General features: G+C 46.6%; 2 long non-coding RNA genes and 1 pseudogene across 2 annotated transcripts; 2 read left to right on the top strand and 1 right to left on the bottom strand.

Moving 5' to 3' along the window:
• The first annotated feature begins 102,754 nt into the window (after positions 1 to 102,754).
• On the top strand, positions 102,755 to 116,513 carry LOC140846382 (hydroxylysine kinase-like; annotated as a pseudogene).
• A 3,371-nt stretch (positions 116,514 to 119,884) lies between these two features.
• On the bottom strand, positions 119,885 to 132,339 carry LOC140846360 (uncharacterized). The gene is made up of 3 exons (XR_012125377.1): positions 128,104 to 132,339; positions 127,551 to 127,721; positions 119,885 to 119,975 (listed from the first exon to the last, which is right to left on the bottom strand). It is a non-coding gene; the product is annotated as an uncharacterized lncRNA (long non-coding RNA).
• Positions 127,600 to 136,628, top strand: LOC140846359 (uncharacterized). The gene is made up of 4 exons (XR_012125376.1): positions 127,600 to 127,736; positions 132,335 to 132,559; positions 133,961 to 134,376; positions 136,233 to 136,628. It is a non-coding gene; the product is annotated as an uncharacterized lncRNA (long non-coding RNA).
• Positions 136,629 to 141,343: the final 4,715 nt, after the last annotated feature.

Genomic DNA, 141,343 nt, shown 5'->3' with positions numbered 1-141,343 from the left:
ATGTGTTCTCTATGATTAGATTGTGGTTGTGCGTGTTGTGTGCAGTGTGCTATGTGTGTTGCACGCGTTTCGTCAGTTTTGTGTGCATTTGTATGTGTTGTGTCAGTTTTGTGTGTGTGGTTGTGTTTTGTGTGTTGTGTGAGAGAGGCTGTGTGTGTGTTTGGCTGTTGGAGTTATGCACATGATGTAAGATGTGTTGACTGTGTGTGGCTGTGCTTGTTTTGTACATCTCTTGCATACAGTATGTGGTCTGTGCAATGGTTTTCGTGTGCATTGTGAGCAGTACTTATGTGCCTTCAAGGGTGTGGTGTGTTTATTGTGTCTGTTGTGTTGCGTGTTTCTGTGTTGCGTGTGTGTAGTGCGTTGTGCTCCTGTGTGAGGATGTATGTGTGGTGTGTCTGTGCGTGATTGTGTGTGCAGTGGGTAGTGTGTGAAATGTGTGCCACTTGTCTTTGTTGGTTATATGTGTTTTGCCTATGGATTTGGGAGTGTTGTGTGTGTTATGAGTTGTGATACTTTCTGTGCGGGATGCTTGTGTGTGTCGTGTGATGTGTGGTTCTGTGAGTTGTGTTTGTGTTGTGTGTATTGTACTCTGTGTGTTCTGTGGTCTGTGTGTTTTGCTTGTTGAGTGAGACACTGTGTGTTAGGACTGATATCTTTGTGTATATGTTGTGTGTTTGGCATTGTGCATTCTGTGAGGCTGTGTGTGCTGTCTGTTTTATGTGTGTTTGGAGTGATTGTGTGTAGTGTGTGAAATGTGTGTTGCATAATTTTTGTGTTCTTTCTGTTGTGGACGGTGTGTGTTTTGCATGTTGGTTTCTATGTTCGCGGTTGTGTTTGACAGGTTGTGTGTGTGCCTGGGTCTTTGAGTAAGGAGTGTAATTTGTGATGTGTGTACTGTGTGTGGTCAAGCTTGGTCAGTGTGCCTCACTGGGTGTGTTGTGTTCACTCTGAGAACCGTGGTTCATGTGTATGGTGGGCAGTTATGTTCTCGGTGTGATGTGCTGTGTGTTGAGGGACTTCTGCATTCAAGTGCACAGAAGACAGCCTCTCGTTGTTGGCGGTTTTCTCCACAGGTTTGTAATACTCCAGGAGGGCCTTGTTTCCTGAGGGCGCAGAGAGCCACCTCATCTCTTTACTAGCAAGGCCCTGAAGACGCCTTTGTTGTAAAGTGTCAGAAACTGCTGCAGGAGAGCCTCATGACAAACTCTGCCGCAGAAACAATCCACCATGCACTGAGGAGACACTCCGTGAGGGAATACGAGGCTGCTTTCATTTTGCACGCAATTTGCTCCTATGTGATAAGGAAAACAGCAAACATTGCAGTAGAACGCGGTCTTCTCTGTATGCCCTCTATCTCAAAGATGTGGGTGGGCTGCGAATAGGCCTTTGCTCTAGCGACACTGGAAGTTGCAGAAGATGATGCATTGTAGTGACAGCAGTGGAGGCAAGTCAGCTTTGGATTCAGCTTATGTGACTGAAAGAAAGCACTGCAGGATGGCCCACTCAAGGAATCATTGAAGCCCTGGCAGTGGAGGCTGAAACAGAGCTTTCAATGTGCTTTCAACCATGTCTGTGTGGCCATGAACGTGAGGCTTTGCTGAGGAAGCCTGGCCGTCCGGCACTATGCCCGCATACAACGAATTTAGCTCGCAATGTGGTTTCCGTGTCTGTCCTGTGTGCCTGCACTCTAAGCACCTGGAAGAGGTTTTGCCCTGCAGAGCTCTCTTTAGCTGAGTGTTGTGTGCTCATTTGGGTGACCATTAACGTGAGGCTTTGTTGAGGAAGCCTGGCCATCAGGAAAATGCCCGCATACAACGAATTCAGCTCGCAATGTGGTTTCCGTGTCTGTAATGTGTGCCTGCTCTCTAAGCGCCTGAAAGTGGTCTGCCGTGTGGAGCTCTCCTCTGCTGAGTGTCGGGTGCTCATTTGCGTTGCCATTAACGTGAAGTGTTACTGAGGAAGACTGGTCATCAGGAAAATACCCGCATACAAAGAATTTAGCTCGCAATGTAGTTACCGTGTCTGTCCTGTGTGACTGCACTCTAAGTGCATGAGTGAAGTCTGCTCGGTGTAGATGTCTTTTGCTGAGAGCCGGGTGCTCATTTGTGTGGCCAGAAACGTGAGGCCTTGCTGAGGAAGCCTGGCCGTCAGGAAAAGAACCGCATACACCGAATTCAGCTCGCAATGTGGTTTCCGTGTCTGTCCTGTGTGACTGCACTCTAAGTGCATGAGTGAAGTCTGCTCTGTAGAGATGTCTTTTGCTCAGTGTCGGGTGCTCATTCTTGTGGCCATTCACGTGAGGTTATGCTGAGGAATCCTGGCCATCAGGAAAATACCCGCAGACAACGAATTGAACTTGCAATGTGGTTTCCGTGTCTGCCCTGTGTGCCTGCACTCTAAGCACCTGAAAGAGGATTTCTGTGTAGAGCTCTCTTTTGCTGAGTGTCGTGTGCTCATTTAGGTGAACATTAACGTGAGGCTTTGTTGACGAAGCCTGGCCATCAGGAAAATGCCCGCATACAACGAATTCAGCTCGCATTGTGGTTTCTGTGTCTGTAATGTGTGCCTGCTCTCTAAGCGCCGGAAAGAGGATTTCTGTGTACAGCTCTCTTTTGCTGAGTGTCGTGTGCTCATTTAGGTGAACATTAACGTGAGGCTTTGTTGACGAAGCCTGGCCATCAGGAAAATGCCCGCATACACCGAATTCAGCTCGCAATGTGGTTTCCGTGTCTGGAATGTGTGCCTGCTCTCTAAGCGCCTGAAAGAGGTCTGCTGCGTAGAGCTCTCTTTTGCTAGGTGTTGGGTGCTCATTTGTGTGGCCATTAACGTGAGGTTTTGCTGAGGAAGACTGGCCATCAGGAAAATACCCGCATACAACGAATTCAGCAGGCAATGTGTTTTCCGTGTCAGTCCTGTGTGACTGCACTCTAAGCGCATGAGTGAAGTCTGCTCTGTAGAGATATCTTTTGCTGAGTGTCGGGAGCTCATTTGTGAGGCCATTAACGTGAGGTTTTGCTGAGGAAGCCTGGCTGTCAGGAAAATACCCGCATACAACGAATTCAGCTCGCAATGTGGTTTCCGAGTCTTATAAATTCTCTTGTTTGTTGTTATGTGCTGTGTTCTGGGTGGTGTGAGTGCTGCCTTTAGGCTTTCTGTGTGTGACATACTGGGTAGATGTTGCGTGGGCTGTGTCATTTCAGCATTGTGTGTAATGATGGGTTCGCCTTGTGTCGGGTGTGTTGTGTGCATGTGTATGTTGTGTGTGGGTGTGTTTTCGTTCGTGCTGTGTGCGCGTGGGGATGCATGTGTTCTCTATGATTAGATTGTGGTTGTGCGTGTTGTGTGCAGTGTGCTATGTGTGTTGCACGCGTTTCGTCAGTTTTGTGTGCATTTGTATGTGTTGTGTCAGTTTTGTGTGTGTGGTTGTGTTTTGTGTGTTGTGTGAGAGAGGCTGTGTGTGTGTTTGGCTGTTGGAGTTATGCACATGATGTAAGATGTGTTGACTGTGTGTGGCTGTGCTTGTTTTGTACATCTCTTGCATACAGTATGTGGTCTGTGCAATGGTTTTCGTGTGCATTGTGAGCAGTACTTATGTGCCTTCAAGGGTGTGGTGTGTTTATTGTGTCTGTTGTGTTGCGTGTTTCTGTGTTGCGTGTGTGTAGTGCGTTGTGCTCCTGTGTGAGGATGTATGTGTGGTGTGTCTGTGCGTGATTGTGTGTGCAGTGGGTAGTGTGTGAAATGTGTGCCACTTGTCTTTGTTGGTTATATGTGTTTTGCCTATGGATTTGGGAGTGTTGTGTGTGTTATGAGTTGTGATACTTTCTGTGCGGGATGCTTGTGTGTGTCGTGTGATGTGTGGTTCTGTGAGTTGTGTTTGTGTTGTGTGTATTGTACTCTGTGTGTTCTGTGGTCTGTGTGTTTTGCTTGTTGAGTGAGACACTGTGTGTTAGGACTGATATCTTTGTGTATATGTTGTGTGTTTGGCATTGTGCATTCTGTGAGGCTGTGTGTGCTGTCTGTTTTATGTGTGTTTGGAGTGATTGTGTGTAGTGTGTGAAATGTGTGTTGCATAATTTTTGTGTTCTTTCTGTTGTGGACGGTGTGTGTTTTGCATGTTGGTTTCTATGTTCGCGGTTGTGTTTGACAGGTTGTGTGTGTGCCTGGGTCTTTGAGTAAGGAGTGTAATTTGTGATGTGTGTACTGTGTGTGGTCAAGCTTGGTCAGTGTGCCTCACTGGGTGTGTTGTGTTCACTCTGAGAACCGTGGTTCATGTGTATGGTGGGCAGTTATGTTCTCGGTGTGATGTGCTGTGTGTTGAGGGACTTCTGCATTCAAGTGCACAGAAGACAGCCTCTCGTTGTTGGCGGTTTTCTCCACAGGTTTGTAATACTCCAGGAGGGCCTTGTTTCCTGAGGGCGCAGAGAGCCACCTCATCTCTTTACTAGCAAGGCCCTGAAGACGCCTTTGTTGTAAAGTGTCAGAAACTGCTGCAGGAGAGCCTCATGACAAACTCTGCCGCAGAAACAATCCACCATGCACTGAGGAGACACTCCGTGAGGGAATACGAGGCTGCTTTCATTTTGCACGCAATTTGCTCCTATGTGATAAGGAAAACAGCAAACATTGCAGTAGAACGCGGTCTTCTCTGTATGCCCTCTATCTCAAAGATGTGGGTGGGCTGCGAATAGGCCTTTGCTCTAGCGACACTGGAAGTTGCAGAAGATGATGCATTGTAGTGACAGCAGTGGAGGCAAGTCAGCTTTGGATTCAGCTTATGTGACTGAAAGAAAGCACTGCAGGATGGCCCACTCAAGGAATCATTGAAGCCCTGGCAGTGGAGGCTGAAACAGAGCTTTCAATGTGCTTTCAACCATGTCTGTGTGGCCATGAACGTGAGGCTTTGCTGAGGAAGCCTGGCCGTCCGGCACTATGCCCGCATACAACGAATTTAGCTCGCAATGTGGTTTCCGTGTCTGTCCTGTGTGCCTGCACTCTAAGCACCTGGAAGAGGTTTTGCCCTGCAGAGCTCTCTTTAGCTGAGTGTTGTGTGCTCATTTGGGTGACCATTAACGTGAGGCTTTGTTGAGGAAGCCTGGCCATCAGGAAAATGCCCGCATACAACGAATTCAGCTCGCAATGTGGTTTCCGTGTCTGTAATGTGTGCCTGCTCTCTAAGCGCCTGAAAGTGGTCTGCCGTGTGGAGCTCTCCTCTGCTGAGTGTCGGGTGCTCATTTGCGTTGCCATTAACGTGAAGTGTTACTGAGGAAGACTGGTCATCAGGAAAATACCCGCATACAAAGAATTTAGCTCGCAATGTAGTTACCGTGTCTGTCCTGTGTGACTGCACTCTAAGTGCATGAGTGAAGTCTGCTCGGTGTAGATGTCTTTTGCTGAGAGCCGGGTGCTCATTTGTGTGGCCAGAAACGTGAGGCCTTGCTGAGGAAGCCTGGCCGTCAGGAAAAGAACCGCATACACCGAATTCAGCTCGCAATGTGGTTTCCGTGTCTGTCCTGTGTGACTGCACTCTAAGTGCATGAGTGAAGTCTGCTCTGTAGAGATGTCTTTTGCTCAGTGTCGGGTGCTCATTCTTGTGGCCATTCACGTGAGGTTATGCTGAGGAATCCTGGCCATCAGGAAAATACCCGCATACAACGAATTGAACTTGCAATGTGGTTTCCGTGTCTGCCCTGTGTGCCTGCACTCTAAGCACCTGAAAGAGGATTTCTGTGTAGAGCTCTCTTTTGCTGAGTGTCGTGTGCTCATTTAGGTGAACATTAACGTGAGGCTTTGTTGACGAAGCCTGGCCATCAGGAAAATGCCCGCATACAACGAATTCAGCTCGCATTGTGGTTTCTGTGTCTGTAATGTGTGCCTGCTCTCTAAGCGCCGGAAAGAGGATTTCTGTGTACAGCTCTCTTTTGCTGAGTGTCGTGTGCTCATTTAGGTGAACATTAACGTGAGGCTTTGTTGACGAAGCCTGGCCATCAGGAAAATGCCCGCATACACCGAATTCAGCTCGCAATGTGGTTTCCGTGTCTGGAATGTGTGCCTGCTCTCTAAGCGCCTGAAAGAGGTCTGCTGCGTAGAGCTCTCTTTTGCTAGGTGTTGGGTGCTCATTTGTGTGGCCATTAACGTGAGGTTTTGCTGAGGAAGACTGGCCATCAGGAAAATACCCGCATACAACGAATTCAGCAGGCAATGTGTTTTCCGTGTCAGTCCTGTGTGACTGCACTCTAAGCGCATGAGTGAAGTCTGCTCTGTAGAGATATCTTTTGCTGAGTGTCGGGAGCTCATTTGTGAGGCCATTAACGTGAGGTTTTGCTGAGGAAGCCTGGCTGTCAGGAAAATACCCGCATACAACGAATTCAGCTCGCAATGTGGTTTCCGAGTCTTATAAATTCTCTTGTTTGTTGTTATGTGCTGTGTTCTGGGTGGTGTGAGTGCTGCCTTTAGGCTTTCTGTGTGTGACATACTGGGTAGATGTTGCGTGGGCTGTGTCATTTCAGCATTGTGTGTAATGATGGGTTCGCCTTGTGTCGGGTGTGTTGTGTGCATGTGTATGTTGTGTGTGGGTGTGTTTTCGTTCGTGCTGTGTGCGCGTGGGGATGCATGTGTTCTCTATGATTAGATTGTGGTTGTGCGTGTTGTGTGCAGTGTGCTATGTGTGTTGCACGCGTTTCGTCAGTTTTGTGTGCATTTGTATGTGTTGTGTCAGTTTTGTGTGTGTGGTTGTGTTTTGTGTGTTGTGTGAGAGAGGCTGTGTGTGTGTTTGGCTGTTGGAGTTATGCACATGATGTAAGATGTGTTGACTGTGTGTGGCTGTGCTTGTTTTGTACATCTCTTGCATACAGTATGTGGTCTGTGCAATGGTTTTCGTGTGCATTGTGAGCAGTACTTATGTGCCTTCAAGGGTGTGGTGTGTTTATTGTGTCTGTTGTGTTGCGTGTTTCTGTGTTGCGTGTGTGTAGTGCGTTGTGCTCCTGTGTGAGGATGTATGTGTGGTGTGTCTGTGCGTGATTGTGTGTGCAGTGGGTAGTGTGTGAAATGTGTGCCACTTGTCTTTGTTGGTTATATGTGTTTTGCCTATGGATTTGGGAGTGTTGTGTGTGTTATGAGTTGTGATACTTTCTGTGCGGGATGCTTGTGTGTGTCGTGTGATGTGTGGTTCTGTGAGTTGTGTTTGTGTTGTGTGTATTGTACTCTGTGTGTTCTGTGGTCTGTGTGTTTTGCTTGTTGAGTGAGACACTGTGTGTTAGGACTGATATCTTTGTGTATATGTTGTGTGTTTGGCATTGTGCATTCTGTGAGGCTGTGTGTGCTGTCTGTTTTATGTGTGTTTGGAGTGATTGTGTGTAGTGTGTGAAATGTGTGTTGCATAATTTTTGTGTTCTTTCTGTTGTGGACGGTGTGTGTTTTGCATGTTGGTTTCTATGTTCGCGGTTGTGTTTGACAGGTTGTGTGTGTGCCTGGGTCTTTGAGTAAGGAGTGTAATTTGTGATGTGTGTACTGTGTGTGGTCAAGCTTGGTCAGTGTGCCTCACTGGGTGTGTTGTGTTCACTCTGAGAACCGTGGTTCATGTGTATGGTGGGCAGTTATGTTCTCGGTGTGATGTGCTGTGTGTTGAGGGACTTCTGCATTCAAGTGCACAGAAGACAGCCTCTCGTTGTTGGCGGTTTTCTCCACAGGTTTGTAATACTCCAGGAGGGCCTTGTTTCCTGAGGGCGCAGAGAGCCACCTCATCTCTTTACTAGCAAGGCCCTGAAGACGCCTTTGTTGTAAAGTGTCAGAAACTGCTGCAGGAGAGCCTCATGACAAACTCTGCCGCAGAAACAATCCACCATGCACTGAGGAGACACTCCGTGAGGGAATACGAGGCTGCTTTCATTTTGCACGCAATTTGCTCCTATGTGATAAGGAAAACAGCAAACATTGCAGTAGAACGCGGTCTTCTCTGTATGCCCTCTATCTCAAAGATGTGGGTGGGCTGCGAATAGGCCTTTGCTCTAGCGACACTGGAAGTTGCAGAAGATGATGCATTGTAGTGACAGCAGTGGAGGCAAGTCAGCTTTGGATTCAGCTTATGTGACTGAAAGAAAGCACTGCAGGATGGCCCACTCAAGGAATCATTGAAGCCCTGGCAGTGGAGGCTGAAACAGAGCTTTCAATGTGCTTTCAACCATGTCTGTGTGGCCATGAACGTGAGGCTTTGCTGAGGAAGCCTGGCCGTCCGGCACTATGCCCGCATACAACGAATTTAGCTCGCAATGTGGTTTCCGTGTCTGTCCTGTGTGCCTGCACTCTAAGCACCTGGAAGAGGTTTTGCCCTGCAGAGCTCTCTTTAGCTGAGTGTTGTGTGCTCATTTGGGTGACCATTAACGTGAGGCTTTGTTGAGGAAGCCTGGCCATCAGGAAAATGCCCGCATACAACGAATTCAGCTCGCAATGTGGTTTCCGTGTCTGTAATGTGTGCCTGCTCTCTAAGCGCCTGAAAGTGGTCTGCCGTGTGGAGCTCTCCTCTGCTGAGTGTCGGGTGCTCATTTGCGTTGCCATTAACGTGAAGTGTTACTGAGGAAGACTGGTCATCAGGAAAATACCCGCATACAAAGAATTTAGCTCGCAATGTAGTTACCGTGTCTGTCCTGTGTGACTGCACTCTAAGTGCATGAGTGAAGTCTGCTCGGTGTAGATGTCTTTTGCTGAGAGCCGGGTGCTCATTTGTGTGGCCAGAAACGTGAGGCCTTGCTGAGGAAGCCTGGCCGTCAGGAAAAGAACCGCATACACCGAATTCAGCTCGCAATGTGGTTTCCGTGTCTGTCCTGTGTGACTGCACCCTAAGTGCATGAGTGAAGTCTGCTCTGTAGAGATGTCTTTTGCTCAGTGTCGGGTGCTCATTCTTGTGGCCATTCACGTGAGGTTATGCTGAGGAATCCTGGCCATCAGGAAAATACCCGCAGACAACGAATTGAACTTGCAATGTGGTTTCCGTGTCTGTCCTGTGTGCCTGCACTCTAAGCACCTGAAAGAGGATTTCTGTGTAGAGCTCTCTTTTGCTGAGTGTCGTGTGCTCATTTAGGTGAACATTAACGTGAGGCTTTGTTGACGAAGCCTGGCCATCAGGAAAATGCCCGCATACAACGAATTCAGCTCGCATTGTGGTTTCTGTGTCTGTAATGTGTGCCTGCTCTCTAAGCGCCGGAAAGAGGATTTCTGTGTACAGCTCTCTTTTGCTGAGTGTCGTGTGCTCATTTAGGTGAACATTAACGTGAGGCTTTGTTGACGAAGCCTGGCCATCAGGAAAATGCCCGCATACACCGAATTCAGCTCGCAATGTGGTTTCCGTGTCTGGAATGTGTGCCTGCTCTCTAAGCGCCTGAAAGAGGTCTGCTGCGTAGAGCTCTCTTTTGCTAGGTGTTGGGTGCTCATTTGTGTGGCCATTAACGTGAGGTTTTGCTGAGGAAGACTGGCCATCAGGAAAATACCCGCATACAACGAATTCAGCAGGCAATGTGTTTTCCGTGTCAGTCCTGTGTGACTGCACTCTAAGCGCATGAGTGAAGTCTGCTCTGTAGAGATATCTTTTGCTGAGTGTCGGGAGCTCATTTGTGAGGCCATTAACGTGAGGTTTTGCTGAGGAAGCCTGGCTGTCAGGAAAATACCCGCATACAACGAATTCAGCTCGCAATGTGGTTTCCGAGTCTTATAAATTCTCTTGTTTGTTGTTATGTGCTGTGTTCTGGGTGGTGTGAGTGCTGCCTTTAGGCTTTCTGTGTGTGACATACTGGGTAGATGTTGCGTGGGCTGTGTCATTTCAGCATTGTGTGTAATGATGGGTTCGCCTTGTGTCGGGTGTGTTGTGTGCATGTGTATGTTGTGTGTGGGTGTGTTTTCGTTCGTGCTGTGTGCGCGTGGGGATGCATGTGTTCTCTATGATTAGATTGTGGTTGTGCGTGTTGTGTGCAGTGTGCTATGTGTGTTGCACGCGTTTCGTCAGTTTTGTGTGCATTTGTATGTGTTGTGTCAGTTTTGTGTGTGTGGTTGTGTTTTGTGTGTTGTGTGAGAGAGGCTGTGTGTGTGTTTGGCTGTTGGAGTTATGCACATGATGTAAGATGTGTTGACTGTGTGTGGCTGTGCTTGTTTTGTACATCTCTTGCATACAGTATGTGGTCTGTGCAATGGTTTTCGTGTGCATTGTGAGCAGTACTTATGTGCCTTCAAGGGTGTGGTGTGTTTATTGTGTCTGTTGTGTTGCGTGTTTCTGTGTTGCGTGTGTGTAGTGCGTTGTGCTCCTGTGTGAGGATGTATGTGTGGTGTGTCTGTGCGTGATTGTGTGTGCAGTGGGTAGTGTGTGAAATGTGTGCCACTTGTCTTTGTTGGTTATATGTGTTTTGCCTATGGATTTGGGAGTGTTGTGTGTGTTATGAGTTGTGATACTTTCTGTGCGGGATGCTTGTGTGTGTCGTGTGATGTGTGGTTCTGTGAGTTGTGTTTGTGTTGTGTGTATTGTACTCTGTGTGTTCTGTGGTCTGTGTGTTTTGCTTGTTGAGTGAGACACTGTGTGTTAGGACTGATATCTTTGTGTATATGTTGTGTGTTTGGCATTGTGCATTCTGTGAGGCTGTGTGTGCTGTCTGTTTTATGTGTGTTTGGAGTGATTGTGTGTAGTGTGTGAAATGTGTGTTGCATAATTTTTGTGTTCTTTCTGTTGTGGACGGTGTGTGTTTTGCATGTTGGTTTCTATGTTCGCGGTTGTGTTTGACAGGTTGTGTGTGTGCCTGGGTCTTTGAGTAAGGAGTGTAATTTGTGATGTGTGTACTGTGTGTGGTCAAGCTTGGTCAGTGTGCCTCACTGGGTGTGTTGTGTTCACTCTGAGAACCGTGGTTCATGTGTATGGTGGGCAGTTATGTTCTCGGTGTGATGTGCTGTGTGTTGAGGGACTTCTGCATTCAAGTGCACAGAAGACAGCCTCTCGTTGTTGGCGGTTTTCTCCACAGGTTTGTAATACTCCAGGAGGGCCTTGTTTCCTGAGGGCGCAGAGAGCCACCTCATCTCTTTACTAGCAAGGCCCTGAAGACGCCTTTGTTGTAAAGTGTCAGAAACTGCTGCAGGAGAGCCTCATGACAAACTCTGCCGCAGAAACAATCCACCATGCACTGAGGAGACACTCCGTGAGGGAATACGAGGCTGCTTTCATTTTGCACGCAATTTGCTCCTATGTGATAAGGAAAACAGCAAACATTGCAGTAGAACGCGGTCTTCTCTGTATGCCCTCTATCTCAAAGATGTGGGTGGGCTGCGAATAGGCCTTTGCTCTAGCGACACTGGAAGTTGCAGAAGATGATGCATTGTAGTGACAGCAGTGGAGGCAAGTCAGCTTTGGATTCAGCTTATGTGACTGAAAGAAAGCACTGCAGGATGGCCCACTCAAGGAATCATTGAAGCCCTGGCAGTGGAGGCTGAAACAGAGCTTTCAATGTGCTTTCAACCATGTCTGTGTGGCCATGAACGTGAGGCTTTGCTGAGGAAGCCTGGCCGTCCGGCACTATGCCCGCATACAACGAATTTAGCTCGCAATGTGGTTTCCGTGTCTGTCCTGTGTGCCTGCACTCTAAGCACCTGGAAGAGGTTTTGCCCTGCAGAGCTCTCTTTAGCTGAGTGTTGTGTGCTCATTTGGGTGACCATTAACGTGAGGCTTTGTTGAGGAAGCCTGGCCATCAGGAAAATGCCCGCATACAACGAATTCAGCTCGCAATGTGGTTTCCGTGTCTGTAATGTGTGCCTGCTCTCTAAGCGCCTGAAAGTGGTCTGCCGTGTGGAGCTCTCCTCTGCTGAGTGTCGGGTGCTCATTTGCGTTGCCATTAACGTGAAGTGTTACTGAGGAAGACTGGTCATCAGGAAAATACCCGCATACAAAGAATTTAGCTCGCAATGTAGTTACCGTGTCTGTCCTGTGTGACTGCACTCTAAGTGCATGAGTGAAGTCTGCTCGGTGTAGATGTCTTTTGCTGAGAGCCGGGTGCTCATTTGTGTGGCCAGAAACGTGAGGCCTTGCTGAGGAAGCCTGGCCGTCAGGAAAAGAACCGCATACACCGAATTCAGCTCGCAATGTGGTTTCCGTGTCTGTCCTGTGTGACTGCACTCTAAGTGCATGAGTGAAGTCTGCTCTGTAGAGATGTCTTTTGCTCAGTGTCGGGTGCTCATTCTTGTGGCCATTCACGTGAGGTTATGCTGAGGAATCCTGGCCATCAGGAAAATACCCGCAGACAACGAATTGAACTTGCAATGTGGTTTCCGTGTCTGCCCTGTGTGCCTGCACTCTAAGCACCTGAAAGAGGATTTCTGTGTAGAGCTCTCTTTTGCTGAGTGTCGTGTGCTCATTTAGGTGAACATTAACGTGAGGCTTTGTTGACGAAGCCTGGCCATCAGGAAAATGCCCGCATACAACGAATTCAGCTCGCATTGTGGTTTCTGTGTCTGTAATGTGTGCCTGCTCTCTAAGCGCCGGAAAGAGGATTTCTGTGTACAGCTCTCTTTTGCTGAGTGTCGTGTGCTCATTTAGGTGAACATTAACGTGAGGCTTTGTTGACGAAGCCTGGCCATCAGGAAAATGCCCGCATACACCGAATTCAGCTCGCAATGTGGTTTCCGTGTCTGGAATGTGTGCCTGCTCTCTAAGCGCCTGAAAGAGGTCTGCTGCGTAGAGCTCTCTTTTGCTAGGTGTTGGGTGCTCATTTGTGTGGCCATTAACGTGAGGTTTTGCTGAGGAAGACTGGCCATCAGGAAAATACCCGCATACAACGAATTCAGCAGGCAATGTGTTTTCCGTGTCAGTCCTGTGTGACTGCACTCTAAGCGCATGAGTGAAGTCTGCTCTGTAGAGATATCTTTTGCTGAGTGTCGGGAGCTCATTTGTGAGGCCATTAACGTGAGGTTTTGCTGAGGAAGCCTGGCTGTCAGGAAAATACCCGCATACAACGAATTCAGCTCGCAATGTGGTTTCCGAGTCTTATAAATTCTCTTGTTTGTTGTTATGTGCTGTGTTCTGGGTGGTGTGAGTGCTGCCTTTAGGCTTTCTGTGTGTGACATACTGGGTAGATGTTGCGTGGGCTGTGTCATTTCAGCATTGTGTGTAATGATGGGTTCGCCTTGTGTCGGGTGTGTTGTGTGCATGTGTATGTTGTGTGTGGGTGTGTTTTCGTTCGTGCTGTGTGCGCGTGGGGATGCATGTGTTCTCTATGATTAGATTGTGGTTGTGCGTGTTGTGTGCAGTGTGCTATGTGTGTTGCACGCGTTTCGTCAGTTTTGTGTGCATTTGTATGTGTTGTGTCAGTTTTGTGTGTGTGGTTGTGTTTTGTGTGTTGTGTGAGAGAGGCTGTGTGTGTGTTTGGCTGTTGGAGTTATGCACATGATGTAAGATGTGTTGACTGTGTGTGGCTGTGCTTGTTTTGTACATCTCTTGCATACAGTATGTGGTCTGTGCAATGGTTTTCGTGTGCATTGTGAGCAGTACTTATGTGCCTTCAAGGGTGTGGTGTGTTTATTGTGTCTGTTGTGTTGCGTGTTTCTGTGTTGCGTGTGTGTAGTGCGTTGTGCTCCTGTGTGAGGATGTATGTGTGGTGTGTCTGTGCGTGATTGTGTGTGCAGTGGGTAGTGTGTGAAATGTGTGCCACTTGTCTTTGTTGGTTATATGTGTTTTGCCTATGGATTTGGGAGTGTTGTGTGTGTTATGAGTTGTGATACTTTCTGTGCGGGATGCTTGTGTGTGTCGTGTGATGTGTGGTTCTGTGAGTTGTGTTTGTGTTGTGTGTATTGTACTCTGTGTGTTCTGTGGTCTGTGTGTTTTGCTTGTTGAGTGAGACACTGTGTGTTAGGACTGATATCTTTGTGTATATGTTGTGTGTTTGGCATTGTGCATTCTGTGAGGCTGTGTGTGCTGTCTGTTTTATGTGTGTTTGGAGTGATTGTGTGTAGTGTGTGAAATGTGTGTTGCATAATTTTTGTGTTCTTTCTGTTGTGGACGGTGTGTGTTTTGCATGTTGGTTTCTATGTTCGCGGTTGTGTTTGACAGGTTGTGTGTGTGCCTGGGTCTTTGAGTAAGGAGTGTAATTTGTGATGTGTGTACTGTGTGTGGTCAAGCTTGGTCAGTGTGCCTCACTGGGTGTGTTGTGTTCACTCTGAGAACCGTGGTTCATGTGTATGGTGGGCAGTTATGTTCTCGGTGTGATGTGCTGTGTGTTGAGGGACTTCTGCATTCAAGTGCACAGAAGACAGCCTCTCGTTGTTGGCGGTTTTCTCCACAGGTTTGTAATACTCCAGGAGGGCCTTGTTTCCTGAGGGCGCAGAGAGCCACCTCATCTCTTTACTAGCAAGGCCCTGAAGACGCCTTTGTTGTAAAGTGTCAGAAACTGCTGCAGGAGAGCCTCATGACAAACTCTGCCGCAGAAACAATCCACCATGCACTGAGGAGACACTCCGTGAGGGAATACGAGGCTGCTTTCATTTTGCACGCAATTTGCTCCTATGTGATAAGGAAAACAGCAAACATTGCAGTAGAACGCGGTCTTCTCTGTATGCCCTCTATCTCAAAGATGTGGGTGGGCTGCGAATAGGCCTTTGCTCTAGCGACACTGGAAGTTGCAGAAGATGATGCATTGTAGTGACAGCAGTGGAGGCAAGTCAGCTTTGGATTCAGCTTATGTGACTGAAAGAAAGCACTGCAGGATGGCCCACTCAAGGAATCATTGAAGCCCTGGCAGTGGAGGCTGAAACAGAGCTTTCAATGTGCTTTCAACCATGTCTGTGTGGCCATGAACGTGAGGCTTTGCTGAGGAAGCCTGGCCGTCCGGCACTATGCCCGCATACAACGAATTTAGCTCGCAATGTGGTTTCCGTGTCTGTCCTGTGTGCCTGCACTCTAAGCACCTGGAAGAGGTTTTGCCCTGCAGAGCTCTCTTTAGCTGAGTGTTGTGTGCTCATTTGGGTGACCATTAACGTGAGGCTTTGTTGAGGAAGCCTGGCCATCAGGAAAATGCCCGCATACAACGAATTCAGCTCGCAATGTGGTTTCCGTGTCTGTAATGTGTGCCTGCTCTCTAAGCGCCTGAAAGTGGTCTGCCGTGTGGAGCTCTCCTCTGCTGAGTGTCGGGTGCTCATTTGCGTTGCCATTAACGTGAAGTGTTACTGAGGAAGACTGGTCATCAGGAAAATACCCGCATACAAAGAATTTAGCTCGCAATGTAGTTACCGTGTCTGTCCTGTGTGACTGCACTCTAAGTGCATGAGTGAAGTCTGCTCGGTGTAGATGTCTTTTGCTGAGAGCCGGGTGCTCATTTGTGTGGCCAGAAACGTGAGGCCTTGCTGAGGAAGCCTGGCCGTCAGGAAAAGAACCGCATACACCGAATTCAGCTCGCAATGTGGTTTCCGTGTCTGTCCTGTGTGACTGCACCCTAAGTGCATGAGTGAAGTCTGCTCTGTAGAGATGTCTTTTGCTCAGTGTCGGGTGCTCATTCTTGTGGCCATTCACGTGAGGTTATGCTGAGGAATCCTGGCCATCAGGAAAATACCCGCAGACAACGAATTGAACTTGCAATGTGGTTTCCGTGTCTGCCCTGTGTGCCTGCACTCTAAGCACCTGAAAGAGGATTTCTGTGTAGAGCTCTCTTTTGCTGAGTGTCGTGTGCTCATTTAGGTGAACATTAACGTGAGGCTTTGTTGACGAAGCCTGGCCATCAGGAAAATGCCCGCATACAACGAATTCAGCTCGCATTGTGGTTTCTGTGTCTGTAATGTGTGCCTGCTCTCTAAGCGCCGGAAAGAGGATTTCTGTGTACAGCTCTCTTTTGCTGAGTGTCGTGTGCTCATTTAGGTGAACATTAACGTGAGGCTTTGTTGACGAAGCCTGGCCATCAGGAAAATGCCCGCATACACCGAATTCAGCTCGCAATGTGGTTTCCGTGTCTGGAATGTGTGCCTGCTCTCTAAGCGCCTGAAAGAGGTCTGCTGCGTAGAGCTCTCTTTTGCTAGGTGTTGGGTGCTCATTTGTGTGGCCATTAACGTGAGGTTTTGCTGAGGAAGACTGGCCATCAGGAAAATACCCGCATACAACGAATTCAGCAGGCAATGTGTTTTCCGTGTCAGTCCTGTGTGACTGCACTCTAAGCGCATGAGTGAAGTCTGCTCTGTAGAGATATCTTTTGCTGAGTGTCGGGAGCTCATTTGTGAGGCCATTAACGTGAGGTTTTGCTGAGGAAGCCTGGCTGTCAGGAAAATACCCGCATACAACGAATTCAGCTCGCAATGTGGTTTCCGAGTCTTATAAATTCTCTTGTTTGTTGTTATGTGCTGTGTTCTGGGTGGTGTGAGTGCTGCCTTTAGGCTTTCTGTGTGTGACATACTGGGTAGATGTTGCGTGGGCTGTGTCATTTCAGCATTGTGTGTAATGATGGGTTCGCCTTGTGTCGGGTGTGTTGTGTGCATGTGTATGTTGTGTGTGGGTGTGTTTTCGTTCGTGCTGTGTGCGCGTGGGGATGCATGTGTTCTCTATGATTAGATTGTGGTTGTGCGTGTTGTGTGCAGTGTGCTATGTGTGTTGCACGCGTTTCGTCAGTTTTGTGTGCATTTGTATGTGTTGTGTCAGTTTTGTGTGTGTGGTTGTGTTTTGTGTGTTGTGTGAGAGAGGCTGTGTGTGTGTTTGGCTGTTGGAGTTATGCACATGATGTAAGATGTGTTGACTGTGTGTGGCTGTGCTTGTTTTGTACATCTCTTGCATACAGTATGTGGTCTGTGCAATGGTTTTCGTGTGCATTGTGAGCAGTACTTATGTGCCTTCAAGGGTGTGGTGTGTTTATTGTGTCTGTTGTGTTGCGTGTTTCTGTGTTGCGTGTGTGTAGTGCGTTGTGCTCCTGTGTGAGGATGTATGTGTGGTGTGTCTGTGCGTGATTGTGTGTGCAGTGGGTAGTGTGTGAAATGTGTGCCACTTGTCTTTGTTGGTTATATGTGTTTTGCCTATGGATTTGGGAGTGTTGTGTGTGTTATGAGTTGTGATACTTTCTGTGCGGGATGCTTGTGTGTGTCGTGTGATGTGTGGTTCTGTGAGTTGTGTTTGTGTTGTGTGTATTGTACTCTGTGTGTTCTGTGGTCTGTGTGTTTTGCTTGTTGAGTGAGACACTGTGTGTTAGGACTGATATCTTTGTGTATATGTTGTGTGTTTGGCATTGTGCATTCTGTGAGGCTGTGTGTGCTGTCTGTTTTATGTGTGTTTGGAGTGATTGTGTGTAGTGTGTGAAATGTGTGTTGCATAATTTTTGTGTTCTTTCTGTTGTGGACGGTGTGTGTTTTGCATGTTGGTTTCTATGTTCGCGGTTGTGTTTGACAGGTTGTGTGTGTGCCTGGGTCTTTGAGTAAGGAGTGTAATTTGTGATGTGTGTACTGTGTGTGGTCAAGCTTGGTCAGTGTGCCTCACTGGGTGTGTTGTGTTCACTCTGAGAACCGTGGTTCATGTGTATGGTGGGCAGTTATGTTCTCGGTGTGATGTGCTGTGTGTTGAGGGACTTCTGCATTCAAGTGCACAGAAGACAGCCTCTCGTTGTTGGCGGTTTTCTCCACAGGTTTGTAATACTCCAGGAGGGCCTTGTTTCCTGAGGGCGCAGAGAGCCACCTCATCTCTTTACTAGCAAGGCCCTGAAGACGCCTTTGTTGTAAAGTGTCAGAAACTGCTGCAGGAGAGCCTCATGACAAACTCTGCCGCAGAAACAATCCACCATGCACTGAGGAGACACTCCGTGAGGGAATACGAGGCTGCTTTCATTTTGCACGCAATTTGCTCCTATGTGATAAGGAAAACAGCAAACATTGCAGTAGAACGCGGTCTTCTCTGTATGCCCTCTATCTCAAAGATGTGGGTGGGCTGCGAATAGGCCTTTGCTCTAGCGACACTGGAAGTTGCAGAAGATGATGCATTGTAGTGACAGCAGTGGAGGCAAGTCAGCTTTGGATTCAGCTTATGTGACTGAAAGAAAGCACTGCAGGATGGCCCACTCAAGGAATCATTGAAGCCCTGGCAGTGGAGGCTGAAACAGAGCTTTCAATGTGCTTTCAACCATGTCTGTGTGGCCATGAACGTGAGGCTTTGCTGAGGAAGCCTGGCCGTCCGGCACTATGCCCGCATACAACGAATTTAGCTCGCAATGTGGTTTCCGTGTCTGTCCTGTGTGCCTGCACTCTAAGCACCTGGAAGAGGTTTTGCCCTGCAGAGCTCTCTTTAGCTGAGTGTTGTGTGCTCATTTGGGTGACCATTAACGTGAGGCTTTGTTGAGGAAGCCTGGCCATCAGGAAAATGCCCGCATACAACGAATTCAGCTCGCAATGTGGTTTCCGTGTCTGTAATGTGTGCCTGCTCTCTAAGCGCCTGAAAGTGGTCTGCCGTGTGGAGCTCTCCTTTGCTGAGTGTCGGGTGCTCATTTGCGTTGCCATTAACGTGAAGTGTTACTGAGGAAGACTGGTCATCAGGAAAATACCCGCATACAAAGAATTTAGCTCGCAATGTAGTTACCGTGTCTGTCCTGTGTGACTGCACTCTAAGTGCATGAGTGAAGTCTGCTCGGTGTAGATGTCTTTTGCTGAGAGCCGGGTGCTCATTTGTGTGGCCAGAAACGTGAGGCCTTGCTGAGGAAGCCTGGCCGTCAGGAAAAGAACCGCATACACCGAATTCAGCTCGCAATGTGGTTTCCGTGTCTGTCCTGTGTGACTGCACTCTAAGTGCATGAGTGAAGTCTGCTCTGTAGAGATGTCTTTTGCTCAGTGTCGGGTGCTCATTCTTGTGGCCATTCACGTGAGGTTATGCTGAGGAATCCTGGCCATCAGGAAAATACCCGCAGACAACGAATTGAACTTGCAATGTGGTTTCCGTGTCTGTCCTGTGTGCCTGCACTCTAAGCGCCGGAAAGAGGATTTCTGTGTACAGCTCTCTTTTGCTGAGTGTCGTGTGCTCATTTAGGTGAACATTAACGTGAGGCTTTGTTGACGAAGCCTGGCCATCAGGAAAATGCCCGCATACACCGAATTCAGCTCGCAATGTGGTTTCCGTGTCTGGAATGTGTGCCTGCTCTCTAAGCGCCTGAAAGAGGTCTGCTGCGTAGAGCTCTCTTTTGCTAGGTGTTGGGTGCTCATTTGTGTGGCCATTAACGTGAGGTTTTGCTGAGGAAGACTGGCCATCAGGAAAATACCCGCATACAACGAATTCAGCAGGCAATGTGTTTTCCGTGTCAGTCCTGTGTGACTGCACTCTAAGCGCATGAGTGAAGTCTGCTCTGTAGAGATATCTTTTGCTGAGTGTCGGGAGCTCATTTGTGAGGCCATTAACGTGAGGTTTTGCTGAGGAAGCCTGGCTGTCAGGAAAATACCCGCATACAACGAATTCAGCTCGCAATGTGGTTTCCGAGTCTTATAAATTCTCTTGTTTGTTGTTATGTGCTGTGTTCTGGGTGGTGTGAGTGCTGCCTTTAGGCTTTCTGTGTGTGACATACTGGGTAGATGTTGCGTGGGCTGTGTCATTTCAGCATTGTGTGTAATGATGGGTTCGCCTTGTGTCGGGTGTGTTGTGTGCATGTGTATGTTGTGTGTGGGTGTGTTTTCGTTCGTGCTGTGTGCGCGTGGGGATGCATGTGTTCTCTATGATTAGATTGTGGTTGTGCGTGTTGTGTGCAGTGTGCTATGTGTGTTGCACGCGTTTCGTCAGTTTTGTGTGCATTTGTATGTGTTGTGTCAGTTTTGTGTGTGTGGTTGTGTTTTGTGTGTTGTGTGAGAGAGGCTGTGTGTGTGTTTGGCTGTTGGAGTTATGCACATGATGTAAGATGTGTTGACTGTGTGTGGCTGTGCTTGTTTTGTACATCTCTTGCATACAGTATGTGGTCTGTGCAATGGTTTTCGTGTGCATTGTGAGCAGTACTTATGTGCCTTCAAGGGTGTGGTGTGTTTATTGTGTCTGTTGTGTTGCGTGTTTCTGTGTTGCGTGTGTGTAGTGCGTTGTGCTCCTGTGTGAGGATGTATGTGTGGTGTGTCTGTGCGTGATTGTGTGTGCAGTGGGTAGTGTGTGAAATGTGTGCCACTTGTCTTTGTTGGTTATATGTGTTTTGCCTATGGATTTGGGAGTGTTGTGTGTGTTATGAGTTGTGATACTTTCTGTGCGGGATGCTTGTGTGTGTCGTGTGATGTGTGGTTCTGTGAGTTGTGTTTGTGTTGTGTGTATTGTACTCTGTGTGTTCTGTGGTCTGTGTGTTTTGCTTGTTGAGTGAGACACTGTGTGTTAGGACTGATATCTTTGTGTATATGTTGTGTGTTTGGCATTGTGCATTCTGTGAGGCTGTGTGTGCTGTCTGTTTTATGTGTGTTTGGAGTGATTGTGTGTAGTGTGTGAAATGTGTGTTGCATAATTTTTGTGTTCTTTCTGTTGTGGACGGTGTGTGTTTTGCATGTTGGTTTCTATGTTCGCGGTTGTGTTTGACAGGTTGTGTGTGTGCCTGGGTCTTTGAGTAAGGAGTGTAATTTGTGATGTGTGTACTGTGTGTGGTCAAGCTTGGTCAGTGTGCCTCACTGGGTGTGTTGTGTTCACTCTGAGAACCGTGGTTCATGTGTATGGTGGGCAGTTATGTTCTCGGTGTGATGTGCTGTGTGTTGAGGGACTTCTGCATTCAAGTGCACAGAAGACAGCCTCTCGTTGTTGGCGGTTTTCTCCACAGGTTTGTAATACTCCAGGAGGGCCTTGTTTCCTGAGGGCGCAGAGAGCCACCTCATCTCTTTACTAGCAAGGCCCTGAAGACGCCTTTGTTGTAAAGTGTCAGAAACTGCTGCAGGAGAGCCTCATGACAAACTCTGCCGCAGAAACAATCCACCATGCACTGAGGAGACACTCCGTGAGGGAATACGAGGCTGCTTTCATTTTGCACGCAATTTGCTCCTATGTGATAAGGAAAACAGCAAACATTGCAGTAGAACGCGGTCTTCTCTGTATGCCCTCTATCTCAAAGATGTGGGTGGGCTGCGAATAGGCCTTTGCTCTAGCGACACTGGAAGTTGCAGAAGATGATGCATTGTAGTGACAGCAGTGGAGGCAAGTCAGCTTTGGATTCAGCTTATGTGACTGAAAGAAAGCACTGCAGGATGGCCCACTCAAGGAATCATTGAAGCCCTGGCAGTGGAGGCTGAAACAGAGCTTTCAATGTGCTTTCAACCATGTCTGTGTGGCCATGAACGTGAGGCTTTGCTGAGGAAGCCTGGCCGTCCGGCACTATGCCCGCATACAACGAATTTAGCTCGCAATGTGGTTTCCGTGTCTGTCCTGTGTGCCTGCACTCTAAGCACCTGGAAGAGGTTTTGCCCTGCAGAGCTCTCTTTAGCTGAGTGTTGTGTGCTCATTTGGGTGACCATTAACGTGAGGCTTTGTTGAGGAAGCCTGGCCATCAGGAAAATGCCCGCATACAACGAATTCAGCTCGCAATGTGGTTTCCGTGTCTGTAATGTGTGCCTGCTCTCTAAGCGCCTGAAAGTGGTCTGCCGTGTGGAGCTCTCCTCTGCTGAGTGTCGGGTGCTCATTTGCGTTGCCATTAACGTGAAGTGTTACTGAGGAAGACTGGTCATCAGGAAAATACCCGCATACAAAGAATTTAGCTCGCAATGTAGTTACCGTGTCTGTCCTGTGTGACTGCACTCTAAGTGCATGAGTGAAGTCTGCTCGGTGTAGATGTCTTTTGCTGAGAGCCGGGTGCTCATTTGTGTGGCCAGAAACGTGAGGCCTTGCTGAGGAAGCCTGGCCGTCAGGAAAAGAACCGCATACACCGAATTCAGCTCGCAATGTGGTTTCCGTGTCTGTCCTGTGTGACTGCACTCTAAGTGCATGAGTGAAGTCTGCTCTGTAGAGATGTCTTTTGCTCAGTGTCGGGTGCTCATTCTTGTGGCCATTCACGTGAGGTTATGCTGAGGAATCCTGGCCATCAGGAAAATACCCGCAGACAACGAATTGAACTTGCAATGTGGTTTCCGTGTCTGCCCTGTGTGCCTGCTCTCTAAGCGCCGGAAAGAGGATTTCTGTGTACAGCTCTCTTTTGCTGAGTGTCGTGTGCTCATTTAGGTGAACATTAACGTGAGGCTTTGTTGACGAAGCCTGGCCATCAGGAAAATGCCCGCATACACCGAATTCAGCTCGCAATGTGGTTTCCGTGTCTGGAATGTGTGCCTGCTCTCTAAGCGCCTGAAAGAGGTCTGCTGCGTAGAGCTCTCTTTTGCTAGGTGTTGGGTGCTCATTTGTGTGGCCATTAACGTGAGGTTTTGCTGAGGAAGCCTGGCTGTCAGGAAAATGCCCGCATACAACGAATTCAGCTCGCAATGTGGTTTCCGTGTCTGTAATGTGTGCCTGCTCTCTAAGCGCCTGAAAGTGGTCTGCCGTGTGGAGCTCTCCTTTGCTGAGTGTCGGGTGCTCATTTGCGTTGCCATTAACGTGAAGTGTTACTGAGGAAGACTGGTCATCAGGAAAATACCCGCATACAAAGAATTTAGCTCGCAATGTAGTTACCGTGTCTGTCCTGTGTGACTGCACTCTAAGTGCATGAGTGAAGTCTGCTCGGTGTAGATGTCTTTTGCTGAGAGCCGGGTGCTCATTTGTGTGGCCAGAAACGTGAGGCCTTGCTGAGGAAGCCTGGCCGTCAGGAAAAGAACCGCATACACCGAATTCAGCTCGCAATGTGGTTTCCGTGTCTGTCCTGTGTGACTGCACCCTAAGTGCATGAGTGAAGTCTGCTCTGTAGAGATGTCTTTTGCTCAGTGTCGGGTGCTCATTCTTGTGGCCATTCACGTGAGGTTTTGCTGAGGAATCCTGGCCATCAGGAAAATACCCGCAGACAACGAATTGAACTTGCAATGTGGTTTCCGTGTCTGTCCTGTGTGCCTGCACTCTAAGCGCCGGAAAGAGGATTTCTGTGTACAGCTCTCTTTTGCTGAGTGTCGTGTGCTCATTTAGGTGAACATTAACGCGAGGCTTTGTTGACGAAGCCTGGCCATCAGGAAAATGCCCGCATACACCGAATTCAGCTCGCAATGTGGTTTCCGTGTCTGGAATGTGTGCCTGCTCTCTAAGCGCCTGAAAGAGGTCTGCTGCGTAGAGCTCTCTTTTGCTAGGTGTTGGGTGCTCATTTGTGTGGCCATTAACGTGAGGTTTTGCTGAGGAAGACTGGCCATCAGGAAAATACCCGCATACAACGAATTCAGCAGGCAATGTGTTTTCCGTGTCAGTCCTGTGTGACTGCACTCTAAGCGCATGAGTGAAGTCTGCTCTGTAGAGATATCTTTTGCTGAGTGTCGGGAGCTCATTTGTGAGGCCATTAACGTGAGGTTTTGCTGAGGAAGCCTGGCTGTCAGGAAAATACCCGCATACAACGAATTCAGCTCGCAATGTGGTTTCCGAGTCTTATAAATTCTCTTGTTTGTTGTTATGTGCTGTGTTCTGGGTGGTGTGAGTGCTGCCTTTAGGCTTTCTGTGTGTGACATACTGGGTAGATGTTGCGTGGGCTGTGTCATTTCAGCATTGTGTGTAATGATGGGTTCGCCTTGTGTCGGGTGTGTTGTGTGCATGTGTATGTTGTGTGTGGGTGTGTTTTCGTTCGTGCTGTGTGCGCGTGGGGATGCATGTGTTCTCTATGATTAGATTGTGGTTGTGCGTGTTGTGTGCAGTGTGCTATGTGTGTTGCACGCGTTTCGTCAGTTTTGTGTGCATTTGTATGTGTTGTGTCAGTTTTGTGTGTGTGGTTGTGTTTTGTGTGTTGTGTGAGAGAGGCTGTGTGTGTGTTTGGCTGTTGGAGTTATGCACATGATGTAAGATGTGTTGACTGTGTGTGGCTGTGCTTGTTTTGTACATCTCTTGCATACAGTATGTGGTCTGTGCAATGGTTTTCGTGTGCATTGTGAGCAGTACTTATGTGCCTTCAAGGGTGTGGTGTGTTTATTGTGTCTGTTGTGTTGCGTGTTTCTGTGTTGCGTGTGTGTAGTGCGTTGTGCTCCTGTGTGAGGATGTATGTGTGGTGTGTCTGTGCGTGATTGTGTGTGCAGTGGGTAGTGTGTGAAATGTGTGCCACTTGTCTTTGTTGGTTATATGTGTTTTGCCTATGGATTTGGGAGTGTTGTGTGTGTTATGAGTTGTGATACTTTCTGTGCGGGATGCTTGTGTGTGTCGTGTGATGTGTGGTTCTGTGAGTTGTGTTTGTGTTGTGTGTATTGTACTCTGTGTGTTCTGTGGTCTGTGTGTTTTGCTTGTTGAGTGAGACACTGTGTGTTAGGACTGATATCTTTGTGTATATGTTGTGTGTTTGGCATTGTGCATTCTGTGAGGCTGTGTGTGCTGTCTGTTTTATGTGTGTTTGGAGTGATTGTGTGTAGTGTGTGAAATGTGTGTTGCATAATTTTTGTGTTCTTTCTGTTGTGGACGGTGTGTGTTTTGCATGTTGGTTTCTATGTTCGCGGTTGTGTTTGACAGGTTGTGTGTGTGCCTGGGTCTTTGAGTAAGGAGTGTAATTTGTGATGTGTGTACTGTGTGTGGTCAAGCTTGGTCAGTGTGCCTCACTGGGTGTGTTGTGTTCACTCTGAGAACCGTGGTTCATGTGTATGGTGGGCAGTTATGTTCTCGGTGTGATGTGCTGTGTGTTGAGGGACTTCTGCATTCAAGTGCACAGAAGACAGCCTCTCGTTGTTGGCGGTTTTCTCCACAGGTTTGTAATACTCCAGGAGGGCCTTGTTTCCTGAGGGCGCAGAGAGCCACCTCATCTCTTTACTAGCAAGGCCCTGAAGACGCCTTTGTTGTAAAGTGTCAGAAACTGCTGCAGGAGAGCCTCATGACAAACTCTGCCGCAGAAACAATCCACCATGCACTGAGGAGACACTCCGTGAGGGAATACGAGGCTGCTTTCATTTTGCACGCAATTTGCTCCTATGTGATAAGGAAAACAGCAAACATTGCAGTAGAACGCGGTCTTCTCTGTATGCCCTCTATCTCAAAGATGTGGGTGGGCTGCGAATAGGCCTTTGCTCTAGCGACACTGGAAGTTGCAGAAGATGATGCATTGTAGTGACAGCAGTGGAGGCAAGTCAGCTTTGGATTCAGCTTATGTGACTGAAAGAAAGCACTGCAGGATGGCCCACTCAAGGAATCATTGAAGCCCTGGCAGTGGAGGCTGAAACAGAGCTTTCAATGTGCTTTCAACCATGTCTGTGTGGCCATGAACGTGAGGCTTTGCTGAGGAAGCCTGGCCGTCCGGCACTATGCCCGCATACAACGAATTTAGCTCGCAATGTGGTTTCCGTGTCTGTCCTGTGTGCCTGCACTCTAAGCACCTGGAAGAGGTTTTGCCCTGCAGAGCTCTCTTTAGCTGAGTGTTGTGTGCTCATTTGGGTGACCATTAACGTGAGGCTTTGTTGAGGAAGCCTGGCCATCAGGAAAATGCCCGCATACAACGAATTCAGCTCGCAATGTGGTTTCCGTGTCTGTAATGTGTGCCTGCTCTCTAAGCGCCTGAAAGTGGTCTGCCGTGTGGAGCTCTCCTCTGCTGAGTGTCGGGTGCTCATTTGCGTTGCCATTAACGTGAAGTGTTACTGAGGAAGACTGGTCATCAGGAAAATACCCGCATACAAAGAATTTAGCTCGCAATGTAGTTACCGTGTCTGTCCTGTGTGACTGCACTCTAAGTGCATGAGTGAAGTCTGCTCGGTGTAGATGTCTTTTGCTGAGAGCCGGGTGCTCATTTGTGTGGCCAGAAACGTGAGGCCTTGCTGAGGAAGCCTGGCCGTCAGGAAAAGAACCGCATACACCGAATTCAGCTCGCAATGTGGTTTCCGTGTCTGTCCTGTGTGACTGCACTCTAAGTGCATGAGTGAAGTCTGCTCTGTAGAGATGTCTTTTGCTCAGTGTCGGGTGCTCATTCTTGTGGCCATTCACGTGAGGTTATGCTGAGGAATCCTGGCCATCAGGAAAATACCCGCAGACAACGAATTCAGCTCGCATTGTGGTTTCTGTGTCTGTAATGTGTGCCTGCTCTCTAAGCGACGGAAAGAGGATTTCTGTGTACAGCTCTCTTTGGCTGAGTGTCGTGTGCTCATTTAGGTGAACATTAACGTGAGGCTTTGTTGACGAAGCCTGGCCATCAGGAAAATGCCCGCATACACCGAATTCAGCTCGCAATGTGGTTTCCGTGTCTGGAATGTGTGCCTGCTCTCTAAGCGCCTGAAAGAGGTCTGCTGCGTAGAGCTCTCTTTTGCTAGGTGTTGGGTGCTCATTTGTGTGGCCATTAACGTGAGGTTTTGCTGAGGAAGCCTGGCTGTCAGGAAAATGCCCGCATACAACGAATTCAGCTCGCAATGTGGTTTCCGTGTCTGTAATGTGTGCCTGCTCTCTAAGCGCCTGAAAGTGGTCTGCCGTGTGGAGCTCTCCTTTGCTGAGTGTCGGGTGCTCATTTGCGTTGCCATTAACGTGAAGTGTTACTGAGGAAGACTGGTCATCAGGAAAATACCCGCATACAAAGAATTTAGCTCGCAATGTAGTTACCGTGTCTGTCCTGTGTGACTGCACTCTAAGTGCATGAGTGAAGTCTGCTCGGTGTAGATGTCTTTTGCTGAGAGCCGGGTGCTCATTTGTGTGGCCAGAAACGTGAGGCCTTGCTGAGGAAGCCTGGCCGTCAGGAAAAGAACCGCATACACCGAATTCAGCTCGCAATGTGGTTTCCGTGTCTGTCCTGTGTGACTGCACCCTAAGTGCATGAGTGAAGTCTGCTCTGTAGAGATGTCTTTTGCTCAGTGTCGGGTGCTCATTCTTGTGGCCATTCACGTGAGGTTTTGCTGAGGAATCCTGGCCATCAGGAAAATACCCGCAGACAACGAATTGAACTTGCAATGTGGTTTCCGTGTCTGTCCTGTGTGCCTGCACTCTAAGCGCCGGAAAGAGGATTTCTGTGTACAGCTCTCTTTTGCTGAGTGTCGTGTGCTCATTTAGGTGAACATTAACGCGAGGCTTTGTTGACGAAGCCTGGCCATCAGGAAAATGCCCGCATACACCGAATTCAGCTCGCAATGTGGTTTCCGTGTCTGGAATGTGTGCCTGCTCTCTAAGCGCCTGAAAGAGGTCTGCTGCGTAGAGCTCTCTTTTGCTAGGTGTTGGGTGCTCATTTGTGTGGCCATTAACGTGAGGTTTTGCTGAGGAAGACTGGCCATCAGGAAAATACCCGCATACAACGAATTCAGCAGGCAATGTGTTTTCCGTGTCAGTCCTGTGTGACTGCACTCTAAGCGCATGAGTGAAGTCTGCTCTGTAGAGATATCTTTTGCTGAGTGTCGGGAGCTCATTTGTGAGGCCATTAACGTGAGGTTTTGCTGAGGAAGCCTGGCTGTCAGGAAAATACCCGCATACAACGAATTCAGCTCGCAATGTGGTTTCCGAGTCTTATAAATTCTCTTGTTTGTTGTTATGTGCTGTGTTCTGGGTGGTGTGAGTGCTGCCTTTAGGCTTTCTGTGTGTGACATACTGGGTAGATGTTGCGTGGGCTGTGTCATTTCAGCATTGTGTGTAATGATGGGTTCGCCTTGTGTCGGGTGTGTTGTGTGCATGTGTATGTTGTGTGTGGGTGTGTTTTCGTTCGTGCTGTGTGCGCGTGGGGATGCATGTGTTCTCTATGATTAGATTGTGGTTGTGCGTGTTGTGTGCAGTGTGCTATGTGTGTTGCACGCGTTTCGTCAGTTTTGTGTGCATTTGTATGTGTTGTGTCAGTTTTGTGTGTGTGGTTGTGTTTTGTGTGTTGTGTGAGAGAGGCTGTGTGTGTGTTTGGCTGTTGGAGTTATGCACATGATGTAAGATGTGTTGACTGTGTGTGGCTGTGCTTGTTTTGTACATCTCTTGCATACAGTATGTGGTCTGTGCAATGGTTTTCGTGTGCATTGTGAGCAGTACTTATGTGCCTTCAAGGGTGTGGTGTGTTTATTGTGTCTGTTGTGTTGCGTGTTTCTGTGTTGCGTGTGTGTAGTGCGTTGTGCTCCTGTGTGAGGATGTATGTGTGGTGTGTCTGTGCGTGATTGTGTGTGCAGTGGGTAGTGTGTGAAATGTGTGCCACTTGTCTTTGTTGGTTATATGTGTTTTGCCTATGGATTTGGGAGTGTTGTGTGTGTTATGAGTTGTGATACTTTCTGTGCGGGATGCTTGTGTGTGTCGTGTGATGTGTGGTTCTGTGAGTTGTGTTTGTGTTGTGTGTATTGTACTCTGTGTGTTCTGTGGTCTGTGTGTTTTGCTTGTTGAGTGAGACACTGTGTGTTAGGACTGATATCTTTGTGTATATGTTGTGTGTTTGGCATTGTGCATTCTGTGAGGCTGTGTGTGCTGTCTGTTTTATGTGTGTTTGGAGTGATTGTGTGTAGTGTGTGAAATGTGTGTTGCATAATTTTTGTGTTCTTTCTGTTGTGGACGGTGTGTGTTTTGCATGTTGGTTTCTATGTTCGCGGTTGTGTTTGACAGGTTGTGTGTGTGCCTGGGTCTTTGAGTAAGGAGTGTAATTTGTGATGTGTGTACTGTGTGTGGTCAAGCTTGGTCAGTGTGCCTCACTGGGTGTGTTGTGTTCACTCTGAGAACCGTGGTTCATGTGTATGGTGGGCAGTTATGTTCTCGGTGTGATGTGCTGTGTGTTGAGGGACTTCTGCATTCAAGTGCACAGAAGACAGCCTCTCGTTGTTGGCGGTTTTCTCCACAGGTTTGTAATACTCCAGGAGGGCCTTGTTTCCTGAGGGCGCAGAGAGCCACCTCATCTCTTTACTAGCAAGGCCCTGAAGACGCCTTTGTTGTAAAGTGTCAGAAACTGCTGCAGGAGAGCCTCATGACAAACTCTGCCGCAGAAACAATCCACCATGCACTGAGGAGACACTCCGTGAGGGAATACGAGGCTGCTTTCATTTTGCACGCAATTTGCTCCTATGTGATAAGGAAAACAGCAAACATTGCAGTAGAACGCGGTCTTCTCTGTATGCCCTCTATCTCAAAGATGTGGGTGGGCTGCGAATAGGCCTTTGCTCTAGCGACACTGGAAGTTGCAGAAGATGATGCATTGTAGTGACAGCAGTGGAGGCAAGTCAGCTTTGGATTCAGCTTATGTGACTGAAAGAAAGCACTGCAGGATGGCCCACTCAAGGAATCATTGAAGCCCTGGCAGTGGAGGCTGAAACAGAGCTTTCAATGTGCTTTCAACCATGTCTGTGTGGCCATGAACGTGAGGCTTTGCTGAGGAAGCCTGGCCGTCCGGCACTATGCCCGCATACAACGAATTTAGCTCGCAATGTGGTTTCCGTGTCTGTCCTGTGTGCCTGCACTCTAAGCACCTGGAAGAGGTTTTGCCCTGCAGAGCTCTCTTTAGCTGAGTGTTGTGTGCTCATTTGGGTGACCATTAACGTGAGGCTTTGTTGAGGAAGCCTGGCCATCAGGAAAATGCCCGCATACAACGAATTCAGCTCGCAATGTGGTTTCCGTGTCTGTAATGTGTGCCTGCTCTCTAAGCGCCTGAAAGTGGTCTGCCGTGTGGAGCTCTCCTCTGCTGAGTGTCGGGTGCTCATTTGCGTTGCCATTAACGTGAAGTGTTACTGAGGAAGACTGGTCATCAGGAAAATACCCGCATACAAAGAATTTAGCTCGCAATGTAGTTACCGTGTCTGTCCTGTGTGACTGCACTCTAAGTGCATGAGTGAAGTCTGCTCGGTGTAGATGTCTTTTGCTGAGAGCCGTGCTCATTTGTGTGGCCAGAAACGTGAGGCCTTGCTGAGGAAGCCTGGCCGTCAGGAAAAGAACCGCATACACCGAATTCAGCTCGCAATGTGGTTTCCGTGTCTGTCCTGTGTGACTGCACTCTAAGTGCATGAGTGAAGTCTGCTCTGTAGAGATGTCTTTTGCTCAGTGTCGGGTGCTCATTCTTGTGGCCATTCACGTGAGGTTATGCTGAGGAATCCTGGCCATCAGGAAAATACCCGCAGACAACGAATTCAGCTCGCATTGTGGTTTCTGTGTCTGTAATGTGTGCCTGCTCTCTAAGCGACGGAAAGAGGATTTCTGTGTACAGCTCTCTTTGGCTGAGTGTCGTGTGCTCATTTAGGTGAACATTAACGTGAGGCTTTGTTGACGAAGCCTGGCCATCAGGAAAATGCCCGCATACACCGAATTCAGCTCGCAATGTGGTTTCCGTGTCTGGAATGTGTGCCTGCTCTCTAAGCGCCTGAAAGAGGTCTGCTGCGTAGAGCTCTCTTTTGCTAGGTGTTGGGTGCTCATTTGTGTGGCCATTAACGTGAGGTTTTGCTGAGGAAGCCTGGCTGTCAGGAAAATGCCCGCATACAACGAATTCAGCTCGCAATGTGGTTTCCGTGTCTGTAATGTGTGCCTGCTCTCTAAGCGCCTGAAAGTGGTCTGCCGTGTGGAGCTCTCCTTTGCTGAGTGTCGGGTGCTCATTTGCGTTGCCATTAACGTGAAGTGTTACTGAGGAAGACTGGTCATCAGGAAAATACCCGCATACAAAGAATTTAGCTCGCAATGTAGTTACCGTGTCTGTCCTGTGTGACTGCACTCTAAGTGCATGAGTGAAGTCTGCTCGGTGTAGATGTCTTTTGCTGAGAGCCGGGTGCTCATTTGTGTGGCCAGAAACGTGAGGCCTTGCTGAGGAAGCCTGGCCGTCAGGAAAAGAACCGCATACACCGAATTCAGCTCGCAATGTGGTTTCCGTGTCTGTCCTGTGTGACTGCACCCTAAGTGCATGAGTGAAGTCTGCTCTGTAGAGATGTCTTTTGCTCAGTGTCGGGTGCTCATTCTTGTGGCCATTCACGTGAGGTTTTGCTGAGGAATCCTGGCCATCAGGAAAATACCCGCAGACAACGAATTGAACTTGCAATGTGGTTTCCGTGTCTGTCCTGTGTGCCTGCACTCTAAGCGCCGGAAAGAGGATTTCTGTGTACAGCTCTCTTTTGCTGAGTGTCGTGTGCTCATTTAGGTGAACATTAACGCGAGGCTTTGTTGACGAAGCCTGGCCATCAGGAAAATGCCCGCATACACCGAATTCAGCTCGCAATGTGGTTTCCGTGTCTGGAATGTGTGCCTGCTCTCTAAGCGCCTGAAAGAGGTCTGCTGCGTAGAGCTCTCTTTTGCTAGGTGTTGGGTGCTCATTTGTGTGGCCATTAACGTGAGGTTTTGCTGAGGAAGACTGGCCATCAGGAAAATACCCGCATACAACGAATTCAGCAGGCAATGTGTTTTCCGTGTCAGTCCTGTGTGACTGCACTCTAAGCGCATGAGTGAAGTCTGCTCTGTAGAGATATCTTTTGCTGAGTGTCGGGAGCTCATTTGTGAGGCCATTAACGTGAGGTTTTGCTGAGGAAGCCTGGCTGTCAGGAAAATACCCGCATACAACGAATTCAGCTCGCAATGTGGTTTCCGAGTCTTATAAATTCTCTTGTTTGTTGTTATGTGCTGTGTTCTGGGTGGTGTGAGTGCTGCCTTTAGGCTTTCTGTGTGTGACATACTGGGTAGATGTTGCGTGGGCTGTGTCATTTCAGCATTGTGTGTAATGATGGGTTCGCCTTGTGTCGGGTGTGTTGTGTGCATGTGTATGTTGTGTGTGGGTGTGTTTTCGTTCGTGCTGTGTGCGCGTGGGGATGCATGTGTTCTCTATGATTAGATTGTGGTTGTGCGTGTTGTGTGCAGTGTGCTATGTGTGTTGCACGCGTTTCGTCAGTTTTGTGTGCATTTGTATGTGTTGTGTCAGTTTTGTGTGTGTGGTTGTGTTTTGTGTGTTGTGTGAGAGAGGCTGTGTGTGTGTTTGGCTGTTGGAGTTATGCACATGATGTAAGATGTGTTGACTGTGTGTGGCTGTGCTTGTTTTGTACATCTCTTGCATACAGTATGTGGTCTGTGCAATGGTTTTCGTGTGCATTGTGAGCAGTACTTATGTGCCTTCAAGGGTGTGGTGTGTTTATTGTGTCTGTTGTGTTGCGTGTTTCTGTGTTGCGTGTGTGTAGTGCGTTGTGCTCCTGTGTGAGGATGTATGTGTGGTGTGTCTGTGCGTGATTGTGTGTGCAGTGGGTAGTGTGTGAAATGTGTGCCACTTGTCTTTGTTGGTTATATGTGTTTTGCCTATGGATTTGGGAGTGTTGTGTGTGTTATGAGTTGTGATACTTTCTGTGCGGGATGCTTGTGTGTGTCGTGTGATGTGTGGTTCTGTGAGTTGTGTTTGTGTTGTGTGTATTGTACTCTGTGTGTTCTGTGGTCTGTGTGTTTTGCTTGTTGAGTGAGACACTGTGTGTTAGGACTGATATCTTTGTGTATATGTTGTGTGTTTGGCATTGTGCATTCTGTGAGGCTGTGTGTGCTGTCTGTTTTATGTGTGTTTGGAGTGATTGTGTGTAGTGTGTGAAATGTGTGTTGCATAATTTTTGTGTTCTTTCTGTTGTGGACGGTGTGTGTTTTGCATGTTGGTTTCTATGTTCGCGGTTGTGTTTGACAGGTTGTGTGTGTGCCTGGGTCTTTGAGTAAGGAGTGTAATTTGTGATGTGTGTACTGTGTGTGGTCAAGCTTGGTCAGTGTGCCTCACTGGGTGTGTTGTGTTCACTCTGAGAACCGTGGTTCATGTGTATGGTGGGCAGTTATGTTCTCGGTGTGATGTGCTGTGTGTTGAGGGACTTCTGCATTCAAGTGCACAGAAGACAGCCTCTCGTTGTTGGCGGTTTTCTCCACAGGTTTGTAATACTCCAGGAGGGCCTTGTTTCCTGAGGGCGCAGAGAGCCACCTCATCTCTTTACTAGCAAGGCCCTGAAGACGCCTTTGTTGTAAAGTGTCAGAAACTGCTGCAGGAGAGCCTCATGACAAACTCTGCCGCAGAAACAATCCACCATGCACTGAGGAGACACTCCGTGAGGGAATACGAGGCTGCTTTCATTTTGCACGCAATTTGCTCCTATGTGATAAGGAAAACAGCAAACATTGCAGTAGAACGCGGTCTTCTCTGTATGCCCTCTATCTCAAAGATGTGGGTGGGCTGCGAATAGGCCTTTGCTCTAGCGACACTGGAAGTTGCAGAAGATGATGCATTGTAGTGACAGCAGTGGAGGCAAGTCAGCTTTGGATTCAGCTTATGTGACTGAAAGAAAGCACTGCAGGATGGCCCACTCAAGGAATCATTGAAGCCCTGGCAGTGGAGGCTGAAACAGAGCTTTCAATGTGCTTTCAACCATGTCTGTGTGGCCATGAACGTGAGGCTTTGCTGAGGAAGCCTGGCCGTCCGGCACTATGCCCGCATACAACGAATTTAGCTCGCAATGTGGTTTCCGTGTCTGTCCTGTGTGCCTGCACTCTAAGCACCTGGAAGAGGTTTTGCCCTGCAGAGCTCTCTTTAGCTGAGTGTTGTGTGCTCATTTGGGTGACCATTAACGTGAGGCTTTGTTGAGGAAGCCTGGCCATCAGGAAAATGCCCGCATACAACGAATTCAGCTCGCAATGTGGTTTCCGTGTCTGTAATGTGTGCCTGCTCTCTAAGCGCCTGAAAGTGGTCTGCCGTGTGGAGCTCTCCTCTGCTGAGTGTCGGGTGCTCATTTGCGTTGCCATTAACGTGAAGTGTTACTGAGGAAGACTGGTCATCAGGAAAATACCCGCATACAAAGAATTTAGCTCGCAATGTAGTTACCGTGTCTGTCCTGTGTGACTGCACTCTAAGTGCATGAGTGAAGTCTGCTCGGTGTAGATGTCTTTTGCTGAGAGCCGGGTGCTCATTTGTGTGGCCAGAAACGTGAGGCCTTGCTGAGGAAGCCTGGCCGTCAGGAAAAGAACCGCATACACCGAATTCAGCTCGCAATGTGGTTTCCGTGTCTGTCCTGTGTGACTGCACTCTAAGTGCATGAGTGAAGTCTGCTCTGTAGAGATGTCTTTTGCTCAGTGTCGGGTGCTCATTCTTGTGGCCATTCACGTGAGGTTATGCTGAGGAATCCTGGCCATCAGGAAAATACCCGCAGACAACGAATTCAGCTCGCATTGTGGTTTCTGTGTCTGTAATGTGTGCCTGCTCTCTAAGCGCCGGAAAGAGGATTTCTGTGTACAGCTCTCTTTTGCTGAGTGTCGTGTGCTCATTTAGGTGAACATTAACGTGAGGCTTTGTTGACGAAGCCTGGCCATCAGGAAAATGCCCGCATACACCGAATTCAGCTCGCAATGTGGTTTCCGTGTCTGGAATGTGTGCCTGCTCTCTAAGCGCCTGAAAGAGGTCTGCTGCGTAGAGCTCTCTTTTGCTAGGTGTTGGGTGCTCATTTGTGTGGCCATTAACGTGAGGTTTTGCTGAGGAAGCCTGGCTGTCAGGAAAATTCCCGCATACAACGAATTCAGCTCGCAATGTGGTTTCCGTGTCTGTAATGTGTGCCTGCTAAGCGCCTGAAAGTGGTCTGCCGTGTGGAGCTCTCCTTTGCTGAGTGTCGGGTGCTCATTTGCGTTGCCATTAACGTGAAGTGTTACTGAGGAAGACTGGTCATCAGGAAAATACCCGCATACAAAGAATTTAGCTCGCAATGTAGTTACCGTGTCTGTCCTGTGTGACTGCACTCTAAGTGCATGAGTGAAGTCTGCTCGGTGTAGATGTCTTTTGCTGAGAGCCGGGTGCTCATTTGTGTGGCCAGAAACGTGAGGCCTTGCTGAGGAAGCCTGGCCGTCAGGAAAAGAACCGCATACACCGAATTCAGCTCGCAATGTGGTTTCCGTGTCTGTCCTGTGTGACTGCACCCTAAGTGCATGAGTGAAGTCTGCTCTGTAGAGATGTCTTTTGCTCAGTGTCGGGTGCTCATTCTTGTGGCCATTCACGTGAGGTTTTGCTGAGGAATCCTGGCCATCAGGAAAATACCCGCAGACAACGAATTGAACTTGCAATGTGGTTTCCGTGTCTGTCCTGTGTGCCTGCACTCTAAGCGCCGGAAAGAGGATTTCTGTGTACAGCTCTCTTTTGCTGAGTGTCGTGTGCTCATTTAGGTGAACATTAACGTGAGGCTTTGTTGACGAAGCCTGGCCATCAGGAAAATGCCCGCATACACCGAATTCAGCTCGCAATGTGGTTTCCGTGTCTGGAATGTGTGCCTGCTCTCTAAGCGCCTGAAAGAGGTCTGCTGCGTAGAGCTCTCTTTTGCTAGGTGTTGGGTGCTCATTTGTGTGGCCATTAACGTGAGGTTTTGCTGAGGAAGACTGGCCATCAGGAAAATACCCGCATACAACGAATTCAGCAGGCAATGTGTTTTCCGTGTCAGTCCTGTGTGACTGCACTCTAAGCGCATGAGTGAAGTCTGCTCTGTAGAGATATCTTTTGCTGAGTGTCGGGAGCTCATTTGTGAGGCCATTAACGTGAGGTTTTGCTGAGGAAGCCTGGCTGTCAGGAAAATACCCGCATACAACGAATTCAGCTCGCAATGTGGTTTCCGAGTCTTATAAATTCTCTTGTTTGTTGTTATGTGCTGTGTTCTGGGTGGTGTGAGTGCTGCCTTTAGGCTTTCTGTGTGTGACATACTGGGTAGATGTTGCGTGGGCTGTGTCATTTCAGCATTGTGTGTAATGATGGGTTCGCCTTGTGTCGGGTGTGTTGTGTGCATGTGTATGTTGTGTGTGGGTGTGTTTTCGTTCGTGCTGTGTGCGCGTGGGGATGCATGTGTTCTCTATGATTAGATTGTGGTTGTGCGTGTTGTGTGCAGTGTGCTATGTGTGTTGCACGCGTTTCGTCAGTTTTGTGTGCATTTGTATGTGTTGTGTCAGTTTTGTGTGTGTGGTTGTGTTTTGTGTGTTGTGTGAGAGAGGCTGTGTGTGTGTTTGGCTGTTGGAGTTATGCACATGATGTAAGATGTGTTGACTGTGTGTGGCTGTGCTTGTTTTGTACATCTCTTGCATACAGTATGTGGTCTGTGCAATGGTTTTCGTGTGCATTGTGAGCAGTACTTATGTGCCTTCAAGGGTGTGGTGTGTTTATTGTGTCTGTTGTGTTGCGTGTTTCTGTGTTGCGTGTGTGTAGTGCGTTGTGCTCCTGTGTGAGGATGTATGTGTGGTGTGTCTGTGCGTGATTGTGTGTGCAGTGGGTAGTGTGTGAAATGTGTGCCACTTGTCTTTGTTGGTTATATGTGTTTTGCCTATGGATTTGGGAGTGTTGTGTGTGTTATGAGTTGTGATACTTTCTGTGCGGGATGCTTGTGTGTGTCGTGTGATGTGTGGTTCTGTGAGTTGTGTTTGTGTTGTGTGTATTGTACTCTGTGTGTTCTGTGGTCTGTGTGTTTTGCTTGTTGAGTGAGACACTGTGTGTTAGGACTGATATCTTTGTGTATATGTTGTGTGTTTGGCATTGTGCATTCTGTGAGGCTGTGTGTGCTGTCTGTTTTATGTGTGTTTGGAGTGATTGTGTGTAGTGTGTGAAATGTGTGTTGCATAATTTTTGTGTTCTTTCTGTTGTGGACGGTGTGTGTTTTGCATGTTGGTTTCTATGTTCGCGGTTGTGTTTGACAGGTTGTGTGTGTGCCTGGGTCTTTGAGTAAGGAGTGTAATTTGTGATGTGTGTACTGTGTGTGGTCAAGCTTGGTCAGTGTGCCTCACTGGGTGTGTTGTGTTCACTCTGAGAACCGTGGTTCATGTGTATGGTGGGCAGTTATGTTCTCGGTGTGATGTGCTGTGTGTTGAGGGACTTCTGCATTCAAGTGCACAGAAGACAGCCTCTCGTTGTTGGCGGTTTTCTCCACAGGTTTGTAATACTCCAGGAGGGCCTTGTTTCCTGAGGGCGCAGAGAGCCACCTCATCTCTTTACTAGCAAGGCCCTGAAGACGCCTTTGTTGTAAAGTGTCAGAAACTGCTGCAGGAGAGCCTCATGACAAACTCTGCCGCAGAAACAATCCACCATGCACTGAGGAGACACTCCGTGAGGGAATACGAGGCTGCTTTCATTTTGCACGCAATTTGCTCCTATGTGATAAGGAAAACAGCAAACATTGCAGTAGAACGCGGTCTTCTCTGTATGCCCTCTATCTCAAAGATGTGGGTGGGCTGCGAATAGGCCTTTGCTCTAGCGACACTGGAAGTTGCAGAAGATGATGCATTGTAGTGACAGCAGTGGAGGCAAGTCAGCTTTGGATTCAGCTTATGTGACTGAAAGAAAGCACTGCAGGATGGCCCACTCAAGGAATCATTGAAGCCCTGGCAGTGGAGGCTGAAACAGAGCTTTCAATGTGCTTTCAACCATGTCTGTGTGGCCATGAACGTGAGGCTTTGCTGAGGAAGCCTGGCCGTCCGGCACTATGCCCGCATACAACGAATTTAGCTCGCAATGTGGTTTCCGTGTCTGTCCTGTGTGCCTGCACTCTAAGCACCTGGAAGAGGTTTTGCCCTGCAGAGCTCTCTTTAGCTGAGTGTTGTGTGCTCATTTGGGTGACCATTAACGTGAGGCTTTGTTGAGGAAGCCTGGCCATCAGGAAAATGCCCGCATACAACGAATTCAGCTCGCAATGTGGTTTCCGTGTCTGTAATGTGTGCCTGCTCTCTAAGCGCCTGAAAGTGGTCTGCCGTGTGGAGCTCTCCTCTGCTGAGTGTCGGGTGCTCATTTGCGTTGCCATTAACGTGAAGTGTTACTGAGGAAGACTGGTCATCAGGAAAATACCCGCATACAAAGAATTTAGCTCGCAATGTAGTTACCGTGTCTGTCCTGTGTGACTGCACTCTAAGTGCATGAGTGAAGTCTGCTCGGTGTAGATGTCTTTTGCTGAGAGCCGGGTGCTCATTTGTGTGGCCAGAAACGTGAGGCCTTGCTGAGGAAGCCTGGCCGTCAGGAAAAGAACCGCATACACCGAATTCAGCTCGCAATGTGGTTTCCGTGTCTGTCCTGTGTGACTGCACTCTAAGTGCATGAGTGAAGTCTGCTCTGTAGAGATGTCTTTTGCTCAGTGTCGGGTGCTCATTCTTGTGGCCATTCACGTGAGGTTATGCTGAGGAATCCTGGCCATCAGGAAAATACCCGCATACAACGAATTGAACTTGCAATGTGGTTTCCGTGTCTGCCCTGTGTGCCTGCACTCTAAGCACCTGAAAGAGGATTTCTGTGTAGAGCTCTCTTTTGCTGAGTGTCGTGTGCTCATTTAGGTGAACATTAACGTGAGGCTTTGTTGACGAAGCCTGGCCATCAGGAAAATGCCCGCATACAACGAATTCAGCTCGCATTGTGGTTTCTGTGTCTGTAATGTGTGCCTGCTCTCTAAGCGCCGGAAAGAGGATTTCTGTGTACAGCTCTCTTTTGCTGAGTGTCGTGTGCTCATTTAGGTGAACATTAACGTGAGGCTTTGTTGACGAAGCCTGGCCATCAGGAAAATGCCCGCATACACCGAATTCAGCTCGCAATGTGGTTTCCGTGTCTGGAATGTGTGCCTGCTCTCTAAGCGCCTGAAAGAGGTCTGCTGCGTAGAGCTCTCTTTTGCTAGGTGTTGGGTGCTCATTTGTGTGGCCATTAACGTGAGGTTTTGCTGAGGAAGACTGGCCATCAGGAAAATACCCGCATACAACGAATTCAGCAGGCAATGTGTTTTCCGTGTCAGTCCTGTGTGACTGCACTCTAAGCGCATGAGTGAAGTCTGCTCTGTAGAGATATCTTTTGCTGAGTGTCGGGAGCTCATTTGTGAGGCCATTAACGTGAGGTTTTGCTGAGGAAGCCTGGCTGTCAGGAAAATACCCGCATACAACGAATTCAGCTCGCAATGTGGTTTCCGAGTCTTATAAATTCTCTTGTTTGTTGTTATGTGCTGTGTTCTGGGTGGTGTGAGTGCTGCCTTTAGGCTTTCTGTGTGTGACATACTGGGTAGATGTTGCGTGGGCTGTGTCATTTCAGCATTGTGTGTAATGATGGGTTCGCCTTGTGTCGGGTGTGTTGTGTGCATGTGTATGTTGTGTGTGGGTGTGTTTTCGTTCGTGCTGTGTGCGCGTGGGGATGCATGTGTTCTCTATGATTAGATTGTGGTTGTGCGTGTTGTGTGCAGTGTGCTATGTGTGTTGCACGCGTTTCGTCAGTTTTGTGTGCATTTGTATGTGTTGTGTCAGTTTTGTGTGTGTGGTTGTGTTTTGTGTGTTGTGTGAGAGAGGCTGTGTGTGTGTTTGGCTGTTGGAGTTATGCACATGATGTAAGATGTGTTGACTGTGTGTGGCTGTGCTTGTTTTGTACATCTCTTGCATACAGTATGTGGTCTGTGCAATGGTTTTCGTGTGCATTGTGAGCAGTACTTATGTGCCTTCAAGGGTGTGGTGTGTTTATTGTGTCTGTTGTGTTGCGTGTTTCTGTGTTGCGTGTGTGTAGTGCGTTGTGCTCCTGTGTGAGGATGTATGTGTGGTGTGTCTGTGCGTGATTGTGTGTGCAGTGGGTAGTGTGTGAAATGTGTGCCACTTGTCTTTGTTGGTTATATGTGTTTTGCCTATGGATTTGGGAGTGTTGTGTGTGTTATGAGTTGTGATACTTTCTGTGCGGGATGCTTGTGTGTGTCGTGTGATGTGTGGTTCTGTGAGTTGTGTTTGTGTTGTGTGTATTGTACTCTGTGTGTTCTGTGGTCTGTGTGTTTTGCTTGTTGAGTGAGACACTGTGTGTTAGGACTGATATCTTTGTGTATATGTTGTGTGTTTGGCATTGTGCATTCTGTGAGGCTGTGTGTGCTGTCTGTTTTATGTGTGTTTGGAGTGATTGTGTGTAGTGTGTGAAATGTGTGTTGCATAATTTTTGTGTTCTTTCTGTTGTGGACGGTGTGTGTTTTGCATGTTGGTTTCTATGTTCGCGGTTGTGTTTGACAGGTTGTGTGTGTGCCTGGGTCTTTGAGTAAGGAGTGTAATTTGTGATGTGTGTACTGTGTGTGGTCAAGCTTGGTCAGTGTGCCTCACTGGGTGTGTTGTGTTCACTCTGAGAACCGTGGTTCATGTGTATGGTGGGCAGTTATGTTCTCGGTGTGATGTGCTGTGTGTTGAGGGACTTCTGCATTCAAGTGCACAGAAGACAGCCTCTCGTTGTTGGCGGTTTTCTCCACAGGTTTGTAATACTCCAGGAGGGCCTTGTTTCCTGAGGGCGCAGAGAGCCACCTCATCTCTTTACTAGCAAGGCCCTGAAGACGCCTTTGTTGTAAAGTGTCAGAAACTGCTGCAGGAGAGCCTCATGACAAACTCTGCCGCAGAAACAATCCACCATGCACTGAGGAGACACTCCGTGAGGGAATACGAGGCTGCTTTCATTTTGCACGCAATTTGCTCCTATGTGATAAGGAAAACAGCAAACATTGCAGTAGAACGCGGTCTTCTCTGTATGCCCTCTATCTCAAAGATGTGGGTGGGCTGCGAATAGGCCTTTGCTCTAGCGACACTGGAAGTTGCAGAAGATGATGCATTGTAGTGACAGCAGTGGAGGCAAGTCAGCTTTGGATTCAGCTTATGTGACTGAAAGAAAGCACTGCAGGATGGCCCACTCAAGGAATCATTGAAGCCCTGGCAGTGGAGGCTGAAACAGAGCTTTCAATGTGCTTTCAACCATGTCTGTGTGGCCATGAACGTGAGGCTTTGCTGAGGAAGCCTGGCCGTCCGGCACTATGCCCGCATACAACGAATTTAGCTCGCAATGTGGTTTCCGTGTCTGTCCTGTGTGCCTGCACTCTAAGCACCTGGAAGAGGTTTTGCCCTGCAGAGCTCTCTTTAGCTGAGTGTTGTGTGCTCATTTGGGTGACCATTAACGTGAGGCTTTGTTGAGGAAGCCTGGCCATCAGGAAAATGCCCGCATACAACGAATTCAGCTCGCAATGTGGTTTCCGTGTCTGTAATGTGTGCCTGCTCTCTAAGCGCCTGAAAGTGGTCTGCCGTGTGGAGCTCTCCTTTGCTGAGTGTCGGGTGCTCATTTGCGTTGCCATTAACGTGAAGTGTTACTGAGGAAGACTGGTCATCAGGAAAATACCCGCATACAAAGAATTTAGCTCGCAATGTAGTTACCGTGTCTGTCCTGTGTGACTGCACTCTAAGTGCATGAGTGAAGTCTGCTCGGTGTAGATGTCTTTTGCTGAGAGCCGGGTGCTCATTTGTGTGGCCAGAAACGTGAGGCCTTGCTGAGGAAGCCTGGCCGTCAGGAAAAGAACCGCATACACCGAATTCAGCTCGCAATGTGGTTTCCGTGTCTGTCCTGTGTGACTGCACTCTAAGTGCATGAGTGAAGTCTGCTCTGTAGAGATGTCTTTTGCTCAGTGTCGGGTGCTCATTCTTGTGGCCATTCACGTGAGGTTATGCTGAGGAATCCTGGCCATCAGGAAAATACCCGCATACAACGAATTGAACTTGCAATGTGGTTTCCGTGTCTGCCCTGTGTGCCTGCACTCTAAGCACCTGAAAGAGGATTTCTGTGTAGAGCTCTCTTTTGCTGAGTGTCGTGTGCTCATTTAGGTGAACATTAACGTGAGGCTTTGTTGACGAAGCCTGGCCATCAGGAAAATGCCCGCATACAACGAATTCAGCTCGCATTGTGGTTTCTGTGTCTGTAATGTGTGCCTGCTCTCTAAGCGCCGGAAAGAGGATTTCTGTGTACAGCTCTCTTTTGCTGAGTGTCGTGTGCTCATTTAGGTGAACATTAACGTGAGGCTTTGTTGACGAAGCCTGGCCATCAGGAAAATGCCCGCATACACCGAATTCAGCTCGCAATGTGGTTTCCGTGTCTGGAATGTGTGCCTGCTCTCTAAGCGCCTGAAAGAGGTCTGCTGCGTAGAGCTCTCTTTTGCTAGGTGTTGGGTGCTCATTTGTGTGGCCATTAACGTGAGGTTTTGCTGAGGAAGACTGGCCATCAGGAAAATACCCGCATACAACGAATTCAGCAGGCAATGTGTTTTCCGTGTCAGTCCTGTGTGACTGCACTCTAAGCGCATGAGTGAAGTCTGCTCTGTAGAGATATCTTTTGCTGAGTGTCGGGAGCTCATTTGTGAGGCCATTAACGTGAGGTTTTGCTGAGGAAGCCTGGCTGTCAGGAAAATACCCGCATACAACGAATTCAGCTCGCAATGTGGTTTCCGAGTCTTATAAATTCTCTTGTTTGTTGTTATGTGCTGTGTTCTGGGTGGTGTGAGTGCTGCCTTTAGGCTTTCTGTGTGTGACATACTGGGTAGATGTTGCGTGGGCTGTGTCATTTCAGCATTGTGTGTAATGATGGGTTCGCCTTGTGTCGGGTGTGTTGTGTGCATGTGTATGTTGTGTGTGGGTGTGTTTTCGTTCGTGCTGTGTGCGCGTGGGGATGCATGTGTTCTCTATGATTAGATTGTGGTTGTGCGTGTTGTGTGCAGTGTGCTATGTGTGTTGCACGCGTTTCGTCAGTTTTGTGTGCATTTGTATGTGTTGTGTCAGTTTTGTGTGTGTGGTTGTGTTTTGTGTGTTGTGTGAGAGAGGCTGTGTGTGTGTTTGGCTGTTGGAGTTATGCACATGATGTAAGATGTGTTGACTGTGTGTGGCTGTGCTTGTTTTGTACATCTCTTGCATACAGTATGTGGTCTGTGCAATGGTTTTCGTGTGCATTGTGAGCAGTACTTATGTGCCTTCAAGGGTGTGGTGTGTTTATTGTGTCTGTTGTGTTGCGTGTTTCTGTGTTGCGTGTGTGTAGTGCGTTGTGCTCCTGTGTGAGGATGTATGTGTGGTGTGTCTGTGCGTGATTGTGTGTGCAGTGGGTAGTGTGTGAAATGTGTGCCACTTGTCTTTGTTGGTTATATGTGTTTTGCCTATGGATTTGGGAGTGTTGTGTGTGTTATGAGTTGTGATACTTTCTGTGCGGGATGCTTGTGTGTGTCGTGTGATGTGTGGTTCTGTGAGTTGTGTTTGTGTTGTGTGTATTGTACTCTGTGTGTTCTGTGGTCTGTGTGTTTTGCTTGTTGAGTGAGACACTGTGTGTTAGGACTGATATCTTTGTGTATATGTTGTGTGTTTGGCATTGTGCATTCTGTGAGGCTGTGTGTGCTGTCTGTTTTATGTGTGTTTGGAGTGATTGTGTGTAGTGTGTGAAATGTGTGTTGCATAATTTTTGTGTTCTTTCTGTTGTGGACGGTGTGTGTTTTGCATGTTGGTTTCTATGTTCGCGGTTGTGTTTGACAGGTTGTGTGTGTGCCTGGGTCTTTGAGTAAGGAGTGTAATTTGTGATGTGTGTACTGTGTGTGGTCAAGCTTGGTCAGTGTGCCTCACTGGGTGTGTTGTGTTCACTCTGAGAACCGTGGTTCATGTGTATGGTGGGCAGTTATGTTCTCGGTGTGATGTGCTGTGTGTTGAGGGACTTCTGCATTCAAGTGCACAGAAGACAGCCTCTCGTTGTTGGCGGTTTTCTCCACAGGTTTGTAATACTCCAGGAGGGCCTTGTTTCCTGAGGGCGCAGAGAGCCACCTCATCTCTTTACTAGCAAGGCCCTGAAGACGCCTTTGTTGTAAAGTGTCAGAAACTGCTGCAGGAGAGCCTCATGACAAACTCTGCCGCAGAAACAATCCACCATGCACTGAGGAGACACTCCGTGAGGGAATACGAGGCTGCTTTCATTTTGCACGCAATTTGCTCCTATGTGATAAGGAAAACAGCAAACATTGCAGTAGAACGCGGTCTTCTCTGTATGCCCTCTATCTCAAAGATGTGGGTGGGCTGCGAATAGGCCTTTGCTCTAGCGACACTGGAAGTTGCAGAAGATGATGCATTGTAGTGACAGCAGTGGAGGCAAGTCAGCTTTGGATTCAGCTTATGTGACTGAAAGAAAGCACTGCAGGATGGCCCACTCAAGGAATCATTGAAGCCCTGGCAGTGGAGGCTGAAACAGAGCTTTCAATGTGCTTTCAACCATGTCTGTGTGGCCATGAACGTGAGGCTTTGCTGAGGAAGCCTGGCCGTCCGGCACTATGCCCGCATACAACGAATTTAGCTCGCAATGTGGTTTCCGTGTCTGTCCTGTGTGCCTGCACTCTAAGCACCTGGAAGAGGTTTTGCCCTGCAGAGCTCTCTTTAGCTGAGTGTTGTGTGCTCATTTGGGTGACCATTAACGTGAGGCTTTGTTGAGGAAGCCTGGCCATCAGGAAAATGCCCGCATACAACGAATTCAGCTCGCAATGTGGTTTCCGTGTCTGTAATGTGTGCCTGCTCTCTAAGCGCCTGAAAGTGGTCTGCCGTGTGGAGCTCTCCTTTGCTGAGTGTCGGGTGCTCATTTGCGTTGCCATTAACGTGAAGTGTTACTGAGGAAGACTGGTCATCAGGAAAATACCCGCATACAAAGAATTTAGCTCGCAATGTAGTTACCGTGTCTGTCCTGTGTGACTGCACTCTAAGTGCATGAGTGAAGTCTGCTCGGTGTAGATGTCTTTTGCTGAGAGCCGGGTGCTCATTTGTGTGGCCAGAAACGTGAGGCCTTGCTGAGGAAGCCTGGCCGTCAGGAAAAGAACCGCATACACCGAATTCAGCTCGCAATGTGGTTTCCGTGTCTGTCCTGTGTGACTGCACTCTAAGTGCATGAGTGAAGTCTGCTCTGTAGAGATGTCTTTTGCTCAGTGTCGGGTGCTCATTCTTGTGGCCATTCACGTGAGGTTATGCTGAGGAATCCTGGCCATCAGGAAAATACCCGCATACAACGAATTGAACTTGCAATGTGGTTTCCGTGTCTGCCCTGTGTGCCTGCACTCTAAGCACCTGAAAGAGGATTTCTGTGTAGAGCTCTCTTTTGCTGAGTGTCGTGTGCTCATTTAGGTGAACATTAACGTGAGGCTTTGTTGACGAAGCCTGGCCATCAGGAAAATGCCCGCATACAACGAATTCAGCTCGCATTGTGGTTTCTGTGTCTGTAATGTGTGCCTGCTCTCTAAGCGCCGGAAAGAGGATTTCTGTGTACAGCTCTCTTTTGCTGAGTGTCGTGTGCTCATTTAGGTGAACATTAACGTGAGGCTTTGTTGACGAAGCCTGGCCATCAGGAAAATGCCCGCATACACCGAATTCAGCTCGCAATGTGGTTTCCGTGTCTGGAATGTGTGCCTGCTCTCTAAGCGCCTGAAAGAGGTCTGCTGCGTAGAGCTCTCTTTTGCTAGGTGTTGGGTGCTCATTTGTGTGGCCATTAACGTGAGGTTTTGCTGAGGAAGACTGGCCATCAGGAAAATACCCGCATACAACGAATTCAGCAGGCAATGTGTTTTCCGTGTCAGTCCTGTGTGACTGCACTCTAAGCGCATGAGTGAAGTCTGCTCTGTAGAGATATCTTTTGCTGAGTGTCGGGAGCTCATTTGTGAGGCCATTAACGTGAGGTTTTGCTGAGGAAGCCTGGCTGTCAGGAAAATACCCGCATACAACGAATTCAGCTCGCAATGTGGTTTCCGAGTCTTATAAATTCTCTTGTTTGTTGTTATGTGCTGTGTTCTGGGTGGTGTGAGTGCTGCCTTTAGGCTTTCTGTGTGTGACATACTGGGTAGATGTTGCGTGGGCTGTGTCATTTCAGCATTGTGTGTAATGATGGGTTCGCCTTGTGTCGGGTGTGTTGTGTGCATGTGTATGTTGTGTGTGGGTGTGTTTTCGTTCGTGCTGTGTGCGCGTGGGGATGCATGTGTTCTCTATGATTAGATTGTGGTTGTGCGTGTTGTGTGCAGTGTGCTATGTGTGTTGCACGCGTTTCGTCAGTTTTGTGTGCATTTGTATGTGTTGTGTCAGTTTTGTGTGTGTGGTTGTGTTTTGTGTGTTGTGTGAGAGAGGCTGTGTGTGTGTTTGGCTGTTGGAGTTATGCACATGATGTAAGATGTGTTGACTGTGTGTGGCTGTGCTTGTTTTGTACATCTCTTGCATACAGTATGTGGTCTGTGCAATGGTTTTCGTGTGCATTGTGAGCAGTACTTATGTGCCTTCAAGGGTGTGGTGTGTTTATTGTGTCTGTTGTGTTGCGTGTTTCTGTGTTGCGTGTGTGTAGTGCGTTGTGCTCCTGTGTGAGGATGTATGTGTGGTGTGTCTGTGCGTGATTGTGTGTGCAGTGGGTAGTGTGTGAAATGTGTGCCACTTGTCTTTGTTGGTTATATGTGTTTTGCCTATGGATTTGGGAGTGTTGTGTGTGTTATGAGTTGTGATACTTTCTGTGCGGGATGCTTGTGTGTGTCGTGTGATGTGTGGTTCTGTGAGTTGTGTTTGTGTTGTGTGTATTGTACTCTGTGTGTTCTGTGGTCTGTGTGTTTTGCTTGTTGAGTGAGACACTGTGTGTTAGGACTGATATCTTTGTGTATATGTTGTGTGTTTGGCATTGTGCATTCTGTGAGGCTGTGTGTGCTGTCTGTTTTATGTGTGTTTGGAGTGATTGTGTGTAGTGTGTGAAATGTGTGTTGCATAATTTTTGTGTTCTTTCTGTTGTGGACGGTGTGTGTTTTGCATGTTGGTTTCTATGTTCGCGGTTGTGTTTGACAGGTTGTGTGTGTGCCTGGGTCTTTGAGTAAGGAGTGTAATTTGTGATGTGTGTACTGTGTGTGGTCAAGCTTGGTCAGTGTGCCTCACTGGGTGTGTTGTGTTCACTCTGAGAACCGTGGTTCATGTGTATGGTGGGCAGTTATGTTCTCGGTGTGATGTGCTGTGTGTTGAGGGACTTCTGCATTCAAGTGCACAGAAGACAGCCTCTCGTTGTTGGCGGTTTTCTCCACAGGTTTGTAATACTCCAGGAGGGCCTTGTTTCCTGAGGGCGCAGAGAGCCACCTCATCTCTTTACTAGCAAGGCCCTGAAGACGCCTTTGTTGTAAAGTGTCAGAAACTGCTGCAGGAGAGCCTCATGACAAACTCTGCCGCAGAAACAATCCACCATGCACTGAGGAGACACTCCGTGAGGGAATACGAGGCTGCTTTCATTTTGCACGCAATTTGCTCCTATGTGATAAGGAAAACAGCAAACATTGCAGTAGAACGCGGTCTTCTCTGTATGCCCTCTATCTCAAAGATGTGGGTGGGCTGCGAATAGGCCTTTGCTCTAGCGACACTGGAAGTTGCAGAAGATGATGCATTGTAGTGACAGCAGTGGAGGCAAGTCAGCTTTGGATTCAGCTTATGTGACTGAAAGAAAGCACTGCAGGATGGCCCACTCAAGGAATCATTGAAGCCCTGGCAGTGGAGGCTGAAACAGAGCTTTCAATGTGCTTTCAACCATGTCTGTGTGGCCATGAACGTGAGGCTTTGCTGAGGAAGCCTGGCCGTCCGGCACTATGCCCGCATACAACGAATTTAGCTCGCAATGTGGTTTCCGTGTCTGTCCTGTGTGCCTGCACTCTAAGCACCTGGAAGAGGTTTTGCCCTGCAGAGCTCTCTTTAGCTGAGTGTTGTGTGCTCATTTGGGTGACCATTAACGTGAGGCTTTGTTGAGGAAGCCTGGCCATCAGGAAAATGCCCGCATACAACGAATTCAGCTCGCAATGTGGTTTCCGTGTCTGTAATGTGTGCCTGCTCTCTAAGCGCCTGAAAGTGGTCTGCCGTGTGGAGCTCTCCTTTGCTGAGTGTCGGGTGCTCATTTGCGTTGCCATTAACGTGAAGTGTTACTGAGGAAGACTGGTCATCAGGAAAATACCCGCATACAAAGAATTTAGCTCGCAATGTAGTTACCGTGTCTGTCCTGTGTGACTGCACTCTAAGTGCATGAGTGAAGTCTGCTCGGTGTAGATGTCTTTTGCTGAGAGCCGGGTGCTCATTTGTGTGGCCAGAAACGTGAGGCCTTGCTGAGGAAGCCTGGCCGTCAGGAAAAGAACCGCATACACCGAATTCAGCTCGCAATGTGGTTTCCGTGTCTGTCCTGTGTGACTGCACTCTAAGTGCATGAGTGAAGTCTGCTCTGTAGAGATGTCTTTTGCTCAGTGTCGGGTGCTCATTCTTGTGGCCATTCACGTGAGGTTATGCTGAGGAATCCTGGCCATCAGGAAAATACCCGCATACAACGAATTGAACTTGCAATGTGGTTTCCGTGTCTGCCCTGTGTGCCTGCACTCTAAGCACCTGAAAGAGGATTTCTGTGTAGAGCTCTCTTTTGCTGAGTGTCGTGTGCTCATTTAGGTGAACATTAACGTGAGGCTTTGTTGACGAAGCCTGGCCATCAGGAAAATGCCCGCATACAACGAATTCAGCTCGCATTGTGGTTTCTGTGTCTGTAATGTGTGCCTGCTCTCTAAGCGCCGGAAAGAGGATTTCTGTGTACAGCTCTCTTTTGCTGAGTGTCGTGTGCTCATTTAGGTGAACATTAACGTGAGGCTTTGTTGACGAAGCCTGGCCATCAGGAAAATGCCCGCATACACCGAATTCAGCTCGCAATGTGGTTTCCGTGTCTGGAATGTGTGCCTGCTCTCTAAGCGCCTGAAAGAGGTCTGCTGCGTAGAGCTCTCTTTTGCTAGGTGTTGGGTGCTCATTTGTGTGGCCATTAACGTGAGGTTTTGCTGAGGAAGACTGGCCATCAGGAAAATACCCGCATACAACGAATTCAGCAGGCAATGTGTTTTCCGTGTCAGTCCTGTGTGACTGCACTCTAAGCGCATGAGTGAAGTCTGCTCTGTAGAGATATCTTTTGCTGAGTGTCGGGAGCTCATTTGTGAGGCCATTAACGTGAGGTTTTGCTGAGGAAGCCTGGCTGTCAGGAAAATACCCGCATACAACGAATTCAGCTCGCAATGTGGTTTCCGAGTCTTATAAATTCTCTTGTTTGTTGTTATGTGCTGTGTTCTGGGTGGTGTGAGTGCTGCCTTTAGGCTTTCTGTGTGTGACATACTGGGTAGATGTTGCGTGGGCTGTGTCATTTCAGCATTGTGTGTAATGATGGGTTCGCCTTGTGTCGGGTGTGTTGTGTGCATGTGTATGTTGTGTGTGGGTGTGTTTTCGTTCGTGCTGTGTGCGCGTGGGGATGCATGTGTTCTCTATGATTAGATTGTGGTTGTGCGTGTTGTGTGCAGTGTGCTATGTGTGTTGCACGCGTTTCGTCAGTTTTGTGTGCATTTGTATGTGTTGTGTCGGTTTTGTGTGTGTGGTTGTGTTTTGTGTGTTGTGTGAGAGAGGCTGTGTGTGTGTTTGGCTGTTGGAGTTATGCACATGATGTAAGATGTGTTGACTGTGTGTGGCTGTGCTTGTTTTGTACATCTCTTGCATACAGTATGTGGTCTGTGCAATGGTTTTCGTGTGCATTGTGAGCAGTACTTATGTGCCTTCAAGGGTGTGGTGTGTTTATTGTGTCTGTTGTGTTGCGTGTTTCTGTGTTGCGTGTGTGTAGTGCGTTGTGCTCCTGTGTGAGGATGTATGTGTGGTGTGTCTGTGCGTGATTGTGTGTGCAGTGGGTAGTGTGTGAAATGTGTGCCACTTGTCTTTGTTGGTTATATGTGTTTTGCCTATGGATTTGGGAGTGTTGTGTGTGTTATGAGTTGTGATACTTTCTGTGCGGGATGCTTGTGTGTGTCGTGTGATGTGTGGTTCTGTGAGTTGTGTTTGTGTTGTGTGTATTGTACTCTGTGTGTTCTGTGGTCTGTGTGTTTTGCTTGTTGAGTGAGACACTGTGTGTTAGGACTGATATCTTTGTGTATATGTTGTGTGTTTGGCATTGTGCATTCTGTGAGGCTGTGTGTGCTGTCTGTTTTATGTGTGTTTGGAGTGATTGTGTGTAGTGTGTGAAATGTGTGTTGCATAATTTTTGTGTTCTTTCTGTTGTGGACGGTGTGTGTTTTGCATGTTGGTTTCTATGTTCGCGGTTGTGTTTGACAGGTTGTGTGTGTGCCTGGGTCTTTGAGTAAGGAGTGTAATTTGTGATGTGTGTACTGTGTGTGGTCAAGCTTGGTCAGTGTGCCTCACTGGGTGTGTTGTGTTCACTCTGAGAACCGTGGTTCATGTGTATGGTGGGCAGTTATGTTCTCGGTGTGATGTGCTGTGTGTTGAGGGACTTCTGCATTCAAGTGCACAGAAGACAGCCTCTCGTTGTTGGCGGTTTTCTCCACAGGTTTGTAATACTCCAGGAGGGCCTTGTTTCCTGAGGGCGCAGAGAGCCACCTCATCTCTTTACTAGCAAGGCCCTGAAGACGCCTTTGTTGTAAAGTGTCAGAAACTGCTGCAGGAGAGCCTCATGACAAACTCTGCCGCAGAAACAATCCACCATGCACTGAGGAGACACTCCGTGAGGGAATACGAGGCTGCTTTCATTTTGCACGCAATTTGCTCCTATGTGATAAGGAAAACAGCAAACATTGCAGTAGAACGCGGTCTTCTCTGTATGCCCTCTATCTCAAAGATGTGGGTGGGCTGCGAATAGGCCTTTGCTCTAGCGACACTGGAAGTTGCAGAAGATGATGCATTGTAGTGACAGCAGTGGAGGCAAGTCAGCTTTGGATTCAGCTTATGTGACTGAAAGAAAGCACTGCAGGATGGCCCACTCAAGGAATCATTGAAGCCCTGGCAGTGGAGGCTGAAACAGAGCTTTCAATGTGCTTTCAACCATGTCTGTGTGGCCATGAACGTGAGGCTTTGCTGAGGAAGCCTGGCCGTCCGGCACTATGCCCGCATACAACGAATTTAGCTCGCAATGTGGTTTCCGTGTCTGTCCTGTGTGCCTGCACTCTAAGCACCTGGAAGAGGTTTTGCCCTGCAGAGCTCTCTTTAGCTGAGTGTTGTGTGCTCATTTGGGTGACCATTAACGTGAGGCTTTGTTGAGGAAGCCTGGCCATCAGGAAAATGCCCGCATACAACGAATTCAGCTCGCAATGTGGTTTCCGTGTCTGTAATGTGTGCCTGCTCTCTAAGCGCCTGAAAGTGGTCTGCCGTGTGGAGCTCTCCTTTGCTGAGTGTCGGGTGCTCATTTGCGTTGCCATTAACGTGAAGTGTTACTGAGGAAGACTGGTCATCAGGAAAATACCCGCATACAAAGAATTTAGCTCGCAATGTAGTTACCGTGTCTGTCCTGTGTGACTGCACTCTAAGTGCATGAGTGAAGTCTGCTCGGTGTAGATGTCTTTTGCTGAGAGCCGGGTGCTCATTTGTGTGGCCAGAAACGTGAGGCCTTGCTGAGGAAGCCTGGCCGTCAGGAAAAGAACCGCATACACCGAATTCAGCTCGCAATGTGGTTTCCGTGTCTGTCCTGTGTGACTGCACTCTAAGTGCATGAGTGAAGTCTGCTCTGTAGAGATGTCTTTTGCTCAGTGTCGGGTGCTCATTCTTGTGGCCATTCACGTGAGGTTATGCTGAGGAATCCTGGCCATCAGGAAAATACCCGCATACAACGAATTGAACTTGCAATGTGGTTTCCGTGTCTGCCCTGTGTGCCTGCACTCTAAGCACCTGAAAGAGGATTTCTGTGTAGAGCTCTCTTTTGCTGAGTGTCGTGTGCTCATTTAGGTGAACATTAACGTGAGGCTTTGTTGACGAAGCCTGGCCATCAGGAAAATGCCCGCATACAACGAATTCAGCTCGCATTGTGGTTTCTGTGTCTGTAATGTGTGCCTGCTCTCTAAGCGCCGGAAAGAGGATTTCTGTGTACAGCTCTCTTTTGCTGAGTGTCGTGTGCTCATTTAGGTGAACATTAACGTGAGGCTTTGTTGACGAAGCCTGGCCATCAGGAAAATGCCCGCATACACCGAATTCAGCTCGCAATGTGGTTTCCGTGTCTGGAATGTGTGCCTGCTCTCTAAGCGCCTGAAAGAGGTCTGCTGCGTAGAGCTCTCTTTTGCTAGGTGTTGGGTGCTCATTTGTGTGGCCATTAACGTGAGGTTTTGCTGAGGAAGACTGGCCATCAGGAAAATACCCGCATACAACGAATTCAGCAGGCAATGTGTTTTCCGTGTCAGTCCTGTGTGACTGCACTCTAAGCGCATGAGTGAAGTCTGCTCTGTAGAGATATCTTTTGCTGAGTGTCGGGAGCTCATTTGTGAGGCCATTAACGTGAGGTTTTGCTGAGGAAGCCTGGCTGTCAGGAAAATACCCGCATACAACGAATTCAGCTCGCAATGTGGTTTCCGAGTCTTATAAATTCTCTTGTTTGTTGTTATGTGCTGTGTTCTGGGTGGTGTGAGTGCTGCCTTTAGGCTTTCTGTGTGTGACATACTGGGTAGATGTTGCGTGGGCTGTGTCATTTCAGCATTGTGTGTAATGATGGGTTCGCCTTGTGTCGGGTGTGTTGTGTGCATGTGTATGTTGTGTGTGGGTGTGTTTTCGTTCGTGCTGTGTGCGCGTGGGGATGCATGTGTTCTCTATGATTAGATTGTGGTTGTGCGTGTTGTGTGCAGTGTGCTATGTGTGTTGCACGCGTTTCGTCAGTTTTGTGTGCATTTGTATGTGTTGTGTCGGTTTTGTGTGTGTGGTTGTGTTTTGTGTGTTGTGTGAGAGAGGCTGTGTGTGTGTTTGGCTGTTGGAGTTATGCACATGATGTAAGATGTGTTGACTGTGTGTGGCTGTGCTTGTTTTGTACATCTCTTGCATACAGTATGTGGTCTGTGCAATGGTTTTCGTGTGCATTGTGAGCAGTACTTATGTGCCTTCAAGGGTGTGGTGTGTTTATTGTGTCTGTTGTGTTGCGTGTTTCTGTGTTGCGTGTGTGTAGTGCGTTGTGCTCCTGTGTGAGGATGTATGTGTGGTGTGTCTGTGCGTGATTGTGTGTGCAGTGGGTAGTGTGTGAAATGTGTGCCACTTGTCTTTGTTGGTTATATGTGTTTTGCCTATGGATTTGGGAGTGTTGTGTGTGTTATGAGTTGTGATACTTTCTGTGCGGGATGCTTGTGTGTGTCGTGTGATGTGTGGTTCTGTGAGTTGTGTTTGTGTTGTGTGTATTGTACTCTGTGTGTTCTGTGGTCTGTGTGTTTTGCTTGTTGAGTGAGACACTGTGTGTTAGGACTGATATCTTTGTGTATATGTTGTGTGTTTGGCATTGTGCATTCTGTGAGGCTGTGTGTGCTGTCTGTTTTATGTGTGTTTGGAGTGATTGTGTGTAGTGTGTGAAATGTGTGTTGCATAATTTTTGTGTTCTTTCTGTTGTGGACGGTGTGTGTTTTGCATGTTGGTTTCTATGTTCGCGGTTGTGTTTGACAGGTTGTGTGTGTGCCTGGGTCTTTGAGTAAGGAGTGTAATTTGTGATGTGTGTACTGTGTGTGGTCAAGCTTGGTCAGTGTGCCTCACTGGGTGTGTTGTGTTCACTCTGAGAACCGTGGTTCATGTGTATGGTGGGCAGTTATGTTCTCGGTGTGATGTGCTGTGTGTTGAGGGACTTCTGCATTCAAGTGCACAGAAGACAGCCTCTCGTTGTTGGCGGTTTTCTCCACAGGTTTGTAATACTCCAGGAGGGCCTTGTTTCCTGAGGGCGCAGAGAGCCACCTCATCTCTTTACTAGCAAGGCCCTGAAGACGCCTTTGTTGTAAAGTGTCAGAAACTGCTGCAGGAGAGCCTCATGACAAACTCTGCCGCAGAAACAATCCACCATGCACTGAGGAGACACTCCGTGAGGGAATACGAGGCTGCTTTCATTTTGCACGCAATTTGCTCCTATGTGATAAGGAAAACAGCAAACATTGCAGTAGAACGCGGTCTTCTCTGTATGCCCTCTATCTCAAAGATGTGGGTGGGCTGCGAATAGGCCTTTGCTCTAGCGACACTGGAAGTTGCAGAAGATGATGCATTGTAGTGACAGCAGTGGAGGCAAGTCAGCTTTGGATTCAGCTTATGTGACTGAAAGAAAGCACTGCAGGATGGCCCACTCAAGGAATCATTGAAGCCCTGGCAGTGGAGGCTGAAACAGAGCTTTCAATGTGCTTTCAACCATGTCTGTGTGGCCATGAACGTGAGGCTTTGCTGAGGAAGCCTGGCCGTCCGGCACTATGCCCGCATACAACGAATTTAGCTCGCAATGTGGTTTCCGTGTCTGTCCTGTGTGCCTGCACTCTAAGCACCTGGAAGAGGTTTTGCCCTGCAGAGCTCTCTTTAGCTGAGTGTTGTGTGCTCATTTGGGTGACCATTAACGTGAGGCTTTGTTGAGGAAGCCTGGCCATCAGGAAAATGCCCGCATACAACGAATTCAGCTCGCAATGTGGTTTCCGTGTCTGTAATGTGTGCCTGCTCTCTAAGCGCCTGAAAGTGGTCTGCCGTGTGGAGCTCTCCTTTGCTGAGTGTCGGGTGCTCATTTGCGTTGCCATTAACGTGAAGTGTTACTGAGGAAGACTGGTCATCAGGAAAATACCCGCATACAAAGAATTTAGCTCGCAATGTAGTTACCGTGTCTGTCCTGTGTGACTGCACTCTAAGTGCATGAGTGAAGTCTGCTCGGTGTAGATGTCTTTTGCTGAGAGCCGGGTGCTCATTTGTGTGGCCAGAAACGTGAGGCCTTGCTGAGGAAGCCTGGCCGTCAGGAAAAGAACCGCATACACCGAATTCAGCTCGCAATGTGGTTTCCGTGTCTGTCCTGTGTGACTGCACTCTAAGTGCATGAGTGAAGTCTGCTCTGTAGAGATGTCTTTTGCTCAGTGTCGGGTGCTCATTCTTGTGGCCATTCACGTGAGGTTATGCTGAGGAATCCTGGCCATCAGGAAAATACCCGCATACAACGAATTGAACTTGCAATGTGGTTTCCGTGTCTGCCCTGTGTGCCTGCACTCTAAGCACCTGAAAGAGGATTTCTGTGTAGAGCTCTCTTTTGCTGAGTGTCGTGTGCTCATTTAGGTGAACATTAACGTGAGGCTTTGTTGACGAAGCCTGGCCATCAGGAAAATGCCCGCATACAACGAATTCAGCTCGCATTGTGGTTTCTGTGTCTGTAATGTGTGCCTGCTCTCTAAGCGCCGGAAAGAGGATTTCTGTGTACAGCTCTCTTTTGCTGAGTGTCGTGTGCTCATTTAGGTGAACATTAACGTGAGGCTTTGTTGACGAAGCCTGGCCATCAGGAAAATGCCCGCATACACCGAATTCAGCTCGCAATGTGGTTTCCGTGTCTGGAATGTGTGCCTGCTCTCTAAGCGCCTGAAAGAGGTCTGCTGCGTAGAGCTCTCTTTTGCTAGGTGTTGGGTGCTCATTTGTGTGGCCATTAACGTGAGGTTTTGCTGAGGAAGACTGGCCATCAGGAAAATACCCGCATACAACGAATTCAGCAGGCAATGTGTTTTCCGTGTCAGTCCTGTGTGACTGCACTCTAAGCGCATGAGTGAAGTCTGCTCTGTAGAGATATCTTTTGCTGAGTGTCGGGAGCTCATTTGTGAGGCCATTAACGTGAGGTTTTGCTGAGGAAGCCTGGCTGTCAGGAAAATACCCGCATACAACGAATTCAGCTCGCAATGTGGTTTCCGAGTCTTATAAATTCTCTTGTTTGTTGTTATGTGCTGTGTTCTGGGTGGTGTGAGTGCTGCCTTTAGGCTTTCTGTGTGTGACATACTGGGTAGATGTTGCGTGGGCTGTGTCATTTCAGCATTGTGTGTAATGATGGGTTCGCCTTGTGTCGGGTGTGTTGTGTGCATGTGTATGTTGTGTGTGGGTGTGTTTTCGTTCGTGCTGTGTGCGCGTGGGGATGCATGTGTTCTCTATGATTAGATTGTGGTTGTGCGTGTTGTGTGCAGTGTGCTATGTGTGTTGCACGCGTTTCGTCAGTTTTGTGTGCATTTGTATGTGTTGTGTCGGTTTTGTGTGTGTGGTTGTGTTTTGTGTGTTGTGTGAGAGAGGCTGTGTGTGTGTTTGGCTGTTGGAGTTATGCACATGATGTAAGATGTGTTGACTGTGTGTGGCTGTGCTTGTTTTGTACATCTCTTGCATACAGTATGTGGTCTGTGCAATGGTTTTCGTGTGCATTGTGAGCAGTACTTATGTGCCTTCAAGGGTGTGGTGTGTTTATTGTGTCTGTTGTGTTGCGTGTTTCTGTGTTGCGTGTGTGTAGTGCGTTGTGCTCCTGTGTGAGGATGTATGTGTGGTGTGTCTGTGCGTGATTGTGTGTGCAGTGGGTAGTGTGTGAAATGTGTGCCACTTGTCTTTGTTGGTTATATGTGTTTTGCCTATGGATTTGGGAGTGTTGTGTGTGTTATGAGTTGTGATACTTTCTGTGCGGGATGCTTGTGTGTGTCGTGTGATGTGTGGTTCTGTGAGTTGTGTTTGTGTTGTGTGTATTGTACTCTGTGTGTTCTGTGGTCTGTGTGTTTTGCTTGTTGAGTGAGACACTGTGTGTTAGGACTGATATCTTTGTGTATATGTTGTGTGTTTGGCATTGTGCATTCTGTGAGGCTGTGTGTGCTGTCTGTTTTATGTGTGTTTGGAGTGATTGTGTGTAGTGTGTGAAATGTGTGTTGCATAATTTTTGTGTTCTTTCTGTTGTGGACGGTGTGTGTTTTGCATGTTGGTTTCTATGTTCGCGGTTGTGTTTGACAGGTTGTGTGTGTGCCTGGGTCTTTGAGTAAGGAGTGTAATTTGTGATGTGTGTACTGTGTGTGGTCAAGCTTGGTCAGTGTGCCTCACTGGGTGTGTTGTGTTCACTCTGAGAACCGTGGTTCATGTGTATGGTGGGCAGTTATGTTCTCGGTGTGATGTGCTGTGTGTTGAGGGACTTCTGCATTCAAGTGCACAGAAGACAGCCTCTCGTTGTTGGCGGTTTTCTCCACAGGTTTGTAATACTCCAGGAGGGCCTTGTTTCCTGAGGGCGCAGAGAGCCACCTCATCTCTTTACTAGCAAGGCCCTGAAGACGCCTTTGTTGTAAAGTGTCAGAAACTGCTGCAGGAGAGCCTCATGACAAACTCTGCCGCAGAAACAATCCACCATGCACTGAGGAGACACTCCGTGAGGGAATACGAGGCTGCTTTCATTTTGCACGCAATTTGCTCCTATGTGATAAGGAAAACAGCAAACATTGCAGTAGAACGCGGTCTTCTCTGTATGCCCTCTATCTCAAAGATGTGGGTGGGCTGCGAATAGGCCTTTGCTCTAGCGACACTGGAAGTTGCAGAAGATGATGCATTGTAGTGACAGCAGTGGAGGCAAGTCAGCTTTGGATTCAGCTTATGTGACTGAAAGAAAGCACTGCAGGATGGCCCACTCAAGGAATCATTGAAGCCCTGGCAGTGGAGGCTGAAACAGAGCTTTCAATGTGCTTTCAACCATGTCTGTGTGGCCATGAACGTGAGGCTTTGCTGAGGAAGCCTGGCCGTCCGGCACTATGCCCGCATACAACGAATTTAGCTCGCAATGTGGTTTCCGTGTCTGTCCTGTGTGCCTGCACTCTAAGCACCTGGAAGAGGTTTTGCCCTGCAGAGCTCTCTTTAGCTGAGTGTTGTGTGCTCATTTGGGTGACCATTAACGTGAGGCTTTGTTGAGGAAGCCTGGCCATCAGGAAAATGCCCGCATACAACGAATTCAGCTCGCAATGTGGTTTCCGTGTCTGTAATGTGTGCCTGCTCTCTAAGCGCCTGAAAGTGGTCTGCCGTGTGGAGCTCTCCTTTGCTGAGTGTCGGGTGCTCATTTGCGTTGCCATTAACGTGAAGTGTTACTGAGGAAGACTGGTCATCAGGAAAATACCCGCATACAAAGAATTTAGCTCGCAATGTAGTTACCGTGTCTGTCCTGTGTGACTGCACTCTAAGTGCATGAGTGAAGTCTGCTCGGTGTAGATGTCTTTTGCTGAGAGCCGGGTGCTCATTTGTGTGGCCAGAAACGTGAGGCCTTGCTGAAGCCTGGCCGTCAGGAAAAGAACCGCATACACCGAATTCAGCGCGCAATGTGGTTTCCGTGTCTGTCCTGTGTGACTGCACTCTAAGTGCATGAGTGAAGTCTGCTCTGTAGAGATGTCTTTTGCTCAGTGTCGGGTGCTCATTCTTGTGGCCATTCACGTGAGGTTATGCTGAGGAATCCTGGCCATCAGGAAAATACCCGCATACAACGAATTGAACTTGCAATGTGGTTTCCGTGTCTGCCCTGTGTGCCTGCACTCTAAGCACCTGAAAGAGGATTTCTGTGTAGAGCTCTCTTTTGCTGAGTGTCGTGTGCTCATTTAGGTGAACATTAACGTGAGGCTTTGTTGACGAAGCCTGGCCATCAGGAAAATGCCCGCATACAACGAATTCAGCTCGCATTGTGGTTTCTGTGTCTGTAATGTGTGCCTGCTCTCTAAGCGCCGGAAAGAGGATTTCTGTGTACAGCTCTCTTTTGCTGAGTGTCGTGTGCTCATTTAGGTGAACATTAACGTGAGGCTTTGTTGACGAAGCCTGGCCATCAGGAAAATGCCCGCATACACCGAATTCAGCTCGCAATGTGGTTTCCGTGTCTGGAATGTGTGCCTGCTCTCTAAGCGCCTGAAAGAGGTCTGCTGCGTAGAGCTCTCTTTTGCTAGGTGTTGGGTGCTCATTTGTGTGGCCATTAACGTGAGGTTTTGCTGAGGAAGACTGGCCATCAGGAAAATACCCGCATACAACGAATTCAGCAGGCAATGTGTTTTCCGTGTCAGTCCTGTGTGACTGCACTCTAAGCGCATGAGTGAAGTCTGCTCTGTAGAGATATCTTTTGCTGAGTGTCGGGAGCTCATTTGTGAGGCCATTAACGTGAGGTTTTGCTGAGGAAGCCTGGCTGTCAGGAAAATACCCGCATACAACGAATTCAGCTCGCAATGTGGTTTCCGAGTCTTATAAATTCTCTTGTTTGTTGTTATGTGCTGTGTTCTGGGTGGTGTGAGTGCTGCCTTTAGGCTTTCTGTGTGTGACATACTGGGTAGATGTTGCGTGGGCTGTGTCATTTCAGCATTGTGTGTAATGATGGGTTCGCCTTGTGTCGGGTGTGTTGTGTGCATGTGTATGTTGTGTGTGGGTGTGTTTTCGTTCGTGCTGTGTGCGCGTGGGGATGCATGTGTTCTCTATGATTAGATTGTGGTTGTGCGTGTTGTGTGCAGTGTGCTATGTGTGTTGCACGCGTTTCGTCAGTTTTGTGTGCATTTGTATGTGTTGTGTCGGTTTTGTGTGTGTGGTTGTGTTTTGTGTGTTGTGTGAGAGAGGCTGTGTGTGTGTTTGGCTGTTGGAGTTATGCACATGATGTAAGATGTGTTGACTGTGTGTGGCTGTGCTTGTTTTGTACATCTCTTGCATACAGTATGTGGTCTGTGCAATGGTTTTCGTGTGCATTGTGAGCAGTACTTATGTGCCTTCAAGGGTGTGGTGTGTTTATTGTGTCTGTTGTGTTGCGTGTTTCTGTGTTGCGTGTGTGTAGTGCGTTGTGCTCCTGTGTGAGGATGTATGTGTGGTGTGTCTGTGCGTGATTGTGTGTGCAGTGGGTAGTGTGTGAAATGTGTGCCACTTGTCTTTGTTGGTTATATGTGTTTTGCCTATGGATTTGGGAGTGTTGTGTGTGTTATGAGTTGTGATACTTTCTGTGCGGGATGCTTGTGTGTGTCGTGTGATGTGTGGTTCTGTGAGTTGTGTTTGTGTTGTGTGTATTGTACTCTGTGTGTTCTGTGGTCTGTGTGTTTTGCTTGTTGAGTGAGACACTGTGTGTTAGGACTGATATCTTTGTGTATATGTTGTGTGTTTGGCATTGTGCATTCTGTGAGGCTGTGTGTGCTGTCTGTTTTATGTGTGTTTGGAGTGATTGTGTGTAGTGTGTGAAATGTGTGTTGCATAATTTTTGTGTTCTTTCTGTTGTGGACGGTGTGTGTTTTGCATGTTGGTTTCTATGTTCGCGGTTGTGTTTGACAGGTTGTGTGTGTGCCTGGGTCTTTGAGTAAGGAGTGTAATTTGTGATGTGTGTACTGTGTGTGGTCAAGCTTGGTCAGTGTGCCTCACTGGGTGTGTTGTGTTCACTCTGAGAACCGTGGTTCATGTGTATGGTGGGCAGTTATGTTCTCGGTGTGATGTGCTGTGTGTTGAGGGACTTCTGCATTCAAGTGCACAGAAGACAGCCTCTCGTTGTTGGCGGTTTTCTCCACAGGTTTGTAATACTCCAGGAGGGCCTTGTTTCCTGAGGGCGCAGAGAGCCACCTCATCTCTTTACTAGCAAGGCCCTGAAGACGCCTTTGTTGTAAAGTGTCAGAAACTGCTGCAGGAGAGCCTCATGACAAACTCTGCCGCAGAAACAATCCACCATGCACTGAGGAGACACTCCGTGAGGGAATACGAGGCTGCTTTCATTTTGCACGCAATTTGCTCCTATGTGATAAGGAAAACAGCAAACATTGCAGTAGAACGCGGTCTTCTCTGTATGCCCTCTATCTCAAAGATGTGGGTGGGCTGCGAATAGGCCTTTGCTCTAGCGACACTGGAAGTTGCAGAAGATGATGCATTGTAGTGACAGCAGTGGAGGCAAGTCAGCTTTGGATTCAGCTTATGTGACTGAAAGAAAGCACTGCAGGATGGCCCACTCAAGGAATCATTGAAGCCCTGGCAGTGGAGGCTGAAACAGAGCTTTCAATGTGCTTTCAACCATGTCTGTGTGGCCATGAACGTGAGGCTTTGCTGAGGAAGCCTGGCCGTCCGGCACTATGCCCGCATACAACGAATTTAGCTCGCAATGTGGTTTCCGTGTCTGTCCTGTGTGCCTGCACTCTAAGCACCTGGAAGAGGTTTTGCCCTGCAGAGCTCTCTTTAGCTGAGTGTTGTGTGCTCATTTGGGTGACCATTAACGTGAGGCTTTGTTGAGGAAGCCTGGCCATCAGGAAAATGCCCGCATACAACGAATTCAGCTCGCAATGTGGTTTCCGTGTCTGTAATGTGTGCCTGCTCTCTAAGCGCCTGAAAGTGGTCTGCCGTGTGGAGCTCTCCTTTGCTGAGTGTCGGGTGCTCATTTGCGTTGCCATTAACGTGAAGTGTTACTGAGGAAGACTGGTCATCAGGAAAATACCCGCATACAAAGAATTTAGCTCGCAATGTAGTTACCGTGTCTGTCCTGTGTGACTGCACTCTAAGTGCATGAGTGAAGTCTGCTCGGTGTAGATGTCTTTTGCTGAGAGCCGGGTGCTCATTTGTGTGGCCAGAAACGTGAGGCCTTGCTGAGGAAGCCTGGCCGTCAGGAAAAGAACCGCATACACCGAATTCAGCTCGCAATGTGGTTTCCGTGTCTGTCCTGTGTGACTGCACTCTAAGTGCATGAGTGAAGTCTGCTCTGTAGAGATGTCTTTTGCTCAGTGTCGGGTGCTCATTCTTGTGGCCATTCACGTGAGGTTATGCTGAGGAATCCTGGCCATCAGGAAAATACCCGCATACAACGAATTGAACTTGCAATGTGGTTTCCGTGTCTGCCCTGTGTGCCTGCACTCTAAGCACCTGAAAGAGGATTTCTGTGTAGAGCTCTCTTTTGCTGAGTGTCGTGTGCTCATTTAGGTGAACATTAACGTGAGGCTTTGTTGACGAAGCCTGGCCATCAGGAAAATGCCCGCATACAACGAATTCAGCTCGCATTGTGGTTTCTGTGTCTGTAATGTGTGCCTGCTCTCTAAGCGCCGGAAAGAGGATTTCTGTGTACAGCTCTCTTTTGCTGAGTGTCGTGTGCTCATTTAGGTGAACATTAACGTGAGGCTTTGTTGACGAAGCCTGGCCATCAGGAAAATGCCCGCATACACCGAATTCAGCTCGCAATGTGGTTTCCGTGTCTGGAATGTGTGCCTGCTCTCTAAGCGCCTGAAAGAGGTCTGCTGCGTAGAGCTCTCTTTTGCTAGGTGTTGGGTGCTCATTTGTGTGGCCATTAACGTGAGGTTTTGCTGAGGAAGACTGGCCATCAGGAAAATACCCGCATACAACGAATTCAGCAGGCAATGTGTTTTCCGTGTCAGTCCTGTGTGACTGCACTCTAAGCGCATGAGTGAAGTCTGCTCTGTAGAGATATCTTTTGCTGAGTGTCGGGAGCTCATTTGTGAGGCCATTAACGTGAGGTTTTGCTGAGGAAGCCTGGCTGTCAGGAAAATACCCGCATACAACGAATTCAGCTCGCAATGTGGTTTCCGAGTCTTATAAATTCTCTTGTTTGTTGTTATGTGCTGTGTTCTGGGTGGTGTGAGTGCTGCCTTTAGGCTTTCTGTGTGTGACATACTGGGTAGATGTTGCGTGGGCTGTGTCATTTCAGCATTGTGTGTAATGATGGGTTCGCCTTGTGTCGGGTGTGTTGTGTGCATGTGTATGTTGTGTGTGGGTGTGTTTTCGTTCGTGCTGTGTGCGCGTGGGGATGCATGTGTTCTCTATGATTAGATTGTGGTTGTGCGTGTTGTGTGCAGTGTGCTATGTGTGTTGCACGCGTTTCGTCAGTTTTGTGTGCATTTGTATGTGTTGTGTCAGTTTTGTGTGTGTGGTTGTGTTTTGTGTGTTGTGTGAGAGAGGCTGTGTGTGTGTTTGGCTGTTGGAGTTATGCACATGATGTAAGATGTGTTGACTGTGTGTGGCTGTGCTTGTTTTGTACATCTCTTGCATACAGTATGTGGTCTGTGCAATGGTTTTCGTGTGCATTGTGAGCAGTACTTATGTGCCTTCAAGGGTGTGGTGTGTTTATTGTGTCTGTTGTGTTGCGTGTTTCTGTGTTGCGTGTGTGTAGTGCGTTGTGCTCCTGTGTGAGGATGTATGTGTGGTGTGTCTGTGCGTGATTGTGTGTGCAGTGGGTAGTGTGTGAAATGTGTGCCACTTGTCTTTGTTGGTTATATGTGTTTTGCCTATGGATTTGGGAGTGTTGTGTGTGTTATGAGTTGTGATACTTTCTGTGCGGGATGCTTGTGTGTGTCGTGTGATGTGTGGTTCTGTGAGTTGTGTTTGTGTTGTGTGTATTGTACTCTGTGTGTTCTGTGGTCTGTGTGTTTTGCTTGTTGAGTGAGACACTGTGTGTTAGGACTGATATCTTTGTGTATATGTTGTGTGTTTGGCATTGTGCATTCTGTGAGGCTGTGTGTGCTGTCTGTTTTATGTGTGTTTGGAGTGATTGTGTGTAGTGTGTGAAATGTGTGTTGCATAATTTTTGTGTTCTTTCTGTTGTGGACGGTGTGTGTTTTGCATGTTGGTTTCTATGTTCGCGGTTGTGTTTGACAGGTTGTGTGTGTGCCTGGGTCTTTGAGTAAGGAGTGTAATTTGTGATGTGTGTACTGTGTGTGGTCAAGCTTGGTCAGTGTGCCTCACTGGGTGTGTTGTGTTCACTCTGAGAACCGTGGTTCATGTGTATGGTGGGCAGTTATGTTCTCGGTGTGATGTGCTGTGTGTTGAGGGACTTCTGCATTCAAGTGCACAGAAGACAGCCTCTCGTTGTTGGCGGTTTTCTCCACAGGTTTGTAATACTCCAGGAGGGCCTTGTTTCCTGAGGGCGCAGAGAGCCACCTCATCTCTTTACTAGCAAGGCCCTGAAGACGCCTTTGTTGTAAAGTGTCAGAAACTGCTGCAGGAGAGCCTCATGACAAACTCTGCCGCAGAAACAATCCACCATGCACTGAGGAGACACTCCGTGAGGGAATACGAGGCTGCTTTCATTTTGCACGCAATTTGCTCCTATGTGATAAGGAAAACAGCAAACATTGCAGTAGAACGCGGTCTTCTCTGTATGCCCTCTATCTCAAAGATGTGGGTGGGCTGCGAATAGGCCTTTGCTCTAGCGACACTGGAAGTTGCAGAAGATGATGCATTGTAGTGACAGCAGTGGAGGCAAGTCAGCTTTGGATTCAGCTTATGTGACTGAAAGAAAGCACTGCAGGATGGCCCACTCAAGGAATCATTGAAGCCCTGGCAGTGGAGGCTGAAACAGAGCTTTCAATGTGCTTTCAACCATGTCTGTGTGGCCATGAACGTGAGGCTTTGCTGAGGAAGCCTGGCCGTCCGGCACTATGCCCGCATACAACGAATTTAGCTCGCAATGTGGTTTCCGTGTCTGTCCTGTGTGCCTGCACTCTAAGCACCTGGAAGAGGTTTTGCCCTGCAGAGCTCTCTTTAGCTGAGTGTTGTGTGCTCATTTGGGTGACCATTAACGTGAGGCTTTGTTGAGGAAGCCTGGCCATCAGGAAAATGCCCGCATACAACGAATTCAGCTCGCAATGTGGTTTCCGTGTCTGTAATGTGTGCCTGCTCTCTAAGCGCCTGAAAGTGGTCTGCCGTGTGGAGCTCTCCTTTGCTGAGTGTCGGGTGCTCATTTGCGTTGCCATTAACGTGAAGTGTTACTGAGGAAGACTGGTCATCAGGAAAATACCCGCATACAAAGAATTTAGCTCGCAATGTAGTTACCGTGTCTGTCCTGTGTGACTGCACTCTAAGTGCATGAGTGAAGTCTGCTCGGTGTAGATGTCTTTTGCTGAGAGCCGGGTGCTCATTTGTGTGGCCAGAAACGTGAGGCCTTGCTGAGGAAGCCTGGCCGTCAGGAAAAGAACCGCATACACCGAATTCAGCTCGCAATGTGGTTTCCGTGTCTGTCCTGTGTGACTGCACTCTAAGTGCATGAGTGAAGTCTGCTCTGTAGAGATGTCTTTTGCTCAGTGTCGGGTGCTCATTCTTGTGGCCATTCACGTGAGGTTATGCTGAGGAATCCTGGCCATCAGGAAAATACCCGCATACAACGAATTGAACTTGCAATGTGGTTTCCGTGTCTGCCCTGTGTGCCTGCACTCTAAGCACCTGAAAGAGGATTTCTGTGTAGAGCTCTCTTTTGCTGAGTGTCGTGTGCTCATTTAGGTGAACATTAACGTGAGGCTTTGTTGACGAAGCCTGGCCATCAGGAAAATGCCCGCATACAACGAATTCAGCTCGCATTGTGGTTTCTGTGTCTGTAATGTGTGCCTGCTCTCTAAGCGCCGGAAAGAGGATTTCTGTGTACAGCTCTCTTTTGCTGAGTGTCGTGTGCTCATTTAGGTGAACATTAACGTGAGGCTTTGTTGACGAAGCCTGGCCATCAGGAAAATGCCCGCATACACCGAATTCAGCTCGCAATGTGGTTTCCGTGTCTGGAATGTGTGCCTGCTCTCTAAGCGCCTGAAAGAGGTCTGCTGCGTAGAGCTCTCTTTTGCTAGGTGTTGGGTGCTCATTTGTGTGGCCATTAACGTGAGGTTTTGCTGAGGAAGACTGGCCATCAGGAAAATACCCGCATACAACGAATTCAGCAGGCAATGTGTTTTCCGTGTCAGTCCTGTGTGACTGCACTCTAAGCGCATGAGTGAAGTCTGCTCTGTAGAGATATCTTTTGCTGAGTGTCGGGAGCTCATTTGTGAGGCCATTAACGTGAGGTTTTGCTGAGGAAGCCTGGCTGTCAGGAAAATACCCGCATACAACGAATTCAGCTCGCAATGTGGTTTCCGAGTCTTATAAATTCTCTTGTTTGTTGTTATGTGCTGTGTTCTGGGTGGTGTGAGTGCTGCCTTTAGGCTTTCTGTGTGTGACATACTGGGTAGATGTTGCGTGGGCTGTGTCATTTCAGCATTGTGTGTAATGATGGGTTCGCCTTGTGTCGGGTGTGTTGTGTGCATGTGTATGTTGTGTGTGGGTGTGTTTTCGTTCGTGCTGTGTGCGCGTGGGGATGCATGTGTTCTCTATGATTAGATTGTGGTTGTGCGTGTTGTGTGCAGTGTGCTATGTGTGTTGCACGCGTTTCGTCAGTTTTGTGTGCATTTGTATGTGTTGTGTCAGTTTTGTGTGTGTGGTTGTGTTTTGTGTGTTGTGTGAGAGAGGCTGTGTGTGTGTTTGGCTGTTGGAGTTATGCACATGATGTAAGATGTGTTGACTGTGTGTGGCTGTGCTTGTTTTGTACATCTCTTGCATACAGTATGTGGTCTGTGCAATGGTTTTCGTGTGCATTGTGAGCAGTACTTATGTGCCTTCAAGGGTGTGGTGTGTTTATTGTGTCTGTTGTGTTGCGTGTTTCTGTGTTGCGTGTGTGTAGTGCGTTGTGCTCCTGTGTGAGGATGTATGTGTGGTGTGTCTGTGCGTGATTGTGTGTGCAGTGGGTAGTGTGTGAAATGTGTGCCACTTGTCTTTGTTGGTTATATGTGTTTTGCCTATGGATTTGGGAGTGTTGTGTGTGTTATGAGTTGTGATACTTTCTGTGCGGGATGCTTGTGTGTGTCGTGTGATGTGTGGTTCTGTGAGTTGTGTTTGTGTTGTGTGTATTGTACTCTGTGTGTTCTGTGGTCTGTGTGTTTTGCTTGTTGAGTGAGACACTGTGTGTTAGGACTGATATCTTTGTGTATATGTTGTGTGTTTGGCATTGTGCATTCTGTGAGGCTGTGTGTGCTGTCTGTTTTATGTGTGTTTGGAGTGATTGTGTGTAGTGTGTGAAATGTGTGTTGCATAATTTTTGTGTTCTTTCTGTTGTGGACGGTGTGTGTTTTGCATGTTGGTTTCTATGTTCGCGGTTGTGTTTGACAGGTTGTGTGTGTGCCTGGGTCTTTGAGTAAGGAGTGTAATTTGTGATGTGTGTACTGTGTGTGGTCAAGCTTGGTCAGTGTGCCTCACTGGGTGTGTTGTGTTCACTCTGAGAACCGTGGTTCATGTGTATGGTGGGCAGTTATGTTCTCGGTGTGATGTGCTGTGTGTTGAGGGACTTCTGCATTCAAGTGCACAGAAGACAGCCTCTCGTTGTTGGCGGTTTTCTCCACAGGTTTGTAATACTCCAGGAGGGCCTTGTTTCCTGAGGGCGCAGAGAGCCACCTCATCTCTTTACTAGCAAGGCCCTGAAGACGCCTTTGTTGTAAAGTGTCAGAAACTGCTGCAGGAGAGCCTCATGACAAACTCTGCCGCAGAAACAATCCACCATGCACTGAGGAGACACTCCGTGAGGGAATACGAGGCTGCTTTCATTTTGCACGCAATTTGCTCCTATGTGATAAGGAAAACAGCAAACATTGCAGTAGAACGCGGTCTTCTCTGTATGCCCTCTATCTCAAAGATGTGGGTGGGCTGCGAATAGGCCTTTGCTCTAGCGACACTGGAAGTTGCAGAAGATGATGCATTGTAGTGACAGCAGTGGAGGCAAGTCAGCTTTGGATTCAGCTTATGTGACTGAAAGAAAGCACTGCAGGATGGCCCACTCAAGGAATCATTGAAGCCCTGGCAGTGGAGGCTGAAACAGAGCTTTCAATGTGCTTTCAACCATGTCTGTGTGGCCATGAACGTGAGGCTTTGCTGAGGAAGCCTGGCCGTCCGGCACTATGCCCGCATACAACGAATTTAGCTCGCAATGTGGTTTCCGTGTCTGTCCTGTGTGCCTGCACTCTAAGCACCTGGAAGAGGTTTTGCCCTGCAGAGCTCTCTTTAGCTGAGTGTTGTGTGCTCATTTGGGTGACCATTAACGTGAGGCTTTGTTGAGGAAGCCTGGCCATCAGGAAAATGCCCGCATACAACGAATTCAGCTCGCAATGTGGTTTCCGTGTCTGTAATGTGTGCCTGCTCTCTAAGCGCCTGAAAGTGGTCTGCCGTGTGGAGCTCTCCTTTGCTGAGTGTCGGGTGCTCATTTGCGTTGCCATTAACGTGAAGTGTTACTGAGGAAGACTGGTCATCAGGAAAATACCCGCATACAAAGAATTTAGCTCGCAATGTAGTTACCGTGTCTGTCCTGTGTGACTGCACTCTAAGTGCATGAGTGAAGTCTGCTCGGTGTAGATGTCTTTTGCTGAGAGCCGGGTGCTCATTTGTGTGGCCAGAAACGTGAGGCCTTGCTGAGGAAGCCTGGCCGTCAGGAAAAGAACCGCATACACCGAATTCAGCTCGCAATGTGGTTTCCGTGTCTGTCCTGTGTGACTGCACTCTAAGTGCATGAGTGAAGTCTGCTCTGTAGAGATGTCTTTTGCTCAGTGTCGGGTGCTCATTCTTGTGGCCATTCACGTGAGGTTATGCTGAGGAATCCTGGCCATCAGGAAAATACCCGCATACAACGAATTGAACTTGCAATGTGGTTTCCGTGTCTGCCCTGTGTGCCTGCACTCTAAGCACCTGAAAGAGGATTTCTGTGTAGAGCTCTCTTTTGCTGAGTGTCGTGTGCTCATTTAGGTGAACATTAACGTGAGGCTTTGTTGACGAAGCCTGGCCATCAGGAAAATGCCCGCATACAACGAATTCAGCTCGCATTGTGGTTTCTGTGTCTGTAATGTGTGCCTGCTCTCTAAGCGCCGGAAAGAGGATTTCTGTGTACAGCTCTCTTTTGCTGAGTGTCGTGTGCTCATTTAGGTGAACATTAACGTGAGGCTTTGTTGACGAAGCCTGGCCATCAGGAAAATGCCCGCATACACCGAATTCAGCTCGCAATGTGGTTTCCGTGTCTGGAATGTGTGCCTGCTCTCTAAGCGCCTGAAAGAGGTCTGCTGCGTAGAGCTCTCTTTTGCTAGGTGTTGGGTGCTCATTTGTGTGGCCATTAACGTGAGGTTTTGCTGAGGAAGACTGGCCATCAGGAAAATACCCGCATACAACGAATTCAGCAGGCAATGTGTTTTCCGTGTCAGTCCTGTGTGACTGCACTCTAAGCGCATGAGTGAAGTCTGCTCTGTAGAGATATCTTTTGCTGAGTGTCGGGAGCTCATTTGTGAGGCCATTAACGTGAGGTTTTGCTGAGGAAGCCTGGCTGTCAGGAAAATACCCGCATACAACGAATTCAGCTCGCAATGTGGTTTCCGAGTCTTATAAATTCTCTTGTTTGTTGTTATGTGCTGTGTTCTGGGTGGTGTGAGTGCTGCCTTTAGGCTTTCTGTGTGTGACATACTGGGTAGATGTTGCGTGGGCTGTGTCATTTCAGCATTGTGTGTAATGATGGGTTCGCCTTGTGTCGGGTGTGTTGTGTGCATGTGTATGTTGTGTGTGGGTGTGTTTTCGTTCGTGCTGTGTGCGCGTGGGGATGCATGTGTTCTCTATGATTAGATTGTGGTTGTGCGTGTTGTGTGCAGTGTGCTATGTGTGTTGCACGCGTTTCGTCAGTTTTGTGTGCATTTGTATGTGTTGTGTCAGTTTTGTGTGTGTGGTTGTGTTTTGTGTGTTGTGTGAGAGAGGCTGTGTGTGTGTTTGGCTGTTGGAGTTATGCACATGATGTAAGATGTGTTGACTGTGTGTGGCTGTGCTTGTTTTGTACATCTCTTGCATACAGTATGTGGTCTGTGCAATGGTTTTCGTGTGCATTGTGAGCAGTACTTATGTGCCTTCAAGGGTGTGGTGTGTTTATTGTGTCTGTTGTGTTGCGTGTTTCTGTGTTGCGTGTGTGTAGTGCGTTGTGCTCCTGTGTGAGGATGTATGTGTGGTGTGTCTGTGCGTGATTGTGTGTGCAGTGGGTAGTGTGTGAAATGTGTGCCACTTGTCTTTGTTGGTTATATGTGTTTTGCCTATGGATTTGGGAGTGTTGTGTGTGTTATGAGTTGTGATACTTTCTGTGCGGGATGCTTGTGTGTGTCGTGTGATGTGTGGTTCTGTGAGTTGTGTTTGTGTTGTGTGTATTGTACTCTGTGTGTTCTGTGGTCTGTGTGTTTTGCTTGTTGAGTGAGACACTGTGTGTTAGGACTGATATCTTTGTGTATATGTTGTGTGTTTGGCATTGTGCATTCTGTGAGGCTGTGTGTGCTGTCTGTTTTATGTGTGTTTGGAGTGATTGTGTGTAGTGTGTGAAATGTGTGTTGCATAATTTTTGTGTTCTTTCTGTTGTGGACGGTGTGTGTTTTGCATGTTGGTTTCTATGTTCGCGGTTGTGTTTGACAGGTTGTGTGTGTGCCTGGGTCTTTGAGTAAGGAGTGTAATTTGTGATGTGTGTACTGTGTGTGGTCAAGCTTGGTCAGTGTGCCTCACTGGGTGTGTTGTGTTCACTCTGAGAACCGTGGTTCATGTGTATGGTGGGCAGTTATGTTCTCGGTGTGATGTGCTGTGTGTTGAGGGACTTCTGCATTCAAGTGCACAGAAGACAGCCTCTCGTTGTTGGCGGTTTTCTCCACAGGTTTGTAATACTCCAGGAGGGCCTTGTTTCCTGAGGGCGCAGAGAGCCACCTCATCTCTTTACTAGCAAGGCCCTGAAGACGCCTTTGTTGTAAAGTGTCAGAAACTGCTGCAGGAGAGCCTCATGACAAACTCTGCCGCAGAAACAATCCACCATGCACTGAGGAGACACTCCGTGAGGGAATACGAGGCTGCTTTCATTTTGCACGCAATTTGCTCCTATGTGATAAGGAAAACAGCAAACATTGCAGTAGAACGCGGTCTTCTCTGTATGCCCTCTATCTCAAAGATGTGGGTGGGCTGCGAATAGGCCTTTGCTCTAGCGACACTGGAAGTTGCAGAAGATGATGCATTGTAGTGACAGCAGTGGAGGCAAGTCAGCTTTGGATTCAGCTTATGTGACTGAAAGAAAGCACTGCAGGATGGCCCACTCAAGGAATCATTGAAGCCCTGGCAGTGGAGGCTGAAACAGAGCTTTCAATGTGCTTTCAACCATGTCTGTGTGGCCATGAACGTGAGGCTTTGCTGAGGAAGCCTGGCCGTCCGGCACTATGCCCGCATACAACGAATTTAGCTCGCAATGTGGTTTCCGTGTCTGTCCTGTGTGCCTGCACTCTAAGCACCTGGAAGAGGTTTTGCCCTGCAGAGCTCTCTTTAGCTGAGTGTTGTGTGCTCATTTGGGTGACCATTAACGTGAGGCTTTGTTGAGGAAGCCTGGCCATCAGGAAAATGCCCGCATACAACGAATTCAGCTCGCAATGTGGTTTCCGTGTCTGTAATGTGTGCCTGCTCTCTAAGCGCCTGAAAGTGGTCTGCCGTGTGGAGCTCTCCTCTGCTGAGTGTCGGGTGCTCATTTGCGTTGCCATTAACGTGAAGTGTTACTGAGGAAGACTGGTCATCAGGAAAATACCCGCATACAAAGAATTTAGCTCGCAATGTAGTTACCGTGTCTGTCCTGTGTGACTGCACTCTAAGTGCATGAGTGAAGTCTGCTCGGTGTAGATGTCTTTTGCTGAGAGCCGGGTGCTCATTTGTGTGGCCAGAAACGTGAGGCCTTGCTGAGGAAGCCTGGCCGTCAGGAAAAGAACCGCATACACCGAATTCAGCTCGCAATGTGGTTTCCGTGTCTGTCCTGTGTGACTGCACTCTAAGTGCATGAGTGAAGTCTGCTCTGTAGAGATGTCTTTTGCTCAGTGTCGGGTGCTCATTCTTGTGGCCATTCACGTGAGGTTATGCTGAGGAATCCTGGCCATCAGGAAAATACCCGCATACAACGAATTGAACTTGCAATGTGGTTTCCGTGTCTGCCCTGTGTGCCTGCACTCTAAGCACCTGAAAGAGGATTTCTGTGTAGAGCTCTCTTTTGCTGAGTGTCGTGTGCTCATTTAGGTGAACATTAACGTGAGGCTTTGTTGACGAAGCCTGGCCATCAGGAAAATGCCCGCATACAACGAATTCAGCTCGCATTGTGGTTTCTGTGTCTGTAATGTGTGCCTGCTCTCTAAGCGCCGGAAAGAGGATTTCTGTGTACAGCTCTCTTTTGCTGAGTGTCGTGTGCTCATTTAGGTGAACATTAACGTGAGGCTTTGTTGACGAAGCCTGGCCATCAGGAAAATGCCCGCATACACCGAATTCAGCTCGCAATGTGGTTTCCGTGTCTGGAATGTGTGCCTGCTCTCTAAGCGCCTGAAAGAGGTCTGCTGCGTAGAGCTCTCTTTTGCTAGGTGTTGGGTGCTCATTTGTGTGGCCATTAACGTGAGGTTTTGCTGAGGAAGACTGGCCATCAGGAAAATACCCGCATACAACGAATTCAGCAGGCAATGTGTTTTCCGTGTCAGTCCTGTGTGACTGCACTCTAAGCGCATGAGTGAAGTCTGCTCTGTAGAGATATCTTTTGCTGAGTGTCGGGAGCTCATTTGTGAGGCCATTAACGTGAGGTTTTGCTGAGGAAGCCTGGCTGTCAGGAAAATACCCGCATACAACGAATTCAGCTCGCAATGTGGTTTCCGAGTCTTATAAATTCTCTTGTTTGTTGTTATGTGCTGTGTTCTGGGTGGTGTGAGTGCTGCCTTTAGGCTTTCTGTGTGTGACATACTGGGTAGATGTTGCGTGGGCTGTGTCATTTCAGCATTGTGTGTAATGATGGGTTCGCCTTGTGTCGGGTGTGTTGTGTGCATGTGTATGTTGTGTGTGGGTGTGTTTTCGTTCGTGCTGTGTGCGCGTGGGGATGCATGTGTTCTCTATGATTAGATTGTGGTTGTGCGTGTTGTGTGCAGTGTGCTATGTGTGTTGCACGCGTTTCGTCAGTTTTGTGTGCATTTGTATGTGTTGTGTCAGTTTTGTGTGTGTGGTTGTGTTTTGTGTGTTGTGTGAGAGAGGCTGTGTGTGTGTTTGGCTGTTGGAGTTATGCACATGATGTAAGATGTGTTGACTGTGTGTGGCTGTGCTTGTTTTGTACATCTCTTGCATACAGTATGTGGTCTGTGCAATGGTTTTCGTGTGCATTGTGAGCAGTACTTATGTGCCTTCAAGGGTGTGGTGTGTTTATTGTGTCTGTTGTGTTGCGTGTTTCTGTGTTGCGTGTGTGTAGTGCGTTGTGCTCCTGTGTGAGGATGTATGTGTGGTGTGTCTGTGCGTGATTGTGTGTGCAGTGGGTAGTGTGTGAAATGTGTGCCACTTGTCTTTGTTGGTTATATGTGTTTTGCCTATGGATTTGGGAGTGTTGTGTGTGTTATGAGTTGTGATACTTTCTGTGCGGGATGCTTGTGTGTGTCGTGTGATGTGTGGTTCTGTGAGTTGTGTTTGTGTTGTGTGTATTGTACTCTGTGTGTTCTGTGGTCTGTGTGTTTTGCTTGTTGAGTGAGACACTGTGTGTTAGGACTGATATCTTTGTGTATATGTTGTGTGTTTGGCATTGTGCATTCTGTGAGGCTGTGTGTGCTGTCTGTTTTATGTGTGTTTGGAGTGATTGTGTGTAGTGTGTGAAATGTGTGTTGCATAATTTTTGTGTTCTTTCTGTTGTGGACGGTGTGTGTTTTGCATGTTGGTTTCTATGTTCGCGGTTGTGTTTGACAGGTTGTGTGTGTGCCTGGGTCTTTGAGTAAGGAGTGTAATTTGTGATGTGTGTACTGTGTGTGGTCAAGCTTGGTCAGTGTGCCTCACTGGGTGTGTTGTGTTCACTCTGAGAACCGTGGTTCATGTGTATGGTGGGCAGTTATGTTCTCGGTGTGATGTGCTGTGTGTTGAGGGACTTCTGCATTCAAGTGCACAGAAGACAGCCTCTCGTTGTTGGCGGTTTTCTCCACAGGTTTGTAATACTCCAGGAGGGCCTTGTTTCCTGAGGGCGCAGAGAGCCACCTCATCTCTTTACTAGCAAGGCCCTGAAGACGCCTTTGTTGTAAAGTGTCAGAAACTGCTGCAGGAGAGCCTCATGACAAACTCTGCCGCAGAAACAATCCACCATGCACTGAGGAGACACTCCGTGAGGGAATACGAGGCTGCTTTCATTTTGCACGCAATTTGCTCCTATGTGATAAGGAAAACAGCAAACATTGCAGTAGAACGCGGTCTTCTCTGTATGCCCTCTATCTCAAAGATGTGGGTGGGCTGCGAATAGGCCTTTGCTCTAGCGACACTGGAAGTTGCAGAAGATGATGCATTGTAGTGACAGCAGTGGAGGCAAGTCAGCTTTGGATTCAGCTTATGTGACTGAAAGAAAGCACTGCAGGATGGCCCACTCAAGGAATCATTGAAGCCCTGGCAGTGGAGGCTGAAACAGAGCTTTCAATGTGCTTTCAACCATGTCTGTGTGGCCATGAACGTGAGGCTTTGCTGAGGAAGCCTGGCCGTCCGGCACTATGCCCGCATACAACGAATTTAGCTCGCAATGTGGTTTCCGTGTCTGTCCTGTGTGCCTGCACTCTAAGCACCTGGAAGAGGTTTTGCCCTGCAGAGCTCTCTTTAGCTGAGTGTTGTGTGCTCATTTGGGTGACCATTAACGTGAGGCTTTGTTGAGGAAGCCTGGCCATCAGGAAAATGCCCGCATACAACGAATTCAGCTCGCAATGTGGTTTCCGTGTCTGTAATGTGTGCCTGCTCTCTAAGCGCCTGAAAGTGGTCTGCCGTGTGGAGCTCTCCTCTGCTGAGTGTCGGGTGCTCATTTGCGTTGCCATTAACGTGAAGTGTTACTGAGGAAGACTGGTCATCAGGAAAATACCCGCATACAAAGAATTTAGCTCGCAATGTAGTTACCGTGTCTGTCCTGTGTGACTGCACTCTAAGTGCATGAGTGAAGTCTGCTCGGTGTAGATGTCTTTTGCTGAGAGCCGGGTGCTCATTTGTGTGGCCAGAAACGTGAGGCCTTGCTGAGGAAGCCTGGCCGTCAGGAAAAGAACCGCATACACCGAATTCAGCTCGCAATGTGGTTTCCGTGTCTGTCCTGTGTGACTGCACTCTAAGTGCATGAGTGAAGTCTGCTCTGTAGAGATGTCTTTTGCTCAGTGTCGGGTGCTCATTCTTGTGGCCATTCACGTGAGGTTATGCTGAGGAATCCTGGCCATCAGGAAAATACCCGCATACAACGAATTGAACTTGCAATGTGGTTTCCGTGTCTGCCCTGTGTGCCTGCACTCTAAGCACCTGAAAGAGGATTTCTGTGTAGAGCTCTCTTTTGCTGAGTGTCGTGTGCTCATTTAGGTGAACATTAACGTGAGGCTTTGTTGACGAAGCCTGGCCATCAGGAAAATGCCCGCATACAACGAATTCAGCTCGCATTGTGGTTTCTGTGTCTGTAATGTGTGCCTGCTCTCTAAGCGCCGGAAAGAGGATTTCTGTGTACAGCTCTCTTTTGCTGAGTGTCGTGTGCTCATTTAGGTGAACATTAACGTGAGGCTTTGTTGACGAAGCCTGGCCATCAGGAAAATGCCCGCATACACCGAATTCAGCTCGCAATGTGGTTTCCGTGTCTGGAATGTGTGCCTGCTCTCTAAGCGCCTGAAAGAGGTCTGCTGCGTAGAGCTCTCTTTTGCTAGGTGTTGGGTGCTCATTTGTGTGGCCATTAACGTGAGGTTTTGCTGAGGAAGACTGGCCATCAGGAAAATACCCGCATACAACGAATTCAGCAGGCAATGTGTTTTCCGTGTCAGTCCTGTGTGACTGCACTCTAAGCGCATGAGTGAAGTCTGCTCTGTAGAGATATCTTTTGCTGAGTGTCGGGAGCTCATTTGTGAGGCCATTAACGTGAGGTTTTGCTGAGGAAGCCTGGCTGTCAGGAAAATACCCGCATACAACGAATTCAGCTCGCAATGTGGTTTCCGAGTCTTATAAATTCTCTTGTTTGTTGTTATGTGCTGTGTTCTGGGTGGTGTGAGTGCTGCCTTTAGGCTTTCTGTGTGTGACATACTGGGTAGATGTTGCGTGGGCTGTGTCATTTCAGCATTGTGTGTAATGATGGGTTCGCCTTGTGTCGGGTGTGTTGTGTGCATGTGTATGTTGTGTGTGGGTGTGTTTTCGTTCGTGCTGTGTGCGCGTGGGGATGCATGTGTTCTCTATGATTAGATTGTGGTTGTGCGTGTTGTGTGCAGTGTGCTATGTGTGTTGCACGCGTTTCGTCAGTTTTGTGTGCATTTGTATGTGTTGTGTCAGTTTTGTGTGTGTGGTTGTGTTTTGTGTGTTGTGTGAGAGAGGCTGTGTGTGTGTTTGGCTGTTGGAGTTATGCACATGATGTAAGATGTGTTGACTGTGTGTGGCTGTGCTTGTTTTGTACATCTCTTGCATACAGTATGTGGTCTGTGCAATGGTTTTCGTGTGCATTGTGAGCAGTACTTATGTGCCTTCAAGGGTGTGGTGTGTTTATTGTGTCTGTTGTGTTGCGTGTTTCTGTGTTGCGTGTGTGTAGTGCGTTGTGCTCCTGTGTGAGGATGTATGTGTGGTGTGTCTGTGCGTGATTGTGTGTGCAGTGGGTAGTGTGTGAAATGTGTGCCACTTGTCTTTGTTGGTTATATGTGTTTTGCCTATGGATTTGGGAGTGTTGTGTGTGTTATGAGTTGTGATACTTTCTGTGCGGGATGCTTGTGTGTGTCGTGTGATGTGTGGTTCTGTGAGTTGTGTTTGTGTTGTGTGTATTGTACTCTGTGTGTTCTGTGGTCTGTGTGTTTTGCTTGTTGAGTGAGACACTGTGTGTTAGGACTGATATCTTTGTGTATATGTTGTGTGTTTGGCATTGTGCATTCTGTGAGGCTGTGTGTGCTGTCTGTTTTATGTGTGTTTGGAGTGATTGTGTGTAGTGTGTGAAATGTGTGTTGCATAATTTTTGTGTTCTTTCTGTTGTGGACGGTGTGTGTTTTGCATGTTGGTTTCTATGTTCGCGGTTGTGTTTGACAGGTTGTGTGTGTGCCTGGGTCTTTGAGTAAGGAGTGTAATTTGTGATGTGTGTACTGTGTGTGGTCAAGCTTGGTCAGTGTGCCTCACTGGGTGTGTTGTGTTCACTCTGAGAACCGTGGTTCATGTGTATGGTGGGCAGTTATGTTCTCGGTGTGATGTGCTGTGTGTTGAGGGACTTCTGCATTCAAGTGCACAGAAGACAGCCTCTCGTTGTTGGCGGTTTTCTCCACAGGTTTGTAATACTCCAGGAGGGCCTTGTTTCCTGAGGGCGCAGAGAGCCACCTCATCTCTTTACTAGCAAGGCCCTGAAGACGCCTTTGTTGTAAAGTGTCAGAAACTGCTGCAGGAGAGCCTCATGACAAACTCTGCCGCAGAAACAATCCACCATGCACTGAGGAGACACTCCGTGAGGGAATACGAGGCTGCTTTCATTTTGCACGCAATTTGCTCCTATGTGATAAGGAAAACAGCAAACATTGCAGTAGAACGCGGTCTTCTCTGTATGCCCTCTATCTCAAAGATGTGGGTGGGCTGCGAATAGGCCTTTGCTCTAGCGACACTGGAAGTTGCAGAAGATGATGCATTGTAGTGACAGCAGTGGAGGCAAGTCAGCTTTGGATTCAGCTTATGTGACTGAAAGAAAGCACTGCAGGATGGCCCACTCAAGGAATCATTGAAGCCCTGGCAGTGGAGGCTGAAACAGAGCTTTCAATGTGCTTTCAACCATGTCTGTGTGGCCATGAACGTGAGGCTTTGCTGAGGAAGCCTGGCCGTCCGGCACTATGCCCGCATACAACGAATTTAGCTCGCAATGTGGTTTCCGTGTCTGTCCTGTGTGCCTGCACTCTAAGCACCTGGAAGAGGTTTTGCCCTGCAGAGCTCTCTTTAGCTGAGTGTTGTGTGCTCATTTGGGTGACCATTAACGTGAGGCTTTGTTGAGGAAGCCTGGCCATCAGGAAAATGCCCGCATACAACGAATTCAGCTCGCAATGTGGTTTCCGTGTCTGTAATGTGTGCCTGCTCTCTAAGCGCCTGAAAGTGGTCTGCCGTGTGGAGCTCTCCTCTGCTGAGTGTCGGGTGCTCATTTGCGTTGCCATTAACGTGAAGTGTTACTGAGGAAGACTGGTCATCAGGAAAATACCCGCATACAAAGAATTTAGCTCGCAATGTAGTTACCGTGTCTGTCCTGTGTGACTGCACTCTAAGTGCATGAGTGAAGTCTGCTCGGTGTAGATGTCTTTTGCTGAGAGCCGGGTGCTCATTTGTGTGGCCAGAAACGTGAGGCCTTGCTGAGGAAGCCTGGCCGTCAGGAAAAGAACCGCATACACCGAATTCAGCTCGCAATGTGGTTTCCGTGTCTGTCCTGTGTGACTGCACTCTAAGTGCATGAGTGAAGTCTGCTCTGTAGAGATGTCTTTTGCTCAGTGTCGGGTGCTCATTCTTGTGGCCATTCACGTGAGGTTATGCTGAGGAATCCTGGCCATCAGGAAAATACCCGCATACAACGAATTGAACTTGCAATGTGGTTTCCGTGTCTGCCCTGTGTGCCTGCACTCTAAGCACCTGAAAGAGGATTTCTGTGTAGAGCTCTCTTTTGCTGAGTGTCGTGTGCTCATTTAGGTGAACATTAACGTGAGGCTTTGTTGACGAAGCCTGGCCATCAGGAAAATGCCCGCATACAACGAATTCAGCTCGCATTGTGGTTTCTGTGTCTGTAATGTGTGCCTGCTCTCTAAGCGCCGGAAAGAGGATTTCTGTGTACAGCTCTCTTTTGCTGAGTGTCGTGTGCTCATTTAGGTGAACATTAACGTGAGGCTTTGTTGACGAAGCCTGGCCATCAGGAAAATGCCCGCATACACCGAATTCAGCTCGCAATGTGGTTTCCGTGTCTGGAATGTGTGCCTGCTCTCTAAGCGCCTGAAAGAGGTCTGCTGCGTAGAGCTCTCTTTTGCTAGGTGTTGGGTGCTCATTTGTGTGGCCATTAACGTGAGGTTTTGCTGAGGAAGACTGGCCATCAGGAAAATACCCGCATACAACGAATTCAGCAGGCAATGTGTTTTCCGTGTCAGTCCTGTGTGACTGCACTCTAAGCGCATGAGTGAAGTCTGCTCTGTAGAGATATCTTTTGCTGAGTGTCGGGAGCTCATTTGTGAGGCCATTAACGTGAGGTTTTGCTGAGGAAGCCTGGCTGTCAGGAAAATACCCGCATACAACGAATTCAGCTCGCAATGTGGTTTCCGAGTCTTATAAATTCTCTTGTTTGTTGTTATGTGCTGTGTTCTGGGTGGTGTGAGTGCTGCCTTTAGGCTTTCTGTGTGTGACATACTGGGTAGATGTTGCGTGGGCTGTGTCATTTCAGCATTGTGTGTAATGATGGGTTCGCCTTGTGTCGGGTGTGTTGTGTGCATGTGTATGTTGTGTGTGGGTGTGTTTTCGTTCGTGCTGTGTGCGCGTGGGGATGCATGTGTTCTCTATGATTAGATTGTGGTTGTGCGTGTTGTGTGCAGTGTGCTATGTGTGTTGCACGCGTTTCGTCAGTTTTGTGTGCATTTGTATGTGTTGTGTCAGTTTTGTGTGTGTGGTTGTGTTTTGTGTGTTGTGTGAGAGAGGCTGTGTGTGTGTTTGGCTGTTGGAGTTATGCACATGATGTAAGATGTGTTGACTGTGTGTGGCTGTGCTTGTTTTGTACATCTCTTGCATACAGTATGTGGTCTGTGCAATGGTTTTCGTGTGCATTGTGAGCAGTACTTATGTGCCTTCAAGGGTGTGGTGTGTTTATTGTGTCTGTTGTGTTGCGTGTTTCTGTGTTGCGTGTGTGTAGTGCGTTGTGCTCCTGTGTGAGGATGTATGTGTGGTGTGTCTGTGCGTGATTGTGTGTGCAGTGGGTAGTGTGTGAAATGTGTGCCACTTGTCTTTGTTGGTTATATGTGTTTTGCCTATGGATTTGGGAGTGTTGTGTGTGTTATGAGTTGTGATACTTTCTGTGCGGGATGCTTGTGTGTGTCGTGTGATGTGTGGTTCTGTGAGTTGTGTTTGTGTTGTGTGTATTGTACTCTGTGTGTTCTGTGGTCTGTGTGTTTTGCTTGTTGAGTGAGACACTGTGTGTTAGGACTGATATCTTTGTGTATATGTTGTGTGTTTGGCATTGTGCATTCTGTGAGGCTGTGTGTGCTGTCTGTTTTATGTGTGTTTGGAGTGATTGTGTGTAGTGTGTGAAATGTGTGTTGCATAATTTTTGTGTTCTTTCTGTTGTGGACGGTGTGTGTTTTGCATGTTGGTTTCTATGTTCGCGGTTGTGTTTGACAGGTTGTGTGTGTGCCTGGGTCTTTGAGTAAGGAGTGTAATTTGTGATGTGTGTACTGTGTGTGGTCAAGCTTGGTCAGTGTGCCTCACTGGGTGTGTTGTGTTCACTCTGAGAACCGTGGTTCATGTGTATGGTGGGCAGTTATGTTCTCGGTGTGATGTGCTGTGTGTTGAGGGACTTCTGCATTCAAGTGCACAGAAGACAGCCTCTCGTTGTTGGCGGTTTTCTCCACAGGTTTGTAATACTCCAGGAGGGCCTTGTTTCCTGAGGGCGCAGAGAGCCACCTCATCTCTTTACTAGCAAGGCCCTGAAGACGCCTTTGTTGTAAAGTGTCAGAAACTGCTGCAGGAGAGCCTCATGACAAACTCTGCCGCAGAAACAATCCACCATGCACTGAGGAGACACTCCGTGAGGGAATACGAGGCTGCTTTCATTTTGCACGCAATTTGCTCCTATGTGATAAGGAAAACAGCAAACATTGCAGTAGAACGCGGTCTTCTCTGTATGCCCTCTATCTCAAAGATGTGGGTGGGCTGCGAATAGGCCTTTGCTCTAGCGACACTGGAAGTTGCAGAAGATGATGCATTGTAGTGACAGCAGTGGAGGCAAGTCAGCTTTGGATTCAGCTTATGTGACTGAAAGAAAGCACTGCAGGATGGCCCACTCAAGGAATCATTGAAGCCCTGGCAGTGGAGGCTGAAACAGAGCTTTCAATGTGCTTTCAACCATGTCTGTGTGGCCATGAACGTGAGGCTTTGCTGAGGAAGCCTGGCCGTCCGGCACTATGCCCGCATACAACGAATTTAGCTCGCAATGTGGTTTCCGTGTCTGTCCTGTGTGCCTGCACTCTAAGCACCTGGAAGAGGTTTTGCCCTGCAGAGCTCTCTTTAGCTGAGTGTTGTGTGCTCATTTGGGTGACCATTAACGTGAGGCTTTGTTGAGGAAGCCTGGCCATCAGGAAAATGCCCGCATACAACGAATTCAGCTCGCAATGTGGTTTCCGTGTCTGTAATGTGTGCCTGCTCTCTAAGCGCCTGAAAGTGGTCTGCCGTGTGGAGCTCTCCTCTGCTGAGTGTCGGGTGCTCATTTGCGTTGCCATTAACGTGAAGTGTTACTGAGGAAGACTGGTCATCAGGAAAATACCCGCATACAAAGAATTTAGCTCGCAATGTAGTTACCGTGTCTGTCCTGTGTGACTGCACTCTAAGTGCATGAGTGAAGTCTGCTCGGTGTAGATGTCTTTTGCTGAGAGCCGGGTGCTCATTTGTGTGGCCAGAAACGTGAGGCCTTGCTGAGGAAGCCTGGCCGTCAGGAAAAGAACCGCATACACCGAATTCAGCTCGCAATGTGGTTTCCGTGTCTGTCCTGTGTGACTGCACTCTAAGTGCATGAGTGAAGTCTGCTCTGTAGAGATGTCTTTTGCTCAGTGTCGGGTGCTCATTCTTGTGGCCATTCACGTGAGGTTATGCTGAGGAATCCTGGCCATCAGGAAAATACCCGCAGACAACGAATTGAACTTGCAATGTGGTTTCCGTGTCTGCCCTGTGTGCCTGCACTCTAAGCACCTGAAAGAGGATTTCTGTGTAGAGCTCTCTTTTGCTGAGTGTCGTGTGCTCATTTAGGTGAACATTAACGTGAGGCTTTGTTGACGAAGCCTGGCCATCAGGAAAATGCCCGCATACAACGAATTCAGCTCGCATTGTGGTTTCTGTGTCTGTAATGTGTGCCTGCTCTCTAAGCGCCGGAAAGAGGATTTCTGTGTACAGCTCTCTTTTGCTGAGTGTCGTGTGCTCATTTAGGTGAACATTAACGTGAGGCTTTGTTGACGAAGCCTGGCCATCAGGAAAATGCCCGCATACACCGAATTCAGCTCGCAATGTGGTTTCCGTGTCTGGAATGTGTGCCTGCTCTCTAAGCGCCTGAAAGAGGTCTGCTGCGTAGAGCTCTCTTTTGCTAGGTGTTGGGTGCTCATTTGTGTGGCCATTAACGTGAGGTTTTGCTGAGGAAGACTGGCCATCAGGAAAATACCCGCATACAACGAATTCAGCAGGCAATGTGTTTTCCGTGTCAGTCCTGTGTGACTGCACTCTAAGCGCATGAGTGAAGTCTGCTCTGTAGAGATATCTTTTGCTGAGTGTCGGGAGCTCATTTGTGAGGCCATTAACGTGAGGTTTTGCTGAGGAAGCCTGGCTGTCAGGAAAATACCCGCATACAACGAATTCAGCTCGCAATGTGGTTTCCGAGTCTTATAAATTCTCTTGTTTGTTGTTATGTGCTGTGTTCTGGGTGGTGTGAGTGCTGCCTTTAGGCTTTCTGTGTGTGACATACTGGGTAGATGTTGCGTGGGCTGTGTCATTTCAGCATTGTGTGTAATGATGGGTTCGCCTTGTGTCGGGTGTGTTGTGTGCATGTGTATGTTGTGTGTGGGTGTGTTTTCGTTCGTGCTGTGTGCGCGTGGGGATGCATGTGTTCTCTATGATTAGATTGTGGTTGTGCGTGTTGTGTGCAGTGTGCTATGTGTGTTGCACGCGTTTCGTCAGTTTTGTGTGCATTTGTATGTGTTGTGTCAGTTTTGTGTGTGTGGTTGTGTTTTGTGTGTTGTGTGAGAGAGGCTGTGTGTGTGTTTGGCTGTTGGAGTTATGCACATGATGTAAGATGTGTTGACTGTGTGTGGCTGTGCTTGTTTTGTACATCTCTTGCATACAGTATGTGGTCTGTGCAATGGTTTTCGTGTGCATTGTGAGCAGTACTTATGTGCCTTCAAGGGTGTGGTGTGTTTATTGTGTCTGTTGTGTTGCGTGTTTCTGTGTTGCGTGTGTGTAGTGCGTTGTGCTCCTGTGTGAGGATGTATGTGTGGTGTGTCTGTGCGTGATTGTGTGTGCAGTGGGTAGTGTGTGAAATGTGTGCCACTTGTCTTTGTTGGTTATATGTGTTTTGCCTATGGATTTGGGAGTGTTGTGTGTGTTATGAGTTGTGATACTTTCTGTGCGGGATGCTTGTGTGTGTCGTGTGATGTGTGGTTCTGTGAGTTGTGTTTGTGTTGTGTGTATTGTACTCTGTGTGTTCTGTGGTCTGTGTGTTTTGCTTGTTGAGTGAGACACTGTGTGTTAGGACTGATATCTTTGTGTATATGTTGTGTGTTTGGCATTGTGCATTCTGTGAGGCTGTGTGTGCTGTCTGTTTTATGTGTGTTTGGAGTGATTGTGTGTAGTGTGTGAAATGTGTGTTGCATAATTTTTGTGTTCTTTCTGTTGTGGACGGTGTGTGTTTTGCATGTTGGTTTCTATGTTCGCGGTTGTGTTTGACAGGTTGTGTGTGTGCCTGGGTCTTTGAGTAAGGAGTGTAATTTGTGATGTGTGTACTGTGTGTGGTCAAGCTTGGTCAGTGTGCCTCACTGGGTGTGTTGTGTTCACTCTGAGAACCGTGGTTCATGTGTATGGTGGGCAGTTATGTTCTCGGTGTGATGTGCTGTGTGTTGAGGGACTTCTGCATTCAAGTGCACAGAAGACAGCCTCTCGTTGTTGGCGGTTTTCTCCACAGGTTTGTAATACTCCAGGAGGGCCTTGTTTCCTGAGGGCGCAGAGAGCCACCTCATCTCTTTACTAGCAAGGCCCTGAAGACGCCTTTGTTGTAAAGTGTCAGAAACTGCTGCAGGAGAGCCTCATGACAAACTCTGCCGCAGAAACAATCCACCATGCACTGAGGAGACACTCCGTGAGGGAATACGAGGCTGCTTTCATTTTGCACGCAATTTGCTCCTATGTGATAAGGAAAACAGCAAACATTGCAGTAGAACGCGGTCTTCTCTGTATGCCCTCTATCTCAAAGATGTGGGTGGGCTGCGAATAGGCCTTTGCTCTAGCGACACTGGAAGTTGCAGAAGATGATGCATTGTAGTGACAGCAGTGGAGGCAAGTCAGCTTTGGATTCAGCTTATGTGACTGAAAGAAAGCACTGCAGGATGGCCCACTCAAGGAATCATTGAAGCCCTGGCAGTGGAGGCTGAAACAGAGCTTTCAATGTGCTTTCAACCATGTCTGTGTGGCCATGAACGTGAGGCTTTGCTGAGGAAGCCTGGCCGTCCGGCACTATGCCCGCATACAACGAATTTAGCTCGCAATGTGGTTTCCGTGTCTGTCCTGTGTGCCTGCACTCTAAGCACCTGGAAGAGGTTTTGCCCTGCAGAGCTCTCTTTAGCTGAGTGTTGTGTGCTCATTTGGGTGACCATTAACGTGAGGCTTTGTTGAGGAAGCCTGGCCATCAGGAAAATGCCCGCATACAACGAATTCAGCTCGCAATGTGGTTTCCGTGTCTGTAATGTGTGCCTGCTCTCTAAGCGCCTGAAAGTGGTCTGCCGTGTGGAGCTCTCCTCTGCTGAGTGTCGGGTGCTCATTTGCGTTGCCATTAACGTGAAGTGTTACTGAGGAAGACTGGTCATCAGGAAAATACCCGCATACAAAGAATTTAGCTCGCAATGTAGTTACCGTGTCTGTCCTGTGTGACTGCACTCTAAGTGCATGAGTGAAGTCTGCTCGGTGTAGATGTCTTTTGCTGAGAGCCGGGTGCTCATTTGTGTGGCCAGAAACGTGAGGCCTTGCTGAGGAAGCCTGGCCGTCAGGAAAAGAACCGCATACACCGAATTCAGCTCGCAATGTGGTTTCCGTGTCTGTCCTGTGTGACTGCACTCTAAGTGCATGAGTGAAGTCTGCTCTGTAGAGATGTCTTTTGCTCAGTGTCGGGTGCTCATTCTTGTGGCCATTCACGTGAGGTTATGCTGAGGAATCCTGGCCATCAGGAAAATACCCGCAGACAACGAATTGAACTTGCAATGTGGTTTCCGTGTCTGTGTGTGCCTGCACTCTAAGCACCTGAAAGAGGATTTCTGTGTAGAGCTCTCTTTTGCTGAGTGTCGTGTGCTCATTTAGGTGAACATTAACGCCGAAGCCTGGCCAAGGAAAATGCCCGCAGGATTTCTGTGTACAGCTCTCTTTTGCTGAGTGTCGTGTGCTCATTTAGGTGAACATTAACGTGAGGCTTTGTTGACGAAGCCTGGCCATCAGGAAAATGCCCGCATACACCGAATTCAGCTCGCAATGTGGTTTCCGTGTCTGGAATGTGTGCCTGCTCTCTAAGCGCCTGAAAGAGGTCTGCTGCGTAGAGCTCTCTTTTGCTAGGTGTTGGGTGCTCATTTGTGTGGCCATTAACGTGAGGTTTTGCTGAGGAAGACTGGCCATCAGGAAAATACCCGCATACAACGAATTCAGCAGGCAATGTGTTTTCCGTGTCAGTCCTGTGTGACTGCACTCTAAGCGCATGAGTGAAGTCTGCTCTGTAGAGATATCTTTTGCTGAGTGTCGGGAGCTCATTTGTGAGGCCATTAACGTGAGGTTTTGCTGAGGAAGCCTGGCTGTCAGGAAAATACCCGCATACAACGAATTCAGCTCGCAATGTGGTTTCCGAGTCTTATAAATTCTCTTGTTTGTTGTTATGTGCTGTGTTCTGGGTGGTGTGAGTGCTGCCTTTAGGCTTTCTGTGTGTGACATACTGGGTAGATGTTGCGTGGGCTGTGTCATTTCAGCATTGTGTGTAATGATGGGTTCGCCTTGTGTCGGGTGTGTTGTGTGCATGTGTATGTTGTGTGTGGGTGTGTTTTCGTTCGTGCTGTGTGCGCGTGGGGATGCATGTGTTCTCTATGATTAGATTGTGGTTGTGCGTGTTGTGTGCAGTGTGCTATGTGTGTTGCACGCGTTTCGTCAGTTTTGTGTGCATTTGTATGTGTTGTGTCAGTTTTGTGTGTGTGGTTGTGTTTTGTGTGTTGTGTGAGAGAGGCTGTGTGTGTGTTTGGCTGTTGGAGTTATGCACATGATGTAAGATGTGTTGACTGTGTGTGGCTGTGCTTGTTTTGTACATCTCTTGCATACAGTATGTGGTCTGTGCAATGGTTTTCGTGTGCATTGTGAGCAGTACTTATGTGCCTTCAAGGGTGTGGTGTGTTTATTGTGTCTGTTGTGTTGCGTGTTTCTGTGTTGCGTGTGTGTAGTGCGTTGTGCTCCTGTGTGAGGATGTATGTGTGGTGTGTCTGTGCGTGATTGTGTGTGCAGTGGGTAGTGTGTGAAATGTGTGCCACTTGTCTTTGTTGGTTATATGTGTTTTGCCTATGGATTTGGGAGTGTTGTGTGTGTTATGAGTTGTGATACTTTCTGTGCGGGATGCTTGTGTGTGTCGTGTGATGTGTGGTTCTGTGAGTTGTGTTTGTGTTGTGTGTATTGTACTCTGTGTGTTCTGTGGTCTGTGTGTTTTGCTTGTTGAGTGAGACACTGTGTGTTAGGACTGATATCTTTGTGTATATGTTGTGTGTTTGGCATTGTGCATTCTGTGAGGCTGTGTGTGCTGTCTGTTTTATGTGTGTTTGGAGTGATTGTGTGTAGTGTGTGAAATGTGTGTTGCATAATTTTTGTGTTCTTTCTGTTGTGGACGGTGTGTGTTTTGCATGTTGGTTTCTATGTTCGCGGTTGTGTTTGACAGGTTGTGTGTGTGCCTGGGTCTTTGAGTAAGGAGTGTAATTTGTGATGTGTGTACTGTGTGTGGTCAAGCTTGGTCAGTGTGCCTCACTGGGTGTGTTGTGTTCACTCTGAGAACCGTGGTTCATGTGTATGGTGGGCAGTTATGTTCTCGGTGTGATGTGCTGTGTGTTGAGGGACTTCTGCATTCAAGTGCACAGAAGACAGCCTCTCGTTGTTGGCGGTTTTCTCCACAGGTTTGTAATACTCCAGGAGGGCCTTGTTTCCTGAGGGCGCAGAGAGCCACCTCATCTCTTTACTAGCAAGGCCCTGAAGACGCCTTTGTTGTAAAGTGTCAGAAACTGCTGCAGGAGAGCCTCATGACAAACTCTGCCGCAGAAACAATCCACCATGCACTGAGGAGACACTCCGTGAGGGAATACGAGGCTGCTTTCATTTTGCACGCAATTTGCTCCTATGTGATAAGGAAAACAGCAAACATTGCAGTAGAACGCGGTCTTCTCTGTATGCCCTCTATCTCAAAGATGTGGGTGGGCTGCGAATAGGCCTTTGCTCTAGCGACACTGGAAGTTGCAGAAGATGATGCATTGTAGTGACAGCAGTGGAGGCAAGTCAGCTTTGGATTCAGCTTATGTGACTGAAAGAAAGCACTGCAGGATGGCCCACTCAAGGAATCATTGAAGCCCTGGCAGTGGAGGCTGAAACAGAGCTTTCAATGTGCTTTCAACCATGTCTGTGTGGCCATGAACGTGAGGCTTTGCTGAGGAAGCCTGGCCGTCCGGCACTATGCCCGCATACAACGAATTTAGCTCGCAATGTGGTTTCCGTGTCTGTCCTGTGTGCCTGCACTCTAAGCACCTGGAAGAGGTTTTGCCCTGCAGAGCTCTCTTTAGCTGAGTGTTGTGTGCTCATTTGGGTGACCATTAACGTGAGGCTTTGTTGAGGAAGCCTGGCCATCAGGAAAATGCCCGCATACAACGAATTCAGCTCGCAATGTGGTTTCCGTGTCTGTAATGTGTGCCTGCTCTCTAAGCGCCTGAAAGTGGTCTGCCGTGTGGAGCTCTCCTCTGCTGAGTGTCGGGTGCTCATTTGCGTTGCCATTAACGTGAAGTGTTACTGAGGAAGACTGGTCATCAGGAAAATACCCGCATACAAAGAATTTAGCTCGCAATGTAGTTACCGTGTCTGTCCTGTGTGACTGCACTCTAAGTGCATGAGTGAAGTCTGCTCGGTGTAGATGTCTTTTGCTGAGAGCCGGGTGCTCATTTGTGTGGCCAGAAACGTGAGGCCTTGCTGAGGAAGCCTGGCCGTCAGGAAAAGAACCGCATACACCGAATTCAGCTCGCAATGTGGTTTCCGTGTCTGTCCTGTGTGACTGCACCCTAAGTGCATGAGTGAAGTCTGCTCTGTAGAGATGTCTTTTGCTCAGTGTCGGGTGCTCATTCTTGTGGCCATTCACGTGAGGTTTTGCTGAGGAATCCTGGCCATCAGGAAAATACCCGCAGACAACGAATTGAACTTGCAATGTGGTTTCCGTGTCTGTCCTGTGTGCCTGCACTCTAAGCGCCGGAAAGAGGATTTCTGTGTACAGCTCTCTTTTGCTGAGTGTCGTGTGCTCATTTAGGTGAACATTAACGTGAGGCTTTGTTGACGAAGCCTGGCCATCAGGAAAATGCCCGCATACACCGAATTCAGCTCGCAATGTGGTTTCCGTGTCTGGAATGTGTGCCTGCTCTCTAAGCGCCTGAAAGAGGTCTGCTGCGTAGAGCTCTCTTTTGCTAGGTGTTGGGTGCTCATTTGTGTGGCCATTAACGTGAGGTTTTGCTGAGGAAGACTGGCCATCAGGAAAATACCCGCATACAACGAATTCAGCAGGCAATGTGTTTTCCGTGTCAGTCCTGTGTGACTGCACTCTAAGCGCATGAGTGAAGTCTGCTCTGTAGAGATATCTTTTGCTGAGTGTCGGGAGCTCATTTGTGAGGCCATTAACGTGAGGTTTTGCTGAGGAAGCCTGGCTGTCAGGAAAATACCCGCATACAACGAATTCAGCTCGCAATGTGGTTTCCGAGTCTTATAAATTCTCTTGTTTGTTGTTATGTGCTGTGTTCTGGGTGGTGTGAGTGCTGCCTTTAGGCTTTCTGTGTGTGACATACTGGGTAGATGTTGCGTGGGCTGTGTCATTTCAGCATTGTGTGTAATGATGGGTTCGCCTTGTGTCGGGTGTGTTGTGTGCATGTGTATGTTGTGTGTGGGTGTGTTTTCGTTCGTGCTGTGTGCGCGTGGGGATGCATGTGTTCTCTATGATTAGATTGTGGTTGTGCGTGTTGTGTGCAGTGTGCTATGTGTGTTGCACGCGTTTCGTCAGTTTTGTGTGCATTTGTATGTGTTGTGTCAGTTTTGTGTGTGTGGTTGTGTTTTGTGTGTTGTGTGAGAGAGGCTGTGTGTGTGTTTGGCTGTTGGAGTTATGCACATGATGTAAGATGTGTTGACTGTGTGTGGCTGTGCTTGTTTTGTACATCTCTTGCATACAGTATGTGGTCTGTGCAATGGTTTTCGTGTGCATTGTGAGCAGTACTTATGTGCCTTCAAGGGTGTGGTGTGTTTATTGTGTCTGTTGTGTTGCGTGTTTCTGTGTTGCGTGTGTGTAGTGCGTTGTGCTCCTGTGTGAGGATGTATGTGTGGTGTGTCTGTGCGTGATTGTGTGTGCAGTGGGTAGTGTGTGAAATGTGTGCCACTTGTCTTTGTTGGTTATATGTGTTTTGCCTATGGATTTGGGAGTGTTGTGTGTGTTATGAGTTGTGATACTTTCTGTGCGGGATGCTTGTGTGTGTCGTGTGATGTGTGGTTCTGTGAGTTGTGTTTGTGTTGTGTGTATTGTACTCTGTGTGTTCTGTGGTCTGTGTGTTTTGCTTGTTGAGTGAGACACTGTGTGTTAGGACTGATATCTTTGTGTATATGTTGTGTGTTTGGCATTGTGCATTCTGTGAGGCTGTGTGTGCTGTCTGTTTTATGTGTGTTTGGAGTGATTGTGTGTAGTGTGTGAAATGTGTGTTGCATAATTTTTGTGTTCTTTCTGTTGTGGACGGTGTGTGTTTTGCATGTTGGTTTCTATGTTCGCGGTTGTGTTTGACAGGTTGTGTGTGTGCCTGGGTCTTTGAGTAAGGAGTGTAATTTGTGATGTGTGTACTGTGTGTGGTCAAGCTTGGTCAGTGTGCCTCACTGGGTGTGTTGTGTTCACTCTGAGAACCGTGGTTCATGTGTATGGTGGGCAGTTATGTTCTCGGTGTGATGTGCTGTGTGTTGAGGGACTTCTGCATTCAAGTGCACAGAAGACAGCCTCTCGTTGTTGGCGGTTTTCTCCACAGGTTTGTAATACTCCAGGAGGGCCTTGTTTCCTGAGGGCGCAGAGAGCCACCTCATCTCTTTACTAGCAAGGCCCTGAAGACGCCTTTGTTGTAAAGTGTCAGAAACTGCTGCAGGAGAGCCTCATGACAAACTCTGCCGCAGAAACAATCCACCATGCACTGAGGAGACACTCCGTGAGGGAATACGAGGCTGCTTTCATTTTGCACGCAATTTGCTCCTATGTGATAAGGAAAACAGCAAACATTGCAGTAGAACGCGGTCTTCTCTGTATGCCCTCTATCTCAAAGATGTGGGTGGGCTGCGAATAGGCCTTTGCTCTAGCGACACTGGAAGTTGCAGAAGATGATGCATTGTAGTGACAGCAGTGGAGGCAAGTCAGCTTTGGATTCAGCTTATGTGACTGAAAGAAAGCACTGCAGGATGGCCCACTCAAGGAATCATTGAAGCCCTGGCAGTGGAGGCTGAAACAGAGCTTTCAATGTGCTTTCAACCATGTCTGTGTGGCCATGAACGTGAGGCTTTGCTGAGGAAGCCTGGCCGTCCGGCACTATGCCCGCATACAACGAATTTAGCTCGCAATGTGGTTTCCGTGTCTGTCCTGTGTGCCTGCACTCTAAGCACCTGGAAGAGGTTTTGCCCTGCAGAGCTCTCTTTAGCTGAGTGTTGTGTGCTCATTTGGGTGACCATTAACGTGAGGCTTTGTTGAGGAAGCCTGGCCATCAGGAAAATGCCCGCATACAACGAATTCAGCTCGCAATGTGGTTTCCGTGTCTGTAATGTGTGCCTGCTCTCTAAGCGCCTGAAAGTGGTCTGCCGTGTGGAGCTCTCCTCTGCTGAGTGTCGGGTGCTCATTTGCGTTGCCATTAACGTGAAGTGTTACTGAGGAAGACTGGTCATCAGGAAAATACCCGCATACAAAGAATTTAGCTCGCAATGTAGTTACCGTGTCTGTCCTGTGTGACTGCACTCTAAGTGCATGAGTGAAGTCTGCTCGGTGTAGATGTCTTTTGCTGAGAGCCGGGTGCTCATTTGTGTGGCCAGAAACGTGAGGCCTTGCTGAGGAAGCCTGGCCGTCAGGAAAAGAACCGCATACACCGAATTCAGCTCGCAATGTGGTTTCCGTGTCTGTCCTGTGTGACTGCACCCTAAGTGCATGAGTGAAGTCTGCTCTGTAGAGATGTCTTTTGCTCAGTGTCGGGTGCTCATTCTTGTGGCCATTCACGTGAGGTTTTGCTGAGGAATCCTGGCCATCAGGAAAATACCCGCAGACAACGAATTGAACTTGCAATGTGGTTTCCGTGTCTGTCCTGTGTGCCTGCACTCTAAGCGCCGGAAAGAGGATTTCTGTGTACAGCTCTCTTTTGCTGAGTGTCGTGTGCTCATTTAGGTGAACATTAACGCGAGGCTTTGTTGACGAAGCCTGGCCATCAGGAAAATGCCCGCATACAGCCGGAAAGAGGATTTCTGTGTACAGCTCTCTTTTGCTGAGTGTCATGTGCTCATTTAGGTGAACATTAACGTGAGGCTTTGTTGACGAAGCCTGGCCATCAGGAAAATGCCCGCATACACCGAATTCAGCTCGCAATGTGGTTTCCGTGTCTGGAATGTGTGCCTGCTCTCTAAGCGCCTGAAAGAGGTCTGCTGCGTAGAGCTCTCTTTTGCTAGGTGTTGGGTGCTCATTTGTGTGGCCATTAACGTGAGGTTTTGCTGAGGAAGACTGGCCATCAGGAAAATACCCGCATACAACGAATTCAGCAGGCAATGTGTTTTCCGTGTCAGTCCTGTGTGACTGCACTCTAAGCGCATGAGTGAAGTCTGCTCTGTAGAGATATCTTTTGCTGAGTGTCGGGAGCTCATTTGTGAGGCCATTAACGTGAGGTTTTGCTGAGGAAGCCTGGCTGTCAGGAAAATACCCGCATACAACGAATTCAGCTCGCAATGTGGTTTCCGAGTCTTATAAATTCTCTTGTTTGTTGTTATGTGCTGTGTTCTGGGTGGTGTGAGTGCTGCCTTTAGGCTTTCTGTGTGTGACATACTGGGTAGATGTTGCGTGGGCTGTGTCATTTCAGCATTGTGTGTAATGATGGGTTCGCCTTGTGTCGGGTGTGTTGTGTGCATGTGTATGTTGTGTGTGGGTGTGTTTTCGTTCGTGCTGTGTGCGCGTGGGGATGCATGTGTTCTCTATGATTAGATTGTGGTTGTGCGTGTTGTGTGCAGTGTGCTATGTGTGTTGCACGCGTTTCGTCAGTTTTGTGTGCATTTGTATGTGTTGTGTCAGTTTTGTGTGTGTGGTTGTGTTTTGTGTGTTGTGTGAGAGAGGCTGTGTGTGTGTTTGGCTGTTGGAGTTATGCACATGATGTAAGATGTGTTGACTGTGTGTGGCTGTGCTTGTTTTGTACATCTCTTGCATACAGTATGTGGTCTGTGCAATGGTTTTCGTGTGCATTGTGAGCAGTACTTATGTGCCTTCAAGGGTGTGGTGTGTTTATTGTGTCTGTTGTGTTGCGTGTTTCTGTGTTGCGTGTGTGTAGTGCGTTGTGCTCCTGTGTGAGGATGTATGTGTGGTGTGTCTGTGCGTGATTGTGTGTGCAGTGGGTAGTGTGTGAAATGTGTGCCACTTGTCTTTGTTGGTTATATGTGTTTTGCCTATGGATTTGGGAGTGTTGTGTGTGTTATGAGTTGTGATACTTTCTGTGCGGGATGCTTGTGTGTGTCGTGTGATGTGTGGTTCTGTGAGTTGTGTTTGTGTTGTGTGTATTGTACTCTGTGTGTTCTGTGGTCTGTGTGTTTTGCTTGTTGAGTGAGACACTGTGTGTTAGGACTGATATCTTTGTGTATATGTTGTGTGTTTGGCATTGTGCATTCTGTGAGGCTGTGTGTGCTGTCTGTTTTATGTGTGTTTGGAGTGATTGTGTGTAGTGTGTGAAATGTGTGTTGCATAATTTTTGTGTTCTTTCTGTTGTGGACGGTGTGTGTTTTGCATGTTGGTTTCTATGTTCGCGGTTGTGTTTGACAGGTTGTGTGTGTGCCTGGGTCTTTGAGTAAGGAGTGTAATTTGTGATGTGTGTACTGTGTGTGGTCAAGCTTGGTCAGTGTGCCTCACTGGGTGTGTTGTGTTCACTCTGAGAACCGTGGTTCATGTGTATGGTGGGCAGTTATGTTCTCGGTGTGATGTGCTGTGTGTTGAGGGACTTCTGCATTCAAGTGCACAGAAGACAGCCTCTCGTTGTTGGCGGTTTTCTCCACAGGTTTGTAATACTCCAGGAGGGCCTTGTTTCCTGAGGGCGCAGAGAGCCACCTCATCTCTTTACTAGCAAGGCCCTGAAGACGCCTTTGTTGTAAAGTGTCAGAAACTGCTGCAGGAGAGCCTCATGACAAACTCTGCCGCAGAAACAATCCACCATGCACTGAGGAGACACTCCGTGAGGGAATACGAGGCTGCTTTCATTTTGCACGCAATTTGCTCCTATGTGATAAGGAAAACAGCAAACATTGCAGTAGAACGCGGTCTTCTCTGTATGCCCTCTATCTCAAAGATGTGGGTGGGCTGCGAATAGGCCTTTGCTCTAGCGACACTGGAAGTTGCAGAAGATGATGCATTGTAGTGACAGCAGTGGAGGCAAGTCAGCTTTGGATTCAGCTTATGTGACTGAAAGAAAGCACTGCAGGATGGCCCACTCAAGGAATCATTGAAGCCCTGGCAGTGGAGGCTGAAACAGAGCTTTCAATGTGCTTTCAACCATGTCTGTGTGGCCATGAACGTGAGGCTTTGCTGAGGAAGCCTGGCCGTCCGGCACTATGCCCGCATACAACGAATTTAGCTCGCAATGTGGTTTCCGTGTCTGTCCTGTGTGCCTGCACTCTAAGCACCTGGAAGAGGTTTTGCCCTGCAGAGCTCTCTTTAGCTGAGTGTTGTGTGCTCATTTGGGTGACCATTAACGTGAGGCTTTGTTGAGGAAGCCTGGCCATCAGGAAAATGCCCGCATACAACGAATTCAGCTCGCAATGTGGTTTCCGTGTCTGTAATGTGTGCCTGCTCTCTAAGCGCCTGAAAGTGGTCTGCCGTGTGGAGCTCTCCTCTGCTGAGTGTCGGGTGCTCATTTGCGTTGCCATTAACGTGAAGTGTTACTGAGGAAGACTGGTCATCAGGAAAATACCCGCATACAAAGAATTTAGCTCGCAATGTAGTTACCGTGTCTGTCCTGTGTGACTGCACTCTAAGTGCATGAGTGAAGTCTGCTCGGTGTAGATGTCTTTTGCTGAGAGCCGGGTGCTCATTTGTGTGGCCAGAAACGTGAGGCCTTGCTGAGGAAGCCTGGCCGTCAGGAAAAGAACCGCATACACCGAATTCAGCTCGCAATGTGGTTTCCGTGTCTGTCCTGTGTGACTGCACTCTAAGTGCATGAGTGAAGTCTGCTCTGTAGAGATGTCTTTTGCTCAGTGTCGGGTGCTCATTCTTGTGGCCATTCACGTGAGGTTATGCTGAGGAATCCTGGCCATCAGGAAAATACCCGCAGACAACGAATTGAACTTGCAATGTGGTTTCCGTGTCTGCCCTGTGTGCCTGCACTCTAAGCACCTGAAAGAGGATTTCTGTGTAGAGCTCTCTTTTGCTGAGTGTCGTGTGCTCATTTAGGTGAACATTAACGTGAGGCTTTGTTGACGAAGCCTGGCCATCCCGCATACAACGAATTCAGCTCGCAAATGTGTGCCTGCTCTCTAAGCGCCGGAAAGAGGATTTCTGTGTACAGCTCTCTTTTGCTGAGTGTCGTGTGCTCATTTAGGTGAACATTAACGTGAGGCTTTGTTGACGAAGCCTGGCCATCAGGAAAATGCCCGCATACACCGAATTCAGCTCGCAATGTGGTTTCCGTGTCTGGAATGTGTGCCTGCTCTCTAAGCGCCTGAAAGAGGTCTGCTGCGTAGAGCTCTCTTTTGCTAGGTGTTGGGTGCTCATTTGTGTGGCCATTAACGTGAGGTTTTGCTGAGGAAGACTGGCCATCAGGAAAATACCCGCATACAACGAATTCAGCAGGCAATGTGTTTTCCGTGTCAGTCCTGTGTGACTGCACTCTAAGCGCATGAGTGAAGTCTGCTCTGTAGAGATATCTTTTGCTGAGTGTCGGGAGCTCATTTGTGAGGCCATTAACGTGAGGTTTTGCTGAGGAAGCCTGGCTGTCAGGAAAATACCCGCATACAACGAATTCAGCTCGCAATGTGGTTTCCGAGTCTTATAAATTCTCTTGTTTGTTGTTATGTGCTGTGTTCTGGGTGGTGTGAGTGCTGCCTTTAGGCTTTCTGTGTGTGACATACTGGGTAGATGTTGCGTGGGCTGTGTCATTTCAGCATTGTGTGTAATGATGGGTTCGCCTTGTGTCGGGTGTGTTGTGTGCATGTGTATGTTGTGTGTGGGTGTGTTTTCGTTCGTGCTGTGTGCGCGTGGGGATGCATGTGTTCTCTATGATTAGATTGTGGTTGTGCGTGTTGTGTGCAGTGTGCTATGTGTGTTGCACGCGTTTCGTCAGTTTTGTGTGCATTTGTATGTGTTGTGTCAGTTTTGTGTGTGTGGTTGTGTTTTGTGTGTTGTGTGAGAGAGGCTGTGTGTGTGTTTGGCTGTTGGAGTTATGCACATGATGTAAGATGTGTTGACTGTGTGTGGCTGTGCTTGTTTTGTACATCTCTTGCATACAGTATGTGGTCTGTGCAATGGTTTTCGTGTGCATTGTGAGCAGTACTTATGTGCCTTCAAGGGTGTGGTGTGTTTATTGTGTCTGTTGTGTTGCGTGTTTCTGTGTTGCGTGTGTGTAGTGCGTTGTGCTCCTGTGTGAGGATGTATGTGTGGTGTGTCTGTGCGTGATTGTGTGTGCAGTGGGTAGTGTGTGAAATGTGTGCCACTTGTCTTTGTTGGTTATATGTGTTTTGCCTATGGATTTGGGAGTGTTGTGTGTGTTATGAGTTGTGATACTTTCTGTGCGGGATGCTTGTGTGTGTCGTGTGATGTGTGGTTCTGTGAGTTGTGTTTGTGTTGTGTGTATTGTACTCTGTGTGTTCTGTGGTCTGTGTGTTTTGCTTGTTGAGTGAGACACTGTGTGTTAGGACTGATATCTTTGTGTATATGTTGTGTGTTTGGCATTGTGCATTCTGTGAGGCTGTGTGTGCTGTCTGTTTTATGTGTGTTTGGAGTGATTGTGTGTAGTGTGTGAAATGTGTGTTGCATAATTTTTGTGTTCTTTCTGTTGTGGACGGTGTGTGTTTTGCATGTTGGTTTCTATGTTCGCGGTTGTGTTTGACAGGTTGTGTGTGTGCCTGGGTCTTTGAGTAAGGAGTGTAATTTGTGATGTGTGTACTGTGTGTGGTCAAGCTTGGTCAGTGTGCCTCACTGGGTGTGTTGTGTTCACTCTGAGAACCGTGGTTCATGTGTATGGTGGGCAGTTATGTTCTCGGTGTGATGTGCTGTGTGTTGAGGGACTTCTGCATTCAAGTGCACAGAAGACAGCCTCTCGTTGTTGGCGGTTTTCTCCACAGGTTTGTAATACTCCAGGAGGGCCTTGTTTCCTGAGGGCGCAGAGAGCCACCTCATCTCTTTACTAGCAAGGCCCTGAAGACGCCTTTGTTGTAAAGTGTCAGAAACTGCTGCAGGAGAGCCTCATGACAAACTCTGCCGCAGAAACAATCCACCATGCACTGAGGAGACACTCCGTGAGGGAATACGAGGCTGCTTTCATTTTGCACGCAATTTGCTCCTATGTGATAAGGAAAACAGCAAACATTGCAGTAGAACGCGGTCTTCTCTGTATGCCCTCTATCTCAAAGATGTGGGTGGGCTGCGAATAGGCCTTTGCTCTAGCGACACTGGAAGTTGCAGAAGATGATGCATTGTAGTGACAGCAGTGGAGGCAAGTCAGCTTTGGATTCAGCTTATGTGACTGAAAGAAAGCACTGCAGGATGGCCCACTCAAGGAATCATTGAAGCCCTGGCAGTGGAGGCTGAAACAGAGCTTTCAATGTGCTTTCAACCATGTCTGTGTGGCCATGAACGTGAGGCTTTGCTGAGGAAGCCTGGCCGTCCGGCACTATGCCCGCATACAACGAATTTAGCTCGCAATGTGGTTTCCGTGTCTGTCCTGTGTGCCTGCACTCTAAGCACCTGGAAGAGGTTTTGCCCTGCAGAGCTCTCTTTAGCTGAGTGTTGTGTGCTCATTTGGGTGACCATTAACGTGAGGCTTTGTTGAGGAAGCCTGGCCATCAGGAAAATGCCCGCATACAACGAATTCAGCTCGCAATGTGGTTTCCGTGTCTGTAATGTGTGCCTGCTCTCTAAGCGCCTGAAAGTGGTCTGCCGTGTGGAGCTCTCCTCTGCTGAGTGTCGGGTGCTCATTTGCGTTGCCATTAACGTGAAGTGTTACTGAGGAAGACTGGTCATCAGGAAAATACCCGCATACAAAGAATTTAGCTCGCAATGTAGTTACCGTGTCTGTCCTGTGTGACTGCACTCTAAGTGCATGAGTGAAGTCTGCTCGGTGTAGATGTCTTTTGCTGAGAGCCGGGTGCTCTTTTGTGTGGCCAGAAACGTGAGGCCTTGCTGAGGAAGCCTGGCCGTCAGGAAAAGAACCGCATACACCGAATTCAGCTCGCAATGTGGTTTCCGTGTCTGTCCTGTGTGACTGCACTCTAAGTGCATGAGTGAAGTCTGCTCTGTAGAGATGTCTTTTGCTCAGTGTCGGGTGCTCATTCTTGTGGCCATTCACGTGAGGTTATGCTGAGGAATCCTGGCCATCAGGAAAATACCCGCAGACAACGAATTGAACTTGCAATGTGGTTTCCGTGTCTGCCCTGTGTGCCTGCACTCTAAGCACCTGAAAGAGGATTTCTGTGTAGAGCTCTCTTTTGCTGAGTGTCGTGTGCTCATTTAGGTGAACATTAACGTGAGGCTTTGTTGACGAAGCCTGGCCATCAGGAAAATGCCCGCATACACCGAATTCAGCTCGCAATGTGGTTTCCGTGTCTGGAATGTGTGCCTGCTCTCTAAGCGCCTGAAAGAGGTCTGCTGCGTAGAGCTCTCTTTTGCTAGGTGTTGGGTGCTCATTTGTGTGGCCATTAACGTGAGGTTTTGCTGAGGAAGACTGGCCATCAGGAAAATACCCGCATATAACGAATTCAGCAGGCAATGTGTTTTCCGTGTCAGTCCTGTGTGACTGCACTCTAAGCGCATGAGTGAAGTCTGCTCTGTAGAGATATCTTTTGCTGAGTGTCGGGAGCTCATTTGTGAGGCCATTAACGTGAGGTTTTGCTGAGGAAGCCTGGCTTTCAGGAAAATACCCGCATACAACGAATTCAGCTCGCAATGTGGTTTCCGAGTCTTATAAATTCTCTTGTTTGTTGTTATGTGCTGTGTTCTGGGTGGTGTGAGTGCTGCCTTTAGGCTTTCTGTGTGTGACATACTGGGTAGATGTTGCGTGGGCTGTGTCATTTCAGCATTGTGTGTAATGATGGGTTCGCCTTGTGTCGGGTGTGTTGTGTGCATGTGTATGTTGTGTGTGGGTGTGTTTTCGTTCGTGCTGTGTGCGCGTGGGGATGCATGTGTTCTCTATGATTAGATTGTGGTTGTGCGTGTTGTGTGCAGTGTGCTATGTGTGTTGCACGCGTTTCGTCAGTTTTGTGTGCATTTGTATGTGTTGTGTCAGTTTTGTGTGTGTGGTTGTGTTTTGTGTGTTGTGTGAGAGAGGCTGTGTGTGTGTTTGGCTGTTGGAGTTATGCACATGATGTAAGATGTGTTGACTGTGTGTGGCTGTGCTTGTTTTGTACATCTCTTGCATACAGTATGTGGTCTGTGCAATGGTTTTCGTGTGCATTGTGAGCAGTACTTATGTGCCTTCAAGGGTGTGGTGTGTTTATTGTGTCTGTTGTGTTGCGTGTTTCTGTGTTGCGTGTGTGTAGTGCGTTGTGCTCCTGTGTGAGGATGTATGTGTGGTGTGTCTGTGCGTGATTGTGTGTGCAGTGGGTAGTGTGTGAAATGTGTGCCACTTGTCTTTGTTGGTTATATGTGTTTAGCCTATGGATTTGGGAGTGTTGTGTGTGTTATGAGTTGTGATACTTTCTGTGCGGGATGCTTGTGTGTGTCGTGTGATGTGTGGTTCTGTGAGTTGTGTTTGTGTTGTGTGTATTGTACTCTGTGTGTTCTGTGGTCTGTGTGTTTTGCTTGTTGAGTGAGACACTGTGTGTTAGGACTGATATCTTTGTGTATATGTTGTGTGTTTGGCATTGTGCATTCTGTGAGGCTGTGTGTGCTGTCTGTTTTATGTGTGTTTGGAGTGATTGTGTGTAGTGTGTGAAATGTGTGTTGCATAATTTTTGTGTTCTTTCTGTTGTGGACGGTGTGTGTTTTGCATGTTGGTTTCTATGTTCGCGGTTGTGTTTGACAGGTTGTGTGTGTGCCTGGGTCTTTGAGTAAGGAGTGTAATTTGTGATGTGTGTACTGTGTGTGGTCAAGCTTGGTCAGTGTGCCTCACTGGGTGTGTTGTGTTCACTCTGAGAACCGTGGTTCATGTGTATGGTGGGCAGTTATGTTCTCGGTGTGATGTGCTGTGTGTTGAGGGACTTCTGCATTCAAGTGCACAGAAGACAGCCTCTCGTTGTTGGCGGTTTTCTCCACAGGTTTGTAATACTCCAGGAGGGCCTTGTTTCCTGAGGGCGCAGAGAGCCACCTCATCTCTTTACTAGCAAGGCCCTGAAGACGCCTTTGTTGTAAAGTGTCAGAAACTGCTGCAGGAGAGCCTCATGACAAACTCTGCCGCAGAAACAATCCACCATGCACTGAGGAGACACTCCGTGAGGGAATACGAGGCTGCTTTCATTTTGCACGCAATTTGCTCCTATGTGATAAGGAAAACAGCAAACATTGCAGTAGAACGCGGTCTTCTCTGTATGCCCTCTATCTCAAAGATGTGGGTGGGCTGCGAATAGGCCTTTGCTCTAGCGACACTGGAAGTTGCAGAAGATGATGCATTGTAGTGACAGCAGTGGAGGCAAGTCAGCTTTGGATTCAGCTTATGTGACTGAAAGAAAGCACTGCAGGATGGCCCACTCAAGGAATCATTGAAGCCCTGGCAGTGGAGGCTGAAACAGAGCTTTCAATGTGCTTTCAACCATGTCTGTGTGGCCATGAACGTGAGGCTTTGCTGAGGAAGCCTGGCCGTCCGGCACTATGCCCGCATACAACGAATTTAGCTCGCAATGTGGTTTCCGTGTCTGTCCTGTGTGCCTGCACTCTAAGCACCTGGAAGAGGTTTTGCCCTGCAGAGCTCTCTTTAGCTGAGTGTTGTGTGCTCATTTGGGTGACCATTAACGTGAGGCTTTGTTGAGGAAGCCTGGCCATCAGGAAAATGCCCGCATACAACGAATTCAGCTCGCAATGTGGTTTCCGTGTCTGTAATGTGTGCCTGCTCTCTAAGCGCCTGAAAGTGGTCTGCCGTGTGGAGCTCTCCTCTGCTGAGTGTCGGGTGCTCATTTGCGTTGCCATTAACGTGAAGTGTTACTGAGGAAGACTGGTCATCAGGAAAATACCCGCATACAAAGAATTTAGCTCGCAATGTAGTTACCGTGTCTGTCCTGTGTGACTGCACTCTAAGTGCATGAGTGAAGTCTGCTCGGTGTAGATGTCTTTTGCTGAGAGCCGGGTGCTCATTTGTGTGGCCAGAAACGTGAGGCCTTGCTGAGGAAGCCTGGCCGTCAGGAAAAGAACCGCATACACCGAATTCAGCTCGCAATGTGGTTTCCGTGTCTGTCCTGTGTGACTGCACTCTAAGTGCATGAGTGAAGTCTGCTCTGTAGAGATGTCTTTTGCTCAGTGTCGGGTGCTCATTCTTGTGGCCATTCACGTGAGGTTATGCTGAGGAATCCTGGCCATCAGGAAAATACCCGCAGACAACGAATTGAACTTGCAATGTGGTTTCCGTGTCTGCCCTGTGTGCCTGCACTCTAAGCACCTGAAAGAGGATTTCTGTGTAGAGCTCTCTTTTGCTGAGTGTCGTGTGCTCATTTAGGTGAACATTAACGTGAGGCTTTGTTGACGAAGCCTGGCCATCAGGAAAATGCCCGCATACAACGAATTCAGCTCGCATTGTGGTTTCTGTGTCTCTAATGTGTGCCTGCTCTCTAAGCGCCGGAAAGAGGATTTCTGTGTACAGCTCTCTTTTGCTGAGTGTCGTGTGCTCATTTAGGTGAACATTAACGCGAGGCTTTGTTGACGAAGCCTGGCCATCAGGAAAATGCCCGCATACACCGAATTCAGCTCGCAATGTGGTTTCCGTGTCTGGAATGTGTGCCTGCTCTCTAAGCGCCTGAAAGAGGTCTGCTGCATAGAGCTCTCTTTTGCTAGGTGTTGGGTGCTCATTTGTGTGGCCATTAACGTGAGGTTTTGCTGAGGAAGACTGGCCATCAGGAAAATACCCGCATACAACGAATTCAGCAGGCAATGTGTTTTCCGTGTCAGTCCTGTGTGACTGCACTCTAAGCGCATGAGTGAAGTCTGCTCTGTAGAGATGTCTTTTGCTGAGTGTCGGGAGCTCATTTGTGAGGCCATTAACGTGAGGTTTTGCTGAGGAAGCCTGGCTGTCAGGAAAATACCCGCATACAACGAATTCAGCTCGCAATGTGGTTTCCGAGTCTTATAAATTCTCTTGTTTGTTGTTATGTGCTGTGTTCTGGGTGGTGTGAGTGCTGCCTTTAGGCTTTCTGTGTGTGACATACTGGGTAGATGTTGCGTGGGCTGTGTCATTTCAGCATTGTGTGTAATGATGGGTTCGCCTTGTGTCGGGTGTGTTGTGTGCATGTGTATGTTGTGTGTGGGTGTGTTTTCGTTCGTGCTGTGTGCGCGTGGGGATGCATGTGTTCTCTATGATTAGATTGTGGTTGTGCGTGTTGTGTGCAGTGTGCTATGTGTGTTGCACGCGTTTCGTCAGTTTTGTGTGCATTTGTATGTGTTGTGTCAGTTTTGTGTGTGTGGTTGTGTTTTGTGTGTTGTGTGAGAGAGGCTGTGTGTGTGTTTGGCTGTTGGAGTTATGCACATGATGTAAGATGTGTTGACTGTGTGTGGCTGTGCTTGTTTTGTACATCTCTTGCATACAGTATGTGGTCTGTGCAATGGTTTTCGTGTGCATTGTGAGCAGTACTTATGTGCCTTCAAGGGTGTGGTGTGTTTATTGTGTCTGTTGTGTTGCGTGTTTCTGTGTTGCGTGTGTGTAGTGCGTTGTGCTCCTGTGTGAGGATGTATGTGTGGTGTGTCTGTGCGTGATTGTGTGTGCAGTGGGTAGTGTGTGAAATGTGTGCCACTTGTCTTTGTTGGTTATATGTGTTTTGCCTATGGATTTGGGAGTGTTGTGTGTGTTATGAGTTGTGATACTTTCTGTGCGGGATGCTTGTGTGTGTCGTGTGATGTGTGGTTCTGTGAGTTGTGTTTGTGTTGTGTGTATTCTACTCTGTGTGTTCTGTGGTCTGTGTGTTTTGCTTGTTGAGTGAGACACTGTGTGTTAGGACTGATATCTTTGTGTATATGTTGTGTGTTTGGCATTGTGCATTCTGTGAGGCTGTGTGTGCTGTCTGTTTTATGTGTGTTTGGAGTGATTGTGTGTAGTGTGTGAAATGTGTGTTGCATAATTTTTGTGTTCTTTCTGTTGTGGACGGTGTGTGTTTTGCATGTTGGTTTCTATGTTCGCGGTTGTGTTTGACAGGTTGTGTGTGTGCCTGGGTCTTTGAGTAATGAGTGCAATTTGTGGTGTGTGTACTGGGTATGGTCAAGCTCGGTCAGTGTGCCTCACTGTGGGTGTTGTGTTCACTCTGAGAACCGTGGTTCATGTGCATTGTGTGCAGTTATGTTCTCGGTGTGATGTGCTGTGTGTTGAGGGACTTCTGCATTCAAGTGCACGGAAGACAGCCTCTCATGCTTGTCCGTTTTCTCCACAGGTTTGTAATCCTCCCGGAGGGCCTTGTTCCCTGAGGGCGCAAAGACCCACCTCATCCCTTTAATAGCAAGGCCCTGAAGATGCCTTTGTAGTAAAGTGTCAGAAACTGCTGCAGGAGAGCCTGATGCCAAACTCTGCTGGGGAAACAATCCACCGTGCACTGAGGGGACCCTCCGTGAGAGAATACTCGGCTGCTTTCGCCTTGCATGCAATTTGCTCGTACGTGGTAAGGAAAACAGTAAACATTGCAGCAGAAGGCGGTCTTCTCTGTACGCCCTCTATCTCAAAGGCATAAGTGGGCTGCGAATAGGCCTTTGCACTAGCCAAACAGGAAGTTGCAGAACAAGATGCTTTGAAATAACAGCAGGGGAGGCAAGTCAGCATGGATTCAGCTCATGTGAGTGAAAGAAACCAGTGCAGGATGGCCCAATCAAGGAATCATTGAAGCCGTTGCAGTGGAGGCTGAAGCTGAGCTTGCAATGTGCTTCCCAAGTCTGTCGTGTGTGCCTGCACTCTAAGCGCCTGAGTGAATTCTGCTGTGTAGAGCTCTCTTTCGCTGAGTGGCGGGCGCTCGCTTGGGTGAAATCATTTAACGTGAGGCCTTGCTGAGGAAGCCTGTCTGAGAAATGCCCGCATACAACGAATTCACCTTGCAGTGTGCTTTCCGCGTCTGTCCTGTGTGCCTGCACTCTTAAGAGCCTGAGTGAAGTCTGCTGCGTAGAGCTCTCTTTCGCTGAGCGGCGGGCGCTCGCTTTGTTGGCCTAATTTAACGTGACGCCTTACTGAGGAAGCCTGTCTGAAAAATGCCCCCAAAGAACGAATTCACCTTGCAGTGTGCTTTCCGTGTCTGACCTGTGTGCCTGCACTCTTAAGAGCCCGAGTGAAGTCTGCTGTGTAGAGCTCTCTTTCGCTGAATGGCGGGCGCTCGTTTGAGTATCCTAATTTAACGTGAGGCCTTGCTGAGGAAGCCTGTCAGAAAAGTGCCCGCATACAACGAATGCAGCTTCCAATGCGCTTTCCGTGTCTGTCCTGTGTGCCTGAACTCTCAGCGCCTGAGAGATGTCCGCTGTGTAGAGCTCTCTATTGCAGTGCGGCGTGCACTCTCTTGGGTGGCCATAAACGTGAGGCCTTGCTGAGGCTGAGCCTGGCTGTCAGAAAAAATGCCCGCATACAACGAATTCAGCTTGCAATGTGCTTCCCGTGTCTGTCCTGTGTTCCTGCACTCTCAGCGCCTGAGTGAATTCTGATGTGTAGAGCTCTCTTTCGCTGAGTGGCGGGCGCTCGCATGGGTGGACTAATTTAATGTGACGCCTTGCTGAGGAAGCCTGTCAGAAAAATGCCCGCATACAACGAATTCACCTTGCACTGTGCTTTCCGTGTCTGTCCTGTGTGCCTGCACTCTAAGCGCATGAGTGACGTCTGCTGTGTAGAGCTCTCTTTCGCTGAGTGGCAGGCGCTCGCTTGAGTGGCCTAATTTATCGTGAGACCTTGCTGAGGAATTCAGCTTGTAAGTTCTAAAAGTCGCTTTTCTGTGCTCTGACGTGGCTGCTTCAGAGAGGCCCAGGTTGGTCTGTGGGGTATGTAAGCCGGTCTCCCATGCCACAGTCTGAGCTTTGAAAACTGAGTGAGTGCCCATTTGCTTCAGTCCCCAACCATCATGTCAGCAAGAGGTGTGTGTGTGTGTGTGTGTGTGTGTGTGTGTGTGTGTGTGTGTGTGTGCAAGCTTCTCCAAAGCCTGTGGCGGATGGGACCTAAGCCTCAGGGCTGTTGTCCTGCAGAGAAGGATCTGAGGTTGTCTCAGTTCAAGTCATTTCCTGCCCAGCCATATCCGGACTGGCAGCTAAACACTGCTGTGTCGAGGCGAGCGAGCTTCTTATATACACTTATACTCCCAGACACAAGGATACTATGAAGAGGTCTTCTGCCCAGCCTCAGGGGAAGAGGCAGGGCAAGTTGCTTTCTGTACAGCATTCATTGGAAGCAGGACGTTTGGAAGTTCTTTTCCACAGGTGAAAAGCAGGCAGCACGTGGAGCCTCCTTCAAGTACGCTCCTCTTTATGGCTAGTGAAGCTTAGTTCAAAGCTGCAATGGGAATTGTTGTGGGGTAACTGCGCTCTAACTTCACGCTCTAACACTTTGAGTTACTTTCTCCTAACTCATACAGAGTGGAATCGCCAAACGTAGGTGTGCATGGTGTCCTCTCTGAATCCTGCTTAAGTCCAAGAGATACGTGTGCTGTGAATAGGACTTGCAACTAGTTAAAAGGAAGATGCTGTTGGGACTCCTTCAGCTGATCATCCTTTCATCAGAACAAAGCTCTTCTCTGGGCCAGAACTCTATCAGCCCGAGAATGAACCATGTGCAGCACAGCTCTCTCTCTTTGGTGATCTGCAGGGAGAAACCATCGCTTGCTGCGATTCAATAGCTAAATGCTTAAGGGCAGTCCTAAGACTTCTGCATTCAAGCACACTGAAGAAGGCCTTTCGTGCTTGGCTGTTTTCTCCACAGGTTTGGAATCATCCCGGAGGTCCTGGTTTCCAGGGGCTCCTAGAAGAGGACGCAGAGAACCGGAGTGTCCTGGTGAGTTAAAGCAATGCCGTGAAGATGCCTTTGTAGTAAAGTGTCAGAAACTGCCGCAGAAGAGCCTCACGCCAAACTCTGCTGGGGAAACAATCCACTGTGCACCGAGGAGACCCTCCTCGAGAGAACGCTATGCTGATTTCCCCTTGCATGCAACTTGCTCCTGTGTGGTACAGAAAACCCTGTAAACATTGCAGTAGAAGGTTATATATACACTTGAACTCTTTTGTGCTTTTTGTGTTGGTTGTGTGTGTAGTGTGCTGTATGTGTGGTTGGTATATGGGAGTGAGTGATTTGTGGGTTATTTTGTGATTTCTGAGCAGTTATGTGCCTTGATGTGCTTAGTACCATTCTCTGTTGTGGCACGCTGTGTGCGCTGTGTTCTTGAGTGTTTTAAGATATATTGCCTATGGCCTGCGGGACTTGCTTGTCTTCTGCGTTGTGTGTATTTTGAATGTAATCTGTGTGGTATATGTTCCTTAATGCTTGATGAGTGCACATTTCTGTGCATTTTCACTCTGTGTTGTGTTATGTGAGATGTTGGTATTTGTGTGCTGTGTGTGTTGAGTGGTGCTTTGTGCATTGTGTATTTCAACTTTTTGAGGAGTTATCTGTTGGCCGTTGCATATGTTGTGTGTTTGGTGTGTGGCTTCCAGTCTAATGTTTAGTGTGAAATGTGTCTGGTCTTTCTGTTGTCTGTAGTGTTATGTATTGTGCTCTGGGTTGTGTGAGTGCTGTCTTTAGGCTTTCTTTGTGTTAGATACTGGGTAGATGCCTGGTGGGCTGTGTAATTTGAGCATCGTGTGTAATGTTCAGTTAGCCTTGTGTTGGACATGCTGTGTGCATGCGTATGTTGTGCGTTTGTGGGTTTTCGTTTGTGCTGTCTGCGTGTGGGTCTGTGTGTGCTCTGTATTGTATGCTTGTGGTTGTGCGTGTTGTGTGTAGTGCGTTCTATGTGTGTTGTATGTGTTTTCGTCAGTTGTGTGTATTCGTATGTGTTGTGTCAGTTTTGTGTGTGTGACTGTGATTTGTTGTTGTGTTAGAGAGACTATGTGTGTGTGTTAGGTGCTTGAGTTATGCATATGATGTGAGATGTGTTGTCTGCATGTGGTTGTGCCTGTTTTGTACGTGTCTTGTGTACAGCATGTTGTCTGTGCAATGTTTTTCGTGTGTACGTATTGTGAGGAGCAGTTATGTGCTTTTCAAGGGTGTGGCATGTCTATTGTGTCTGTTGTGTTGCGTGTTTCTGTGTTCTTTGTGTGTACTTCGTTGTGCTCCTGTGTGAGGATGTATGGGTGGTGTGTCTGTGCGTGACTGTGTGTGTAGTGTGTGAAATGTGTGCTACTTGTCTTCTTTGTTGGTCACATGTGTTTTGCCTATGGATTTGGGAGTGTTGTCTGTGTTGTGAGTCGTGATACTTTCTGTGCGTGTTGCTTGTGTGTGTCGTGTGATGTGTTGTTCTGTGATTTGTGTTTGTGTTGTGTGTGTTCTACTCTGCGTGTTCTGTGGTCTGTGTGTTTTGAAAGTTGAGTGAAATATTGTGTGTTATGACTGATACCTTTGTGTATATGTTGTTTCGCATTGTGCATTGTGTGAGGCGCTGTGTGCTTCAAGCAGACATTACACAGCCACTTAAGTAGGCCATGGTCCTGACAGCAGAAGCCCCAGGCAAAGGTTTCCAGTCTCCAGGTCATGCAAGGGTGCATTAAACTCAATGTAGATGAACACTCTTTAGTGAATATAATAGAATGTCAGACCCCAGAGCACATTATCTGTAAGGGTCTCCATGTTGTTTACTGAGGCTTTTCGTTTGTGTGGGCTTTCTGTACACTGGTTGCAAAGTAAAATGTATTTCTCACTTGAGATTCCAACAAATCGGAAAGTTACTCTGCGTAGTGACCACCAAGAAGCTTCTAGCACTCTGTGAGGGTCTGGGCTGTATGTCAGGAGACCCAGGCCCTCCCTTAGCCCCATAGTCATGACTAATTATCCATCTCAACTTCAGTTTCCCCATTTGGGTAATGTGGCTCAAAGCCATTTAGAACTTTAGAGTGGTCCAACACTACTCTAGAATTTTCGACCCTATGAGCATTCTTTTATTCAGCACATACTGCTTGAGCAGGGCCTTCTATATGTCAGCCACTGTTCTAGGCATGGGGACACAGATCACACTGAACAAAACAGACCAAAACAAGCTCCTTCCCATAGTGAGGCTTACCGTCTAGTGAGAGTAGACACGAAGGTTAGAAGTGAATCACGGTGTATGTTAGCAACGTGTGCCAGGTGCTAAGGAAGAAACAGGCAGGGAAGAGGGCTATGAAGTATTGGATAGAGGGCTGAGATTTTAGGTTAGGTGGCTGTGGAGTCTGACCACAAAAGGTGACTTTTGTGTACCTGGTAGGAAAGAGGATGCTAGCCATATGGATATATGGAGAAGAGGGTCCAGGGAGAAGGAAAGAGCAGTGTGAAGGCTGTAAGCTGTAAATGTCCCTGGCATGTCCTGGAACAGCAGGGCACCCATTGTGGCTGGAGGACAGGGAGGAAAGTAGTAGAAGAAGCCAGAGAGGCACAAGAAGCACATGGCAAGCTGTGTGGGACAGAGCAGGGTTCTTCAGATCCGCCTCCAGTTCCTTTTGTTGCTCGGTATTACCTATCCCTTCGCTGTTTCAGGACAAGTGGGTGCTGTCATAACTGAGATCCTGTGCAGGCACGACATTACCAGCATTTGGTGGATCAACACGCGTGGAACAGGTCGACAGCCCTCAGCCTGGCAGTTCCCAGCACCGCCTGCCCTTGGGCCTCGCTTTGCTCGAGCAGGAGTTGCTCTAATGCCGAGCCTATGTTTCTCACTTTTGATTTAGAAATTCCATCACCCAAAGTTAAGTAGTCTCCATCGGGAGAACTTCATCTGGAATCTGAAAAATGTACCTCTTCTGGAGAAATATCTGCATGTCTTGGGCCCAAGTCGAAATACATTGTCAAACAGGTCCTTCAGCTGTTCAAGAATGAAGTAATGACCAAATTCAGTCATTTTCGAGAATGTGAGTATTCCCCCACTCAAGAAAGTATTTTTATTGATACATAAATTGTCAAACCTTGAACTGTCAGAAAAGTGTGAAGGTTCACCGAGCTTTATGAAATCTTAAAATTTTTCCTTATTTGCTTCTGTTGCTTTTTAGAGAATAATTCCTTCCCCAAAACTGATATATTCAAAACCAACTCTACACTTCACATGATTCCACACTCCCTTCTACATGCATGTTTTAATATTATTACTACAAATGTAGAGTAATATTTTACATATTGTCAAGCCTCAGATAAATATCACACTCTGTAATATTCTACAACTTGCCATTTTTTATTCATTATGTTTCTCAGATTGATCCGTTACATATATATAGTTCCAGTTCATTTAGTCCATTAGTTATAAATGGTGAAACTGTTCCATACTATGTATATGCCATAATTTATCTGAACATGCTATAATTTTGTTGTTCCATTCTCTTAGTGGAATTTTAGGTTGGCTCCCAGATTCTGCTATATACATACTATGCTCCACGGGAATCCTAGTGCCTGTCTCCTTATTTACAGTGACAACAGTTTTCTAGGGTGTAACTAGCATGGAGTTTGGTCAAAGAAAAGGAACTGAGGCACAGTTTTAGAAGGCCTGTCATGGACAGTGTGTGTCCCTGTCTTAGTGTGCTCAGGCTGCCATAACAAAATACCACAGACTGGGTGGCTTGAAGAACAGAAAACAATTTTCCCCCAGTTATGGGAGTGTAGAGTCCAAGCTCAGGGCGCCAGCTTGGTCAGGTTCTGATAATTCTCTTCGTGGCTCACAGACGGCCACCCTCCCTGTCCTTACATGAGGCAGACAAAGCGAGCAAGCTCTCTGGTGTCTCTGATCCCATCATGAGGGCCCCACCCTCGTGCCCTTGTCTGAACCTGATCATCTCCCAAAGACCCAGCACCAAACACCAGCACACTGGGAGGTAGGGCTTCAAGGCATTCGTTTTGGGGAACATAGCACAGTTGAGCTGATAGTACTTAGTGTGAACAAATATAAGGTGGTAGCATAAAAGCATATTTATTCCTTTTTCCTCTTCAAACCTATGTCTGCCCCCCTTCCCCTAGCCCAGTTGTTTTCATTTAAATGGTATCCACCATTCATCTAGTTGATTTGGTAAAAAACCTAGGGGTCATCAGCTTTGATTTTGTTCTTTCTCTCACACCTAATACCCAAACTCTATAGATTCTAACTTCAAAAGACACCCTACATCTCTCCACTTACCTCATATGTGATACTACCACTAAGTCCAGCTGCCACTGGTTCTCACCAGGATTATTGTAGTAGCCTCCTATCTGGTTCCTGCTCCCATCTGTCTCCCTATAGCACATATACACTTGTGCGCTGCCACCACCTTTTTTCTATACTTTATATTACTTTTGTAAGATTCTCCATGTGTTGCATGTGGTTCTAGTTTGTTAACTTTTATAACTAGAGTATTCTATTCATAAATATACTACACTTTAGTTAGTCTACTCTTACAAGGTATTTGAGGTGTTTCCCATTTTGATCTATGTAGAACAGTGCTGCTATGAATATTCTTGTCCCTTGGTATATATGTTCATGTGTTCTTTGTGTGTATGACTTCATGAGTTCTGGGTTAGGAATGCTCTGTCATAGGACATCTCTATATTCAATGTTACTGAGTCAAGCCAAATAGGTTTCCAAGGTAGTTGTGTGACATTATACTACTGCTAGCAGAATATTGTTTTCATTGCTCTACACCCTTGGTGTTATCAGACTTTTAAATGTTTGCCAATCTTATGTGTGACTAATGGTTTCTCTCTGTGGCTTTAATATACATTTCCCTATTTATTAGCTGTTGGTTTAAATTCTTTCACGAAGTGTCAGCTTTTCTTTGGGGATTTTTTTCTCATTGATTTTAGAAGTTGAAAATACTTTCTTGATACAAGTCCTTTGTTGGTTATATGTGTTACAGATAGTTTGTCCCATTCTGTGGCTTCTCTTTTCACTCTATGATGTGTTTTGGTGAACAATCCTTAATTTATTGGTATCGAATATATCAACCATTTGCTGTGTGGTTGTTGTTTTGTGCCTTGTGTAGAATATTTTCCATACCTTGTGGTCATGAAGATATTCCCCTATAGTATGTTTCTAAAGTTTTATAATTTTTGTCTTTCATAGTAGATCTATAATCCATCTAAAATTTATTTATATATTTGTTGTGTATTTTTCATATGGCTGATAAATCTTCTTGATTATCAAAAAGACAGGCTTTCTCCCTTTGTTCTGTAGTGCCCCCATTATTGTGAATAATGTGATGCTTTTGGACTCTGTTGTTCTGCTGGTCTGTCTATCTCTGTATCCATACCTGTGTATCAGCTGGGCTAGATTATGCTGCAGTAACAAATAACCCTCAAAGTCTTGTGGAATGAAATGAAGGCTCACTTCCCATGTCAAGCTGTGTGATTATCATGGATTTTCCAGGGTTCTGTTCTATGTAGTCTTGCTTTGGGATTTAGATGGATGGAACTTCCACCAACTGGAGTATTCCTATGCTTTGGAGAAAGAATATAATAAATTATACACTAGCTCTTAAAACTCAGCCATGAAGTGATGTCACTCCTCTTCATATGTCAATTACAAAATAAGTCACACACAACTTTCTGAGGAACAGAGAAGTGTAACACAGCATGTTCATGGAAAAAGATAATTGGAATATTTGTTAGTATCCCTAAATTTTACCATACTATCTTATTCTCTCTCTTTCAGTCCTCATATCTGGAAGACATGTCCTGGCACCTTCGTGCTCTTTTATAAGAGAGTCTTGACTGTCTTTGGTCCTTTACTTTTCCATATTAACTTTGAAATCAGGTATGGCATGTTCAAAAAAATTTTTGAGATTTGGCTGCATTTGGATTGAATTTGTGTATATCTAAATTTGGTGAAAATGGATATTAATTATAGTATATTTATGTTTGTTTATATTATGTTTGAATAATCTAATCCATGAACATTGGTTTATCTCTCCATTAATAGAGCTCTATACAAGATACATATGGTGAAATGTTTAATCACCTTTATGATTGATTTATATTGTACTTACATTATGAGCAGAGAACATACGTTATGTCAGTGGTGTTTTCTTCAATGATGGAAATGTTCTATTTCTGCACTGCCCAGTACATTAGCTTCTATGTGGCTACTGAGCACTCGAAATCTGACTAGTGCATCTAAGGAACTGGATTTTCTATTTTATTTAATCTTAATAATTTTAAATGGTAACGTGGCTACCTTATAGGGCAGTCAGATCTTTATAACTTCAGTACTTTGAAATTTCTTAAAATTTACTTTTAATGCAGCATCTGGTAGAAATTTTTTTCCATTCTTCAATTTTTTTATTAGACATCATTGATATTCATTCTTGTAAAGGTTTCACACGAAAAACATTGTGATTACTACAGTGACCCATATCATCAAGTACCTCCAACACACTATTGTAGTCACTGTCTATCAGTGTAGTAAGATGCCACAGAGTCATACTTGTCTTCTCTGTGCTACTCTGTTTTCCCCGTGACCCCCCCCATGCACAATGTACACTAGTCATGAAACCCCTCAATACCCTTCTCCCTTCCTCCCCACCCACCCTCACCCACCCCTCCCCTTAGGTAACCACTAGTCCCTTCTTGGAGTCTGTGAGTCTGCTGCTGTTTTATTCCTTCAATTTTGCTTTGTTGTTATACTCCACAAATGTGAGAAATCACTTGGTACTTGTCTTTCTCCGCCTGGCTTATTTCACTGAGCACAATACCTTCTAGCTCCATCCATGTTGTTGCAAATGGTAGGATTTGTTTTCTTCTTATGGCTGAATAATATTCCATTGTGTGTATGTGCCACATCTTCTTTATCCATTCATCTATGATGGACACTTAGGTTGTTTCTATATCTTGGCTATTGGAAATAGTGCTGTGACAAATACAGGGGTGCATATGTCTTTTTGAATCTGGGATCTTGTTTTCTTTGGGTTAATTCCTAGGAGTGGAATTCCCAGGTCAAATGGTATTTCTATTTTTAGTTTTCTGAGGAACCTCCATATTGCTTTCCACAATGGTTGAATTAATTAACATTCCCACCAGCAGTGTAGGAGGGTTCCCCTTTCTCTGCATCCTCGCCAGCATTTGTTGTTCCTTTTTTTTTTTGATGTTGGCCTTCCTAACTGGTGTGAGGTGATATCTTATTGTGGTTTTAATTTACATTTCCCTCATAATTATCCATGTGGAGCATCTTTTCATATACCTATTGGCTATCTGAATTTCTTCTTTGTAGAAGTGTCTGTTCAGATCCTCTGCAGCATCTGGTAAAATTTTAAATTGGTTCATATATGCTTAAAAATCTAGCTTATTCTGTAGTTGTAGGCTGCAGAGTCATATGTATATACTAATAAGTCAAGTTTGTTACCCTGTTTAGGTTTTATATGTTATTGACATTTTTTTTGGATGCTAATTCTAACAATTACTTAAAAGCTCTCTTAAATCTCCTCCCACTATGTTCCTGGACTATCTATTTTTCACTTTTGTTTCTGTAAAGTTTTGTTTTCTTTTTTTTGAGACAATGTGCACATAAAATTAGAATTGTTGTATTACTAGCAAATTTAGCCTTTTGTCATTATGAAGTTTCCCTCTTTATCTTTTTTTTGCCTGGATTCTTTTTGCTTTAGTTTCTATTACACTTGATGATATATACCTTTCCTATTTATTTTTTTATTTTTGAATTTTTCCAGTTTCAACATTTTTCTTTTCTTTGCCCCCTCTTCTTTCAAGCTGACTATTTTTCAGTTAACTTTTTTTGTCATTCTATTTCTTTTCTCTACAGAAGTTTGGAAAGTATATACGCTCTTTCTGTTCTTTGAGTGATTACCTGAGAAATTCTAATATGCAATTTTAACTATCAGAGCCTAATATTATTCAAGATGATAAAATGACCTTACAATACTTACATTTATATTTTCCCTGACTCATATGCTTTTGTTTTAGTAAACTTTAATTCTATATTTTTATATCCCCCCAAAACATTATTTCTGTTTTATATGAATTTGTTTAGATTTACTCATGTATTGGCTTCCTATCTTCCAGCACACCCAAAATTCTGTCTGGAATCATTTTCATCATGCCTGAAACACATTCTTTAAAATTTTCTTTAATGCCGTTTTCTAATGATGAATGCTATGATTTTATTTGTCTGAAAATGTTTTTATTTTATCTTCATTCTTGAAAGATATTTTTCACAGCCTGTAGGATTTTAAGTTTGAGGCTTTTAGAATTTTAGAATTCTACTGTCCTCTAGCTGCCATCAGTCTGTTTCTCCTTTGAAGGCAGTCTTTTTCCTATTAGGTTGCTTTTAAGATGTTTTGTTTTTCATAAATGATTTTTTTCCCTTAATTTGCCTGGGTTTCTAAAACCTGTGTGTGGCTATTGTCTTTTATCAGTTACAGAAAATTCTTTCCTTAGCTCCATTCTCTCTGTCTTCTCTTCTTGGAACTCCAATTAAACTGGTGTTAGGCCTTCTTGCTGAGTCCACCATGCCTCTTATCTTCTCATCTGTGTGTGTGTTTCTAAAATCTTTTTCTCTGTCCATGCTATATGTTGGATAATTTTCTAATCTATCCTCTAGTTTATTGATTCTCTTTTTAGGTATGTGTATTCTGTTAAACCCATTCACTGCATTCTTAATTTCATTCATTGTATTTATCAGTTTTTGAAGTTCTTCTTGATTATTGTTCCAGAATAGTTGCCTTGTGGCCAGAGAACATACTATGTATCAGCACACAAGGAAGTAAGATACCATGAGCACGAGTCAGAGGAAACTGACTGGAAACTGAACCAAAGATTTCAACAGCTGGAAGGATTCGAATATATTCGTACAGCAGCCTGGTTTGGCATTTGGTTTCAGGGCTCTGTTTTTGTCCTTCTGTGTCCTTGAATTGATAGAAGATTTTATCATCCTTTTATGGGTTGGGGGACCTTATCACTGCTCCCAGTTTCATGCAGTGAGCCTTTTAACCAACTGGCATTTTTGCACTTCCAGTTCTGGTTCTCCCAGGGGCAAAGTGCTTTGCTGCCCTACAGCGCAGCAGGCAGACCTGTGGCTTAAGTGCTGCCCCCTGCTCGGCACTCATACTCTGTTCTTCAGTGTGTGGATCTGCTTGTTTTTGAGGTTGTTTGTATCTTTGTTATATCTTTTTATTATTATCATTGCTGTGGATATTGAGCATGGAGGTTATCAAAGAATGAATTCACTCTGCCATCTCTGTGAGAAGTCCTTCATTTCTTTCTTTAATTATCAAATTGAACTACTTTTGTCATTTCATGCCAGGCATTAATTAGCTGTGTCACTTCTTTATAGGCCATTGAACATGTGAATAGAAGCAATGAGGTGAGAAAGGAGGAGAGGTATCCATATATACAGATTGCATTCATGAAGTGACATATTTAATAGATTCTAAGCACCACTTGATTGCTTAAGGGGTGCCATTACTTTTTAACCTCTGAGGAAGAAAAAGCATTGACAGTGAAACTATGGCATCAGTTGTATGATGCTTCCAACTTTCAGAAACATTTAGTTGAGAATCTGTAGTTTATGGTAATGTTTTTTGTTTCCTCATGCACCCACTGTACCACTTTAGTTTAGCATGATTTAAACAATCTTAAGTCTTATAGAAGAGATCAGCATTAAACTTAGAAAATAATATTATGGACTTTATATTGCAAGTTTATTATTAAGTACATGACTCACTGCTTCAGCACTTACAGATGTTCCTATCTCCCTCTATCCTTAAAAGTTTAAATCAGTGTTTCTCAAACCTTCTGTGGTGAAAGACAAGTTGGGGTTTCTTTTCCCTGACCTACTGCAGCCTGCTGCATGGTCATACTGTCTCACTGGCTTGCACCACAGGTGACTTACCATGTGAGTTTGACAAGACTCTGACTGGGTAATGCTCTGCTAATGAATTAAAGCCAGTGATCACACTCTTAGGTGATAAAGTACTATAACATTTTCTAAACATGCCTAATTTCTGTTTTAATCTCACAGTCTAGTGAGTCTGTGGTGAACACTGGTCACAGACCCCTACTTCAAGTAGTGCTGACTTAAGATATCACCATCTATTTCCATAATCAAAAGACTGAGGAAATTCAGAATTATTTTGTCATCAGACTTTATTTTTTGAAATCTTACACTGAAGATGTATCTGGTCCGTCCTGGGGCTCTGCTTCTTATAATAATATGAACACATGCCTGTTCATTTTCAATGTTCCTGGTTTGGGGCAGTTGTCCTTTTCCCTTTATTTGGCTGGTGGTCGAAATCTGGGGTTTGCAATGACTGCAGCATCCATTTACTGGTCTTGTATTGTTGAGAAGCAGAAACAAAAACAGCCACTGAAATAAACTGCTTTTACCCTTTTCAGGAGAATTTATTTTATTTCAAGAAAAATAAGGTTTGGCTCTATCTCTGGCTGCTCATGTAATTGAGTGAGTGGCCATGCCTGGGAAAGAGAGAAGGGAAGAGAATGAGCTGGGGTATTAAATAATTTTTCACATGGCTGGATTTTTCTCTTTTCAGGTATCAATCATGGAGATCTTAATGACCATAACATTTTAATGGAGTCCAGCAAGTCAGCATTTGGAGATGTCATACATCAAGTGTCTGGGATTTTAGACTTTGACGACATGAGCTATGGCTACTATGTGTTTGAAGTGGCGATCGCCATCATGTACATGATGATTGAAAGCGAGAATCCTATGCATGTAGAAGGTCATGTCCTTGCAGGGTTTGAAAGTGTAATCCCATTGACACCTGTAGAAAGGGGTGCTTTGTTTTTACTTGTATGCAGTCGCTTCTGTCAGTCACTTGTCATAGCCTTATACTCTTGCCAACTACACCCAGAGAATGAATAATATCTCATGGTTACTGCAAAAACAGGGTGGAAGCACTTACAGCAAATGTTTGACATGGGTCAGAAAGCTGTAGAAGAAATCTGGTTTGAAACTGCAAAGTCCTATGAATCTGGGATCTCCATGTGAGTAGGTAAAAGTTCACGTTAATCGGGATAATTAAAAATCCAATACCTCCTTAGGCAGATTGTTTCTGAGAGCTGTGCCTCTGGTTTCTACAGCAGCCAGGGCCTCCTGAGAGCACCCAGATGTGTTTCCCACAGGCCGTCCATTGATGTCCCAAAGCACAGCCCTGATATTCTCTGGGGTGGCAAGCTTTGGATCTCCATGGGGGAGGGGATTGGAACCCCATTTATTAGGTCTATCTGCAGTCTGTGAAAATTCCACCCACAAGGGAAGTGAGCATGTCAACTACCAGTGCTGAATAGATTGTGTTGGCTATAAATTCTCACTCTGCATATCTGTCTGTGTCTCCTTGTGTCTCTTTCTCTGTGTCTTGCAAACACACATCTCATAAAAGGGACACAGATGCATCTGAAAATCATGTGGGGTAAAAAACCATTTTGAACAATAGGGTTGATTTCAGTAGTTCTTTTCCTTGATTCCTTCCTTCTGCTTGAAGTTACTTCCCTAGTATACTCCTGAAGGAGAGTTTCTGGACCCACTAGATTTCTGCCTATGTTTGCCACATGTATGTGACCAGAGCCTACAAGTAATAAAATAAGTCTTATATTTGCTAATTGAATGTATATATAGGCACATTATATCTGCCTTTCTGCCTATATCTGCAGCCTCCTTCCTATGTCTATAGATCACATCTCTCTGTAGGTGTGTCTAGTCCTAAGTTCCCTCCACATCTCTCTTCCTCTAGGCTCCTTTTCTCCATGTCACTATAAGTAGAGATCTATCAATCTACTTTTACAGAGGGGAAGAGTCTGTTTCAGGGGCCAGACATGGTGATGCATAGCTTCTGAAACAAGCAGCTGGCCTCTCTGGCCTCAGGACAAATGGACTTTAGGTGTGGCAGAGAAAGCCACATGGAAAGATGGCTCTTAATAAGGTGGGCCTGTGGGAATTAGAAAAGTTTAGTTTGCTAAAATATAATTCATTTTGAGATTTCCTGCATTTCAGGGCTTTAGGAGGGAGAACGTCTGAGAGACTGGGACTTGACTGACTTAGGCAGAATACCTGATGCACAGAGAATGTGTTCACCATTTCCTTCCAAATTCAAGAACTGATTCAGGTGGTATGATATTAAACTTCTCTGTTACTCTGATGCATGGGGAAAGTATGGTAAAAGACAATGAAAACCTTTAGATAAAAAGAGTATTATATTTCACTCATATTTTCATGGTTCTGGAGGCCAGTAAAGCACACTGCTAGCAGGTGTCAGAATTTTCAGGAATTCGTGGCACATCTCCAGTGATTGCGCCCTCCTGTTGTTTTTCTCTTTCCCACCTTTGTAGTGACATTCTCTTGTGTTTGGAGATCTCACCATTCAGTTCATTTATTTGTATTTTCCCATTGACCTGGGGGTTTAGGTTAAGGGTTTAGGATGGTCTGGGCCTCATTCCTGACCATGGGCTCCTAAAGCCCTGGGAATTTTCTGGGTAATAGCAGCATTTTTTATTGCAAGTAGGTGGTTCTGGGTGGGCTCTGCTCGGGTGCCTGACAGGCAGAAAGCCCAAGCCATAACTAGAAGATTGGAAATTTCAGCCTCACCCCTCCATTCGCCAGAGAAAGGGGAGTGGATAAAAACAGTTAATAATAGGTCATACCTGTTGTCTCAAAATTTGGAGTTTGGAGAGCTTCAAGTTTGGTGAACACATCTATGTGGTGTACTGGGAGGGCAATGAGTCCCAACCCCACAGGGAAGAATGAAGCCTTTTGCTGGCCCAAAGGCGATCCCTCACATTAACGAAGAAAGTGTTAGAAACCACTTCTCACCTGGGGTAGACATTCTGTAACCTCCATTGATCAAGGCACCATCCTCACTGGGCAAATCGTACAAGTCTTAATGAAATGTGATGGATGTACCCCAGTTTGCTAATGCATTCATCTACTGAAGCACATCCTGATTTCCTTAGGTTTTTAGCCATTATGAATAGAGGTACTGTGTAAATTGCATGGTGGATTTGGTTGAGACATAGTTTTTCAAAACAGTTGTCTAAATACCAGAGATGCAATTCTTGCATCCTAAGGTGAGACTTATCTTTTCAATGGTAAAATAATTTTTAATGGTTCTTTTTTGTTTTATGGATTTTTGTATATATTGAGTACAAATACTTTATGAAATATGTATTTGCCAATATTTTATCCCAGTGTGTAACTTGTGTTTGGGTTTTTTGAACAAGGTTTTTTAGAGTAGAAATCTTAATTCTATAAAGCCCACATTATGTATTATTTTTCTTTTTTGTATAGGTTTTTGGTGTTGGGGGTTAAAAGTCATCAGCAGTAGTGTACAGATTTTCTTGCTTTTACGTAGAATTTTTATAACTTGCACCTAAAAATTGTCTATGGAGAATTTTGAGTGAATTTTTGTGTAAGTTGTAAATCTTGTGCATATCTTCATTGCATTCTGTATGTTCTCCAACAAATTATAGAAGACACGGGAAATTCCTGCAAATTGCTGTTTGATTTTCTAAAATTTGGTGATTCATCAGTTGAGTCACGAGGGGGCGCCGCTTTCCCTGAGCTGTGAGCGTTCGTCCTATATCACATAAAACTTAGAAATAAGTGGATGTACTCTGCCCACGGTGGCCCGCAGGCGACGCCTTTGCCCTCTCTGTGGACCTGCGTGGCGCATACGCGGTCAGGCCCCGGGACTTCCCCTCTGACGCTGGCGGGAGCCGGGATTCCTCGGGCTCCAGTGCGGCTCCGTCCGGGACACCGCCGGCCGCGGCCACCGTGAAAGCTCGGTTTTCTGTGGAGCCGCGGGACGGAAAGGTGAGGAGAGGCTCCCCGTGCGTCGCCTGCCGAGCGCTCCACCTCAGGGGCTGGGGGAGGAAGGCCTGCAGCGGGGAAAGGGGTCTTGGCAGAATTTGGGGGAGCGGCGGGTGGAGTTCAGGGTGCGGGCGAGTCTGGGATGCGGCTGAGCCCGTGCTGGGGCGCGGCAGGGCCTTGGCGGGTGAGTGGCGCCCAGCGCGTCCCCGGGAGCCCGTGAGGTGGGTGGATTGGCCACACCTGCGGGACGCCCTCAGGGCTTCAGGCGTCCTTCCTGACGAAGCTCTGGGACGGTAATGGGGCGGAGGGGACTTGGCTGCTGAATGGCCCGCTTATCCAGGGCTCAGGCCTTCCAGTGCGCTGAGCACACAGGGTGGGTTCCTGGGAAGGGTCCCCAGTGTGGGGGCCGCCTGGAATGCTCCCCGGAGCGCAGCGCGGCGCTGACCCAGCCCAGCTTCCCCAGGGCGGGGGCGGGGGCCGGGGCGGCGGGCCCCCCCTTTGGCCTGTGCCTGGGGCCTTGTGAGCCTCCGCCCCGGGCAGAGTCGGTTTGGGGAGGCAGAGGGCTCCCCGTGTCCTGTTTCCACACCCGCGTCTACTTGGGCGCCACGCGGGGTCTCGGTTGCTGCAGCCCCGCAGTGTAATGGGGTGAAAAGGCGCCATGCTCCTGCTCCGCTTTCCCAGGACGGCTGTGCGAATGGGGTCCCCGCGGTCCCATCCAGCCTGTGGGGTGTTTGCTTTGTTTCTGTGAGAAGTGCCATGAAATTTTGGTGAGGGTCGCAGGGGGTCTGCACGTTGCCGTGGGCGGAGGGACTTGTAATGACCTCACTCTTCCCGTCCACGTCTGCAGGGTCCACAGTTTTCAGGCCTCCCGCCTCCTCAGTTAAGTTCTTAGGTATCTGTAACTTCTGGGGAAAATTCCTGTGCTAAATACCTTTGAGCCGAAATCAGTCAAAGGGAGAAATAAAGTGGGAGAAACCCGTTTGTTACTTACTAGCAGTCATCCACTTCAGCTTGCCCGTGTCTGTCACAACCAGGCTTCAGAAGAACGGGCCCCACCGAACTTCTCCAGTCCAGATATGCCCTCGCTCGCCCTTGTAATGACCTGTTGATAGAGAGATGGACTACTTCTCTCCACTTCTTGGAAGCACCTACTGATGTGGAGATGCACGAAGGCCAGGCGAGATATTTTTGGAAATACTACAGTTTTACCCACAGCACTTTAGTCTTCTTTATTTATTTTTTTGGTATCATTAATCTACAATGACATGAGCAACATTATGGTTACCAGACTCCCCCCATCATCAAGTCCTCAGCACGCACCCCATTATAGTCACTGTCCATCAGCGTAGTAAGATGCTGTAGAATCACCAGTCTTCTCTGTGTTGAACAGCCCTCCCCGTGCCCCTCCCACTCCATTATGTGTGATAATCATAATGCCTTTACCCCCTTACCCTCCCTTCCCTCCCATCCCCCCCATCCCCCCCAGTCCCTTTCCCTTTGGTAACTGTTAGTCCATTCTTGGGTTCTGTGAGTGAGTCTGCTGCTGTTTTGTTTCTTCAGTTTTTTTCTTCTTATACGCCACATATGAGTGAAATCATTTGGTACTTGACTTTTTCCGCCTAGCTTATTTCACTGAGCATAATACCCTGTAGCTCCATCCAAGTTGTTGCAAATGGTAGGAATTGTTTTCTTCTTACACAACACTTTCTTCTTTATGATGCACTTGTAAAGGGCATTGTAAGAAAAATCTCTCTGATGGTCGGTTATTAGTGAATATAAGCAACCGACTTTTGTAAGTTGGTTTGGTTATCTTATGAGTTTATTGAATTCATTTTTAGTTCTAACAGGTCTTTGGTGAAATTGGAATTTTAAAATCCCACTGTTTGTACCTCAGGTTCTCCCAATGTCCAAGAACCAGTGGCTACAGGGGATCCTCCCACATGCCTTCTAATGAGTCCTGGACCACCCTTGCAAGGTGCCCTTTATTCAGACTGGATGGGGAGGGCTTGGCCTCTCTTGACAGTGTGTTATGTCTGCTCTGCTTTTCTTATGGTTGTTTTGCAAAGTAATTTACTTTTCAGCAATTCCAAACATACAGAAATCTTGCAGTGTCAGTACAAATTCTCATTATACTGAATTTCCTAGCATCTCACTTTACCACAGTTGCCAATTCACACAAAATTCTGGAGTGTCTACCCCAAACACTGACATGCTTCCAGGGAACCACCACGTGAGTGCAAATGAGGGAAGTCTTAGGGTCTCCACATGATAATCCATTGCACAGACCCACCGCAGCTGTCACCACCCGCCCCAGCTGTGTGCACACATCTTTCTATCCTGATGCAGTTTCCTTTTTCTGGAACTATTCCCGAGACTTTACCTCAGTTGGGCTCCCCAGGACCTCACATAAGTGGGATCACATAATGTATATTTGTTCTTCTTTGAGGGGCGCATTTCACTGAGCATAATGGTTTTAGGGCCCATCTGTGCAGCATGTTCTAGCCTTGTTTACTCTGTTGTATAGAGGCCACATTTTTTTCATGTGTCTCTGGACACCTGGGTCATCTCCACCTTTTGGCTGTTGTGAATCATGCAGCTGTGAACATGGGTGTGCAAATATCTAAGTCCCTGCTTTCATGTCATTTGAGCAAATGCCCTGAAATGGAATTGCTAATTATGTTAATTCTATGCTCGAGTTTCTGGGGATGCCCCCTCCACACTTTGTTTTTTTTTAATCAATCAATTTATTTTTATTAAGTCATGATTGATATACACACTTATGAAGGTTTCAGATGAAAGACCAATGTGGTCACTACATTTACCCATATTATCAAGTCCCCACCCACACCCCAATGCAGTCACTGTCCATCAGTGTAGTAAGATGCCACAGATCCACTATGTGCCTTCTCTGTGCTATACTTTTCTCCCTGTGATCTCACGCACCATGTTTACTAAACATAATACCCCTCAATCCCCTTCTCCCTCCCCACCTGCCCTCCCACACCCCTCCCCTTTGGTAACCACTACTTCATTCTTGGAGTCTCCCAGTCTGCTGCTATTTTGTTCCCTCAGTTTTGCTTCATTGTTGTACTCCACAAATGAGGGAAAACATTTGGCATTTGTCTTTCTCCACCTGGCTTATTTCACTGAGAATAATGTCCTCCAACTCCATGCATGTTGTTGCAAATGGTACCCACACACTGTTTACAAAGCAGCCTTGGACCATTTCTTTTATTTCTATATTTGGCAGAATAATGCAGTTTATGGGTCAACCCTCCTTTGTTCATCTGTTCAACCCTTGAAGGGCATTTGAGTTATTTCTACCTTTTTGCTGTGATGAGCAGTGCTGCCAAGAACTCATGGGCCAGTTTCTGTTTGAACAGTTTTTTCATTTCTTTGGGGTATTTATCTAGGAGTGGGTGTTTACCCACAACTAGGTAATTGTATTGTATATTATAAGGAAATGCCAAGCTGTTGTACACAAGCTGCATGTTTTATATTTCCACAAGTAAAGGTTAGGGGCTCCAATTCCTCTACATCCTTGGCAACATGTGATTTTGAATTTTCCTGAGTACGGTCATTGCTGTGTGCTTGCAGGGGGTGGTCACTGTGGTTTAATTTGCATTTCCATAGCAAGTAATGCTGTGTTCATGTGCTTGTTGAATGTTTGTATGTCTTGCTTGGAATTTTTCATCTGCTTTAAACATTTGGGTGTTGTCTTGTTGCCTTGTACAAGTTTTTGGTGTTTTCTGGGTTACAGGCTCTTGTCAGATGTACAATGTGGAGATATTTTCTTCCATTCTGTGGCTGCTTTTCACTTTCTGGTTGGTGAATTTTGATGCAGAAAGTTTTTAATTTGGGGGAACTCTATGCTTTCTTCTGTTGCTTGTCCTTTGGTGTCAGATCTGAGAAACCATGGCTAAATCCAAGGTCATGAATGTTTATTGTCACGTTTTCTTCTAGAGTCTATACTTTTACCTATTATGTAAGCCCTTTGTTTTGAGTTAATTTTTTTATGTGACATGAGTTAAGGGTTCAGTTTCATTCCTCCGTACGTGGAGAGTCATTTTCCCATCACCGTTTGCTGAAAAGACCATTCTTTCCCTAATTTAATGTTGTCCACCCTTGTTAGAAAACAATTGACTGTAGATGGTTGAGGTCACATCTGGGCTTTCCACTCAGTTTTTTTGATCTATACATACAGTTGACCTTTGACAACATGGGTTTTGTGTAGCTGACATCCCACAGAGTCAGAATCCACATAAAATATCTCAATCCCCCAAACTTCAGTATTATCTGATTGCCTATTTTGACTGAAAGACTTACTAATAATATAACGTCACTTAACACATATTTTGTACATGATACATGTTTTGTGCTGTATTCTAACAGTAAGGTAAGCTAGAAAAAAGCAAATGTTTCAAATAGTCTTAAGCCTTTAAACATTTTTTCTATATATTTGTGGAAAAAAATCCCCTCAAGTGAACCTGGGCAGTTCACACCCCTGCTGTCCATGGGCCAACTGTGTATGTTTATGCCAGTGTCACAGTGTTTTATTTACTGTTACTTTGTACTAAGATTAGATATTGGGGGCTATGAGCCTTCAGCCTCGATTTTCTTTGTCAAGATTGTTTTCAAGGGCTCTTTGGGTTCCCTTGAAATGCCACATGTCAGGATCAGTTGTTACATTAAAGCCTGTGAATTTTCAAAGAAATCACGTTGACTCTGTAGGTTGCATTTGTGTCATTGCCACCTTCACAGTATTTAAGTCTTTCCATCAACATGAGTAGACTTTACATGTATTAAATCTTTCTTAGTTTTTAAATTATCAATGTTTTATAATTTTCAATATACAACATTTGCACCTTAAGTCTATTCTTGATATTTTATTAATGTTCACATTATTCAATGTGGAATTTTAAAAAAGATAGGCTTCTCCTCTGAGCACAAGGCTCTTTCTGTCACCCTGGGGGAGTGGCCTTCACTCCCCACCCAGAGCTGCAAATGGACAGTTAGAGATACAGCCTGTCAGACCCTCAAATAGCCGTGGAAGCTGATACTTGTCACTATAGCTAAATCGGCCTTTTATTTGGAATCTCAGTCTGTACATCTTGGGGTCACACGTTATGCATTATATTTTTTGTATAACAACTTAGTTTCTGTTTTAAATCCTCCTTCTCCTGGGATAGTGGAAACACGACTTCCCAACCCTCTCCCTGGGATTAGCCACCATGAACATGGAAGTACAGTAGAAAAAAATGTATGTTGGTCTGTGCCTCATTCCTGACACTGGGGATTTCCCGAGTAAATGTGGCATCTTTTGTTCTAAGTAGGTGGTTCTGGATGGGTTCTTCTGGGTGTCTGACAGGCAGAAATCTCAAGCCATGATTAGAAACTTGAGATTTTTAACCTCACCCCTCCATTCTCCAGAGAAAGGTGAGGGGATAAAAATGGAGTTAATAATACATCATACCAGTGTCTCAAAATATGGATTTTGGAGAGCTTCCAGGTTGGTGAACGCATCCATGTCATGTACTGGGAGGGCGATGCGTTCCAACCCCACAGGGAAGAATGAAGCCTTCTGCTGGCCCAAGGCCGATGCCTTCATAATCCCAAAGAAGCTGTTAGAAACCATTTCTCATGTGGGGTAGACCTGTAACCTCCAGTGATCAAGGCACCAGCTTCACTGGGCAAATCACTGTGCAGTTCACTGCACAAGTTGTAGTGAAATGTAATGGATGTACCCCAATTTGCCAAAGCATTCATCTGCTGAAACACATCCTGATTTCTTTAAGTTTTTAGCCTTTATGAACATAGCTATTGTGTAAAATTGCATGGTGGCTTTTGTTGGGCATGGTTTTTCAAAGCAGTTGTCTAAATACTGGCAATGTAATTCTTGGATGTTAAGGTGAGACCTTTTTTTAAGTTGTAAAGTATTTTTAATGGCTCATTTTTTAATGGATTTTTGTATATCTTGAGTACAAATCCTTTATCAAATATGTATTTTAAAAATATTTTCTTTCAGTTTGTATCTTGTGTTTGGGTTCTCTGAGCAAGGTCTTTTAGAGTAGAAAATATAATTCTATGAAGCCCATGTGATTATTTTTCTACTGTGGATAGGCCTTTGGTTTTGGGTGTTGAAAGTCTTCAAGGTCGTGTAGATTTTGCTTTTACCTACAAATCTTATAATTTTGCATAAAAAATTTGCCTATGGAGAATTTTTTTAATGAGTGTCCCATTAAAAATTTTAAAAAAAATTAAGGTATTATTGATATACACTCTTATGAAGGTTTCACATGAAAAATCAGTGCGGTTACTACATTCACCTGTATTATCGAGTCCCTTCTGTACCCCATTGCAGTCACTGTCCATCAGTGTAGTAAGATGCCACAGAGGCACTACTTGTCTTCTCTGTTCTACACTGTCTTCCCCGTGATCCCCCACATCATGTGTGCCAATCATAATACCCCTCAATCCCCTCCTCCCTCCCTCCTCACCTGCCCTCCCCCACCCTCACCTTTCGTTAACTGCTAGTGCCTTCATGGAGTCTGTGAGTCTGCTTCTGTTTTGGTCCTTCAGTTTTACTTTGCTGTTATACTCCACAAATGAGGGAAATCATTTGGTATTTGGCTTTCTCCACCTGGCGTATTTCACTGAGCATAATATCTTCCAGCTCCATCCATGTTATTGCAAATGGTAGGATTTGTTTTTTTCTTATGGCTGAGTAGTATTCCATTTTCGATGGGAGCCATGCTACTCAAGCTGTGTAGCAAAGTTCAGGCTGGAGAAAGACCCCCCACAAATCAAGGGCCTTCACAGCTGGCTCCCTCTATTACCCACCTTGATTTTGTTATTCTCCATTATACTATTCCCTTTGTGTTTGCTTGCATTGTTGCCAAGGGCTAAGCTAACCTTTGCTAAGCAGCACAGAAAGGAGGAGAACATAAACTTAACAGAAGGTTTTCAGGATAGTGGTTCTGAAAAATAGAACATGCAGAGGCCAGATGGCAATCTTGGCATAGAATACCAAAACCTGCAGGAAGCTAGTCAAACACTGACTACCCCATCTCCACCTAAGTGGGAATGCCCCTCTTTTTCGTAATGCTAGTGAAATTAGTGATGAAGAGTTTTATAGGAAACTTAGAGAAATAGAGTTAGAGGGGAATACTGAATGGAATAACCCTGTTTGACACTTAATCAATCTCATATTTTCTTCCATCTGCTACTTCTATAGTTTTTCTTCTTCCTTCCTAATTACAGCCCTTTACTAGAATTTGTGCCTCATACATGAAATTACCAAGTACCATAATTCTTCCAAGTGATAAGAATACCTCAAGACAAGTGCTGGGCATAGAAGCCATGGGGCATAAATATGCAAAGAAGTGAAAAGCTAATATTTTCAAAGAACATTACTTCTCTCTCACTTACCAGCTTTACATTTCCCTGTATGGCCCCTGAAGATGGCTGGTTAGCCAGAGACAGGTAAGATTCCTCAAGGGAGGAACAACCTAAGACAGGCACAGTCACATGGGGGCCATCAGGTGAGAAAATGGGGGCCAACAGAGGTGAGGTTTAGAACCTCACCCCCCAGTTTTGAGAGAAATAGTCTACACCTGTGGATGTTTTGTTGCTCTTGTCTGGCTTGGATTAATACCTGGTCTATAGGCACAAACCTCATCATCTACACTTGCCTTCTTACAGTTCTAAATCATGCTTTCTATCTTTATCTTGCATCTACCTATGATAGAATAAATATTCTGAGAAGATAAAGTGTACCCTTTGCATTAACAATATAGACGATGATACCTGCCTAGCTAACTGTGGTAGTGAGAGACCTGTATTTCACCCTGAGCTGATAGACTCCATAGTCACTGCTATATTCTGCATGCTCCTGTGGTCACATGAACTACCTAGAAACTGCATAGCATAGAAACATAAAACAATAGAGTGCACGCTGCCAGGAAAAGTTTTGGTCAAGGAACAGAAAACGATCACCTAACACCTGACCAACCACGAATAGATTAGAAAGAAGAGGAAAGAATAAAACTTGCCTATACCTATTAATAAACTGCCTATACCAATTAATCAACGGAACAATAAAAAACAATCATATCCTTGTGCAAAATGGTATAAATAAAGCTGTCATCAGCACTTTGTTGAGAGACCACCTCCATCTGACTGTGTCCTGTCTCTCCATTCACTGACTTCGTCTCATCCTTTTTAGATTCACACCCCTCTGCTGGAGCTGGACTGTGGCACATTGTGTTTATGTACCACACCTTCTTTATCCATTCATCTACTGATGGACACTTAGGTTGCTTCCATATCTTGGCTATTATAAATAGTGCTGCAACAAATATAGGGGTGCATATGTCTTTTTGAATCTGAGAAGTTATATTCTTTGGGTAAATTCCTAAGAATGATATTCCCGGGTCAATTGGTATCTCTATTTTTAGTTTTCTAAGGAACATGCCTATGGGGGAATTTTGAGTTAATTTTGGTGTAAGTTGTAAAGCCTGTGTCTACTTCATTTCATTCCTTTCATTCTCAAAGTGGAGAATACACAGGAAATTTGTGCCGATTGAGGCTTGAATTTCCAAAGATTTGTGGTTCATCAGTTTAGCCACAAGGGGTCACCACCTTCCCTGAGCTGTGAGCGCTGTCCTGCCCCACTCACCGTGACCCACAAGCAGTGACTCTGCCCTCTTTGTGGACTAGTGGGGCGCATGCTTGGTCAGGACAGAGGCCTTTTCTCCTGGCTCTGATCAGTGTTGAAATTGCTCCGGCTCCCCTGCGGCTCCGTGACACCGTGGGTAGTGTCGATAGTGACAGCTCGTTTTCTGAGGACCTGCAGTAGGGAAAGGTAAGGAGAGGCTTTCCGTGCATCGCCTGCTGAGCGCTCCTCTTCAGGGGCCAGGGGAGGAAGGCCTGCGATGGGGAACGGGGTCTTTGCGGAGTCTGGGCCGAGAAGGGTGTGGTTGAGCTGAGGGTGCGGCGGGCAGCACTCAGGGCATGTTCGGGCCTGGGCTGAGAAAGGGCCCGGGCAGGTGTGTGGCGTCCAACGCTTCCCTGGGAGCCTGTGTCCCCGTGCTGTGCACCTCAGGCCCTCTGCAGTGGGTGGACTGGCCACACCTGTGGGGCACCCTCCAGGCTGCAGGTGTCCTTCCTAATGAGGTTCTGAGATGGGAATGGGGATGGAGGGGAATTGGCTGCTTAAACAGCCCACTTACCTGGGCTGCAGCCCTTGCTGTGCGCCCAGCATATGAGTCAGTTTCCTGGTAGGTTCTCCAAGGTGGGATCTGCCTGGGAGGCCCCCTCCTGGCACAGAATGGCACTGACCCAGCCTGGCTCTCTGAGGGTGGCCCCCACCCGTGGGCTGTGCTGGGGGCCTCGTTGAGCCGGTTCTTCAGGCCGAGCAGGTTGGGGGATGAAGGGCACCAGGTGTCCTGTTTCCACACCTGCTTCTGCTTTGGCGCCACATGGGGTCTTGGTTGCTACAGGTCCACAGTGTAGTGGGAGGTCAGGACATGATGCCTGGGCTGTACTTTCTCAGGACGGCTGTGGGGATGGGGGTCCTGTGCAGTTCCATTCAGCCTGTTGGGTGTTTGCTTCTGTGTGAAGTGTGGTGGAATTTCGGTGGGGGGTCCCACGGAATCTGCAGGTTGCTGTGGGTGGACGGGACTTGTAATAACCTCACTCCTTCCGTCCAGGTCTTCAGTGTCCACAGTGTTCAGAGCTCAGGCCTCAAGCCTCCCACCTCATTGGTTAGGCTTGTCCTTAGGTACTTTATTCTTTATGATGCAGTTGTAAAGGGCATTGTTTTCTTAATCTCTCTTTCTGATGGTTATTGGTGAACAGAAGCAAACAACTTCTGTATATTGATTTTGTATCCTGTAAGATTATTGATTTTATTTTTAGCTGTAACAGGTTTTTGGTGGAGTGGTGTGGATATTGGATTAAAAAATCCCACTGTTCCACTCCAGGTTGTCCCAACAACTACACCCAGTGTCTGCAAGGGAATTTTACCACGTGTCTTGTAGTGACTCAAGGCTGAGTAGCAGTCCACTTTGGGTGAACCGAATGGGGAGGGCTTGGCCTCTGTGACTGGGTTTGATGTCTGCTCTGCTTTTCTGGTGCAGGACTGACATGGTTGTTCTGCAAAGTAATTTATTTTACATCAATTTCAAGCACACAGAAAACTTGCAGTGTCTGTACAAACACTCTTTACACTAAATGCCCCATGGTCCCACTTTACCACACCCACCACTTCACACAAAATTCTCTTGGCCTCTACCCCAAATAGGGAGCCACCACCTGACCCTAAATGAGGGAAGTATTAGGGTCTCCACATGATAATGCAGTGTGTAGACCGCACACAGCTGTTTCCACCTACCCCAGCTGTGTGCAAATGTCTTTCCATTCTGATCCCATTTCCTTTTCCTGGAACTGTTCCAGAGACTTTAGCTCAGATGGGCTCCACCAGATCTCACATAAGTGGGATCACATAGTATTCGTCCTTCTGTGACTGGTGCATTTCCCTGAGCAAAATGGCTTTAGGGTCCATCCATGCAGCAGGTGCCAGGACTCCCTTGTTCACTGTGTGGAGACCACACTTTGTTCATCCATTTGTCTGTGGACACGTGGGTCTTTTCCACCTTTTAATCATTGTGAGTCATGCAGTTGTGAACATGGGTGTCCAAATATCCAAGTCCCTGCTTTCATGTGGTTTGGGCAGATGCCCTGAAATGAAATTGCTGCTCATACATTAACTGTATGTTTAAGTTTCTGGGACGCCCTCCCCCATCTCCATACTGTTTTCAAGAAGGCTGTGGACCATTTTCCTTTGTTTCTTTATATGGCAGAAAAACGCAGTTTATGGATCCACCCAATTTTATCCATCCATTCATTCCTTGATGGGCATTTGAGTTGTTCCTGACTTTTTGCTGTCATGAACAATGCTGCCATGAACTTGTGGGCCAGTTTCTGTTTGAACATCATTGTCATTTCTTTGGGATATTATCTAGGAATGTGTGTTTACTCACAATTAGGTAATTGTATTATATATTATGAGGAGATGCCAGGCTGTTGTACACAGACTGCACATTTTACATTTCCACAAGCAAAGGTTAGGGGCTCCAATTCCTCTGCATCCTTGGCAACATGTGATTTTCAGTTTTCCTGATTATAGCCATTCCCATGTATGCACAGGGAATTCTGTGTGACACCTTTCCATGTGCTTGTTGAGCATTTGTATGTCTTGAAGTCTCTCATCCATTTAAAAAATTGGGATGTTGTCTTGTTGCACTGTACAAGTTCGTGGTGTATTCTGGATAACAGGCTCTTGTCAGATGTACAATGTGCAGATATTTTCTTTTCTGTGACTGGCTTTTCACTTCTTGGTATCTTTTGTTGCAGAAAAGATATTAATTTGGAGGAAATTAATTTATTCTTTTTCTGGTTGCTCATACTTTGGTTTCACCTCTGAGAAACCATAGCTACATCCAAGGTCATGAACATTTATCCCCATGTTTTACATATTACACATATGCCCTTATGTATTTTGAGTTAATTTTTGTATGTGATATGAGTTAGGGTTCATTATCATTCTTCGGCATGTGGACAGCTGGTTGCCAAGCACCATTTACTGGAAACACTTTTTCTCCATAATTTAATGTTTTCCACCCTTGTCAGATATCAACTGGCCATTCGTGGTTAGGGCCATTTCTGGACTTTCCATTCAGGTACGTTGATCTGTATATACAGTTGACCCTTGAACAACACGGTGGCTAGTGTTGTTGACACCCCGCAGAGTCCCAATATACATAAAACATTTGAGTCTGCCAAAACTTTGTTGTCCTAAAACTGATTGCCTATTTTGACTGGAAGACTTACCAATAATATAAATACTCGATTAACAATATTTTGTACATTATACATATTATTTGCTGTATTCTTACAGAAAAGTAAACTAGAGAAAAGGAAATGTTTCAAATTGTTGAATTAACATTTTTCCAATATATTTGTGGGGAAAAATCTGTTTAAGTGGTCCTGTGGAGTTAACATGCATACTACCAAGGGTCAACTGTGTATCTTTATGACAGTGTCACGGTGTTTCATTTACTGTTAACTTTGTGCTAAGATTTGATTTTGGGAAACCTGTGCCTCCAGCTTTGATTTTCTTTTTCAAGATTCCTTACAAGGGCTCATTGGTGTCCCTTGCAATTTCATATGTGACAGGATCAGCTGGCACATTTCTTACCAAAACGCTTTGGGAATTTTCATAGGAACCACATTGAGTCTGTAGGTTGCATTTGTGCCATTGCCATCTTAGAGATACTAAGTCTGCCATCACCACAGCAGGATCTTACATTTATTTAGCTCTTCTTTATTTTTCCTAATATCACTGTTTTATAATTTTCAGTGTGTAATACTTGCACTTTAATTAAGTCTGTTTCCAAGTATTTTAACAATGTTGATATTATTTAGTAGAGAATTAAAAATTTCCTTTAGTGAGTGTTCATTGCTAATGTATACAAAGAAAACATGTTTGCGTAATGTTCTTTTTTCTTGTAACGTTGCTTAGTTAATTTAGAAGCTTACATTTGAAATTTAAGTGTTCAGAGCTTTGGGATATTATAATGTAGATATCTAGGATTCAAATAATGCCTAATATTTAAGAGATGGAGGATTAGAACACAGTGAAGAGTAGGTTCAATCATAGGGGTTTGTTTGAAATCAGACAAAAGGAAGAGAAGGGGTTAGAACTATGCATAGAGTATGGGAACGGGGAAGGGAAAGGGGTGGGGAATGGGTTAGGAAATGGCTTAGGGAATGGGATAGGGAACGCGTTAGGGAATGGGTTGGGGAACGGGTTAGGGTTAGGGAACGGGTTAGGGAACGGGTTAGGATTAGGGTTGGGCTTGGGCTTGGGCTTGGGGTTAGGGTTAGGGTACGGGTTAGGCTTAGGGAACGGGTTAGGGAAAGGGTCCGGGTTAGCATTAGGGAACGGGTTAGGGTTAGGGAACGGGTCGGGGTTAGGGAACAGGTTAAGATAAGGGAACGGGTTAGGGTAAGGGAACGGTTTAGGGAACGGGTTATGGAACGGGTTAGGGATTGGAGTGATGTGTGTAATGTGTGAAATGTGTGTTGCATAAATTGGGTGTTCTTTTTGTTGTGGTTTGTGTGTTTTGCGTGTGGGTTTCTATGTCTGTGGTTGTGTTTGACTGGTTGTGTGTGTGTGTGGTTGACTCTTTGAGTAATGAGTGCAATTTGTGGTGTGTGTACTGGGTATGGTCAAGCTTGGTTATGTGCCTCACTGTGTGTGTTGTGTTCACTCTGAGAACTGTGTTTCATGTGCATTGTGTGCAGTTATGTTCTCGGTGTGATGTGCTGTGTGTTGAGGGACTTCTGCATTCAAGTGCACAGAAGACAGCCTCTCATGCTTGTCCGTTTTCTCCACAGGTTTGTAATCCTCCAGGAGGGCCTTGTACCCTGAGGGCAGAAAGAGCCAGCTCATCCCTTTAATAGCAAGGCCCTGAAGATGCCTTCGTAGTAAAGTGTCAGAAACTGCTGCAGGAGAGCCTCATGCCAAACTCTGCTGGGGAAACTATCCACCGTGAAATGAGGGGACCCTCCATGAGAGAATACTTGGCTGCTTTCGCCTTGCCTGCACTTTGCTCCTATGTGGTAAGGAAAACAGTATACATTGCATCAGAAGGCAGTCTTCTCTGTATGCCCACTATCTCTAAGGTGTAAGTGGGCTGCGAATAGGCCTTCACACAAGCCACACAGGAAGTTGCAGAACAAGATGCTTTGAAATAACAGCACTGGAGGCAAGTCAGCTTTGGATTCATCTTATGTGAGTGAAAGAAACCAGTGTAGGATGTCCCATTCAAGGAATCATTGAAGCCGTTGCAGTGGGGGCTGAAACTGAGCTTACAATGTGCTTTCCAAGTCTGTCATGTCTACCTGCACTCTAAGCGCCGGAGTGAAGTCTGCTGTGTAGAGCTCTCTATTGCTGAGCGGCGGGCGCTCGCTTGGGTGGCCATTAACGTGAGGCCTTGCTGAGGCTGAGCCTGGCGGTCGGAAAAATGCCCGCATACAACGAATTCAGCTTGCAATGTGCTTTCCGTGTCTGTCCTGTGTGCCTCCACTCAAAGTGCCTGAGTGATGTCTGCTGTGTAGAGCTCTCTTCCGCTGAGTCGCGGGCGCTCGCTTGGGTGGCCTAATTTAATGTGAGGCCTTGCTGAGGAAGCCTGTCAAAAATGCCTGCATACAACGAATTCAGCCTGCAATGTGCTTTCCTTGTCTGTCCTGTGTGCCTGCACTCTATGCTCCTGAGTGACGTCTGCTGTGTAGATCTCTCTTTCGCTGAGTGACGTGCGCTCACTTGGTTGGCCATTAACCGGAGGCCTTGCTGAGGCTGAACCTTGCTCTCAGAAAAATGCTCGCATACAACGAATTCAGCTTGGAAGTTTTAAAAGTCGCTTTCCTGTGCTACGACGTGGCTGTTTCAGAGAGGCCCAGGTTGGTCTGTGGGGTATGTAAGCCGGTCTCCCATGCCACAGTCTGAGCTTTGAAAAGTAAGTGCCCATTGGCTTCAGTCCCCAACCATCATGTCAGCAAGAGGTGTTTGTGTGTGTGCAAGCTTCTCCAAAGCCTGTGGCGTATGGGCCCTAAGCCTCAGGGCTGTGGTCCTGCAGAGAACGATCTGAGGCTGTCTCAGTTCAAGTGATTTCCTGCTCAGCCATATCCGGACTGGCAGCTAAACACTGCTGTGTCAAGGCGTGCGAGCTTCTTATATACACTTATACTCCCAGACACAAGGATACTATGAACAGGTCTTCTGCCCAGCCTCAGGAGAAGAGGCAGGGGAAGTTTCTTTCTGTACAGCATTCATTGGAAGCAGGACGTTTGAAGGTTCTGTTCCACAGGCGAAAAGCAGGCAGCATGTGGAGCCTGTGTCAAGTAAGCTTCTCTTTATGGCTAGTGAAGCTTAATTCAAACCTGCAATGGGAATTGTTGTGGGGTAACTGAGGTGTAACTTCACAGTCATCACTTTCATTTATTTTCTCCTACCTCATACAGAGTGGAATCGCCAAACGTAGGTGTGCATGGTGTCCTCTCTGAATCCAGCTTAAGTCCAAGAGATACGTGTGCTGTGAATAGGACTTGCAACTAGTTAAAAGGAAGATGCTGTTGGGACTCCTTCAGCTGATCATCCTTTCATCAGAACAAAGCTCTTCTCTGGGCCAGAACTCTATCAGCCCGAGAATGAACCATGTGCAGCACAGCTCTCTCTCTTTTGTGATCTGCAGGGAGAAACCATCGCTTGCTGCGATTCAATAGCTAAATGCTTAAGAGCAGTCCTAAGACTTCTGCATTCAAGCACACTGAAGAAGGCCTTTCGTGCTCGGCTGTTTTCTCCACAGGTTTGGAATCATCCCGGAGGTCCTGGTTTCCAGGGGCTGCTAGAAGAGGACGCACATAACCGGAGGGTCCTGGTGAGTAAAAGCAATTCCCTGAAGATGCCTTTGTAGTAAAGTGTCAGAAACTGCTGCAGAAGAGAATTATGCCAATCTCTGCTTGGGAAACAATCCACCGTGCACTGTGTGGACCCTCCTTGAGAGAATACTAGAGTGCTTTTGCCTTGCATAAAATTTGCTCCTATGTGATAAGGAAAACAGTAAAGATTGCAGCAGAAGGCAGTCTTCTCTGTACGCCCTGTATCTCAAAGGCGTAAGTGGGCTGCGATTAGGCCTTCGCACTAGCCACACAGGAAGTTGCAGAACAAGATGCTTTGAAATAGCAGCAGTGGAGGCAGGTCAGCTTTGGATTCAGCCTATATGATTGAAAGAAACCAGTGCAGGATGGCCCATTCAAGGAATCAATGAAGCCGTTGCCGTGGATGTTGAAACTGAGTTTGCAACATTCTTTCCAAGTCTTTTGTGTGTGCCTGCACACTAAGCACCTGTGTGAACTCTACTGTATAGAGCTCTCTATTGCTGAGTGACGGGCGCTCGCTTGTGTGGCCATTATTGTGAGGCCTTGCTGAGGAAGCCTGGCTGTCAGAAAAATGCCGGCATACAACGAATTTAGATTTCAATGTGGTTTCTGTGTCTTTCCTGTGTGCCTGCACGCTAAGCGCCTGAGTGAAGTCTGCATAATTCCTAAAATATTCAAAGCATGTATGATCAGACTCCAAGTGACTTCAGAGAGTTACACTTTCTTGTTTGAAGGAAGTATACCTCACCTTGCATTGGTGGCTCCATCAGAGATTACTGATGTGATTCATCTGCTAAATTTCTAAAAAAAGTCAAAGAATGAGTGATCAGACTACAAGTGACTTCAGAGTAGTACAGGTTTTGCTTGAAACTCTTAGAACTCACTTTGAATTAGCGGCTCCATCAAAAACTACTGATGTCACTACATCTGTAGCGTTCCTAAAAAATTCTAAACACGGATGATCAGACCCCAAGTGACATCAAAGAGTTACAATTTTTTACTTGAAATTAGTATAAATCACCTTGCATTGCAGGTCCATGAGAGATTCTTTACCTCAATTCTCCTGCACCATTCCTAAAATTTTCAAATCATATGTGATGGGGGTCCAAGTTATTTCAGGGACGTACACCATTTGCTTGAAATTAGTACATCTAACAATGCATTGGTGGATTCATGTGAGATTACAGATGTTAATGCATTTCCAACATTCCTGAAAAATTGAAAATATGTATGAACAGTCTCCAAGTGACTTCAGAGAGTAAAATATGTATTTGGTTGAAGTTAGTCACCCTGACACTGAATTGATGGGTCCTTGAGATATTTCTCACATCAGTTCATGTCCAGGGTTTCTAAAAAATTCAAAGCACATAAGGTCAGACACCAAATGACTTCAGAGAGTTATACATTCTTACTTGAAAATCGTGTGCCACACCTTGCATTGGTGGCAACATGAAACAATACTGACTTTAAATCATCTGCAGCATTCCTAAAATATTCTAAACATGCATGATGAGACTCCAAGTGACTTCAGAGCATTACACTTTTTTGCTTGAAAATAGTATACCTCTACTTGTATTGGCAGTTCCATTGTAGATTACTGATATCAATTCATCAGCTGAATTTGTAGAAAAGTCAAAGAACGTGTCATCAGACTCCAAGTGACTTCAGAGAGTAACAATATTTTGATTGAGAGCAGTATACCTCTCCTTGTATTGGCGGTTCCATCAGAGATTATTGATGACGATTCATCTGCCTAATTTTTAAAAAAGTCAAAGAATGTGTGATCAGACTTCAGGTGATGTCAGAGTGTTACACTTTTTGCTTGAATCTCATACACTTCACTTTGCATTTGCAGCTCCATTCCAGATTACTGATGTCAAATCATCTGCCACATTCCTAAAATATTCATAACATGTGTGATCAGTCTCCAAGTGACTTCAGAGAAAAACGCACTTTTGCTTGACTCGGATTGCTCATGTCAGTTCATCTGCAGCATTCCTTAAAAAGTCAAAAAAAAAGAATGATCAACCTCTAAGTAACTTCAGAGAGAAACACATTTTTGCTTCAAAGTCATACACATCACCTTGCATTGTTCTCTCCATAAGGTATTACTGATGACAATTCATCTGCAGCATTCCTAAAAAATTGATAACATGTATAATCAGACTCCAAGTGACATCAGAGAGTTACACGTTTTTGATTGAAATGAGAATACCTCACCTTGACCTGGCGGATCCATCAGAGATTACTGATGTCCATTCATCTGCTGCATTCCTCAAAACGTGTATGATCAGAGTTCAAGTGACTTCAGAGTATTACACATTTTTCTTGAAATTAGTATACATCACCTTGCATTGGCAGCTCCATCAGAGATTAATGATATCAATTTCTCTGCAACATTCCTAAAACATTCAAATCATGTATGATCAGACTCCAAGTGACTTCAGAGAGTTACACATTTTTGAATGAAATGAGTACACCTCACCTTGCACTGGCGGATCCATCAGAGAGTACTGATGTAAGTTCATCTGCAGGATTCCTAAAAACCTCAAAACTTGTATGATCAGACTCCAAGTGACTTCAGGGAGGTATACTTTTGGCTTAAAATTAGTGTACCTCACCTTGTGTTGGCAGATTCATATGAGATTACTGATGTCAATCCATTTGCATAATTCCTAAATAATTGAAAACATGTATCTTCAGTTTCCAAGTGACTTCAGAGAGTAAAACATGATTTTTGCTTGAAATTAGTATACCTCACCATGCACTGGTTGTTCCATCAGATATTTCTGCCAATTCATCTGCAGTATTACTAAAAAATTCAAAACACTTATGTTCAGACTCCAAGTGACTTCAGAGATTTACCCTTTTTTGTTTGAAAGTAGTATACTTTACCTTGCTCTGGCCGCATCATCAAGGATTGCTGATGTCAATTCATCTGCATCATTCCTAAGAAAGTCAAAACATGTATGATCAGCCTCCAAGTATCTTCAGAGAGAAGTACATTTTTGCTTGAAACTCGTATTATGCACCTTGAATTATCCACTGCAGAAGGGATTACTGATGACAATTCATCGGCAACATTCTTAAAAATGCAAAACATGTCTGATGAGACTCCAAGCGACTTCAGAGAGTTACACATTTTCGATTGAAATGAGTACACCTCACCTTGCACGGGCAGATTCATCATAGATTACTGATGTCAGTTCATCTACAGCATTCCTAAAAAACTCAAAACTTGTAAGATTACACTCCAGGTGACTACAGAGTGTTACACATTTTTTTCTTGAAATTAGTATACATCACCTTGCATTTGCAGCTCCATCAGAGATTAATTATCTCACTTCACCTGCAACATTCCTAAAATCAAATCATGTATGATCAGAATCCAAGTGACTTCAGTGAGGTATACTTTTGGCTTGAAATTAGTATACATCCCATTGCATTGGCAGATTCATATGAGGTCACTCCAGTCAATTTATTTGCAACATTCCTAAATAATTGAAAACATGTATGATCAGTCTCCAAGTGACTTCAGAGAGTAAAACATGTTTTTGCTTGTAATTAGTATACCTCACCATGCACTGGTGCGTCCATCAGAGATTTCTGCCAATTCATCTGCAGTATTCCTAAAAAATTCCAAACACTTATGGTCAGACTCCAAGTGACTTCAGAGATTTACACTTTCTTGTTTGAAAGTATTATACCTTACCTTAATCTGGCCGCATAATCAGGGATTTCTGAAGTCAGTTCATCTGCAGCATTCCTAAAAATATCAAAAACAAGTATGATCAACCTCCAAGTAACTTCAGAAACACATTTTTGCTTGAAAGTCGTATGCATCACCTTGCCTTGACCGCTCCATAAGGTATTACTGACGACAATTCATCTGCAGCATTCCTAAAAAATTGATAACATGTATAATCAGACTCCAAGTGACATCAGATTTACATGTTTTTGATTGAAATGAGAACACCTCACCTTGCCCTGGAGGATCCATCAGAGATTACTGATGTCAGTTCATCTGCTGTATTCCTCAAAAACTCAAAACTTGTATGATCAGACTCCAAGTGACTTCAGAGTATTACACTTTTTTCTTGAAATTAGCATACATGACCTTGCATTGGCAGCTCCATCAGAGATTAATGATATCAATTTCTATGCAACATTCCTGAAAAATTCAAATCATGTATGATCAGACTCCAAGTGACTTCAGGGAGGTATACTTTTGGCTTGAAATTAGTACACATCACCTTGCATTGGCAGATTCATATGAGATTACTGATGTCAATTCATTCGCAATAGTCCAAAATAATTGAAAACATGTATGGTCAGTCTACAAGGGACTTCAGAGAGTAAAACATGTTTTTGCTTGAAGTTAGTATACCTCACCATGCACTATTAGGTCTATCACAGATTTCTACCAATTCATCTGCAGTATTCCTAAAAAATTCAAAACACGGTCAGACTCCAAGTGACTTCAGAGATTTACACTTTTTTGTTTGAAAGTAGTATACCTTACCTTAATCTGGCCGCATCATCATGGAGTGATGATGTCAGTTCATCTGCAGCATTCCTAAAAAAGTCAAAAAATAGTATGATCAACCTCTAAGTAACTTCAGAGAGAAACACATTTTTCATTGAAACTTGTATGCATCACCTTGCTTTGTCTGCTCCATAAGGTATTACTGATGATAATTCATCTGCAGCATTCCTAAAAAATTGATAATATGTATAATCAGACTCCAAGTGACATCAGAGAGTTACACGTTTTTGATTGAAATGAGAACACCTCACCTTGCCCTGAAGGATCCATCAGAGATTACTGATGTCTGTTCATCTGCTGCATTCCTTAAAAAACAAAACTTGTATGATCAGACTCCAAGAGACTTCAGAGTATTACATTTTGTTTCTTGAAATTAGTATACATCACTTTGCATTGGCAGCTCCATCAGAGATTAATGATATAAATTTCTCTGCAACATTCCTAAAAAATTCAAACCATGTATGGTCAGACTCCAGGTGACTTCAGGGAGGTATACTTTTGGCTTGAAATTAGTATACCTCACCTTGCAGTGGCAGATTCATATGAGATTACTGATGCTAATTTATTTGCGATATTCCTAAATAATTGAAAACACGTATGATCAGTCTCCAAGTGAGTTCAGAGAGTAAAACATGATTTTTGCTTGAAATTAGTATACCTCACCATGCACTGTTGTGTCCATCAGAGATTTTTGCCAAATCATCTGCAGTATTCCTAAAGAATTCTAAACAATTATGGTCAAAATCCAAGTGACTTCAAAGATATACACTTTTTTGTTTGAAAGTAGTATACCTTACCTTAATCGTGCCGCAGCATCAGGGATTGCTGATGTCAATTCATCTGCAGCATTCCTAAGAAAGTCAAAACATGTATAATCAGCCTCCAAGTAGGCTTGAAACATTTTTGCTTGAAACTCGTATGACTCGCCTAGAATTATCCGCTGCAGAAGGTATTACTTATGACAGTTCATCTGCAGCATTTCTAAAATATTCAAAACATGTATGATCAGACTCCAAGTGACTTCAGAGAGTTACACGTTTTTGATTGAAATGAGTACCCCTCACCTTGCACGGTCGGATCCATCATATATTACTGATGTCAGTTCATCTACAGCATTCCTAAAAAACTCAAAACTTGTAAGATTAGATTTCAAGTAACCACAGAGTGTTACACGTTTTTTCTTGAAATTAGTATACATCACCTTGCATTGGCAGCTCCATCAGAGATTAATGATGTCAATTACTCTGCAACATTCCTAAAAATTTCAAATCATGTATGATCAGACTCCAAGTGACTTCAGCGAGGTATACTTTTGGCTTGAAATTAGTACACATCACCTTGCATTGGCAGATTCATATGAGGTCACTGGTGTCAATTCATTCGCAATATTCCTAAATAATTGAAAATATGTATGATCAGTATCCAAGAGTCTTCAGAGAGTAAAACATGTTTTTGCTTAAAATTAGTATACCTCACCATGCACTGGTGGGTCCATCAGAGATTTCTCTTGTCAACTCATCTGCAGTATTCCCCAAAAATTCCAAAACATATATGGTCAGACTCCAAGTGCCTTCAGAGTGTTACACTTTTTTGTTTCAACGTAGTGTACCTCACCTTACACTGGCTGCATCATCAGGGATTGCTGATGTCCATTCATCTTCAGCATTCCTTCAAAGTCAAAACATGTGTGAGCAGAGTACAAGTGCCTTCAGAGGGTTACCCGTTTTTGATTGAAGCAACTCACCTTGCACTGGCAGGTCCATCAGTGATTAGATATCTCAATTCATCTGCAGCATTTCTTAATAATTCAAAACGTGTATGATTAGTCTCCAAATGACATCTAATCCTTACAAATTTTTGCTTGAAACTCAACTGCTTCAACTTGCATTGGCCGCTACATAAAATATAACCCATGTCTATTCATCTGCAGCATTCCTAGAAAAGTCAAAACATGTATGATCAGTCTCCAAGTGACTTCAGAGATAAACGCATTTTTGCTTGAAATTCATGTGCCTCATGTTGCATTGCCGGCACCATAAAATATTCTCATGTCAAATCATCTGCAGCATTCCTAAAAAATTCAAAACATGTATGATCACACTCCAAGTGACTTCAGAGAGTTACACATTTTCACTTGAAATTAGTATAGCTAACCTTGCATTGGCGGATTCATGTGAGATTACTGATGTCAGTTCATTTGCAATATTTCTAAAAAATTGAAAACATGTATGATCAGTCTCCAAGTGACTTCAGAGATAAATGCATTTTTCTTGAAACCTGCATGCCTCATCTTGCATTGGCGGCACCATCAAATATTTCTGATGCCAAATCATCTGCAGCATTCCTAAAAAATTCAAAACATGTATGATCACACTCCAAGTGACTTCAGAGTTACACTCTTTTGCCTGAAATTAGTATAC

The sequence above is a fragment of the Manis javanica genome, chromosome 15 (genome assembly GCF_040802235.1).
Source record: "Manis javanica isolate MJ-LG chromosome 15, MJ_LKY, whole genome shotgun sequence".
Classification (NCBI taxonomy): Eukaryota; Metazoa; Chordata; class Mammalia; order Pholidota; family Manidae; genus Manis; species Manis javanica.
This window is presented reverse-complemented; position numbering and strand designations above follow the sequence as displayed.